The 144,179-nt window shown below is 36.5% G+C and overlaps 1 protein-coding gene across 4 annotated transcripts; it reads left to right on the top strand.

Moving 5' to 3' along the window:
• The first annotated feature begins 30,734 nt into the window (after positions 1 to 30,734).
• On the top strand, positions 30,735 to 143,371 carry LOC150093625 (uncharacterized). Of its 4 annotated transcripts, none has more exons than XM_090412646.1 (8): positions 30,735 to 30,868; positions 49,108 to 49,159; positions 82,253 to 83,651; positions 113,389 to 113,419; positions 113,678 to 113,708; positions 114,730 to 114,757; positions 128,752 to 129,072; positions 141,325 to 143,371. In XM_090412646.1, the coding sequence occupies exons 1-8, from the start codon at positions 30,841 to 30,843 to the stop codon at positions 141,340 to 141,342; spliced, it is 1,908 nt and encodes a 635-aa protein (XP_090268772.1). In that variant the 5' UTR covers positions 30,735 to 30,840; the 3' UTR covers positions 141,343 to 143,371. The 4 variants fall into 4 exon arrangements, with proteins under 4 accessions (XP_090268772.1, XP_090268771.1, XP_090268770.1 ...); XM_090412645.1 differs by lacking the exon at positions 141,325 to 143,371 and adding an exon at positions 137,519 to 137,829 and having other exon boundaries at positions 82,256 to 83,651; XM_090412644.1 differs by lacking the exon at positions 141,325 to 143,371 and adding an exon at positions 137,519 to 137,829.
• The last annotated feature ends 808 nt before the right edge of the window (positions 143,372 to 144,179 follow it).

Raw genomic sequence — 144,179 nt, 5'->3', positions numbered from 1 at the left:
ATCAGATTTTCACTTTAAGACAGTTGAGAAATCTTGGTAATATAACAAGAATCTATATTCTGAACATTATACAGAGCAATGCACAGTCTATATATAAGTTGTCTGTCAGTAGTTAGAATTGGATATTTTATGTAAAATCAGGTGTAAGATAAGCATAATCTCCACTCTTATTCATCTTTGATGTTGAAAGTTTAGCATTGTTTAGCATTGAAAGCTTAACATTCCTATATACCAATCTTATTCATCATATATGCCAACAAAAGTTGGCCAATTGGTAGAGCCTCTGCTACTAACGGCTCACACAAAAAGTTAAGCAAGTTTGAGTGCGGTTAGTAGTTGGAAGGGTACCAATCGTTCGATGTTGTTGGCACAGTCTCCCTCGATGAGTCTTTAGACTCCCTGGAGGTGTTACATAATAATAACAATAATAATATATATGGATCGCATTATGAAAGAAAGTGGAATTAAACCTGATATCAAACTTAGCTGTTTGCTTTATGCAAATGGTGTTGTACTCCTAAACAGTAGCGTACTCAGGGTTTAATCTTGGGGGGGGGGGGGGGCTGAGTTGAGTAGACGATTTGAAAACACATGCTACGCATCGCATACAACCTATGACTGAGCATCTGCAATGATCGCTAATTCATAAGTAGTATAGCAATAGAAGACCCGAGCGAGACACAACATAAATTTTAAAAAAATGAATTTTATTAATTAGGAAAAGATTTTTGGAAAATTTTATAGTGTTTTTTCTTTTTCTTTTGGGGGAGGATCCCTTGGCTTCCCTTCTGGATGTGTCACTGCTCCTAAACACATCCAGTACAACTCTTCAGAGCTAAACTGCATAAGAGCTATAATAAATTTGGCATAAAAAATCAGCAATAAAAAGACCAAAATATAAAAATAGCCAGGAACATAGGCTGTATTCTAAATGGAAAACCTATAGAACCCGTCAAATATTTCAGCTATATAAGCACAGTTTTTAGTGAAAATTGCAAATTAAATTTGGAAATATACAACAGAATAAGCAAAGCCAGTATGGTGGAGAGCCACTGGAATAAATTTAAATGGAATAAGAGAGAAATTAGCAAAAACACCAAACTAACAGTATACAAGACAATGTTCAAACCAATTTTAAGTTATACATCTGATCAGTACCATTGACGGGGTGTAGCATAGAGGCAGTCTGCCTCATGGCGCGGTTTAATAAGGGAACTTGGTCAGCCATATTGCAGTAGGTGCCGTCGCTATGCTAACAATTCTTGTTAGCGTAGCAAGTGCAGAAAGAAGTTTTTCCAAGCTTAAACTGATTAAAATTATTTGTGAATAACAATGACCCAAGAAAGATTGGTTGGTCTAGAAACTATATCAATAGAGGCGGACATAGCTTATAATTTAAATTTAGAAGAGCTTATAAACAGTTTTATTGTGCAATATCCCTATAGAGCAAACCTTTAATTGTTATTATTATGTAATCGTTTTGCATTAATGTTTCTCTTGTAATAAAAACAAAATAGCAATTGGAGATTTTCTTATATTTTTGTCTTATTATTATTTTATTATTATTATTATTGTTCTGGGAAACTCCAAGGAGTCGACAGACTCATCGAGGGAGGCCCTAACATCATGTCAAGAACAACTATTCAACATTCACACAGTATCTATCATACCTTGCCTTGAACTCATTCACGGTCGTAGCACCCACAACAGACTCTGGAAGCTTATTCCACTCATTTACCACTCTCCAAGTAAAGAACCTAGCTCTAACACCCTTGTCAACCACGCTCTTGCCCAGCTTCCATGCATGGCCCCTAGTCCTCCCACCACCAGTCATATTTTCAAAAATATCTTCTGGATCGATCTTATAAAAACCCTTCAGTAATTTGAATGTCTCAATCATATCACCCCTCCTTTGCCTATCGTCCAATTTCTGCAACTCACAAATCTTCAACCTATTCTCATAAGGTTCATTCCACAGACCTGCTATCATCTTGGTCACTCGTCTCTGGACCCTCTCCACTTCCTCCGCATCACGAAGAAACCCTGGTGCCCATAGCTGGGCACAGAAGTCCAGATGGGGTCTTATCAAGGCTCGATACAGAGGAACAACAACTTGTTCGTCTCTGCATGTTAAAGTATTTTTCAGAAGCCAAGTGATTTGGTGAGCTGTTTTAGTTACTTTTGCAATGCACCCCCTAAACTTCAACTCCCTATCCACCAACACTCCCAAATCCCTGGCCTCATCAATCTCCTGGAGTATGATTCCACCAATGCGATATACTGCTGCTATTCTTTTCACCCCAAAGTGCATAACCTTACACTTTGCCACATTAAATTGACATCCATTTTTCCTAGCCCAGTCCTCCAAACTATCCAAATCATCCTGTAAAATTTTGACATCTTGTGCACTCACAATTGCTCTACCCAACTTTGCATCATCAGCAAACAAGTGAACACTTCCTCTCAGATCCTTTCCAATATCATTGATGAACAAATTGAAAAGCAGTGGTCCAAGAACAGAGCCCTGTGGCACTCCACTAGTCACAAGACGTCTTTTAGACTCCACTCCTGAATAAACTACTCTTTGATATCTCTCCTTCAACCACCCTCTTATCCATCTCACCAACCCCATCTGCTCCAGTTTACTGATTAGGGTTCCATGTGGTATCCTATCAAAGGCCTTGGCAAGGTCCAGTAGTATCACTGTAAACACATTACCCCTATCCAGTTCAGCCGTCCGTCACTGTGTTATAAAACGTGAGCAAGTTACTGAGGCATGATCTACCCTTCACAAAACCATGTTGTCCCCCATACAATATCCCATTTTCATCTATCCAATCCTGTATTCTTTTCTTGACTAATTTCTCTAAGACCTTGACAATGATTCCTGATATGCTAATCGGTCGGTAATTTACAACAGCAGTCTTGGAACCACCTTTATGCAGTGGAACTATTTTCCCCTCTTTCCACCCACTCGGGACTAACCCAGACCCGAGACTCAAATTAAACAAAATGGTCAAGGGTACTGACAATTCTTTAGCTGCTTCTCGTACAACACGAGCTGGTATATCATCCAATCCCACAGATGTATTGACATTGAGGTTATGCAATAGACTACTCACCTCCACTTCATTAACCACAATTCCCGTATAATCTACTGGTTTATTCGTTTCTGCAATGTCACCACCTGGATGATATACTTTTGCAAAATGCTCACTCAGTAACTCAACTATCTCAACTGATTCTGTTACCTCCCTACCATCGTCATTCTTTAAAATCAATCTGCCATGTACATTTTTCCTTTTCTTTGCTACATATCTAAAAAACTGTTTAGGGTTCTCTTTAGCCTGCATGGCCAATGTTCTTTCGTAATCCTTTTTTGCTTTTCTTACCACACTCGTCACCCTTCTGGCCTGCGCTTTATACCGTTCATGTGCCTGCTGGTCACCCTTCTCCTTAAATTCCCTCCATAGTTGTTTCTTTTTTTGCAACTCAAGCTTAATGGTGTTATTCATCCATTTAACCCCTACTTGATTTATTATTCGGACTCAGGTATACAGTCAGCCATTGCTTCATGCAAGCACTTCTTAACTACCTCCCATGCACTATCAACTCCTAGTCCTTGCAGTTGTACATGCCATGGCACTGAACCAATCAAACTCCTAAGCTTGTCATACTTTCCAGCCCGATAATTCCACATGTACCCTGTCTTAATTGAAAATTCTACACCTTTAGCCACCTCCCAAGTTAAGACCCTATGATCACTCTCACCGATTGGTGGCAATGTGGTCATATTTGTTACAGCCAAATCCTCAGATGTAATTACTAGGTCAAGCACTCTCTGACCCCTAGTATTTTCCATTACATGCTGTCGCAGATAGTTATCCCTTAATAACCGCATAAAATCCAGTTCCTTCCTCCCGTGTGTCCTCTCCTCACTCCAATCAATGCGACCATAGTTGAAATCTCCCATAATAATCACCCTCCTTTCCACCCATTTCTTCTATTTGCTTGTGCGTACTGTCACCACCATCTTTTCCATCACCTGGTCTATAGCAGCACCCAATTGTATATTTAGTTCTGCTAGCCACAATCTCACACCAAATGGCCTCAAATGTGCTCTTTTCTCTATCCTGCAATTCAACTTCTATTCTCCTTGGCTGTAGCTCATCAGCTATCATCAACAATACTCCTCCCCCCATTTTATTCTCTCTGTCATTCCTGAACACACTATACCCATCACATTCAATCCCACTAGTTATATCATCTACAGTCAGCCATGTTTCACTAATACCTATAACCTGTGGTCTGGAAGTGCCAACCATGGCCAAAAACTCTTCCTTCTTGTTCCTAATACTCCTAGTAAAATATAATTCATCAGGGGACGATATTTAATTGTTTGCCTTATGGTGCAATCTAATCTGGCAACGGCCCTGGATCTGATTGTTGGGTTAAGAAATAAAGCACTTGATCAAAGACTAGAGACTAAAGATATGAGAGTTCTGAAAAAATTAGGAAAGTAAACAGATAGCATTAACCATGCTACCGGCCAGGATGTATATATATGTCCGCATTTCCATGGTTGATAAGTGCATATTAAAATTGTAATACCATTGATATTACATTGAAATTTGTGATGGATACGAAGCTTTTGAGGGTGCGTATTCGATGTCCGGTAAGGTGGTTAATGACAGAATCATATTAAAAATTAAGATATTATGAAGGAACTTCTGGTTAGTAAATCAGGAGTTTGATCACCTGTTTTGCTAACCAGGCAGGAAAGAGATCCAGAGGAAGATCAAGATGTATGTTGATTGATTCATTCAGAATGTGCCTTAGAAGTACAAACTGTTACATTTGACATTATTAGATGCTGAGAAGTGATAGAACAATTTGGAGGAAAATTGTTGTATAGGAAATTAATATTAAAGTAAACTTAATCATGTAGTGCTGTCATAGTAGCCTGAACACCCCTTGGGGATACACATCAGGAAATTAATGATGATGATCATCATCATGAAGCTAATGGTGTACTCAAGTCCAAATTTATACTGTACTTTTTTTTTTTTTACATCTGGCTTTCACACATATTTTATTTTTCATGTGAATCCCAACCCCATGAACTTATGTTACCATAAGTGGACTGAAAGTTAGAGAAATTTAAAAAAAATTTAAAATTCTGCTTTAAGACTAAACATGAAATGTTTTCCAGCCATAAATTAGAGATTAAAAATACCAAGAAATATATACTTGTTTTAATCCTTTATCCAAGTGTAAGCAAACAAGTTTGCACCTTAACTATTTTCAGGACTGAGGAAACTCATATAAAGAAGCTGATGACTTCACAGCCCATGCCTTAGTATCCCATAATGCAAAGCACATCTCCTTGCAGAATGATTGCACATCTCCTTCCTATAATGCTATACATTATGGGAAGGGTCATTACCCAGACCGGTTTCGATCTCTATTGAGGTCTGATCAGTGGGAATCAGACCCAGAGGTGATACTAAGGTTGAAGTAATGCAGAAGTCATATATACGAGTAGCCAAAAGATGCCACACCTTTATTATTAAAATACTCTCAATTAGAGAAAGTTGTTGGAAGTTTTTCCACTTGGTTATACTATAAATTAAAGATTAAAGGTACCAACTTCAATGAAGGTCAAAACTGGTACGGGTAGTGACCCTTCTCATAATGCATAGCATTATACATCTCCACAAGGAGATGTGCTTTGCATTATGGAATACTAAGGCAAGTGATGTGAAGTCATTAGCTTCTTTATACAAGTTGCCCAAGTCCTGAAAATAGTTCAGGCATAAACTTGTTTGCTTACACTTGGATAAAGGATTAAACCAAGTATATAATTTCTTGGTATCTTTAATTTATAGTATAACCAAGTGGGAAAACTTCCAACAACTTTTTCTAGCCACTTTAGAACTCCAAATAAGCAGGGCACAGTTGCACAGATGAAATTCTTATAATGTAAATGTTTCCTAAGCACACAGAAGGATTTGTAGAAACATTTGGAGGAGAGAGCGGTAACATCTGCTGAATTGGAAACAGACTGAAGGTAAGAATCTGCTTGTATTTCTTGAATAGCTGGTGGTTGTAATCTTTTGAAGAAGACTGTGGAAAGGGACGGAAGGGTAGGGAAGAAATTCCAAGAAACTGAGGTACATGGAATGAAAGAGGATGAAAAGAATTTGGTTTGGTGGGTTTGATGTTGAATAGCATATGGATGTTGACCAGCAATTGCTTGTGTTCTTGCAGTCTAAGAAGAAATTTCAGGAATAATGAGGGACAGGTTTGTCAAATATTATCCATAAAATTGATTGAATCTGTGATGATAGCAGGGTCATTAAATAACTGGAGGTCCCTCTTCTGGATAATATCAGACATTAATAGAAGGTTTATTTACACCACTTCAAATGTGTGACTTAATTTCAAGTTTTAGTGAATTTGGGATTTATATTGCATTGCTTATTCTGCAAATGGCATATCTTGAGAATTAGCATATCAGAACTAGCATCTTGAGAGAAATGACTTATTTTTTGGAGGTTGAAGGGAATGTGTGAGGAAAGGTGAGTATTAGTATTACTTCCAAACTTTCATGGTGTCCAAAAACTTCTTGCATTAAGTTGAACACTCACAGATCACAATAACTACTGTATTGTACCTTGCTCTAAAGATATTTAGTGTTTGGAGCACTCACTATCCATTCCTATTATACATTCCACTCATTCGCTACTAACTATGCAGAAAAATCTCCTTTTCACTTCCTTGCTCAGATAATCTTTGTACAATTTCCAGGGATGACCTCTCATTCTTGCATCACCCATCATCCTGTGCAATAATTCCCATCTTGTATCTATTTGACAGGCTCCTTTCACCAACTTATACATCTTCATCACATCACCTCTCCTCCTACCTACTTACCTACCATGCTCTGCAGACCATATTCTCTTAATCTACCTCATACTCAATACTCCAGAGTCCTGAGAGAATCTTAGTTATTCATCTCTTTATTCTCTCTCCAGTGTTGCTTTCATTCTTACTCATATAACTAAGTGACCAGATCTGTGCACAGAAATCCAAAAGTGACTAATTAGCACCTTATACAGTTGGACTACCACCTTCTTATCTGTACTTGTTAGGGGGGGGGGTCTTTGCAGTATAGCTGAACTTTTCTGGGTAACCTTTACAATTTTTGCAATGTGTCTTCTGAACTTCAGTTCTCCATCCATCAAAATCCCCAGATCTCTTGCCTCCTCCACCTTCTGAAGAAAATCGCTCCAATATGATGTCTCATTCCATCTTTTTTTTTTTTTTTTTTTTGGCCAAAGAGTATAACTTTATACTGAAATGACATCCCCATTCTTCAGTCCAAAGCACCAACGTATTTAAATTGTCTTGCAATAGCATCAAGTCAGAAATTTTAACATTGCTCTTCCTAATTTAGTATCATTAATTGAATACTGCCTCTCAAACCTATAACTATACAATTGATATATAAATTAAACAACAGTCGTCCTAGAACAGAACCCTGTGGAACCTCATCAGCAATTCCTTTGTTGGGAACACCGCATTCTCCTTACAACTCACCAGCTCATATCAGTCACCATCTCTGTAACCAAATTTTATCCTGTCATAACCAAATCGTATCCTGTACACCCCTTGAGGGTACATGCCAGCAATTTGATAATGATGATCTCTGTAACCAAAGCTATCAACTGGCTATTCATCCCCATTCTGCTCAATTTCAGCAGTAACTTATGATGTGGTACTCTAGCAAATACTTGAGCAAAATCCAGATAAATCACTGTATATGCATTTCCTCAGTCCAATATACTAGTCACCCTTTGATAAAATGTAGCCAAATTCTCCCTTGTGCAGTGGCACTATTTTTCCTTCTTTCCACTCTTCTGGAACTATTCCTATTGCCAGACTCTTGTTAAATAACCAAGCTGAGGACACTGCCAGCTCTTTTGCACATTCTCTTACTATACACATTAATATCCGATCTAGTCCCACAGCCTTATTAACATCAAGGTTACTTAATATTCTTAACATTTCCCATTTAGTCTTATGTCTCCCTTTCTATTGTTATTCCACACTAGTCCCCCACATGCAATCACTAACAAAATACTTGTTGAACATTTCCACTATGTCATCAGTACATGTGGCCTGTGTTCCATCTCCAGAAACCACAGTCAGTCTTCAGTGGTGGCTTGTCCACAAGGGCTTCAGCCCCTCCAGTATAAAATGAAAGTTCCTGTTTTATTATTGCCATTCTTAAATTTTTATATATTTATCTAAAAATCGTTATTTTCTTGTTTACAATACTGCTCGATAGTATTTTATATAATTTATTTTGTAGCAATAGTCAATGTGCTGTGTGGGCTAGGGCTAGTATACTGGCCTGCATTCAGTGCAGACCGCACCAAACTGCTACCTAGTGGGGATAACGTAGTGGGGTAATGTGCGATTTATGTGCAGTTGGAACTGGTAGCATTGCAGCCCAAGATACGTTGCTCCTACACGAGCACAAACAACACAAATGAACACCATTGTCATTATATCTTTGTAGAAATGAACAAAGAGAAGAATTCTGTTAAATATTTGCAAAATATAAAATTTCCACGCTTGGAACGGCAGGAAAAACTTGAAATTAAAGCTTTGGGGCATCTTACACCTGATTTAAACATTTCTCAGGCCTCAAAAAGTAGAGCACAGAGTTATGTACGAAAATTTAACTCTGATATTTATAATAAGCATCATTGATTTACTTTTATTGCTATAGCCCTACCACTACAAATTCTTGCGAGTTGCCACTGTCAGTTTTTCATATTCAACCCTTCTTCTACTAGTGACATAATGGCAGAATTCTCTGGGGTTTTGCTTTACTGTTTTGGTCAGTCCCCCTTTCATACCAATTTCTCTTTCCTCACTTCACTGGTTAGCTTCCTAGCCTGCGCCTTATGCTACTGCAAAAGAGTACCCTGTTCTTTATATCTCCTTCATAATATCCTCTTTCTCAGATGCATCTACATAATTCCATGATTAATCCATTTCACCTTTACTTTGTTTATCCTTTTAACCTTAGAAATACAATCTGATATATTATGAATTAGAAATACTGCATAAGTAACTGATTTTGGACCAAGTCCAAGGCACCACTGATTTCTTTTCCCTTCAATTGATCAAAACTTGGCATGTCACTAGTCTGTTTCCTTAATTTCTCATGGTCCACTACTCTGTAATTCCACATCCCGTGAAGCTTGTACCAGCCTAGCCACCTCTTGTGTCAAAACCACATCATGACTTTCTCTAGTTGGTGGCAGCTTCTACTGTATTATCACTGTATGAAGATTTGATTAAATCAAACACTGGTGTTCTATGTGTTGATTCAACTACATACTGTATATGGTAGTTGTTCCTAAGCAGGTCAAGTAATTCAATTTGCCTTACTCACACATGTTATTTTCTGCTTCCAGTCAATATTTCCATAGTTAAAGTCACCCATTATTATCATAAATATCCATAATTCATGCTTACCTCAACTTCACACCAAATGGCCTGAAAGCCCTGATCATACTGCTTTCTTCAAGTTCCATATGAAGGGAGAGACACAACTTTTCTAAGATAATCAGTAATATCTCACCTCCCCTTTTCTCTTTATGAAAAATGCTGTAACCATCATATTCTATTCCTGTGAGTACATCATCCTTTGTTAACTGCATCTCACTGACACCAATGGTTAGTGAACTGACTAACTGTATTAAGGTCACAGACTTTGCACCCTTATTCCTAATACTCCTTACATTGGAATATAAGTGGAGTTGTGTGCCCCCTTGTCTTCCCCTCCTCTCCTTCCAACAATTCCTCACTCATCATTCAGGTCCTCTGCCCTTGTTGCTTCCCACTGAGGCCATCCTTGCATCTTTATCGTGCCTTTCTTCATTGTTTATCTCATATAGATCCAGGTATCTTACACTTATAATCCCACCATCTAGTTTTCATTTTCCTGACTCACCATACCTCACCTCCTCTCAACAACAACAATCTACCCAGCTTCACACTGCTGCTCTCACTCAAATGCAGACCATCTGTACAAAACAGCTCTCTCCTAACTTCAACTTTAGCTCTATATATCCATGTGTTCAAGTCCTCTCTTCCTGCATATTCTAGTTATCAATATTATTATTATTGTAATAGCAATACTTTTATAGAGTCCAAAGACTCATTGTTGCAAGAGTCTCAAACTATCCACACAACATCCATCATCCTCTACTGGAACTCACTGACTGACAAAGCATTCACACCAGACTCTGCAATCTATTCCATTCATTCACCACTCTCTTTGAGCAAAAAAAAATCTAGTTCTCACACCCATCCCTGCTAGCCACTTAATAAATTTCCAGAGATGATTCATTTCTTCATTATTATAATCTGTTAACTTGTAAGTTATATATGGATTTATTTCTATTATCAAAATATGAGACTTTTTTTTATTGAGTCAACTAGTCAAAGGCATGATGGTAACAAAAATACTGTGCAGTAGCATATAGTGTCAACCCTCAATGAAGTATCACCATATTTAACTGGAATACTTCACGAATGGATAATTAGATATGTTAGTAAAAGTGTTAATTAACAATCTCTACAACTGAGTTATATATATATATAGAGAGAGAGAGAGAGAGAGTTTATTTTATTTTTTTTTTATTTAACTTGATAAAATATATATTAGACAATAGGTAACAAAAGGACTATTTACATATTATAAACATATAAGTAAATATATTACAGAGAAAGGAAGATTTTCCTTTTGGATATACAATAGAAAATGCAATAAATGAATCAACAGTTCAGTTTCACTCTTAGTTATATTTCAGATGAAGTGTATTTTCATCGGCAATCCAGAACAGGGCACCAGTTGGATTCCACTCCTCTATGAATTTCACGGCAGTTCTTGTTTCTTTGTAGTAATCAAGTTCTAGTGAAAGCTTGCTTTGTAGTTTCTGATGTAGGCTATACATGAGGGTTTGTGCTGATTTGGTGATGGATGAGTGCTGGTTATTTTTTGTATGTTTTAGGTAGAAGCTGTAGATGATGGCCTTAGCACAGATGAAGAGGAAATTGCATATTCTCTGTCTGTTCTCTTCTGTATGGACTAAATTCCAGTAGTCTTCTTGGCTGTGTGCGTAGTTACAGGTGCTAGAGGCAGTATTCAGGAAATAGGTAATCATTGCTTTGTTTGCAGAACAGGTTAGATATGTGTGTTCCAAGGTACCTGAAACTTTACAGAATAGACACAGATCCGTTTCTCTGAACTGAAATTTGTAGAGCTTAGGAGTTAGCAAGATGTTATGCCATAGTCTCCACTTTATGTCAGAATCTGGTTTGGCACACTTCGATTTATATGGAAGATCCCATTGAAAACTGAGTGGCATGTGCAGCCTTGTAGATGAGAGGGTTAAGGATGAATATATGAAGGGCAGAGTTGGAGGCACTGACATGAGGAAGTGGTATATTTTCTTGTAGTTGGAGAGAAGAATTGGAAGTAAGCTTCAGATGATACAAGATGAAATATCAGCTCCAAGCAGTTTCTAGAATACAGACTCCCTGAGGTGTAGCAATATCTCGATAGGCTTTTATAATAGCAGCTTGCATCTGTTGATATTGCTTTTCAGTTTTTGGATTCTTCATTGGTAGGCTTGTGAATGTTTTCCATTTTAGGGTCTGGGTCAGGAGGTTCCCCATGATTCTTATCAGGGGCGAATGCTGGTCTTGAAATTCACGCTTGCTCTTGTTTATCACACCTCTCATTCAAAGAATGAGAGGTGTGATTGAAGTCTGATTAGTGGAATAATGAATTACTGACCATTTAAAAACTATATAGTTAGAAATTTATGTACATTTAATCATACAAATACAACATTTATTTTACAAATGATATTCTATCTTTTTCAATTTAGCTACTTGAATAGAAATTCTACCCTGGTTCTTCTTTATGAACTGGTTAATAACATCGTCATAAAAAGTTGGTTGTAACTTAATTTTCCCAAGCAACACACACACTTGTAAAGGCTGGCTGAAGTTCACTGGCTAGAGCTACATTGACTGCTTATGGCTTGTGTTTAAGCAACAGAGTGAGACAACGTGAAATGGCTATGCACGCGCATGAAATCACAGTGCTGCTGCGAGGACCTGGAAGCTCCTACAACCGAGCAAGTCAAGGTAGCTTTGACTAGACGAGCAAGCATCGGTCTTTGATACACAACACAAAGCTCAATTATTGCCGCACAAGCTTAAGACATCTTCTGTATACAAAAATAAAAGCTTAAATGGAATTCTTATAAATGCATGCATTTATTAAGAAATGAATATTACTTCGTTCTCAATTAATGAGCTTGCGCAGCAAGCATAGCAAGCATGGAGAATTCACCACTGATTCTTATTCCTGCCCAGTTCCATGTAGGGAAAAGAAAGGGATGGCCAGTTGTGAGACTTGTTATGTGTCTGTTAGAAAATAGTGGTTCTGTAAGTACAGCTGACTCTGTTGATCCTCTCAGTGTGTGTGATGAAGTTCTGTGTTTTTTCACTGTTGTAGAGCATCTCTGTAAAAATGAGGTAGTTTAGGAGATAGTGTGCAGAACCAGCCATTCGGAGGATTGTGGAAAGTGTAAGTCCTCCGGCAGATGATTTTGTGATGTAATCGAAGGTGGTTACCTAAGTATGATTGCACTGAAGTGTCTTTAGGAGGAAGATTATCCTGAAGGATCTAATCTTGTTTTCAAGGGAAATTAGGCCTTGACCTCCCTTACTGAGTGGCTTGCAGGATATGTTGTCCGGTTAGTATTGTTCCAGAGGAAACGTTTGATTGCCTTTTGAATGTGGTGGAGAAATTCTTCAGGGGGGCGATGTGAGTACTTTGAGGGTATGGCATAGCACACTCGCAGCCATCTAGTTAGCTATTACTACTCTTCCTCTAAGGGAAGACATGGAATGAATGCTGTTCGATTTACCTAGCACCTGTTTAAATCGGTTGTGCAGCTGTGTTCAGTTCAATGTGTTATATATTTTGGTGTTGCCAAGGTGCACACCTAAGTATGTTTGTCCTTCACTTGACCAGGTACATTTGATTGGAGAAAAGTGGCATAAGCACTGCGACACTGCAGCACCCCCAAGAAAAAAATGAAAAATTTGAATTTTGTTTGTGTTTATAAATAATAACAATGCTCACAACATTATATAAATGCAATACAACATGTTAAAGGTTACAGCTTATGTTTAGACAATGACTGAATAGTTAATAATTGGAATTGTTCTATTAATGCTTTAGATTATGAAACAAATGCACTGCGATCTAACTCGGTGTCCATATTATTACATTCGACCAATTACAGTCAGTCTCACTGACATTCGTTTGCGCTTGTGATTGCATGTTACGACACTGCTCAAACGAGCATGCGCGTTATTTTTGTGAGATATGAAACTTTTATTATTGGTGTTTGTTTGTGGTGAGGGCAAAATATTTTTAATAATTTTTTTTTAATATGTAAATGTATTTATTAATAAATTGGTTACTGATTAGGAAAAAGAATTTTTTTTATTTTGTATATGCAGCACCCCCACTTAAAATTTTCACCAGCCGCCACTATTGGAGAATCATTTCTAGCCTTCCATCTGCCTGCCCACAAGCCAGTGGTTTTTGCAGAAATTAATTTGGCCCTTGAGGCTTGTGCATATAGTCTGTGTGCTTCCTTGGTTACTGTCATTTCTTCTTCATTTCATGCCGATGACGTCATCGGCATATGCCGATGGGGTATTTTTTGATGTGGCTCTATTATGCTGGTTCGTTTGGAGATGATGGCACCATGTACTCTTTTTAAGAAGGGTTCTATGGCCAGTGTGTATAATTGTCCAGAGAGAGGACATTCTTGCTTGATCCCTCGAGAGTATCATAAAGTGGGAATGAGCCTGTTGTTGAGTTTTAAACAGAAGAGTGCATCTCTGTATAGCTATTGCGCTGTTTCAATGATGGGAGGACCATAGCCAAATGCCTTTAGGACTTCATAAAGGTACTCGGTCAATGTTTGAGTTACCGTTTATTGTTACAATTAAAACAAAATTTAAATTGCTCGTTGAAATCAATAGCCATGCCACCATGCCAAAAATAAGATGTGAATTTAATGAATTAGTAAAGGAAGAATTTGCGTTTTTGAAAATTTCACGAACATAATAGCATTGAAATGGTTCAGTGTTCCATATGTAATGTAAAATTTTTGTATCGGACATGGCAGATGTCCCGATGTTTCGCAACACAACATATCAAAACAAAGAAACGCAAATAAACAAGCACAAGCAAGCAAAGTTCCATAATTATTTCAAACAACGGGAACCAAAGAAAGAAATAGTTGCTGCTTTAATAAAGCTACATTTGCCTATTATACAATAAAACATAATTGTAGTTTCGATCAATGGATTGCACGATCACAATAATAATAATAATAGACCGTATGCCAAAGGAATAACTGTGAATGCTGTTTTCCCATTGGCAATGGAACAATTACTGATTTTAATCACTTAAATTTGTTGCCTTTCCAGTTGATGGCTCAACTCATGTTGACATAAAATTAGCCCAATTTTACTTCGTTGCTATTTACCAGAAAAAGGAATTCATATAAAAGTATCAGATAATTACGATGGCTTTGGTGTGTTTAAGCCGCAGCCGGCTAACTTCGATTGCCTGATCTCGATATTTAGTAATTTTGTTAATGTTGTTATCACTGGGTACTTCGATATCAATAATCCAAACCTATCGATGTTCAGTATTGTAATGTCAGATCTATTGTGTTCTAAATGCTGATCAGTTTGCATTCTCAAGTTTCAGAGAATATTTGCTCTTTCGTTTTCTAATACAGTCTCTCCTTTATGCTGCCATTATTTATTAGAAGTAGGAAAACCATATTTTTTGCATACATGCAATGAATTATTTTTGCCACTTGATCATGGCAGTGTTTGTAATGAGTTTGAGCTATTTTGCTGCAGGCTCTGATTCAATGTTCTACAGTCTCATCTTTCTGATAGCATAATCTGCATTTGCTATTATTTGTTTCCTATTGCTTTTAGACGGTCTTCTGAAATAGCTTGAAGCATTTGCTCAGAGCTATTGTCGATATAATTTTTTAAACTAATTTCCTTTTCTTCCACAGTCTGTGTCACTTGCAGCAGACTCCATTCATCTATTCTCCTTGGTAGGTACAGCGGGTTAACATCATTTCGTAGATGAAATGCATGATGCACAGTGATTAATTTTCTATTTTTGCGGGCCAATTTGTATTATTATGCTAGTCATGTATCGGATCACTGGTATAACCCAAGAGTTCATTGCTCTAATTGTGTTCAATCATTAAGTTTTGTTTTCAGAATATATCTTACTCTTTTGGTGTATTCCACTCCTGCCTGTAGCTTAACTTTTGAGTTGAGAATATCATTGACTTCTAATGTTCCTAGGTATTTATAGTGTTCAAGCTGAAACTACTTTTATATGGGAGACTTTGACTCCATAGAGTTTGGGTAATAATAATAATAATAATATTGCTCTTGAACAAAATTAAAATTTGCTAGCATTATTAATTTTTCGTTTAATGGATAAAATTGCGCATTTATCTAAACCAAATTCCATTTTGATGTCCTGACTGAAAATACGAACTGTGTTCAGTAAAGAGTCTATGTGTTGTGCCGATTTTCCATAGAACCACAAGTCATCCATATACAACAGATGGGAAATTTTAATATTATATTTAGGAATTTCATATACATGTTTTATTTTCTTCAAAATCATAGATTAAGGTATCAAAGAAATGTTGAAGACCAATGGAATCACCGTGGAAAATTCCATGTTTTGTGCTAATATCTTCGAATTGTTCATTATTGAGATTAAAGTTGTTTTCCATGATTTCATAACAGCAGCCAGAAACGAAATTTTGTTTTTTCTAATTCCAAATATTTATAGTGATTTTTGGATCCAGGAGTGTGGGAGGGAATCGAATGCTTTCTTGTAGTCTATCCATGCCATATTCAAGTTAGTGTTTCGTCTTTTTGAGGATCATTTTATCTATAAGGATTTGGTCTTTTTTTCCTCTAGTTCAATCGGATACATCTGATAAGTAGTGGTACGTATATGGAATTTTACAGTAAACAGCTTAAGCATAATTGGTAGGCATGTTTTCGGAGGATAGTTTCTTGTGCCTGCACTCTTATCCTTATCTTTCATGAAGAGAAAAGTACACCTCGATGATGATGATGATTATTATTATTATTAGATGACACTATTAAGGAGTCCAAGTACTCATTGTGGAGTGCACGCTACTCCACTACAACTCCCCGTCTCCTTTACTTAATCCTCCAACTGTAGGACACTACTACCATCAACACACAGCGCCTCCGTAGCGCAATTGGAAGAACGACGGTACATTGCGCCCTTCGATTGGAATAGTCCTAAGTTCGATTCTCGTCGCAACGGGAGGAATCTTTATCTGGTCGATTTCAATCGAAGGTGAGTTAGCCGATCTCATACGGAGGTAGCAGGGTTTTTTCTCCCGGAAACTCGGGTTTTTCATCCCGCATACATACAAATCGGCCCTTCAGAACACACGCAATTTACAGACAAAAATTATTAGTTGTGGTGGTATTGGAGGTGGGCGGCAGATGGCGTTAATAGAGATGATTCGTAGTAGAGGTTAGGTGCAGAGACAGTTGTAGATGTCCTCCCACGATGAGTCTTCGGACTCCTTGGAGGTATCAGGAATAATAATAATAATAATAATAATAATAATAATAATAATAATACCTTCCGCCACCACTAGGTCTGCAAATTGTGCGTGCTCTCTTGGCAGATTTGCCTTAATATAAACACGAGAATCGGAATACTGATTTAATTATCTTCAATCTAAAAACACCGAGTCATTATTATATTATAGATAAACTTCATATCAAATTTTTAAAAGTACAAATTCCGCTATTCTCACTTTAAAAAGTTCAGGAAATTGTGATCTGATGCCACTTTAATTTTCCATAAATGTTTTCGGCACTCTTAGAGGAGAAACGGTGCATTTCTCAACCAATCTTCACGATGTCTTATTAATAATATGCATATCAGTAATATGCTTTTAAATTAAAATAACAGTTTTATAAAATTTGACGTGACTGCAATGCGCCCAATTTTCGTCAGACGGAGAAATCCATTGAGTTGCGTACGGAAGAACATGTTGGAGACATTGCATATGGCAGAACTAGAGAGCGCACTATCTAATCTCGTTCTCTACTCTGCTAACCCTAACGATGAAGATCCTGTCACTCACCCAGTGATCTGGAACAAATTAGAAAACATCTTTAGTCATTTTCTAATTTGTTACAGAGCTTGAGAGAAGAATGCCCTCAATCCGGTCCATCTTAACACTAACTTTAGCTATAACTTATCTGATTGTCACTCTTCAACTGTCTAACTATGCCGTTGTGAACATGCCTAACCATACTATGGTATCCAGAGCGCCTTCGAATGTACAATACGTTTTCAACTTAAATTTATAGCTGTTGTTTTCCTCTCGTATATTTTTTGTATTTCTCTTTTCGTGTTATACACAGGATGAAGTCTTCTAAGAAGACGAAACTAGTTGTGCATTCAAATAATAAATAGTTTTTTCTATTTTGTTATATCTCGGTTTCTAGTCATTAAATTCCTTCATTTAATATAATATAAATCAAAACATTTGAATTTATATTTTTGACCAAATTATGCCCGTTTTGAATTTCCGCTTTTTTTGTGTATCACCGTAGTTATCTTCGTAAATTCTAGAAGGTGACAGTTTTTTCCATGACGCTCGGCAGCGTTGATTCATGCCGACTGTTGGATCCTACTTCTTGTCAATCTATATTTTGGATCCGACATTTAGTTATTACGATGTTCTTAAACAAAATTATAAGTTGCTAGTTGATTTCTAATACAAATATAGAGAAAATTTATATTTTTAGACTGTGCCACTCTATATCTGGATTAGTTCAAGAATTGAAGTTAAATCAACCCTCAACTCCTTTAAGTGTTAATATTATATATACTGGCCGAGAATATCAACTTACTTAATTTACCCGCTTTGGTTCGAATATTTTATGAATGGTGCAGTAAAAGAGATTCAGGCAAAATACAACTTTTCATTAACAAAAACAAACATTTAATTTTAAAATCATAAATTTTACACTTAACTTCAAATTAGTAATTAAGATATCACAAACATTTTAGCTCTTCTGATAATTACAACCATACAAACTCAGGCAAGATAAATCTGGCATCTCTATATTACAGTCTTCTCACAGTTCCTTAAGTTCCAATTATACAATAAAACCGTAGTAACACCGCTTCACAAATAAACACTTTTAATTTTATACTAGCTAATTCTCCACACTGTTACTGTTAGTATTAGGGAATTCTAAGTTGAAACTCGCACACTTCTCTGTATAGGAAACTAAAGGTTGGAACACTCTTACCGATAATCTTTTCTTCTTCAACTACGTATACGCAAACACTTTTTGTAACTGTAAACACTTTTAACAATAAACAACACTCATTAAAATAAATCTTCTAGCATTAACTGAATTAATTTACGGGCACAATACATATAATCAGACATTCTTGTATGAAGCACTACTGATTACTCTTGAATTAGGGCAATACACAATAATTCTCTAACTTGGGGTTTTACATGTAGATGTTCATTCCTCCGGCATTCAAATAACTCTTTAGGCACTATAATTCTAAACACAATGAATTTTACGGCCTCTACTATCCTCTAGTAACTTCGTACTTTACTTTAAAGTTCCGTATGTCTTTGAAAGGTCGGCGCTGAAATTAAATCTCAACTTTGTACCGCTAGTCTATTTAATAGTCTCTCAGCTACTTTCCGTAGCTATAATTATTATTCTACAACTTATCAGCTAAGTGCTTCTCGACTAGTAGACCTAAAATATCTGCTTGAGTGACTTGCCGACTCGCTATTATCGCACTATGATTGCCGAATGCTGAATGCCCGATTCCAACCTAAAGCCAATCTCTCTCTAAATAAAACTCTAACGCTCTCCTAATTCCAACGCAAGACGCTGCTGACTATAAGGGTGAAGCAAAATGCTTTTTTAATCCCTGCTATCTGATAAGGATTGCTGTGTGAGAAAAAGTTTATGAGCTAAATGCTCTGCCAGAGTGAGTGTGATTTAGAGATCTTCATTTGGAAGTAGGATGGCCTTCGGTCTCCTGTATTTTGAGAAGTCTGTTTCATTATAATTGTCTGCTTGTTGCACTAATTCATTTGGATGTGAAGAGGATACTGAGAAGAACTTTACTGCTGAAGACTGCAGGAAAGAGTAAATGTAGGGGATATTTGTATCCCAGTGGAGTTGGACATTTCTGACATATCATGGGGCGTTTAAGATCATGCGGAGACATTTGTTTTGCACTTTCTGTAGTTTGAGGATATTTGTACTTGAGGTGTGGCTCCAGGCTGGGGAAGCATAAGTAATAATGGGTCGGATCATCAATTGATAAAGGAGCAGTTTTATTTTGGTATCCAGCTTGCTATTCCTATTGATAAGAGGGTAAAGCTGTGCAATGACTCTTGATGCTTTCGAACATGAGGCTTTTATATGTGAACTGAAAGTTAGTTTTCTGTCCAGCAGTACACCCAGATATTTGGCTTCTGGTTTCCAGGGAATCTTGGTACTAAATAGGAAGATGTCATCTTTGGGAGATATTGTGTTTTTAGTGAAGAGCATGGCGATACTCTTCTGAGGGTTTACTTGCAATCTCCATTCCGAGAACCAGTGCTCTAATCCCTGCAGGTTTTCTTGCAGTTTCTTGGTGACAAGGTGCGGTTTAATAGATCTGGCTAGTATAGCTGTGTCGTCTGCGTATAGGGCAATGATGGATGACATTGGATTGTGCAGAATGTCCGCCATGTAAATCGCGAAAAGTATCGGTGCCAGAAGGGACCCTTGAGGAACTCCTGCCAAGATGCATCGCTGGGTAGATAATATATCATTTAGTTTGACTTGCATTCGTCTGTCACTAAGAAATGACTTTATGATTTGGACTAGATCTAATGGAATGCCAACTAAAATCAACTTGTATAGTAGTAGTCCAAAGTGCCATAATTTGTCGAACGCCTTTTCTAAATCAAGAAAAACTGCTCCGGTGTATTGATGCCAATTATAACGTGATAATGAATTCTATTAGTCTATGAATTTCTTGGGTGGTACTGTGAAATTGGCGAAAACCAAACTGTTCTGAAGGAAGGATGTTTAATTTTTTTACTGAAAGTTGAATTCTGGAAAGGACAGCTTTTTCTGCTATTTTGCCCAAATTAGATATCAAACTTATGGGACGATAACTTTGAGGCTGCTGAGGATCCTTGCCCGGTTTGTATATAGGAACTACGTCTGCCAACTTCCATGCAGAGGGGAAGTACTTAAACCTAAACATAGCATTTATTATTGTTGTGAGATATACGATGGCCTTTCGGGGTAGCAGTTTAATAACTTTGTTGGAGATGCCGTCAGGCCCTGGAGCTTTTTTATTCTTTAAATTCTTTATAATGTCATAAATTTCAGCTGGGGAAGTAGGTGTGAGTTGGCTGGTACAGGTATGGCCGTTTTAACACGTGTCTGACGTGGCGGTGGACTTTGTAAATATGATTGAAATTTAGATTATTGTATGAAGGGCTACACTGTTTTTCTAAATTTTTAGCTATAGTTTCGGCTTTTTCTGCATCTGTATAAACAATGTTCAGGTCAGATTTGAGAGGAGGAAGAGATTTGTTTTTGTTTTTGATGTTTCTCAGGAACTTCCAAACGGATTGATCACCAGGTGATATGGAGGCTAATTTGTCTTCCCATAGTTTGTTTCTATGGACTTTAAGTGCATCTCTCACTGCACTGTTCATTTTGTTGAGATATTTTTTGTCTTGGGGTGCTCTGGTGTTGTGGTATCTTTTTCTTGCTTTATTTTTTTCCCTGATTAAGTTCATTATGTCATCTGGTAGTCGTTTAGGCTTGAAGGCAACTGAATTTGAGGTGATAGATGCTATGGCTGTGTTGATTTGATCAGTAAGTTTATTGACTGCAGAATCAATTTCTTCCTTGGAATTAATATGAGGGATGGGATCAATGTAGTTTGGAAGCATTTTGGATAGTTTTTCCCAGGGAATGAAGGTGTGAGGCGAATGGGGAAAATCCCTCTGATAACCCAGTTGGAGCAGAATAGGATTGTGGTCCGATGATAATTCATTCAATGATTCCAGGGAGTACTGTAGGTTGACATTCTGAAGGACAGCTATATCCAAGACGTCGGATGAGCCAGTAGGACTGTGGTGAGTTCGCACTGAGGGACCAGCCACAGTTGCACAATTTGAGCTTGTGTAGTTAAAGAGGATGCGGCCATTCCTATTTATAGACCTACTGCTCCAGGCGTGATGTTTTGCGTTAAAATCTCCAGCAATAATAACTGGCAGTTTAATGCCGAGGATAGCATCCAGATCTGTGGTCAGCAATGTTTTTGATGGTGGGTTATAAGCAGAATATATTTTTATGTTTCCGATAGAGCTTGTGATGACATTGATACCTGTAAGTTCGAGATTAGTGGTTGTGGGAATGGCTATAGCATGATGATTGATGTGATTTTTAATGAGGATGGCTGTGCCACCACCTCTGCAATCCAGTCTGTCATTCCTGTAGAGTTGATATCCTTTGAATTTAGGATTGTCAGCAGGTCGTAGATGAGTCTCATTAATTAATAGTATATCCGGATTATATCTGTCATTGAATTCCTGCACTTCTAGTATTTTATTTTTAAGGCCGTTGGCATTCCATGAGATAATCATTAGAGAATCTGGGGTAAATTTTTTCCTATGCATTGGAGAGTGCAGATAAAATGAACTGTGTTTGCTACAAGAAACTTTTTGTAGTGCTCAGTGATGGATTTGCGTTACTGAAATCCTGTAACATATTTACAAGAGAAGAGGTGATGATGGCTGTTATATTTGAATGAATGTGGATTTAATCATATTCTGGTCATGGATTGCTTTTTTGGGGTGGGCCACGTCAGCATATGTTCTTGTTTGGTGTTGAAGATTTATTTTCTTAGGGGGCTCAGTTGATGGTGGGTGAACACCTGTCATCTTGTTCAAACTAACAAGAGCCTGATGAACTTGAGCTTCTGGGCTTCGTTTCTGACAGTGAGGTAGACTGAATGATTAACTCAGTTTGTCTGTTTTTTGGGTGGCAAATGCACCCTCTGTAGTTTGCAGGGTGGGGGTCACCACAATTAGCACACTTAGCCGGGGTGGTTTTTGGCTTGGAGCAGGTATATGTGGGGTGCGTGTCACCACATTTCAGACATCTGTATTGAGCTTTGCACAACTTCTGGGCATGACCAAATTTTTGGCATCTATGGCACTGCCCAGAAGAGGCCCTCTTCCTAAGTGGCTCTGGTGAGACCTTAAGCCCACAGATTGTCTTCAGGTTATAAATATCTTTATAGATGTTGTGTATTTCTACCAATACTAGAGACATAGGGGTCTTGTTAGATCTGTACATTCTACTGCACCATATGGGAGGCAGATCTTGCATGTTGAGGTCAGCAGCTATTTCAACTGTTTCGATGTCTTCAGATACTCCTCGGAGTACCACTTTAAAATTTTTCTCCGAGGTAAGTGTGAAGGTATGGTATTGTATAGCTCTTGTGTCCAACTCCTTGGTTAGATTTCTATAGTCAGACACTGTAGTGGGCTGAATTTTGATGCCCTCCTCTGTATTCTTGGCAGTGGAGTAATTTATCTGCAGGTTGGCCATGGTGGTTCTTAAGGCTGTCAATCTCTGCTTTTCCCTGAGAATGACCGGAGGCACCTTTTCATTGGTGGAGGCAGAGGAATCTGTGTTGGGGGCATCTTCATCCATGCCATTTTCATTGGCTGACTCCGAGGCGAGAGTTTTGCGTTTTTTACGCGCGTGCCTCTCTCCTTGATCTGAATGAGTAGAGTCAGAGATAACTGGACTTAGTATTTCCTCCATTTGAGGAGCGTCTTCATTTTGATCTTCATCAGTTTCGGGTAAAGAGTAAAGATTCAGGAAGCCGGGCCATTCAAGCTCGAACTTCTTAAGGAGTTTCTTTACGAAGCTGAAAGCCAGTCCTTTATCTAGAGAGTCTATAATGATATCAGGATCTATCAAGTTTGATGGCCATTTCAGCTTAAATTTCCTTTGAAGTTTATTTACAAGTATAAGCGCTGGCTCCTCATCCAGCGAATCTGTGAGGGCGTCCAAACCTAACACATTCATCACTGACAGTTGCATATAAACGCAAGTAAATGGATCTGAAATAGACACGCTAACAATGGCGATTCTAACGGCTGTTAGGCCTAACGAATCGCCCTCGTTGCAATTAGAGTCCACTTACCTTTGCTGATGTTCTTGAATACAGCATAATCCGCAATTTAATGACTTTAAACACGTCTCTGCTAGTTAATATTGCAGCTAAACTACAAAACCAAAGTTTCTCATATTTCAATCTTCCAACGCACTTTACAGATGAATTCCAGGTTATCATTAATCAATCAAAAGAAAGCAGCACACTTCCTCACCAGCAACCTAAATCAGGTCGGAATATTTACAACTTAGCTAACTTACCTTTTCAATCACCAAGTGTCACAACCCATCTCCTAATTCCAATTCCAGCGTTCCTCCTTTTTATATCCGTTTTTCCCGCCTAAATTCTTCTCGTGATTTCTTAAACTAAAACTCTTTTTTTTTAGTAAAACTTCACGCTCTGTTCCACTCGCGCTCGCTTACTTACATGCGTCTCCATGACAACAAAACAAAACATAAATAAAATTGAGCTATTACATAACGTTAAACATTCACAAACAGGAATAAATAGAAAATATTTACATTTCAATAAATGCGCAGTTAAATTATCAAATACAAATTCTTATAATATTAACATAGCAATAAATAAAATAACTTAATAATATTTTAATACAGTCTTTTCATTATTAATACATATATCCTGATTAAATAATTAAATATTAGACAAATTTAAAGTAATTATATGAATATTAAATTGTAAAATAAGTTGTTTACATTAAATAATACTTACAATTGTAGTCTTTGTGATGGAAGATCATGTTGGATTCTGAACCAAATAATAATTACTCTAATCTCTACATAATCAGAATCCGACAATAAGTACGTACTGTACAGTATAAAAAAGCAAACGTTAACACGCAATAAATCAATAAATATTTTTTTCTTTTTACATATTGTTTTCAATTTTCAAGTACTTTAATTTTCATAATTCGGTTTATGAACTTCTTAAGCGTTATTCTGAAATTTTATATATATATATATATATATATATATATATATATATATATATATAATTGCATTTCGATGTACGAAAGTTTTAAGAGTATATAGCATATCAGTGCCATCTTAATTGGTCTAATGATTAGACCAATTAATATGGTCTAATGATTTTTATTAGACTAATGCAATTAATTGTAGCCAAATCTGCACAGAGTGGGGGACGATTTGAGAAATATATTAGAAAACAATAATGAAAAAGAATGATGTATTTGGTTGGTATTTTTGAATTACTCAAAGGTATAAAATTTGGAAGAAGAGGACGAGGCTTACCTTCGACTACAGTACTGTTTCCCATTGTAAATATGGGCAAAAAGTTATAAATTTATCGAAAGTTATATATTAAAAACCTGTCTATATTATATAGAAAATTTTGCCTACCACGTCAGTTCACGCACGAAAACAGATGAAACTTGGAAAACAAAAACAGCAACATATGACAACGTTCAATTGGATTGGTTGACAATAATAACCAATCACACCCTCCAAGTGCTATTGTCCCAGAGCTCACCCAGCCTCGCCTTCTGGGCGGTTTAAAACTATTAGGACGCTAAGAATTTGGCCGAGTGATCTGACTATGAGATCGAAGATCTGATGACGGTTAGTGTGTCTTTAACACAGCGGTTTAGCAGTTCAAGGGAGTTTAGCAGTTCAAGGTCGGAAGTTTAAAGTGTTTTGAAGCATTGAAAAATTTGGATGATCGATAGTCAAATAGGATATATAGTATACAGAGTGTGTGAATTAACTCGCATCTACAAGTGGATTAGGATCGTCTGTACGAAGCAGCTAAAGAAGGTGCATGGAAGAGAATCCGGACACCGTAAGTAAATTTTCTATTTACTATTACCCATCCACTACCAACTCACAATAGTATACCGGCAGATCCAAATGGAGGAACTAACGTTAACAAACTTTAGCTATGAACAATTAATAACACTCTTCAGAAAGATAGGTTCAGAACTGGAAACCAGATATCCGGGCACTGTAACACTCATACAATCAGCACCAAACGACGAAGAACCTCATGGTCCCACTGACTTAGAAAATGAACAACCAGAACCCACCCCACAAGAACACTACTCAAACTCAGAAGACAAGACGGAAGACTTCGAAGTAATCAACAGAAACAAACGACGAAAGGTCACGGACACAGTAGAACAGGAACACCAATGGACGCATCAACCAACACAAAAAAAGAACGCATTCCTCCAGTTATCCTCCGATCGAAGGAAAAATGGACGGAGACAGCAAATATCATGAAACACAGCCAGATCAAGTTCTCTACAGCAAGAAATACAGCGGAGGGAATACGAATACAACCCGAAACAGTAACAGATTTCAGAAACCTCACTAAAAAACTAGACGACTCACTGATCCCTTACCATACATTCGCATTAAAAAGCGAGAAAAACTTGAAAGTTGTAATAAGGGGAGTAGTCGAATCAATAACAACAGAAGAAGTAAAAGCAGACCTCACAAGACAGGGCTTTGCACCCATAAAAGTCTCGAGAATGCATAGAGGAGACAAAACCCCGATGCCGCTAATACTAATCGAGATAGATAAAGACAAACATGAAATATACAATATAAGAACAGTGTGCGACCTCATCATCAGAATGGAACCACTTCGAAGGAGGGCATCAACCGGACAGTGCCACCGATGCCAAAAGTACGGACACGCCCAGAGCCGATGCAAGGCAGAGTTCAGATGCCTGAAGTGTGGAGCCAAACACCCCACAGCTTCCTGTACTAAACCCCGTACAACTCCAGCAAAATGTGCAAACTGCGACGGCCCGCACCCTGCAAACTATAAGGGATGCCCTAAACACCCAACCAATGAAGTGACAACACGGAAAACAAGAGACCCAAGTTCCACAACAGACACAAACAAACACACGCCACCCACATCAAAACCAGCAACCCCCACAACTACCCGAGTAAACGCAACATACGCTGACATAGTAAGAACAAACCAAGAACCCACCACCCACGACCAACCACCCAACTCAGCCAAAATAACAGCCGCCCTAGGCGAAATGTTACTGGCATTCAGTAAGACAAACCCCACCCAAGAATCAACAAAACACTTCATGAAAAACGCACAAGTAATCTTCTCTATCCTCACTCATGAATAACACAACCAACACCAACAATTCACTACAGATAATATATTGGAATGCAAACGGCATACTCAACAAAATGCACGAACTAAGAGAATTCATACAACGCATAGACACAGACATAGTACTAATAAACGAAACTCACCTACGCCCATCAGACAACCCAAAACTAATAAACTACCACCTATTCAGAACCGACAGAACAACAGCCAGAGGTGGAGGAACAGCTATCTTCATCAGGAAACAACTTAGATTTAACGAAATAAAACCCCCTCAGCTCACAACCCTAGAAGTCACAGGACTACAAGTTCACCTATCCAACACAAACAGAATCAAAATTTATGCCACATACAACTCTCCAAACAAACACATATCTACCACAGACCTGTCACAGCTACTAGACAATAATGAAACCATAATAATGGCTGGTGACTTAAACGCTAAACACCCAGCATGGAATAGCAGGATTGCAAACAAAAACGGCAAAATCCTACACAATTTCATCGCTAACAGGAACATTGTAGTCGCAGGACCGATCGAACCCACACACTACGGCACGTTAGGGCGACCAGACGTACTAGACATAGTTATCATGAGAAACGTGAACCATCAATACCAGCTAATAACAATAAACGATCTAAGCTCAGATCATAACCCAGTCCTACTCCAGCTGGGCGCTACACCCGAAGAAACAACTACAAACCCTACAACCACAAACTGGACACAACTACCCACAAAAATCAAGGACACCATAGGACCCATACCTATCATCTCCACGAAACAAGATATCGAAACTGCAGTCTCCAACCTAAAAAAACAAATAACGCTAAGCCTAGCAGCAGTAACCTCGATTACATCCAACACGAAACCAAACCAACTCCCAGAAGACATCAGAAAACTCATTCGACACAAAAATAAAATACGCAGACAATATCACAAAACACTAGCGCCACAGGACCGGCAAGAACTCAACAAAGTTACTCAACTAGTCCGCTATGCAATCAGAGATTTCCGCAACCAACACTGGGAAAACACACTCCGTTCTATACAACCAAATGACCAAGCACTATGGAAACTCCTCAAAAGCCTTTGCAACACGTCAAGCTACGTACCACCAATTCATGGGGAACACGGCACGGTCTACCGCGATGACGAAAAAGCGGAAGCTTTCGCGGACAGCCTAGAACTACAATTCAGCCCCAACTACAAGAACGTAGACCTAACACTTATCACAAAAATACACCGACAGACACGACATGCACTAAGGCACCACAACCAGCAACCGAATATCCGCCCAACATCCCCAAAAGAAATACGCGAAATAATTAAACACCTTAAAAATAAAAAAGCGCCGGGTCCAGACAAAATCACGAACAAATTAATCAAACACCTACCACACAAAGCACTCATGCACATAGTTGCCATCACAAACGCGATGCTCAGGCTTAGCTATTTTCCAAACCGTTGGAAGACTGCAGACATAATCCTGATCCCCAAAACAGGAAAAGACCCGAAATTCCCACAAAATTACCGACCCATTAGTCTCCTCTCCTGTCTCGGAAAAATATCCGAAAAAGTAATCCTGACCAGACTACAAGAAACAGCCACCAAAAACAACATCATCCCAGACGAACAATTCGGGTTCAGACCACAGCACAACACGGTACAACAGGTACAAAGAATCACAGAATACATCACACACGGTTTCAATTGGAAACAACAAACCGGTGCCATTTTTCTCGACATAGCCAAAGCTTTCGACAAAGTATGGCACATCGGTCTCCTACATAAACTAATAACAGCAAAAGTACCAATACACCTAGTCCTCCTGATCAGCTCATACTTAAAAAACAGAAAATTCCGAGTGAAAATACAAGGAATAATATCCACTGAACGCAAAGTCACAGCTGGAGTTCCACAAGGATCACTACTTTCCCCCCTACTATTTGCCATCTACATGGCTGATATCCCACAGAACAAAACAACGATTTCTGCCTACTACGCAGATGACACAGCCATTTTAACCAGATCACTATGCCCAAAACTGATAACAAAACGACTTCAAACCGCAGCAAATGAACTCGAACTCTGGTTCAAAAACTGGAGGGTCGACGTAAACGGAGATAAAAGCGCAGCAATACTGTTCACAAGGAGGAAAAAATCCCCCCACAACGCAGTACACATATTCCACAAAATAATCCCATGGGTAACAACAACGAAATACCTAGGAATACAACTTGACAAAAAACTACACTTCAATACCCACATTGCACACACATGCGCCAAAGCAAACACAGTCATAGCCCAAACATACCCACTAACCAACAGACGCAGCTGCTTAAGCATAGACAACAAACTACTCATCTACAAATCAATCATAAGACCCATAATAACATACGGATCACCCGCGTGGAGTCACACAGCACCTTACAACATCAAAAAACTCCAAACAATACAAAACAAATGTTTAAGAATGTCATTTGACGCCCCATGGTTCATACGAAACACACAACTCCATCGAGAAGCAAATATACCGACAATTCTCAAATACCTCCAAAAAACAGCCACAAATTACTTCACACAAGCAGCCACCCACCCAAACCAACTAATAAGGACAGCGACAGATTATAATGAACAGGATAAAATGAAACACAAACGCCCCAAAACAATCCTGCTATTCCAAAGCTAACCACAAACCATACAGCCCGAATAGGGCGAGCACTTGCTCAATAACAACTCCCCCCCTCCCTCAAGAGACACACATACAAGACAAAGGGAGTAAAAGCCAAGGGCTTGGATCTCCATCACACCAGTTTAAGTCACAAGTCACAAAGAATTTGGCCCACTGCGCCATCTGTATATCTTTTCAAAGGGTCAAAGGTGTATGTATTTTGAAACAATACCCAGGCTATTAACGCGAATGTGATGCAATGCTTACACGTCGAAAAGTGAAGCATTAGCATATTGTGTTTACTTTTAGGAATCACGCCTGGAAACAATTAGGGGAGTCTTTAACGGAAATAAATGCAAAAAGATAATATCCGTGATATTGCTATTCAGTGGATAAACACCGCAGACCTTGAATATTTATCACTGATATATGTCTAACACACGGAAACGTAATTTCAACATTTGAATTTTTCAGGTTTTATTTTTATTTATTTTTTTCATCGTCAACAGTAACATATATTATTACATGTCCATATTTTGAAATCATATGAAAAATCAATAATCGAGTTCTGTGTGTATTCCGCAACTATAATTATCACAGATTATTCACGTATGAATAGGGAAATACCTGCAGAAACATGCATCTAACAACTCATAAAGTCTACTAAATGAACGTGAACCAAGTTGTTCTATTATGTGCCAAATTGCTCTGTTACATTGCCAACTGGTAATGTCAAAGACTTTTTTTCTCGACCTATCTTTTTCTTCTGCATCCATTAGTTGGTCTGAAGAGAGTAAGAGCACTGAACGTATGCAAGGGTGAATATCTAAGTTGGTGTCCCACTCACCTCAATTGGCATGTACAAAATTTAATAAATATGTAGTTTTGCATTTATAAATAATTTTAATTTTTCTATCCAGAATACGATATGAACGCATGCAGGCTTGGAATAAAATTCCAGGTTTTTTTTTTTTTTTTTCCTTATCCACAAAATTTCCATCCGCTTTCTTCCCCCCCCCCCCCCCAAGAAGTATGATACCCAGTGAAGAGAGTATTCTCTCAAGAGAATACTCTCTTCCCTTTATTAGTGTCAATGCAAATATTTTATATTAACTTTTATAATTTCGTATTGTTGTTAATTTAGATGATTTTATCATTAATATAATTATTTCAGAGCATTCATTTATATTATTTCATTAAATTTTTTACTTGGATGAATATAAAATTTTGACATTGTGGCAGGTATTAAAAACTGTGAAATTTTTTAGAGATATCGCAAACTTTGTGACTCACCATTCATCACTGTTGCTTCCTCTTTTACATTTAAGTTTAAGCGGGAAGAGCAATATTTCCATCACATGCAGGAAGTTTACAGTGAAGAGTTGTTCATTGAATATCCAAACGTATAACTCAGTGACTGTAGAAGTAAATCATCAGCACAACAGATGTCGCCACAGGTAAATCTATATAATGACCGTAATGATAGCACAACTTGGAAGTTATGGCTGTTCAATGTATGATTAATCGCTAGCTGACGACGGAAGCAATTCTCGGTTTTCGACATTAAAGTTACCTTCGAAAATGCAACCGAATTCTACTAAGTGCTTCGGTAACTTGTGCACATTCTATTATTACTGCACAGCTTTCTTATTCTTTTAACCATTTTGTCCATTTGAAAGCATTACGTTATGAATTGTCAAACTTATTTTCTGACTTAATTTTTATTAAAATAATGTAAAATTGATCCTGAAGGATGAATAAATTGAAATGTAATAATCTTTTGATGCATTCGTGCTAAAATGGTCAGGACTGACTGAAAAGGATTCAAATTCGAAGCAAAATTTTGATATTGGGAATTGGTTTGAATGAGGCTTGCTAGCTCGTGGTTTTCAGTGACGGTTGGCTTTCTGGCAATGGTTATGAAATGTTTGCGTTCTAATTATTTTGATAATTAACCAACGTTAATGGAATTTTTTTGTAAAAGAGATTGTTAATTTTTTTTTTTTTTGAATAATCTTGTATTTAGCGTCCTGAACTTTTATTTTTGAGTTTTTAACGGATGCAATAGCACTCTGTGTCGCCCCCCCCCCCCCTTTCTACCATCAAACAGCAGCACCTCTAAAGAAATATTATTTTTCAGTCAAACCTTTTTTGCAGACTAGGTCAGCGAGAAGTTTGGAGTTATTCCTTCAAGGACTGTGAATGAGTTAAAAGCAAAGTATGATGGATACTGCACAAATGTTGGATAGTGCTTGACATGATGTTTAGGGCCTCCCTCGACGAGTCTATTTCTCATTAGAATCGTCAGCTTTCGAATTGTCATGTTCCTTTTTCTTAATCGAATTATTCTTAACTAAGAAGAGGTTCCTTCTTCTCCACATACATGGAATCAGAATAATATCTTGAAAACACCCGCATGTTTTGTGTTTGTGTGTGTTTTTTTAGGGATGGATGCCATAATTTTATATTATCATTCAAATTTGGCAATCCCTTGAATATTTTAAAGAAAAAAAAATGTTTTCTCACCGACAGGTTGAAAAATATACCTCCTATGTCGCCATTTCCCCTCTGTCTTTGTTATCATCATCATCATCAAATTCCTGCCATGTACCCTCAAGGGGTGTACAGGATATGATAGTACTACATGAAAAAATTTACATCATTATTAATTTCCTATCTACAATTTTTCTCCAAATCAGTCTGTTACTTGTCAAGACTCCAACATTATCAGATCTTATATTTCTATCATCTAAAGCACTTTGTACAGTATCAATCCACCTATATCTTGGTCTTCCTCTAGGTCGTTTTGCTGCCAACCTGGCAGAGAACACTTGTTTTGCTAATCTTTCCTCGCCCATTCTGTTTAAGTGACCATACCACCTGAGATTAGCTCTGCTAACACATTCCTGGATGCTGACAATGTCAAGTTCTTTCCTAATAACCTCATTTTTAATGATATTGCCATTGATGCCATCTGTTCATGCCTATAATCTTTCTCAGGACTCATATCTGTGGTCTCTAGTCTTTGGTCAAGTGCTTTACTTCTGACCCAGCTCTCAGATCCATAAGTTAAAACTGGTTTGAACACTGTCTTGTACACAGCTAATTTAGTGTTCCGACTAATTTCTCTCTTATTCCACATAAATTTATTCAATTGACTTCCCACCATACCAGCTTTGCTTATTCTGTTGTATATTTCTATATTTAATTTACCATCTTCAGTAAAAATCGTGCCTAAATAGCTGAAATGTTTTACTTGTTCCACAGGTTCTCCATTCACAACACAGTTGACATTTTCAATGATTCTGCCTATTTTCATTGTCTTTGTCTTTTTATTGCTGACCTTCATACCATATCTATTACAACAGCTATTCAATTTAGTCAGAGAATCTTGCAGACTTGTAGCAGATTTATTTAGAAGTATAACATCATCTGCATAAAGCAAAGAGCTGACATTAACATCTCCAATTTTGATATCATGTTTAATACCACTTTCCTTCATAATGTGATCCATATAGATAATGAATAACAGAGTGGATAATGTACATCTTGTCTCCCACCAGATTTAACATTAAACCATCTTCCTGTACTTCCTTCAATTCTAACTGCTGACTTACAACTCAAATAAAGACTAAATATTGCTTGATATAATGCCCCATTGAAACCATATAACTGCAGCATATTGAATAGTTTCTCTCTTGGCACCTTGTCATATGCCTTTTCCAGATCGATAAAACTTAAATACATATCTTTGTTATATTCCCATGCTTTCTCGACTATTTGTCGTAAAGTGAAGATCTGATCCTGACTGCCTCTATTTGACCTGAATCCAGCTTGTTCTTCACCAAGCTTTTCTTCCACAATTGTTCTCAACCATTTCTCAAGTATACTTGCATAGATCTTGCCAGGAACACTCAGTAGGGAAATACCTCTGTAATTCTCACATGCAGTTTTATTTCCCTTTTTATATATGGGTACTATGAGGGCTCTACTCCAGTCATTGGGAATTCGTCCCTCTGTCCAGGTTTTCTGAACTATGCAGTGCAGCCACTGTAAGACTCTTATACCACCATACTTCAGCATTTCTGGTCGAATATCATCTACTCCTGCTGCCTTTCCACATTTCAAGCCTTTGATGGCTTTTTCTACTTCTAGTATGGATATGTATTTCTGACTGCATGCCTGGTCAGTGTTTTTTACCACTGTGCTGTCATCACTGCTTGTTTCATTTAGCAGTTTTTCAAAGTAATTACTCCATACTTCAAGGATATCTTTTTCTCCCGTTTTCATGTCACCTTTATCATCTCTAATTCCTTTTACAGCACTCTTTCCTCCATTCTTAAGCTTCTTCAACAACCTCCAGAATATTTTGCCACCTTCTTGATATTTATTTTCTATATTCTTGCCAAAATCCTCCCATGACTTTTGTTTAGCTAGTTTTACACAGTGTTTAGCATTCTTACATTTGTCTCTATATTCTCTAAGAGCACAAGCTGACTTATTTGACAAGAACTTTTGATATGCTTTCTTCTTTTCCTTCACTGCCTCTTTAACTTCCTGTGTCCACCAGGGAGTTCTGATTTTTTTATCCTTACAGATAACCTCACCACATGCCTCTCTGGCAGAATCAGTCAATGTTTTCTTCAGAGTTTGCCACTGAATCTCCAAGGTTTGATTCCCCTTCTCAAACTCTTTCATTTTTTCTTCAATAATCTTTGTGTATTTTAGCCTACAGTTCACATCTGAGAGCTGCTCAACTTTTATTCGCTTTAAAACTTTCTTACATGTTCTTCTTTCCAATATCTTCTTTCCAATATGAAATTCAATTTTATCCTGCTCAAGACTAAATAGTGATCACTTCCAATTTGAAATCCTCTGTACACTCTGGTGTCCTGCACCAGGGAGAAAACATCACTATCAACAATAACATAGTCAGTGAGATTTTTCTTATTCCTAGCCTCTTCTCCCCATGTGAATTTGTGCACATTTTTATGTTGGAACATGGTGTTAGTAATAACCAGTCCATGTCCTGAGCAGAAATCCAACAGGTATTTGCCATTATTATTAGCTTTGCTCTTTTCTCCAAATTTTCTCAAAATATTTTTGTATGTCTCACAATCATTTCCTACTCTGCTATTTAGATCCCCAACAAGGACCAACTTTTCCTTTTTCATTGTGTCAGTTGCTTTTTCTAAAACATCAAAAAATTCCTCCACCTCTACCTTAGTAAAACCTTCTGTGGGACCATAGGCACAAATAAGTCTCATTGTCCAGTTCCCCATTCTCATATTTGCCCACATTACTCTACTTGAGACTGACTGCCATTCAAGAAGATTAACCTCGTATTTTGTGTTGAATACTATGGCTACTCCTTCTTTTCCTTGATTGTCATTGCCTGAATATAACATTTTGTATTTATTGCTCAGAAAGATCTCACCAGTTTTGGTCTTTTTTGTTTCAGTCACCCCTATTATTTCGATCTGGTACTTATCTAATTCCTCAGCTAGCTCCATTTCTTTGCCATTCAGGCTTCTTACGTTGATAGTAACGATCTTTAACTCTGGTGATGTTGAGTTGGGGTTTATTTTCAGATTTGTTCCAGTAGCTGACTTTTCGTTGTTCACCCTTTTTCCCTGGCAAAAACAACGGGGGCCTTGTTGAACCGGGCGACGCCCCAGCTGGCATGAAATTTTGTCATGTTGTACCATCATTCTATATTTTGGTTTAACCAATAAGAATACAATTTGGTCGGCTAAATCCCAAATTGCCCTATCTTTGTTATGAAGGAATTAATGTCTTCCATCCAAAGACTTATGCCCATCTAGGGCGGCAACGACGTGAACTCCAAGAAATATCGAAATTTATATTTATATCACGATATACATGTAACTGAAGTCAAAATGTGTTCAGTTTTATGTTTGTGAGGTAAAAACATCAGCACCCAGAGGAAAGTCAATCCAACAGCTCTAGTTTGAGATCGACTAACTCGCTGCTGAAAAGAAAAAAAAAAGTCAATAGCAGGTCAGTCTATAGCAGTTGATTAAATGCCCATCTGAACATAGATTAAAAAAAAAAATAAAGATTTTTACTTTTTCCAAAGTGTTGTTTTAACAATTGAACACTGTGATATCTTTCAGTGTCTTCTGACTTCTTCCGTTGGATTTCTTAAGTTCTTTCAGAACTAAACTGTTGTCTACTTCTCATCTTGTTTGGTTTCTTATTCCTAGCCATAATTCCTCACAATGTTCCACCCCACTTTTGTTTCCATATTCCAATATCTTTTTCTGTTCTACACTGAATTCCTTAATTGGCTAATACATATGATCATCCCCGTTCTTTGTATGGGTTGTCTGTAGTCATAAAAATCTAAATAAGAATAATATCTGTTGATGCAACTCACTCATTTAATCATCATAATTCTGTCAGTTATGTACTTTCATTCTTGTTCGAAACTGATAGCTATTTCTTTTCATTTCATCTTTCAGACCAACTCTCATCATATCACCATGAAAATCATCCTTCATCCCTAAGGAATCCGATTAGGATTGTCAAGCATTTTGATTTACAGATTATCCATAAAATTAACTTTTATATAACATAAAATTAACTGAGATTATCCTTAAAATAAACAAATAAAGCATTTTGATTTACAGATTATCCATAAAATTAACTGGAAGTTGACTGTCCGTAAAAGAAAAAAAAAATGTCTATGAAAATACCAAGAATCTTGTCACAGAAGGTGTTACGTTTGCTTCATAAATTCACTGAAGTATTTTCAGAATTCGTGGAACAATATCATTTTTTTAAACTTCATTTTATGGAGTTCAGAAGTATAACCTGTCAAACGCTTGAATAAACTGATTATTTTATTTATTTTTTATATTATTTCTTCGTTTATTCACTAGTATTCCACTAATAGCTTGTCAACTACAATTCTTGAAATAGTGCCTTGGTTTCGCCTTATATAGCAACTGCTTTTGAAGTCAAAATATGTTCGAAAAAAAATTCTTTTAACCTATCCTTTTCTTTCCCTGAAAATCTTTAGAAAAAATTTATTTTAAATTACCCTTTTCTTTCCCTGAAAAATCTTGTTAACCATGTTTTTGACTTCGTGTAATCCAATGATAGATCCCCCCATACTTCATTTGTTGACAGTTTCTTTGCAATGTGGGGATTGTTATATTAGTTGCATCAACGTCATGCTTATGGTATACTGTAACATTCTCGTAACGTCTACTTTTGACTTTATGCTAGTATTCTCTTGGTTGGCGACAGTGTTTTATTATTTATCTCTCTCACCTGTTTTCTTATGCATATCTGCTACCAAAGTTTGACTTATAATGTGGATGGTATTGGGTTGTCCTCTCCATCAACAGGATTCACACAACTGCTACTTATTAGTTATAAGCGCCTGAGACTTTCCATTGACCCCTTTACTATTATCCAGGACATCATTTAGGAAGTGGAGATATTTTCAGAAGGAACTGAAGATTTCTCCCGAGATCCACAGAAATGATCTAGCCTGTTATAATATCTGTTCAAAAAAATAAATAAATAAAAAATTCCACAGTAAAAATTGCATACTATGTAAATAGGGATTTAAAGAATTCCGAAATTGAACGACCTCTGTCTCTTCTTAATTGTAATAATATATACGCTGATCAAGCATTCGTATATGCACATACATACATAATAATACACTCATTATTCACAAACGTCCCTAATTGGTTCCTGGAAGTATGCTTGTTATGCGAATAATTTCCTAATTTCCCAGGAGCAATATTAAAATTGGAAATTCGATTCCTTATGGGTCTTAAGAAAAATGAATTTATTTTTACTAAACTTATCAAGGTAAACTGCTACTAGGAGTTGAAATAAAAGAAACAAGTTTGCTCAACATTATTAAACAAATTAAATATAATATTTTTAACTGTTAATACATGCAGCATGCATTCGATTTCGTTCTTTAAATGTATGAGATCATGCACATCTACTGTAAAGGACGATGCTTACCTTAGGTTTTACTTTTGATTCGTAGAAATATTGCCGAATCAATGGTGACAACGTCCTTTGGTTGGAAAGGACGTCGGTTAGATTCCTGTCTAAGACGTGAAGAACCTTTATATAAATTTATTTAAGCTGAAGGGAATTTCCTCCAGGGAATCCTGCAAAACAAACAAATTGGTCAGAAGAACACACAATTTATAAAGAGTACACTAGCCTATAGCCATAACGTCTTTGGCTGTAATTAAAAACTCTTTAAATACTAATAATGCCTCGGCTAAGAAAATAATTACTAGCTCTTTTCCACAGTCTTATCACATGCTACTACGATTACTTGTACGAAGTTAATTTTCTGCTTTTAAAGTGATGAGCTGTATTCTTCCTATATTCGAAAATAAAAGTTACAAAAGTAGTTTCTTACAAAGATTCAGTGTATGCAATTAAGCTGTTACTAAGCTACATAAGGTGTCATCTACACCAGATATCTGGAATTTGAGTTGTTACGTTGGGGTTCCTGAATAATAATGAGCCAAGCCTACAAATTCATAGGGTTGGCTCATTTTTATTCTCTCATAGTTGTTAGGTCATGTTTCGTCAGTTGAAGTGAAATCTTTCTCTTTTTAAAATTGTGAAAATGTGACCCACCTGGAATTTTTTTTAAAAAGATAGCCCAGTTCAACTGCGAAGTCGTGTTTTTTTTTTTTTCTGAAAAAACATCATGCTATCTTCATGTGTTTGTCATTCAGTGTTTTTCTGTAAATATTGGTGGTGGTATGTTTTTTTGTGGGGGGGGGAGATTCAGGAAATACTCATCTTTATTTTCGAAACATGGAAGCTACGATCATTTTACTGTGAACGGGGGGGGGGGATGACAATTTAAGGTCATATTAATTGACAGGCTCACATATTTTTCAATTTACTTTATAATCAGGGTTGCCTTTATAATAATTGTGTGCAAATTGTGGAAGATGCTGGAAGGGATGAGAAGAGTAACGCTTCCCCTCCCTTAGTAACTGCTGGCTAGAAGGATACTAAAAATAAGGAAGAATAAGATTTATTTATTTTTGCTAAAACATGTAAGAGACTCTGCAAGTCTTGTAATCTCTACTGGACAACCTTATGTTTTTTGTTGGTCAGTAGGAGTACATGCATCAAGCCTTCAGAAATGTCTGCAAACTTCGGTCTTATGAGGACTCTTGATAAAGGCTGCGTTCTGTGACACGTTTTATATGCCTATTTTATTAAATTTGTATTTTTTAAAATAAATACGTGGATTATTTAAAAAGTTTATACACTGCATATTCGTGGTCAGCAGAGTGGTGTGATAGTTTACACTTTCATGTCAGTTTTGCTGGTTTTCTATTTCGTCATTGTGCAGAACTTTGACCCTCACATGCGTATGTTTACTTATTTAGGAAAGAAAAATAAATAGTAAACCAAAAGTGTTAAACGAAATTATATTTTAGTGGTTACTGTAGTAGAAATTCGACTGAAGGTGAGTTAGTCGGTGTCATAATCGATATGACACCAAGTCACCTTCAGTTGAATTTTTTCCCCTCTCGAAAACAAACTCGAGTTTCCTCATCCTTCGAAATAGACAAACCGATCGGAGAACATGCAATTATCAGCGAATAGCGCAGTCACCTTTAGTTTTATCATGGTCCTAAACAACAGCTGTGATATGAGTGGAATCGTAAATTATCGTTGTTTTGTGACTTAGATGCCTGTGCTGGATGGAACTTTCAATGAAGCATTGTCCTTAGTGTTTTCTTCAGATAAAAAGAAAAATGCACAAAATATGTGCCTTTATAGTTTAAGTTGGCAAGTATTAAGAATCTTTTAAAGTTATAAATTTCCTACGTCACTCATTTCTGCTCTGCTGTTTTACGTTTGTAACAGGCCAAAGTTGAAATCATTATTCCTCCTTAAAGTGTCGAGGAAATTATCATCTTACATTCCTAAAATATTTGTTCACCAGAGATATCACGTATAGTTTTTGTTGATGACTATTTAATTTTTAAATAAAATACAGCGATAAACATTATACTGATGGACATAGACCCCCCCCCCTCACCCCGCTATTTCCCCCCAAAAAGTAGATATAAATAAGATTTGATGTGTTGCAGAGTAAGAGATTAATCCTATATTTTAGGATTTTGATATGCCAATTTTTTTATTTTTATACCTTTGTTTATACCTCTGTTTTGTACCTTTGTCTACGAATGCCCACGGATACGCTGATGTCATCAATGCACTGTTTACCCTATAGATGTCATACTTGTTAAGCAATAATATGAAACATAACAAATATAATGAACAGATGCTATCAGAATATTTCAGTGTAACCAACTATCGATCCATGTTTGGCATACATAAAACATCGCTTGTCTCTTTCACAAGGAACTGAAAAAATAATGTAAAAAGGATGCAAAAAAAAATATCCAGACAATATTCTTTTTAGATGTGGTTCTTTGTATTCTCCTTGTTGGTGATTGTTATTGAACACAATAAATGTAACTCTTTGAATAGACATGTCATTCAGTGCCATAATTTAAGGCCACTGACTAGATAATTAGTGTGATGTAAAGCGTCTGCTTTGCTTTGCCTATGTTTAAAGTTTCCCCTGGTCATCTAGTAATAGTTTTGTAGTTCTTCAGAGAACAATGGAAATAAAAGGAAGTGCGCAGCTCGTTGTATTGAGAAGGAATTGAAAGAAGAAGAAATACGTGGTTGAATAAGCCATAAAACTTGTTTGAAAATAGACAACCCGATTTTTTTTTTTTTTTTTTTTTTTTTTGCTAGATCCCATTAAATTCATATAACAGATTGTTTACTGTTTGTATGCATATTATGTTTTTCAAAAATATACGTTACTCTCCTGAAGGAGACAGCGTAAATAAAAATTTGTCTGTAATAATTAGCAGTGAAGCACAGTGGAATCCATGTTTTCGGTGTCACTGAGAGAAAAAATAAATAAATAGAATTATTCACACTCTCTTTAGATATATATAGATATATTTAACACTCCCCCTCCTTTTAATATCGATTTTGTTTGAGGTTTTATTTATTTAATGCGTGAGCAGTCTTTATTTCAAAAATGTTGGTACTTTTTTCTTCTTCTTCTTTACTCTTAACTGATCAGGACTGTCTGTTGGTTGATCGGTCTCCAAACAAGGGAGAAAGACGGTGGTAATTATAGATTATGAGTAATGGTCAGGGGTTTGGCACGGCCACCCAGCAATCCGTACAGCTATGTCAAAAATAAAAATTAAATAAATAATAGAAGCAAATGACAGCATTGAATACATTGTGAAACCAATTTTCTTTTAACTAAAAGGACTGAACCATAAGTCAACAACGCTAAGGCATCAGCGGTGTAACTATCCCTTGGAACTTTATCATGTGGGAGTGGAGTTGGAGGGGTAGATTCGAGCGATTTAATGGACCCTAATAAAGCGTTAAGTGGGCTCTACAAAATCTGCAAAAGAGCTTATCCAGAGCTTTTAAGAGAGGCTATTGAAAATTAGAACGCTTTAACTTGCTGTTTAACTAATGCCAATTGGGTTGAATTAATTGGAATTAAGGCCGATCAGCTTTTGCTAATGAGGCCAGGATATTATGTTCTCTTAATTGTGTTCCGGTTGCTTGGTTTTCTTATCTTTGTAGAATGAAAACCTTAGAGCTTTTTTTTTTCTCTTTCCCAGAAACTATCTCTATATGATACTGGCTAACTCACCTTCTTTTGAAAAATTCGTATAAAATATTATTGCATCTTGGAGGGAATTCGGATCTCTTTACAGCCGAAGGGTAAATGTCGCAATGTTGACCAAGTGAATAAGTACTCCACAACTGGCTGCCTATTTCAATTCCACTTTGGCATGGATATTTGTTTCTTTAGGCGATAGATGAATAGCTAGCTATTATAGAAGCAGGGGTTGGGGATTAGTGTTAAAAAATTTATTATTACTAATTTATTCATTTTTATGATAATTTTGCTTGCGAAAATCGTAAACCCATGACACTTTAGTACTCTGGACTAGCCGAGTTACATAATCTGGAAACGGAAACATGGTTCTTTTTTAAGTTCAAAACCAATAAACAAGGCAGTGATATCCTACTGAGCAATGAGAAAGTAAAAGTAAATAATACGACTGAGAAGAGAATGCAAAAATAAACCATCTCCAAAATTCATGTCATAATTTAAATTATTCTAGTAAAATTTAAACAGCTTACTAAATGAAAACAGGCCAATTTAAAAAAAAAAAAAAGGTAAAATTTGAAAACCGAGACAGTTCGATAAAAATTCAGAGATTTTTATCATAGTTCTCGCTATCAGAACGCTGTATATGCAGAAACAGATCAGTGGTATATCTGCGAAACACATTAACACAATATTTCATTTCACGTCCCTACCGAGGAACTTTCCTTTCCTGTTGGAATTTTTATTTTCACATGTTCTATTTGTTTTGCGAAGTACATAGCAGAACTGTCTGCTGTACATAGAAAAAAAATGGAACATGTAAGAATGGACATTTCAAATGGAAAAGATAAGTTCTTTGAGAGAGGAGACGTTCCAGGAAATATCTGTAGTTGTGTTTCTCTATTTCATTAAAACATTTGATTTACTTAAATGGTCACACTAAACATATTTGTGTTTAGCATGACATATCCATTGAGCAGTTCCTTGGATATGGCATGCTAAACGCAGAAACGAAACTGGTTCATTATCTCCTCTCAATGCTTCACATCCTTATCATATTTACAGATATCTTAGGAAATATGATAAGGAAATAGGGAATCTACTACTTTAATGGAAAACATTCCAAGGCATTAGTAGATTCTAGGCATTTTTAAATTTGTGGTTTATACATATCGCAGATCTGCAAAAAATAGCCCCATGAAGTAATATATATATACAATATATCATCTCATCTTCCTTTTACCCTCTTTTACCTTGCGGTGTCGAGGGTTTATTAATCATCGGACCTCAAACCATTCACAGGATAAGGTGGTCAGCCCTACACCCCGGTGTTCCTATGTCCTGTAGTGTTGAGTTCTCAAGGTCGGTTTGCTGCTTTGCGGGATGAAAAACCCCAGGATAAACTGAGGAAAAAACCCTACTGTCTACACCCAAGACAAATATATATATTTGTTATCCACAGTCTATCGTTGATTAGACTGTGGATAACAGTCTAATCAACGATAGACTGTGGATAACAAAACGATAATGGATAACAAGACAAAACGATAGACGATAAAACAATTTTTATCTTAAGTTTTGTATGGAAGATTTTTTTTATTTCGCAACAAATGCTTATATATTATCTCTTCTCATCTATACTCACCTGACAAAAATTCTATGTACACAAGGTTGGCAAATGTTTAATTTTGTTGTCCTTGACTACTGAAGAAGGAAACAGGTCACTCTAACTCTCAGTCATGTTGGCTACTTCTTGTAGATGCCAAAAAAAGATAGACGGAATGTCAAACTAGTTACCAAACAAATCAGCGAATGCAACTTTATGTTGCCTGAGAATTCCAGTCTGAAATAAGTGCTCATGGAAGATAAGTCGGCAGGTCTTCATCAGCTTTAAAACTTGTACTTTTTTAATCAGCAACAAGATAATGGTTCCTCAAAACCTTCATTCTTTAGTTAGGTTAGGACATCTCGTGAAATTCAATGCTACTTAAACATACTCTCTATATGTTTTTTGATTTGGTATAAAATAAAGCATAATAATGATGCATTTTTTCTCTCATATTTCTTCTCTTATGTTTGTTACTTTTGCTGGTATGAATGTGTAAGATTCATATTACGTCACTAACCTCATCTACTTCTAAAAACCTAGGTTCGTTTCTTCCAGACAATACTTTTCACCTCTGAGCTAACACTATACGAATTCGAAACATTGTGTAGAAGAGGACACTCGTTAGTAATTGATGACTACTTTCTCCTCTCCCATAGGTTCACAGGTTTTTTTTTCTTTTTGTTTCCTTATACATTTTCTGTATATGTTCACGAAATTGTCTTCTGAATTTGCTTCCATCGTTCCCCCATAGTAACCATGTTAAAATAAGAGTAGCTGACCATCAACACCCATTCACAGGTTCAGAACCTCTTTCATTTCATCTTTTCTCCACCTCTCTCCCCTGGAAGAATATTCCTCACGTGTTTCATTATGACCATAATCTCCATTTCTTCAAGAAGAATATCAGTGATATCAGAATATCACTTTTTTTTGCTCAAGTATTTTCCCACACCGCACGGACGTGCTATAGTTTTGCAGATTAGCAAAACCTATAGCACGTTTATGCAAAACCTATATGCAGTTTAGAAGGATTAACATTAAAATTAAAAAACAATCCACAAAAGCTATATTTGAGGACGATCGTATAATAATAATTTCATTTAAATATTGAATTAAATATATTGAATGACGTTTTTTTTTCTGTCTTATGGTCTAAATCAGCTTATGGTCTAAATGACATGATAAGACCGGAGCTTTCATTTATCTTCTCCCCAAGGGAGGAGCTGTTACCTCACCCAAAATCAAGTTTTTTTTTTTTTTTTGACAAACCACGGTGGTGGCGGAGTTGTGAAAGGAAGAGGACCTTCACTTTGAGTCTGCTTCGCACCCTCCTTCTCCCATCACCCACATTCAAATGTAAAAATTGCGTGCTCATTCACATCTTACCTTTTTGAAACAATTTTTTTTCGGCAAGTAATTTGCAATTTAATGCTAGTAATATCTGAATGATATTAAGGCGAGCCGTAGATTTTGACTCAAGACATTAATACAGTGCAGATTTTATTATCTGCTTAGCGGACACTTTGGAGGTACTTGGGGCACTGTAATTATGATAGTCTGCTCTCCTTCGGGATTACGTGTTGTAGGTAGATTTTTATCTTCAGTTACGTAGTGTTGATGACACCATAACCAGTGGACTAATGGGACTGTAACTTACCAAACCCCCAAAACACGATGCTCGGTTGATAGTTAAGCACACAGGACCATGCACGATTTGAAGGTCATGAGAACTAAGGCCGTTTGTAGGCTTGGGGGAAGGTGAACTAGCTTTCCCCTTCCTTAGTTTAAAAAATAATAATAAAAAGAACGCTGGGGAGGGATTTTTTTTTAAAGAACACTGGGTAAATATATATTTATCATACTTTTAATGTAAAAATAAGTGTTATATCGTACTCACAATACTGATATCGAATTATGCAGGATTATATATACATCAGCTTCTTTACGATTATTTTACTAAATTTGTAGTCATTTGATCTGATTTCCTTAGGAAAAGGACAGCCTGCTTTCTTTATTTGAATTCGCCACTGGTAGGGAGTCCTAAAAGTTGCAAGAAAATGCTAACACGAAGTACTTTAGCACTTTTTTTTTAATGCAGTCTGTTATTTTAATTTGTTTTTTTAAAAAATCTCCATAATTGTACTTAAAGAAGTCATCTGATTAAAATTATTTTAATTATTATTTCTTTTTATAATAATACCTTTCACGAAACTATAACAAATTAGTGGCGTAGAGGAACTAAGGATTAGATAATCCAGGCAATCTATTAGATCCCAAACACGGTGCTTTTTTCAGTTGTTCAAGTAGGGTGGCGTTCTTATACAGGACTGTAAAAATTGAAATCAAAAAAGGAGTAAGACAAGGATGTGTCTTATCACCCTCACTGTACAATATATATAGTGATCAAGTTTTTAAAAATATTTCAGAACTGAAGGGTACAAAAGTCGGGGGTAGGAACTTCAACAACTTCAGGTATACAGATGTCACACTCTTTATAGCTGAATCTGAAGATGATCCTCCTCAAAACTTAGTCACAGAAATTTACAACAGAAGCTTAGACATGGGATTAATTATTAACCTAAAGAAAACAAAGTGCATGATTATATCAAAAGAATCAATAAATAAGAAACTAAGCATAACTGTTAACAAAAAGAAAATTGAACAGGTTCAGTCTTTTATGTATTTGTTTACAGACAGAGGAAATTCCCTTAAAGAAGAAAGAAGAAAAAAAGAAGAATAGAGATAGCAAGAAAAGCCTTTATTGATATGAAAACTGTTCTAACATCCAGAGACATTAATATAGACACAAGATAAAGATTAATAAAATGCTATATCTGGTCAAGCCCTCTCTACAACAGTGAAACTTAGACTCTAAATAAAGAAGCAGAGAAAAAAATGAGAAGCTTTCGAAATGAAAAACGAAGACGTTTTAAAGAAAATAAAAATGAAAAGAACATTAATGAAAATAATTAAGAACAAAAAATATTTTGGACTTCTGACTAGACAAGAAGGCATTCAGAAATTAATATTAGAGGGAAACTGGATGGGAAAAGAGGGAGAGGTAGACCCAGGAGAATGTGGTTTGAAGACATTAAGGACTGGACTGGCTTGAATTACCATAAATGTTCCAGAGCAGCAAAAGAAAGAAAAAAAAAGTTCCTCGAAATGGTTGCATGACATGACACAATGACACTTGAAGAAGAATTGAGGTGAAAACAGGTGACTAGTGGTATGCTACAAAGTTCAGTGCTGGAATCATTGCTGTTTAATTTATACATAAATGATATAGGAAATAATATGAAAGGAAATATTCTGTTGTTTGCTGATGATGCGAAATTAGGTAGAGTAAAAGTTAATCAAGGCAATGTAGAGAGCCTGCAGGATGATTTAAATAGGATGTCAGTATGGGCAAAAGTTAATGGGTTTAAGTTTAATGTTGAGAAATGTAAAATTATGCATTTTTGGATAAATAGATTATAAGCTGTGTATCACATTGATGTAAATGTACTCCAGGAAATAGTTGAGCTAGAGATTTGGGTGGGGGGGTAGACAGAGAAAACATATTGCTAAGGTAGCCAATAAGATTACTTGTCTATTGAAGAACACATTAAAAAGTAGAGATAAGGAAGTTCTCATTCCTCTTTATAAGGCCATCTGGATTACTTTGCTTAAGTATGGTCCCCTGGGCTTCTTGGGGATGAGGAACCAATGGAGAGGATTCAGAGACAAGTGACCAAGATGGTGAATTGCTTGTGGAATGTTCCCTATGAGGATAGATTGAAGGTGTGTGGATTGCAGAAGTTTGTTGATATGAGAAAAAGAGGGGATATGATAGAAGCATTTTAAGTTGCTTAAAGGATTTTAAAGAATAGATGCAGGGGAAATATTACAGCATTTAGCTAGAGGGACCAAAACAAGAGTGTCATTCCTGAAGGTTGAATAAAGGCGTGGTTAGTAGGTGTGTGAGGACTAGATTTTTTGCTTGGAGAGTGGTGAATCAGTGGAATGGATTGCCAGAGTCAGTTTTGTCTGTTAATGGGTTCAAGGAGAGGTCTATGATAGATTGTGTGGAATAGATTGAGTCTCCCTCAATGAGTTTTCAGACTCCATGGAGGTGTCTGTATAATAATAGTAATAATAATAATAATACTTATAGTGTTTACTAACTTTAAATGAGTATACTATAAACACTATAATGTATTTATCATGTATTATACAGCACTATAATCTACATCTCAAAAAAAATATTTGTTTTTGTTTTGTCAAATTTTTGGTAGTGTAAAAACACTTGGCACATGCACTATAAAGTTCTTTTTCTTTTTTAAAAAAATCTGTGTAGCATCACTAAAACTTTCACTTAGGATCTGGAATTAAAATTTTTGTATTATTAATAATTATGATTTTTCTTTTTAAGGCTGAGTTGTTTTTGCATGACAAAAACAAAATTTTTTAACCTCCAAAAAGCTTTGATTTACATTTCCCTGTGAATTTTAATGGAAGCATTACTTATTTGTTCCACAATCACTTGGAGAACCAGGATTTTTTTTTTTTTTCCTAACTGATGGTAGTGCTTCTTCTGTAAGACAGCACAAGATGTTCTACTTCTTCCTGTCTGAACAACATCATCAACACCATTTTTGACCATTTTCAGCCTTTAAGGTCAATTAATGATATTATTATACCATATCTTAATAGCAAAAATTTCAAGCATAACTTACAGAAAATGATAATTTGTACTCCTCAAATAACTAAATGCTAACTGATGTAATTGATTATTAACATAATAATGATAAGATCTTGTTATTGCAAGAAGCTGAAAAATTAATAAAAAGGCTGTGATTATTATTATTGCATAACATCTCCAGGGAGTCCAAAGACTCATCAAGGGAGGACACCTACTCTGCAGCTCTCAGTCTCCATCACTCACTCCACCAACTACTTTCATCATCTACACCAATGCCATCTACCACCAACCAACAACACTAGTATTTTCACAGGCACATGCAAACATCCATGCCTATGGTGGGATTCGAGCCCGCAGCCTTTTGGCTGGAGAGCAGATACCCTAACCACTCGGCCAACCAGGCCGGAGGATGTAATATTACAAAAAAGTTAGTGCTATCAACAATTAAGATGTATAAAAATCCTAACACACCTAAAAATAGACCGAGAATTTATTGTCTGGTATGGTGAACTTTTAAATCAAAGTTTTCATAAATTTTCAATTTTAAATTACTATGGGCAGACAATGGCATATATCTAGATTGTATATTTAGGGATGGGTGATGGGTACCATCAGAGAGTGTAAAAAGTCATCTCCCCCCCCCCCTTATAGTTTACAAATCAGTGACTTATTAGTAAACCATAAGGGGGGGGATGACTTTTCATCATAACACACATGAATATATACTGAGAATGAAAAAACAACAAGGTTTAATATTAAGATACAACTAGTTTCGTTGAATGATTCAACTTCAGGTATCACAGGCAAAGACTTATACAAAAAATGACAGAGACATGATAAAATTACATCATCAGATCTAGCATAAAAGACAATAGTACATTTTAAAAACAGGAATGCGAGCTTGAGTTCTAAATTAAAGTTGACTACGTGTGCGAGCTGCCACGAGTACACCATACATCAGCTCCCTCTCCCCAAAACTAGCAAAAATTCTTAATAAATTCAACATTAGGACTTGCTTCACTATGTTTCCAAAACTTCGCTCCATACTAAGTAAACCTAATGTGAAACTACTCAGTATCCAGGAGTCAGTCTACAAGATTTTGTGTGAATGTGGAAAACGGCCAGACAGCTAAATCCATCCTTTTGCGTATGGAAGAACACCAAAGAGAACATTTCCTACAATAGGACCAGAGCCAACGCTCTCTCTAGCCACGTTCTCTTCTCTATTAATTCGGATGAAGGCTGCCAACACCTCGTAGACTTGCCAAAAATTACTTCTAATATTCATGTGTGTTATGATGAATTCGGAAGAAAGATCATCAAATCTAGAGAAATTTCACTAGATTCATCCCATATTGACAGCAGCCTTAGCGTCTCTCTCTCTCTCTCTCTCTCTCTCTGATGCACACATTGCCTCTGTTCAGCATTGGCGCACTCCTGGCAGCTCACGCACGTAGTCAACTTTAATTTAGAACTCAAGCTTGCATTCCTGTTTTTAAAATGTACTATTGTCTCTTTTACACTAGATCTGTTGATGTAATTTTATCATGTCTCTGTCATTTTTTGTATAAGTCTTTGCCTGTGATACCTGAAGAAGTTGAATCATTCAACGAAACTAGTTGTATCTTAATATTAAACCTTGTTGTTTTTTCATTCTCGGTATGTAGTCATTCAAACTAATTTTTTATAATATTTTCTACCGAGTAAAGATGAACAATAATATATGTGTAGTGACTGATTCATGGGAATGAATCTATGTGTGTGTACAAAGATAATTGTATACAGTAATTGATTTATTCTTCAATTTATTGATTATCTCATTTTTTATAATTTCCATATTTTATATTTTAGGAAATTACAATTCTACCCATGGAAGGCCAGATGAGAAAAATAACTTATCCAGGTATGTTCCAACAATTTAAAAATGTTTTAGTATATTATTCAGTTAATTATGAACTATATGTTTAAATCAGCCTTCTTTATCAAGTGGTTAGCATTTCCACTTTCCAATCTACACTGTCTGTGTTGGAAAGTGAAGACACAGACTAACCAATTTTCCAAATAGTTAGTCTTGATAAAGACCACAGTTGATCTTTAGAATAAGGTTTCTGGATTAGATAAGTGTCCAGCATTGAGACCACACTTTAAGATAATTAGCGAGTTTAATAAAATTTGTTTAAGTTTTGTAAGCTACCTGGCTTACATCGTCATCAGGGGTATGAACCAAAGTAGTACAGAAAAGAGACGAGAAACAATTAATTACACATTAAATGTTATCACAATTCATACATAATTCACAATAACCAGAATAAAAACATTAAATTAATTACTGTATATGTGTTGGAACAATGCTAGTTGCTGCTTTCCCATTCTCTAGCATCGCATTCTTTAGTATCCTAGGTTCGTGGCAGTTAGATTTTTAATGAAAACAGACCAAACCTGCTTTCATTAAAATACTTGAATTTTGTTACACAGGGATCTGCAACAATTTCAGAGGCTTCCTTGAACCTTCTTATAAAACAGTTATTATCAGTATAAGGTATTTCTGTCTATTGTCAAATTACTTAATGGCCTGAGTAATTTTTTTTTTTTTTTTAATGGCCTGCATGTGTATTTTTTCTCTCTCTTTTAATGAATTGTTGAAAATTTGTAGCACATCTTTTGGTATAACTTAAAATAAAATAAAACAAAACAAATTCTGTTTTAGAAACTAGTGAGGTAGAAGGTTTGTAGTATTCAACCAAAAATTTGCAACTGTTACATATTTAGTGGTGCAGCAGGGGATATGGGGAAACAAGCCCTAATTTACAAACCATTAGGAAAAAGAAAACCAGGATGTCTTCTTAAGAGATTCAACAATGACTTCTAAGGCCAGAACAGACCACTTAAGCCTAAATCCTTGACTAGCATGATGATGATGACGACGATCAGGAAGATGGGGAATTGATCTGTATCTGCTGAAATCAATATCTGTACAAAATTTGAAAGAGAATTAAGATGTAATTCACTTTGATCCTTTGGTCATGATCATGGTACATTTCACTTATTATTTATTATCTCTTATTAGTTTAGAATATTTTATAATGAAGTATTTCATTATTATAATATGAATATTATTATCGAATTCTGTAGACATTTAGTTAACAGTATCTCTAGCATGAATATGTTGGAAGTTTATTTTGCACTTGGTTAGACTATAATAAATTTAGTTTAATCCTTTATCCAAGTGTAACCAAAAAAAGTTTGCACCTGAAAATATCTTCAGGAAGGGAAGGTGGTACATCCCTTGGCAACTCGTAGCAAAAGTGTACCAAGTTCTCATTACTCCTTGTCTTAGTATCTCCCATAATGCAAAGCACATCTCCTTGTGAACATGTATACTGTTATTCATTAAGGGAAGTGTCACTACCCAAACCGGTTTCGACCTTTATTGAGGTCTTATCAGTGGAAGGCAGACCCGGAGTGGTGACATTAAGACAGAAGCAATGGAGAGGTCATATTTGCCTATATGAGTTGCCAACTGGTGTACCACCTTATTATTAAATTACTCTGGATTTAGAGAAAGATGTTGGAAGTTTATTTTGCACTTGGTTAGATTATAATAAATTTAGTTTAATCCTTTATCCAAATGTAAGCAAACAAAGTTTGTGCCTGAAAATATCTTCAGGACTGAGTTAAGGTGGTACATCCCTTGGCAACTGGTGTAGTGACCCTTCCCTTAATGCATAGCAGTATACATGTCTGCAAGGAGATGTGCTGTGCATTATGGGAGATACTAAGACAAGGAGTGATGATAACTTGGTCCACCTTTGCTACGAGTTGCCAAGCGATGTACCACTTTACCTCAGTCCAGAAGATATTTTCAGGCGCAAACTTTGTTTGCCTACACTTGGATAAAGGATTAAACTAAATTTATTATAGCATGAATATGGTCACACAAGTCTATGGAATGATCTTTCCCTGCTTCCTGCAGGGAAAGATCATTGGCCTGTGAGTTACAAATTCAACTGGTAACAAAAGAAGAGGATATGATTGAAAATATGAGATACTAAAGAATTTTATAGATTTCATGTAGAAGAAAATATGTTACAAGAAGGAAGAGAACAACCTTACTTCCTGCACATTTTGTAAGAACATAGTTATCAAGGATATGACAACTACTTTTTTTTGCTCATAGAGTAGTCAGTGAGTGGAATGTGTTGTCATAGGTTGTCTTGAGTGCTTTATCTCTGAAAGGTTTAAGGGATGGTATGAATTGTTTGAATGGTGCTTAAGGGTCAAAGCTGTATAACTGAGAGGAGACCTCCACATAGCCTTTAAAGGAATGCGGAGAACAGACCAGGGCTTCTGACCTAATCTCCAATTCTTACCTTCTTGTAGTGCACCCTGTTGGGTATCTACCTGGATACTGAACGAACGAGTATGGGCTGGCAATTTGGGATTTAGCCGACCAAATTGTATTCTTATTGGCTTAAACCAGTATACAAAATGACGGTACAACATCACAAAATTTCATGCCGGCTGGGGCATTGCCCTGTTACACAGGTCCCCTGTTGATCTTTGCCAGGGAACCAGGGTGAACAGTGAAAAGTCAGCTACTGGAACAAATCTGAAAGCACATCCCAACTCAATATCACCAGAGTTAAAGATCGATACTATCAACATAAGAAGCCTGAATGGCAAAGAAATGGAGCTAGCTGAAGAAGTACCAGATCGACATAATTGGGGATCACTGAAAGAAAAAAGACAAAAACTGGTGAGATCTTTCTGAGCAATAAATACAAAATGTTATACGCAGAAAATGATAATCAAGGAAAAGGAGTAACCATAGTATTCAACACAAAATACGAGACTAATCTTCTTGAAAGGCCGACAATCACAAGTAGAGTGATGTCGGCAAATATCAGAATGGGGAATTGGACAATGAGACTTATTTGTGCCTATGGTCCCACAGAAGGTTCTTCTAAGGTTAGAAGTGGGGGAATTTTTTGATGCTTAAGAAAAAGCAACTGACACAATGAAAAAGGAAAAGTTGGTCCTGGTTGGGGATCTAAATAGAGTAGGAAATGATTGTCAGACATACAAAAACATTTTTGGAAAATTTGGAGAAGAGAGCAAAGCTAATAATAATGGCAAATACCTGTTGGATTTCTGCTCAGGACATGGACTGGTTATTACTAACACCATGTTCCAACATAAAAATGTGCACAAATTCACATGGAGAGAAGAGGTGAGGAATAAGAAAAATCTCATTGACTATGTTATTGTTGATAGTGATGTTTTCTCCCTGGTGCAGGACACCAGAGTGTACAGAGGATTTGAAATTGGAAGTGATCATATTTAGTCTTGATCAGGATAAAACTGAATTTCATATTGAAAAGAATAACATGTAAGAAAGTTTTAAAGTGAATAAAAGTTAAGCAGCTCTCAGTTGTGAACTGTAGACTAAATTGAAGAAAAAATAAAAGAGTTTGAGAACAGGAACCAAACCTTGGAGATTCAGTGGCAAGCCTTGAAGAAAACCCTGATTGATTCAGCCAGAGGGGCATGTGGAGGTTGTCTGCAAGGATAGAAAAATCAGAACTCCATGGTGGACACAGGAAGTTAAACAAGCAGTGAAGGAAAAGAAGAAAGCATAAGTCAGCTTGTGCTCTTGGAGAATACAGAGACAAATGTAACAAAGCGAAACACTGTGTTAAACTAGCTAAACAAAAGTCATGGGAGGACTTTGGCAAGAACGTAGAAAATAAATATCAAGAAGATGGCAAAATATTCTGGAGGTTGTTGAAGAAGCTTAGAAATGGAGAAAAGTTTGCTGTAAAAGGAATTAGAGAATAAATGTGACATGAAAATGGAAGAAAAAGATATCCTTGAAGTATGGAGTAACTACTTTGAAAAATTGCTAAATGAAACAAGCAGTGATGACAGCACGGTAAAAAAACACTGACCAGGCATGCAGGCAGGAATACATATCCATACTTGAAGTAGAAAAAGCCATCAAAGGCTTGAAATGTGGAAAGGCAGCAGGAGTAGATGATATTCGACCAGAAATGCTGAAGTATGGTGGTATAAGAGTCTTACAGTGGCTGCACTGCATAGTTCAGAAAGCTTGGACAGAGGGACGAATTCCCGATGATTGGAGTACAGCTCTCATAGTACCCATATATAAAAAGGGAAATAAAACTGAATATGAGCATTACAGAGTTATTTCCCTACTGAGTGTTCCTGGCAAGATCTATGCAAGTATACTTGAGAAACGATTGAGAAGAACTGTGGAAGAAAAGCTTGGTGAAGAACAAGCTGGATTCAGGCCAAATAGAGGGTGTCAGGATCAGATCTTCACTTTACGACAAATAGTTGAGAAAGCATGGGAATATAACAAAGATCTGTATATACGTTTTGTAGATCTTTAAAAGGCATATGTCAAGGTGCCAAGAGAGAAGCTGTTCAATACGCTACAGTTATATGGTGTCATTGAGGCATTATATCAAACAATACTTAGTCTTTATTTGACTTGTAAGTCAGCAGTTAGAATTGAAGGAATTACAGGAAGATGGTTTAATGTTAAATCTGGTGTGAGATAAGGATGTACATTATCCCCTGTGTTATTCATTATCTATATGGATCACATTATGAAGGAAAGTGGTTTTAAACATGATATCAGAATTGGAGATGTTAATATGTCAGCTCTTTGCTTTATGCCAACAATGTTATACTTCTAAATAAATCTGCTACGAGTTTGCAAAATTCCCTGACTAAATTGAATAACTGTTGTAATAGATATGGTATGAAAGTCAGCAATAAAAAGACAAAGACAATGAAAACAGGCAGAATGATTGAAAATGTCAACTGTGTTGTGAACAGAGAACCTGTGGAACCAGTAAAACATTTCAACTACTTAGGTACGATTTTTAGCAAAGATAGTACATTAAATAATGAAATAGATAACAGAATCATCAAAGCTGGTATGGTAGGAAGTAATTGAATAAATTCATATGGAATAAGAGAGAAATTAGTTGGAACACTAAATCAGCTATATACAAGACAGTGTTCAAACCAGTTTTAACTTATGGATCTGAGAGCTGGGTCAGAAGTAAAACACTTGACCAAAGACTAGAGACCGCATATATGAGAGTCCTGAGAAAGATTAGAGGCGTGAACAGATGACATCAATGGCAATATCATATTAAAAACGAGGATATTAGGAAAGAACTTGACATTGTCAGCATCCAGGAATGCATTAGCAGAGCTAATCTCAGGTGGTATGGTTACTTAAACAGAATGGGCGAGGAGAGATTAGCAAAACAAGTGTTCTCTGCCATGTTGACAGGAAAACAACCCAGAGGAAGACCAAGATATAGGTGGATTGATATGGTACAAAGTGCCTTAGATGATAGAAATATAAGATCTGATAATGTTTGAGTCTTGACAAGTAACAGACTGATTTGGAGGAATATTGTAGATAGGAAGTCAGTAATGATGTAAATTTTTCATGTAGTGCTATCATATCCTGTATACCCTTTAAGGGTACTTGTCAGGAATTTGATGATGATGATATTGGTTAATGTGGGTTTCTCGTGACAAGTCCATGGGATCTATAAAGATGATAACAGAGAGTGTAGAGTAGTCATGTCCAAGAAGTGGGATTAGTGGAACTTGTTATAGAATCAGAAATGAGCTAGTGTGTATTTACAAATGCTAGAAGTATTCAAAACAAGGGGAATGAAACTGTAATAATGATAAAGTTCATTCACTCAAAAATTGTTGGTATAAGTGAGACATGATCGAAAGAGGATGACATTCTGATAGGAATAAAGATGTAGGAATATGTAGTCTTTTACAAAAACGAACAAAAAATAAAAAGGGAGGAGGAGTGTAAACTGTTTTTGTTTATTTTTGCACTCTGGTTGTAATATTAGGTTATTGTTCTCTATATTAATATTATTATACCTTGCGCCTTTGTAACCTCTACTGTATCTACTTGTATACTCTGATTTATTATTATTATACCTTACTTCTATATCTCTATTCTTTCATTAAGCTTATTTAATCCTCCTTTTACCTTTATCTTTTCCCTTAGTATACTCTGTTAACTTTCATCGCTTTTGCTCTACCTTCCGTATTCCTTCCTTATACCGGAGATTTCTAGAAATTTGTTTCGATTAAAGACTGTACCACTACAGGTCTCCTTGCGGCATAAGAAATATCAGTACTTCCAGTAAAGTTCGCTTTCTATACTAAGGCCATTCTCAATATTTTTTCAGTCGTGGCTAACTCTTAACTTTAATTTGTACCTAATTTTAAACTTCTTGCTCACAGGATCGTGTTTATTTAGAACAGTGCATTGCGTAAAAGATCAAGTGGCACACTTTGCAAATAAAACCAACATGTTTATTTATGCTAAAACATCATACAAACTGTGTACTAATGAAATGCTATTTGTTACTCCTCTCTAAGTTAAACACTTTAGAGGAAACTTTCTTTAGGACATTTTCTTAAGCATGCAACAAAATACCAGTGACACAAATAATTAAGCAGTTAAATTAAATAATTATCATCCCATTCACAATTTAGGAATTATCATGCCTTGATTAACTATAACCATAAATTCCAGTCTTCACTCAATATATATATAATTCTCTTTATGCAAACTACTTCTCATAACACTATATATAGTAATTCTATAATCTTATAATTTCTTCTAAAACAGTCTCTTACAATAGACAAAGTTACTTTAAAACAACCTCTCTCTCTCTAATTTTCCTTCTACTATATATAGTAATTCTATAAAATTATCAGTCCCTCTAAACAGTCCTTCACAACATAAGAAAATTTACAACAAAAATGAACTCGCATGACTCCTTCATCAGTATAGTGTACTTGTTCGTACTTCCTTTACTGATTCCCTGGATTCCTATCTATGTCAGGTCTTGAGCTTTCACTTTCGGGCTTTCATGGATACCGTGTTCGCCTCTGAAGTGGCATGCGGGGGCTGGAGCAGAGGCATAGCTAAGGAGAGGCGGAGGGTGGCACTTTGAACCTTTTTGAACTTTTGCAATTAATTCTAAAATACAGTCTGGAGAACTCATTTCCAAATATTGTAATACTACTGCAAATTTTCTTCACAATTGCTGTAAGTGTTGCTAGTTGTGAGAGGAGTTTTTCTAAATAAAACTGATTAAGAATTACCTACATTATTATGAAATAGACTTCACCAATATCATCGATGATTTTGCTAACAGAAAAGCAAGAAAAATAGCATTTTAGAATATTGAAATTAAAGTTTTACTTCAAAAATAAACATAGTGTTTTAATTTATTTCCCTATACGTCGTTTTGACTTTTTGTAGTATTTTTGGTGTATTGAGAGGGGCGGCAAACTCAGAGACCACCATGGGCAACAAAAACTCTAGCTACACCACTGGGCTGGAGCATGATTTTTTACATACTCAGATGTACGGTCTGACGATCAAGTTTGGTCATCCCGGTCCTGGGCTGCTATTTGCTCTGTAGGTTTTCGCCTCGGTTTTCCCTCCACGACCTCATCCAGATTCGATGTGGTCCATGGATCATCCTGGTCAACTCTGCCGATGCTTGAATGTCGATCTCGATCTCTTTTCTATGAACCTTATATTTGGTTCTCTGCAGGACTTTGGGCAAAGGTTTGGGATCCCCAAATATTCCCGCACAAACCTTGAACTAAGGTCTGCGACCCCCGTACTTTCACGTGCAAACTCTTAACCTTCTTGAAAGCGCAGACGTCTAGCTCTCCCTGAAGAGTTCGTTTAATCCTTTTACAGCATAGCTGAGACACCTCTGATGTATACTGCTCTCTTTTGCTATTGACCTTGAAGGTGGTATCGGACTGGCTTTGAATACAGTAGGTTTCCTCTATACAAAATACTAACATCAAATACATTTCCAAATTCTAAAGTATTGCCCTTGAACTTCTATTTTAAGACATCTTCTGTTTACTCTATTTAGCATGTTACCTCTGGGTTTTTATACATGGGCTTTTGGTATTACTTACATAGAAAATTACAATAACTTGAACTTAACATATTCATACATCTTCTATTTATACAATTTTGCATGTTAAATTCCTCTGAGTTTCAATATATGAGCTGTTAGTATTATTTACATAAAATTTTACAAGTTTACTTTTTGTGAATTCTTTTGGATGTAACCCCTTGTAAAAGTCGATGCAATAAAAAAGGAAATTTACGCTGCATTGAATTAATGATGACAGAAGAGTTGTGCCCATCTATTTTGGAGATGCAAGCAGCAAATACTGACAGTGATTTTGAAGTAGTATGGTGTGAAGTGGAGGAGGACAGGATGAAATGTTTAGTAGGGTGTTGCTATAGACCTGATAGTGTGGAAGGCAGTGAGGAGGAAATGTTTAGACAAATTGGTCTGGCTAATAAGAAAAGGGTGATCATTATGGCTGATTTCAGTTATGGTAATATAGACTGGAATGAAGAGACAGCATCAGGAACCAAAGAGAATGAATTTCTTGAGGTTTATATGTGAATTGAGTGTCTTGGATCTTGGATTTGATTATCACATCAGAGGTTGTTCTTGTAAACGAAGTGTCACATCTTCCTCCAATTGATGAAAGTAGCCATGATGTGATCACTTGGGTGGCAGCCATCTATATCAAGACTTTTGTGAAAAACAGTTATATGTGGAACTATAAGGCAGCTAATTATGGAAAACTCGGGAGGATGCTTGTAGTGATATCATGGACTGAGGAATTGCATGAGAAGGAAATCAGTGCTCCTTGGTCTCTACTCAGGAAGCATCTGTCAGAGACAGTGATTGAATGTATTCCAAAGGTCAGGAGATTAAATAAGGTAGACGTAAAATGGATGACTGAAGAGGTGAAGCATGCAATCTGGAAGAAAAAGGGATTGTCTAGGCAGCACAAGATGAGTAGAGATAAGTTACATGAGGAGCACAAAGAGCAAGCAAGAAAGGTGACTCACAGATAGCAAAAGTGTGGTATGAACAGCAGTTAGCAAATACCCTAAAAGAAATTCTAGGGAGTTTTTTCAATATGCAACCAGAGGACGAATGATTATGGAAGGTTGATAATGGGAGAATGATAGACACTGAGGAGGATATAGTAGAGATGTTTAATGAACATGTCATTAAAGTGTTCTATCCTTGTGATTGTAACATAATGCAGAACTTGAGAGCAATGGTTATGGGGGTGATGGTGAATGAGCAGGAGGTATATGAGGAATTAACCAAACTTGATGTCTACAGAGTTAAGGGACTTGATGGTATATATCACTGTGTGTCTTGAGGGAATGTTCCAGGGAGTTAACAACAGCTTTAACTTAAGTTTTTAACATGAGTCTTAGATTAGTCACAGGTCCCAAAGGAGTGGAAAGATGGAAAAATTGTTTCCTTCATGAAGGGGGGTGATAAGACTAAGGCTTCAAATTATAGGCAGTCTGCTTGTCTGAAGTTGTGGTTAAGGTGTTGGAGAACCTACTGAGGAAAAGGATTCAGAACTGGCTGGAGAGCAGTAGAATTCTCTTTAATGAGCATAGGTTTGCTGGAAGTTAATGTTTTAGCAATCTGCTTGCTTATTATAACAAGGTGATGCATACATTGGACAAGGGGGATGCATATATAGTAGTATATTTAGATTTTGCAAAAGCTTTTGATAGATTGTCACATGACAAACTAGTAGTTAAATTGGAACAGATGGGTTGGGTAGTAGATTAGTTCACTGGATTGTAAATTGGCTGTATGATAGGTATCAGCAGGTTGCATGTATAGAAGAATGATATCATAGAAGAAGAAAGTCATTAGTGACATGGCCCAGAGATCTGTTTTGAGGCCATTGTTGTTTAATTTATATGCAAATAACATTGAAAAGGACTTAAATGGTGATATACCGTTGTTTGCAGATGATGAGAAAGTAGAGCAAATATTGTAGCTTTGCAGGAGGACCTAAATAGACTGTCTGAATGGGCCAGCGTGTGGAGATGCAGTTTAATGTTGCGAAGCGTAAGGTTTTAAAATTTGGGAAGCAAAGATGCAATGTAGAGTATAGGGTTGGTGAGAATATTTAAGAGGAGGTGGAAGAGATGAAAGAGGTGGATAGGAATGAAATTTTGTGAACATTTTGCTAAAATTGTGAGTACAATAAAGCAGATTATGGAAATGATGTGGAGAACATACTGACATGTAGAAGTAAGGATGTTTTGATTCCATTGTACAAGACTCTGATCAGGCTGCATATGGATTAGTGTGCATAGATTTGGTCAAAAGGTTTTCAAAATGATGACAAGATGTTGGAAAAGGTTAAGCAAGTTGGTATCTGGAATGTGGAATCTTATCATCATCATATTATTTTTCTACCATCTCTCAATGTGCTCATCTTATTCCCAGTTTTTTGTTAAATTTATTTCTCTTTTGCTTACTCTTTTTCTTACTTAGTCTAAAATAACACACATTTTACAGAACTATTAATTCATGTATAAACTATGGAGAGAGTGAGTTTAATTACACATGGAAAAAAAGTTTGCACATAAGTGATTCATAGTCTCATTTTGATCATTATTTACCATATTTGCTAGCATATAAAACACACCAACATATAAGACACATTCTGTTTTATAGGTGCATTTTTTGAGAAAAATTATCTTATTGAAAAAAAAATTATACATTTTTGAAAATAATCATAACATCTTAATCATACATTGATTGAAAACAATTTCAGAGAATGTTGTTGTAAAACAATTATCTATCAAGGAAAAAATGTAGGATTACAATGAGTTTTAATCTTCATCTTCAAAGCTAGACAAATTATCTCCTGAGTCCCTTTTGTACTTGAAACAGAGTCATTGCTTTCTTCAAACAATAAATCATCTTCAGTACCATCAAGAGCATTACTAATGCAACACTTCTTAAATGACTTAATAATAATACCTAGTTTTATTGCATTCCATGAGGTTTTAACCCATTCACACACTTCTGATATTGTAGATTTCTTTCTAATTCCAGTTGGTGTTATTTCAAAATCTGAAGACTGCATCCAGTTATTCCATTCTCCTTCATGAATCCTTTAAATGAGTTGTAGATGGCTGGTAACCCTCCTGGAATTAAAGCTGAGTGGCTAAATTTATTCTTAATAGAGTCTCTTCTGTGGCAATGAAACTGATCCCATGCTAGCAAAGCTGGGTTCTGTAACATTCCATCGGGACACTTCGACATTTTTCTTCTGTCCACAATTTCATTCCTTCTTCATCCATCCAGCCTTTAGGGTAGGCATAAATACAAGGGAGTACTCCAAAATAACTGGAAACCAAACTTGGCATGCATTTTATAGTTACAGATGATGCTGCTAGGCATCGTGAGTGTGCAGTTTTCTATGCTAGTGTGGCAAGTGGCATCATCCTGATGAATTGGTTAATTGTTCTGGCTGCTTTTTTTGTTAGTGCTTACAAGCAAGTTTGGTGATTTTGTGATGGCTGACCACAAGGAATAGAGCGTGTGCATGAAATTTTGCTTTCTTTTGGGTAAAGCTGCAGCTGAAACTATTGTTATGTTTTGGCAAGCCTTTAAGGATGATACGATAGGTAAAATGCAGATCTACGGGTGATTTTCCCATTTCAAAATGTCAATTGAAGACATTTACGATCTGGCTGACTTTTGACAAACAGAAATGATGAAACTTCGAAAAGGTTTGCCAGGCAATCAATGAAGAATGTGGAGTAGCAGAGATTAGTTACTGCATCACACAATGTTCAAGCCCAGGTCGTGTTTTCTGTCCAGCAGTTCTTGATGAAAACAACATGGTAGTCCCCCCCCCCCCACTGGCCTGATCTCTCTCCATGTGATTTTTTTGAAATTCTCACAGATAAAGCAAACCATGAAAGGGCAGTGATTCATTGATGTGGATGAAGTGAAAGAAAATTCACTGGAGGTCATCAACAGTGTTCCAGAACTTTCTTGTAGTGAAAAAAATGTTGAAACAAGTACACTAACTCACATGGAGAGTACTTTTGAAGGAGACTATAATATGGTATTCTAAACTTTAAAAAAAAAAAAAAATAATAATAATAATTCCAGTTATATTTAGGTTCCTCCTCATATAACCTCCAGTAGGCAAGTTTTGCTTTGGTAGTGTCTTTCTTTTAAAAATAAAAAAAGCAGCAATGTTGTGCCGTCAGCACAACATGACAAAACAACCGTCCAGTGAGTTTTTTTGTGGCCACAAGTTTTAACAATAATGCTTTTTTTTACCACTTTTGATATCTACTGTTCTGATTGAAGGCACATCAAATGTCATAAGGTACCTTATCCATATTTTCTATTTGAGAAAGTTCCCTTGTTTCCTAGCATTAATGACATACTTATGAAAGTCTAGAATTGATCTGTCACTCAAAGGATAATTGTTTTCGGTTTAATGCAACAAAGTGTAAGGTTATGGCAATGTAACCAGTGTATTGCATTGCTGGAAATTGATATGACTAGAGCTTTGAGGGGTGAGGCTGGGAGTTGAAGATCAGAGGGTATATTACCAGAGCATGTAAAATAGAACAAAGGATCACTTCAGTATTGAAGAGCCTCAGCTGTACTTTTGTGCTCTGATTTTGTTACCCCTCTTTTTTAAGAATGAGTGAGTACTCCACGATGAGTAACCAGTGTTGTGTCCCATTCTACGAATTTTATTCTATCTTACAAATTCCTCTTATCTATGTTCTTCTAATTTCTATGCACGAGATTTCACCAAAACTTATACCAATATCTAAGTTATTTCTCCCCATAGTACCCCTAATATTTGTATTTATACTGCGCCTTTTGGGATATTCAGTTTAGGATATTACATACATAAACAAGGAGAAAGAACTCAAATATATCTGAAAGTGTAACTATATTGCAGTCGTGACACTTAATCTCGTTTCTTAACATTAATTTCCCGTGTGATTAGGTACGTAATTTTTTTAAGTGGTGCATTGGATAGCAATTTCAGACAACTCTTTTATCATTGAACAAAAGGTTTATTAAATTTCTTAACATGGTACAATTCAATACTAAACTAAATACTTACAGACTAACTTATTACAAGTAATCGGGCTATGATTCTATAATGGTTATTACGATCATGCCGCCATACACATTCAAAACATAAATTCACTTGTCATGGACAAATTAGATCAATTCACACTATCTGACTATTTAAACTTAAGTAGATTAACATAATCATTTACTGCTCCAACACATACTTATGACAATTCAACTTTCCTACACATTATAATAGGCATTCAAATTTCTCAGGATGCGTAATTACTTAATTCACACTATTCCGTTATACCGTTTTCTGCACTAACACACAACTATGTCATTTCAACTTTCTTATACAATATAGTAGACATGCAAAATTCTTAGGACACTTAATCATTCACAAATCATTAACACTAGCCAGCTTACTTTTAATATATTCTATCAGAAACTAAAGTCCTAGTATAAATTTTCCTTGATCACTTCAACAGTTCCGTATTAGAATCATGATACTTTTCACAGACAAATTTCTAGCTAACATTAGATATATTTTACAGTACCTTTCTTGAGCTTTTCATATGGGCCTTTACCCTTTTCTGATTGAACTTTTGGTATAACTTCTCGTATCTCCGGACTACTTTAACATCTGTATATCGGCTGTGCTACTCACAACGAGGACATCGATTTCTTTACAGCTCTCTGTTTTACGTAGTTATCGCTGGCGTCGAAACGAAGAATATGCTTCCTTTTCTATGACTCTATGACATTCTTCGCTTCCTACATAGGAAAATGGGAATCGAAGTCCCGCTCATTTTCGTTTCCTTGTTGAGGTGTGAAGGCATAACCCCTATCTCGCCTCTCAGGAAAGCCCTGTGAACTCCTTTGAAAACAGAACCAAAACCAAAAGCCTCCGGGGGGGGGGGTTCCAACCCTTTTATAGCTGCTCTCCTAACGGCACCTTTTCTTACTTCTTTTCTCCGCCTCCTACTTGTTTTTATTTTACCGACCAATTAGGGTAGCATTTTTCTGCCAATCAAATGATCAGCAAGCCCGTAACGATGTCTCAATCCGGGGATCGGCCCTAAGCGATTTTCTGTTGTTTTTCTTGTTAGCCTCTAACTTAATCCCCTTTCAAACCTTTTCTATGAATTCTACTTAATAACTTAATCTGTAGCCTCTCACATACTATCTCTTATGACTAATCCTTTTCTGTCTTATTTACTTAACTTTTCTCATTTAAATCCTATTACAATATTAATATATTCTTTCTTTTGTTAGTTACTTTAACAAAAGCCTTTATGTTTTATACATTTTATTGGATGCAAGAATTTTTCTTTAAATAATTCATCTTTTAATTAGTTCAACTATTATCTTTTTATGCAGGGGTCTTAATTTATTTTATTTATTCTTCATGTTACACCATGATAGCTGAGAATACTATATTCTTAAGATATCAGGTGTAACACCAGGATGGTGGTAAGACTGTGGAATGTATACATGTTATGAGTGCAGATTGATAGCTTGTAGGTTGCAAAATTTTATCAATAAGCAGAAAAGAAATACATGAATTACTAAAAGCATTTTATAGGAATGCTGCAGAAGAAATTTTTCAATATGTAACCAGTCAATAGAACAAGGATTCATCCAATGAAGTTGTCTAAGAATGTCCTTAGTAAGTTCATGAGAACTAGATTTTTTGCTTCGAGAGAAAGTAATCATTAATAAGTAGATTAGGCTGTTAGAGGTGATTGTGAGTGCTTTATCAGGAAGGGCATTTATGGAGAGTATGATATGTATTGTGTGAATAATGGTTATTTTGTGCATATCACGTTAAGTCTACAGATCTGATAGATATCTGCATATAATAATAATGATAATAGTTGTGCAGCAATTGTAATGCAATATACAATTTATCTCTAATTCTCGCTTTTTTCACACTCTTCTTGATACTATTCTTTAGATTATAATTACAATCCTCTATGTTATATTTTATCTTCAGGTCTTTTAAAGCAGTAAATGAGAATTTTATGTAAATATTATTATTATCACTTCGTGATACCTCCAAGGAGTCCAAAGATTCATCAAGGGAGGACACCTCTCTACAGCTCTCCATCTCCACCACTACACTGAACTTCTACTACCATCATCATCTACATCAATGCCATCTAATGCCCACCACCACTAGTATTTTTTGTCTGTAAATTGCTTGGCTTCTGAAGAGCCAGTTTGTCTGTATGCAGGATGAAAAACTTGAGTTTCCAGGAGAAAAAAGCTCTGCTACTTCTTCATGACATCAGCTAACTCAATTGAAACTTCAGTTGAAAAAAATCCATATAAAGATTACTCCTGTCATGACGAGAATCTAACTTAGGCTGTTTCCAGTCGAAGGACGCAACGTACCGTCATTCTTCCAATTGCTTATGGAGGTGCTTTTATTATTATATATTCATTATTATTATATAGATCCTAATCCTAAACAACAGCTCTATACAAACAAAATCATCGACATAGCCAAAGCTTCATACCATATCTATTACAACAGCTATTCAATTTAGTCAGAGAATCTTGCAGACTTGTAGCGGATTTATTTAGAAGTATAACATCATCTGCATAAAGCAAAGAGCTGACATTAACATCTCCAATTTTGATATCAGGTTTAATACCACATTCCTTCATAATGTGATCCATATAGATAATGAATAACAGAGGGGATAATGTACATCCTTGTCTCACACCAGATTTAACATTAAACCATCTTCCTGTACTTCCTTCAATTCTAACTGCTGACTTACAACTCAAATAAAGACTAAATATTGCTTGATATAATGCCCCATTGACACCATATAACTGCAGCGTTTTGAATAGCTTCTCTCTTGACACCTTGTCATATGCCTTTTCCAAATCGACAAAACTTAAATACAGATATTTGTTATATTCCCATGCTTTCTCAACTATTTGTCGTAAAGTGAAGATCTGATCCTGACAGCCTCTATTTGGCCTGAATCCAGCTTGTTCTTCACCAAGCTTTTCTTCCACAATTCTTCTCAACCATTTCTCAAGTATACTTGCATAAATCTTGCCAGGAACACTCAGTAGGGAAATAACTCTGTAATTCTCACATTCAGTTTTATTTCCCTTTTTATATATGGGTACTATGAGAGCGCTACTCCAATCATCATGAATTCGTCCCTCTGTCCAGGCTTTCTGAACTATGCATTGCCGCTACTGTAAGACTCTTATACCACCATACTTCAGCCTTTCTGCTCGAATATCATCTACTCCTGCTGCCTGCCTTTCCACATTTCAAGCCTTTGATTGCTTTTTCTACTTCAAGTATGGATATGTATTCCTGACTGCATGCCTAGTCAGTGTTTTTTACCACTGTGCTGTCATCACTGCTTGTTTCATTTAGCAGTTTTTCAAAGTAATTACTCTATTCTTCAAGGATATCTTTTTCTTCCGTTTTCATGTCACCTTTATCATCTCTAACTCCTTTTACAGCACTCTTTCCTCGATTTCTAAGCTTCTTCAACACCTCCAGAATATCTTACCACCTTCTTGATATTTATTTTCTATGTTCTTGCCAAAGTCCTCTCATGACTTTTGTTTAGCTAGTTTTACACAGTGTTTTACTTTCTTACATTTGTCTCTGTATTCTGTAAGAGAAAAGCTGACTTATTTGCCAGGACCTTTTGATATGCTTTCTTCTTTTCCTTCACTGCCTCTTTAACTTCCTGTGTCCACCATGGAGCTCTGATTTTTCTTTCTTTCAAGACAACCTCCCCACATGCATCTCTGGCTGAATCAATCAGGGTTTTCTTCAATAATCTTTGTGTATTTTAGTCTACAGTTCACATCTGAGATCTGCTCAACTTTTATTCGCTTTAAATCTTTCTTACATGTTATTCTTTTCAATATGAAATTCAGTTTTATCCTGCTCAAGACTAAATAGTGATCGCTTCCAATTTCAAATCCTCTGTACACTCTGGTGTCCTGCATCAGGGAGAAAACATAACTATCAACAATAACATAGTCAATGAGACTTTTCTTATTCCTTGCCTCTTCTCTCCATGTGAATTTGTGCACATTTTTATGTTGAAACATGGTGTTAGTAAAAACTAGTCCATGTCCTGAGCAGAAATCCAACAGGTATTTGCCATGTAGAAAGTATTTTACCTTGGGTATAATAAATGTTAAAGATACCAAGCTATTTTAAACCTGGTTTTACTCCATTTCCCAAGTAAGCCAACAGACAAACAAGTGAAGTATGCACCTGCAAGTGTTGCAAGTCTAGCTGACCCTGCACGTAGTGCAAGACCAAGGCAACTCATGGTAAAAGTAGTATAAGCTCTGATCACTAATCTTAATATTTATCCATAATGCAAAACACATCTCCTGGAGGAGATGTATGATGCTTTGTATTAAAGGCAAGGGGCCACTACCCAGACCGGTTTAGACCTTTATTGAGGTCTCATCAGTGGGAGCCATGCTAGAAATACCAAGATTTTAGTAATACAGAGCTTATAAGTATTTTACCAGAACAAGTTACCGTAAGGTGTTTTAACCTTATTAAATAAAAATCTCAGGAGGAGATATAAATGTAGAAAGTATTTTACCTTGTGTTGATAGTACTGATCTTTAACTTTGGTGATGTTGAGTCAGGGTGTGTTTTCAGATTTGATCCAGTAGCTGACTTTTCACTCTTCGCGTGGTTCCCTGGCGAAAACAATGGGTGCCTTGTTTAACCGGGCAACGCCCCATCTGGTATGAAATTTTGTCATGTTGTACCATCATTTTGTATTTTGGTTTAACCAATTGGAATACAATTTGGTCGGCTAAGTCCCAAATTCCCAGCCCATCCTCGTTCGTTCAGTATCCAGTTAGATACCCAACAGGGTGCACCACGAGAAGGTGAGGATTGGACATTAGGTCAGAAATCCTGGTCGTTTCTCCGCATTCCTTTAAAGGCTATGTGGAGGTCTCCTCTCAGTTATACAGCTTTGACCCTTAAGCACCCCTATGATAATGTTGGATTTTATTAAGTCATTTGATAAGATACCACACGAAAGGCTGTTGCATAAACTGTAGAATATGGGATTGGAATATAAACTCCTAACTTGGATCAGAGGATGATTGACAGATAGATATCAAAAAGTGCTATACGAGAGTGGTCTGAAAAGTTCTTGGCCTCGACCGTAGATGATAACACTATCGGCAAGATTTTTATATTTTCTAAGTTGGTACATCTGTCGTAAGCATCCATGTGAAATTGCAATCCATTATATCAGATAGTTTGTCTTATACAGCTGTCTGAAGCAAAAAATGACGTCTGTATCCCTTCTAATGGATAAAATTCACGTGGTTATAAAATTCTGCATAGCATTACACATATCCACAAGGAGATGTGCTTTGCAGTATGCGAGATACTGAGATAGGAGTGATGATAGCTTTCTCCACCTTTGCCACGAGTTGCCTTGGTGTTGAACCACCTTAGCTCAGTCCCGGAGATACTTTCAGGCAGAAACTTTGTTTGCTCACACATGGATAAAGGATTAAACTAAACTTATTAAGGTTTAACTCCAAAAGAAGAAATTCATTCGAAGTTCATAAAAGTTTATGGGCTCTCTTCTCCTTCAATTTCAACTATTAAGAAATGGTTTGCCGAGTTTAAATGTGGCTGTACAAGCCTTGAAGATGATCCAAAAGTGTAACAACACCAGAAATCATTGATCAAGTGCACGATATGGTATTGGATGACTGGTGAGTCAAAGTGCATGAAATTGCTGAGACTATAGGCATTTCAAAAGAATGTGTAGGATATATTTCACCTGAAGAATTGCATATGAGAAGGCTTTGTGCAGCATGGGTGCCACGCTTGCTCACAGCAGATCAAAAAAGCACTCGTATGCATTTTTGATCATAGTATTAAAAATGCACTCATGTGCATTTTCAATACTATGGATGAGACTTGGATTCACCATTACACACCAGAATCCAAACAGCAGCCAAAACAGTGGACAGAAGCCAGTTGTTCAGCACCAAAAAAGACAAAGTTGGTTCCATCAGCAGGAAAGGTTATGGTATTGGTGTTTTGGGATACTAAAGGCATTTTGTTTATTAATTATATTGAAAAGGGTAAAACAATAACCAGTATTATACCCTGATAAGTTGGAATATTAAAGTTTCATCTTATCATTGCATAACAGAGCGAACACCTAATAAGGAACATTAAAATATGCTTGGTATCTAGGTATGAATACCTTTTGAATACAATAATAAGAAAAGAAAGAATTGCAAAGTAATGAGATGTTATATACTTATATAAAAGTAAACAATATGTAGGAAAAGTGTGCAAATATTATGTGTATAATTTAATGCCGAATTAAGGTCGACATTATCTTTAGTGTGAATTAACCCTTATTGTGTATATACGTGTAAGAACCAGACCAACATAATCTGGGTAAACGTAAGCTCGAAGTTCAGGGGACAAAGCAGACAGTTGCCCCAAGCAGTCTCGTGCTTAGAAGCGGCTGGAGACAATCGGACAGTATGACGTCAGGCACACGTGATGGCAAATTCTGCATGCCGTGTGAACGGCCAAAGTTATGGTGGTGGCCGTTAGGGAGGAAGTATAAAAGTGTTAGAACCCCCGCCCCTTCTTCTCTCTGGTATCCTGTGTGGTCGATTCGCCTCGCGGTCGATCTGAGCTCTGGCTGTAGGTCCATTGCTGGCATGCGATCGGACGGGTTTTCAGTGGAAAATCTAATCCCGTGATACTGCAGCAAGCTATGCCCCATGGAATGTCGAGGAATGTACGTGTCCGAAGTGCTGTGATAATGGAAGTCAAAGAGATGGACATCGACGATCGGAAAGAAAGCAACAAAAGTGTATAGATAAGTAGACAGTTTATTATTTGAGATGTGTGAGAATCCAGAAATTAATATTGTGTAGAACTTTAATGAAAAGAGACTCGGAGATAACAATTAAGAGACTGCATGAAAAAGGACTTGTTTGTTGTAGAAGATTATGAAAGGACAAACACTGTATGAATCTGAATATTATGTGTATTTAAGAATGTTTAAACGGGATTTGATCTATAGAGTAAGAGTTGACTGAGATTGTAAAGATATAGATTAAAGTGTAAGAAATATGTTATGTGAAGAGTAACTTGGGTAGATTGAATTTTGATGGGGTTTTATATAGAAGGTATAAGAGTTGTCAGATATGAATTATTCCTTAGCTAGATTTTGAATGGAACCTTCTTATTTTGTATTATTAGCAGTATGTACATTATGCTAAATAAATCTTGTTTTTTCTTTAACCAATTTTGTCTCTTTATGGAATTCGATGCACCACTTGTAAAGTTAGTTACGAATCTGGGCAGGAGAATTTTGAACACAGGTCACGGTCACGATTGCATATCTTGTGTTATCTTTGTTCGCTTCTTACCAACTTCTTGATTAACATTCTTATTAATCTAAGAGTCCTAAGTGGTGCAGCTTAAATAAATAATTTTCTTAGGACTTAACGAGAGGTTGGTAACAAAGTGTCTGCCACATAGGTTTTGGCTTTACCCTCGGGCTATTTCCTTTGTGACCCAGAGATACCATGTGCCACACTTTGGCAAGACTTCAAGGAAATCAAAAGATATAAGAATTTATGAGAACAACCAGGGAATATTATTCTGATCTTTAAACCAGACTAAACGTAAAAATTCATGAGAAAAGACCCTGTTTGCAGAAGAAGAAAAAAAATCATCTTTCATCAGGACAATGCACCTGCCCACAAAGGTGTTTTGGCAATGGGAAAATTAAGGGATCTGCACTATGAATTGTTGAAACATCCACCCTATTCCCCAGATTTGGTTCCCTCTGACCTCTATCGCTTCCTAAAACTTTCTCGCTGGTCAGCATTTTTCTTTGAATCAAGGTGGTTGCAGCTGTAGATGGGTATTTTGCAAATCTTACGGAGAACCATTGCAGGGATGAGATAATGGTGCTGCTTCATCGCTGGAATAAATGCGTTAGTCTTAAATAAGATTATGTTGAAAAATAAAAATAATTTTGAAATTATAAATTAGTTTTTTTATTGTTAGGCCGAGAACTTTTCAGACCACCCTCATACAGTGTGTATGAATCTGCCATATTTAAGGTGACCAGTGGTGACACTCAGGATTCAGTCCTGGGGCCATTATTGTTCAGTCTATACATTACTGACATCAGGAAGGATCTAACATCAGATGTGCAGTTGTTTCCATATGATGCAAAGATAGGCAGGGCAATTAGGGATGCTACTGATGTTCAGCAATTACAAAATGATTTGAATAGACTGGAAATATGGGCAAACAAAAATAGCTGTCAATTTAATGTTAGTAAGTGTAAAGTTATGCACTTTGGTGTGGTTAGAGTTCCAGCACTATATTATATTAGTGGGGTTACGCTGCAAGAAAGTGAAGAGGCAAGGGATCTTGGTATATTGGTGGATGGGAATTTAAAGTTGAAAGGTCACAATAGCAAAAGTGCAAATACACAGAGGATAATTGCAATGTTGAAGCAAACCTTGCTATGTAAGGATAAGGAAGTCATTTTTCCTCTTTATAAGGCTTTTATTATTGTGAGCTCCACACCTGGATTATTGCGAGTAGATTTGGTCTCCAGGTTCGAAGGGAATAATGATGCTGTGGAAAGGGTGTAAAGAAGAGTTGCAAAGATTATATCTGGATTATGGGATTTAGATTATGAGAACAGATTGTGAGTTCTCAGGATTACAGACTCTGGTTAACAGGAGAAAGAGGAGTTATATGATAGAGGTCTATAAACTTTTGAATGGGTATTATAGGATATCAACTGATGAAATTTTTCCTTATATGAAGGTGGGGAGGTGTAAGAGCTACGTTATTTCTCCCAGAGCACAGTGAGTAAGTGGAATAATTTGCCCTTAGCGGTAGTGAGTGCATCTAGTGTGAATGAATTTAAGGGAAGGTATGATAGCTGGTTTGGGTGATTTATAGCCTCCCTTGATGAGTCCTTGACTCCCTGGAGGTTTCTGATAATAATAATAATATGGAATAACAGAGCAATTTAAGCAAAACTCTAAAACAGCTGTATGCATGATAGTGTTCAAAAGAATTTGAGCATATTTACCTGAAAGCTGGGTTAGATACAATATTTAATCAAAGAAAGGAGACCATAGATATGAGAGTACTGAGAAAGATCAGTGGAGTGAACAGATGACATCCGTGCCATATTAAAAATGAGGATATTAGGAAGGACTTGACATTCCTACCATTCAGGAATGTGTGAGGTGAGCTAATCTCAGGTAGTATGGTCACTTAACAGAATAGGAGAGTAAGGGGTCAGCAAAACATGTAGTTTTTGCCAGGATGACAGGGAAACCACTTTATAGGAAGACAAAAATCTAGGCTGATTAATGCACTAAGAAGCCTTAGAAGACCTAAATATAATAAAATATCTGATAGTATTGGAGTCTTGACAGATAACAGATTGATTTGGAGGAAAATTGTCAATAAGAGGTTAGTAATGATGTAACTTTTCATGTAGTACTATCATAATATCCTGTATACCCCTGAGGGTTTACAGGAATTTGCTGGTGATGATGATAGTAATGTTTCCTATGAACTCTCTTGTTATTCCCTCAGTTTATTCCTTAAACATTATCTGTACAAATGATATTATGAAGGAAAGTAATTTCCTCAATTTTTAATGAATTATTTTTGTTATTTCCTTCATTTTGTCATGATTTCCTCTGTCAGTTCATTCACTTTCATTCATTCTACTTTCCACAATCCCTTTCATGGGAATGGATTGAAAAGAATCAGTCTTTCTCTGCCCCCTTCCAACATTCACTATATCAAACTTTGCTCCATATAAAACAACTTTCTTGTTCCTTGGGATTCGCTATACTGAGCACCTATTGCAATCTAGGAATTTCACTTTATATACCAAATGAAAAACTTTTTTAAACTTCTTCTAATCACCTATAAACAGTGGTAGAAGTTTCAAGGTAGGTGATAAAAATTGCCTACTACTCAAGAACTGCCAAAAATCTCACCGTGGAGAACTTTGGAGAATATTTATTCAACCAACTAAACTTTGACTTGGGAAAACAGATAGTAACTTAGTTTTCTCAAAAATCCAATGAATAGTATTTACCAAGTTTGTTAATTGTCACCTGATAATTGGCAAACTTGATGCAAACAAAATATTCAAACATACACCAGCCTAAGATACTAACATTCTCTTCTCTTCTCTTCTCTCTCCACACCGATGGACGTGTGTGTGCACAAATACACATACGCAGACTCGGTTTATGCCAGAATTAGGTTCCTGAGATTTCTGGTATAAATTGAAGCAAAAAATATAATGGTAACATATGTAAATACATTAAGTTCCACTCCAAGATTTTCAGTAATGAACACAAAATATTTAAAAAAGGTTTTATTTTATGAAATTTACTTATTAAAAAATTGTATAATGTTTAAGAAAAAGAAAGAAAATTTACTGCTTTAAAAAGGATAGAATAGATGTGTGTTTGGTTTCTTCTTTTCTGATAATAAGTTATAGTATGACTGTAGGACTCTCTCAATTCCTCTCTTGAGAGTTAAGCTCTGCTCCCGGTTAGGGGTCATTGCTACAAAAAAGTGCAAGATTGACCACGAATGCATAATCACCTAAAAAAAACTGACAGCAATTAAGAGGGAAAAGGAAGGCACTGAAGAATAGGAGTGGCCATCAGCAGTGGCTGCTCGTGGCTTGAAATTATAGGGGTGCTGCAACTTTCGAAATATACATACACACTGTAAGTACAGTATATACGTGTTTGGATAAAATATGAAACTTATGATAAAAATTTTAAAAAAATATTGTTTATTATTGATAAAATTATACAGTTTGGTATAATTCAAAATTACTTAAAAATAAAATATATTCTTCTTGTTTGTTTCATGAAAAAATGTTGTTTATTATCAATAAAATTATACAGTTCAGTATAATTTAAAAGTACTTAAAAATTCTGAGATCATAATTGTCGATAACTTCAATAATGTTCTAAAATAAAAACTATAACAAATGTTACGTCTTTAATTGTAATGTCCAAATATTTAAAGAGACGGAGTAAACATGATAAGCACTATAAACACTCTACTACTGGCACAAGCTGCATATAAACAACAGTGGAACTGCACGACGGACAGTGCCGCATTATGCTAATAGCTCGCATCTCACTATGATGTGCATATGCTTGTACATGTAGCATTAAGACACTGTGGTAAACACAGTGCTGCTAGCATCCTTCGCCTTCCTAAGTGCTACATGATGGATTTTTTTATTTTTTTATAGAAAATAAGATAATTGTATAGGATTGTTGATGATAAAATTAAATATTACAAGCAAATATAAATAAATTATTAAATATATTTATATATTGAGAAAAATTGGGGGTTCTGCAGTTCCCCAGTGCCTATGCACGAGCCTCTCCTGCCATCATGAGTGGGAATAGGATCAATCAGAATTAGCCTTTCAGAGGCCTGTTGTCTAGACATCAGTGCATATTTGTCAGTTCACTTATAGTTCTTAGTCTGTGGTTAATGTAATTTGCTTTTTCCTTTGCATTTTATATTCCATTTTTTGTTTAATTATGTAAATTGTAGGCCATAGCTTAATCATTGTCCTTATTATAGTTTTATTACAATGTCAGGACCATCTGTGTCTACAAAGTCAGGCAGTCATGACTCAAAACTCTTTTCAATCATGATCTAAGAGAGGTGCAAAAAGTGAAATAATGCATGAATTGAAGCAGTTTGTTGTTGTGTGTGTGTGTGTATGTGTAATCTTACTGCTTTCTTTATTCCAAATGTATTTGCTTCAATACTATGGCCTTTTAAATTTTTACAAATAACCAATTGAACATTTGCCAGCTAATTTCTAAATGTCGACTTCATTACATTATTTGACAGCAATTGCTACTGCATATTTTCTTGCAAACTGGAATGAAATTTGTCGCAATTCACACACACTCTATCTTCTCCTTCACTTGCTTTTTGTCAAATTGCCAAAATATAGGAGATATTTATTAAAGTTTCTTTTAATTAATATTCCAGTATACATTGTAAATTCCATAAATAATTTAATAGTCAGATGATAATACTGAAATTATTAAACCTGTTGTTTTAATTATTTTTCCAAGCTGCATTCATTCCATTAAATTTAATGATGAGCTAAACTAGAAACTAAGCCTAAATAAACATTTACAATAATACAGCACTGCTTCTTTCTAGGACTTCAGCATTCCATAATACAACATTTAGACTAGTACTTCAGCAATTTAAGTAATAACAAAAATATGGATAACATACTCTTGCTGTATATAACAACCAAATGCTTGTCTAATGTGTATGATGCCTTAAATTTTTGATTACAACAAAAGAATGATCAATGGAATTAGTATTCATGCATATATCTAATAAACTTTATGAATCAAAATTTTGTTACTCTATAATCATCTACTGCCCTACTGTACAAAGTTCTTAATTCCACTATATCTTTCATTTTCTTAGACAGGGAAAGAAAGAATGGCTTACCTTGTAAAAAAAAAAAAAAAAAAAAAAACCCAGAGAACTAGTACTTAACTCTGTCAATTCATAACTTGCTTAACATGGATGAGAGTTTACTTAATCACTGATTGGAGAGTTTTTTGTTTCATGTATTTTCTCACTAGTTATCTCAGATAAGGAGCTGTTGCCATAATTAAACCAAAGTCATCTTCAATACTGCCAGAAAAATCTTCTTGAATCTCCTTTACAATTTGGTGTATCTGAATTAGTCAACGGAAAAGTTTTTCACCTGGTCTCTAGAGTGAAGTTCCTAGATTGCAATAGGTGCTCACTATAGCAAATCCCTAGGGACAAGAAAGTTGTTTTATATTGAGCAAAGTCCTATAATTTTTAGGACTTTTTGCCTGATAGCATAAGAGTGACTTATGAAGTGCAGTCTGTTCTACTTCTTGTCCCTTACTCCCATTTGCTTCCTCCCCTTTTTCCTGCTAAAGCTCCACACAACTTTGTCTTTCCTCTCTCTCTCTCTCCCTCGTTTTTCTTGATCTCAGGCTGTGTGATGTTTATAACTCCATCTCTAACACTCACATGATTAAACTAAGATGAACAGATTGATTAAACTAAGATGAACAGATTGATTGCGATTTTTCCACATGCTTGTAATCATGACTGCATAAGCAGGCCACTACTACTACATATGGATTTGCATGCTCTATGTGAGAAACTGAAGGTAAGCCAAGAATTTAAAATGTTCAATTTCCTTTCTTAATGTATTTTAAGCTTATACTTATATTTGGAATTTTATTCTTCTAAAAAGAACCTCTCTAGGTGGAAAAAAAAACATGGCTAAAGAACAAATTGGATTAACCGCAGAAGTACATCATGGCTAACTATTATTAATGTAGCTTATTGTGAAGTTCTGAGCTGTTTTACCTCCCCCCCCCAATTAAAGAATTTGTAGCAGTAATTATATGCTCATGTATAAAAACTTGAAAGAATCAATAATATCCAAATATCCATTAACTATTTAAATCAGAATACAGTCTGTTTGTATACTTTTCTTTGGGGGGGGGGGTAATACATTTCAGGAAGATGAACAGGGCAATGGGAAAGGAGATGGATCTCAGGGATGATCACAGATGAGATCATTCTAAATAATAAGATGATAGCTTGGTTAGTTAGCTAGATATCCCTTTTATTCTCCATCTATTAAATATCGAGTAAATGAATTTTATTGCCTGTGTGGTGTAAAAACTCGCATAAATGTAATTTACTTATTCGGTTATTGTTTCAAATTTATATACAGTTATTAATGTATAATTATTGCTCTTAATTTAAATTTTCTTCATATAAAATATGAAGAAAATATAATAATAAATAATAAACATAATATATGTTCACCTTTTTCATTGCATAGTCACTACCATTGTTATTCAACTTAGCATGTGCACTAATGATTACCTGATGTAAACCAAAATTCTTCTTCTTCTTATTATTATTATTCAGGCCTCCATGGAGTCAAAAGACTCATGTGGGAGGTCCTTCCTAAGAAACACAAAGTCTATCACACCACTCCTTAAACTCATTGACCGTTCTCGCTCCCACCACTCCATCAGGCAATGCATTCCACGGTTCAACCACCCTCCACACAAAGAAATCACTCCTTACCCTTTTGCTCATAGTTTCCTTTCGTAACTTCCAGGTATAGCCTCTTGTCATCACTCCTTCCCACTGTTCAGCCAAGCGAAAGAACTCCCCAGTTTCAACCCTGTAACCACCTCTCAATAGTTTAAATGTCTCAATCATATCACCTCTCCTTCTTCTATCCACCAAACTCTGCAGTCCACATTCCCTCAGCCGATCCTCATAACTATCCTTGTACAGTCCTGAAACCATCTTTGTCATCTGTCTTGGTATCCTTTCCACAGTTAATTTATCATCTTCAAATCCTGGGTTCCAAATCTGAGAACAATAGTCCAAGTGTGGTCTGATCAGAGACTTATACAATGGAATGATAACCCTCTTATCTCTGCAGGTCAGTGTCCTCATAATTGCAGCAGTCCTCTGTGTTACCTTCACCACCTTTTCAATATGTCCCTTAAACTTCAGGTTTCTATCAATCATCAACCCCAGATCTCTTGTCTCCCCTACTTCCTCCAGTATAACTCCTCTCATAGAGTATGCAGCATCCCATCGATGTTTCCCAAACCTCAAGACCTTGCATTTTGCTGCATTAAACTGGCACCGCCATTCATTTGCCCATCTATCTAGCTTATTTAAATCCTCTTGCAAGGCTACCACATCTGCACTATTACTAATAATCCTTCCCAGCTTCGCATCATCTGCAAACAACTGAATATCCCCTTGCAATCCACTGGCAATGTCATTGATATAAAGGTTAAACAATATAGGTCCTAGTACTGAGCCCTGCGGGATCCCACTTGTAACCCTCTGCCTCCGTGAAACTGCTCCACCATACACAACTCTCTGATACCTATCAGACAGCCAATCCTGAATCCAGTTGACCAATCTGACATCAGACCCATGTGCTGCAACTTAAATATCAGCTTATCATGTGGCACCCTGTCAAATGCCTTCGCTAAGTCTAAGAAAATTGCAGTATATGCCTTTCCCTCATCTAATGTTCTTGTAACTTTATTATAAAAGACTAGCATATTGCTAAAACAAGAGCGCCCTTTCACAAATCCATGTTGACTCTCACAGATAACATTACCCTTATCTGCCCAATGCTGTATACGGTCCCTCACTACTTTCTCCAAGATCTTAACAACTGCTGATCACACACAGACGGGCCTATTATTAGACACTTCCAATCTGTTACCACCCTTATGCAATGGTACTATCTTACCTTCCTTCCATTCCCTGGGCACCTTTGCTGAAGCCAGACTTTCATTGAAGAGCCAGGTTAAAGGCACTGTCAGTTCCCTAGCACATTCTCTCAAAACTCATGGTGAAATACCATCCAGTACCAAAGCTTTACTAACATCCAGAGTACTCATTATCTGAAACACACTCTCCTCCTGTACCTCTAAACCTCGAACCAGCCCTATCCATCTAGCATTAAAACTGACTCCTCTAGGATGAAATACTCCAATAAAGTGTTCATTGAATTAATTCCACTATGTCCTCTGCATCAGTCACTCTATTCCCATTATTATCCCACAATATCTTTCTTCCACAGTCATTTCTCCTCTTACTGGTCACATAGCTAAAAAATTCTCTAGGATTTTCTTTGGATCTTAGGGCCAATCTCCTCTCATATTCTAGTTTGGCTTTCCTTACCACACTAGTCACTCTTCTAGCCTGTGTCTTATATTCTTCATGCATCTTCTCTTCACCTGTCTCCTTATATCTCTTCCATAGTCTCTTTTTCACATGCAATTCCTATTTAATATTGTTTGTCATCCACTTTACTCCAAATTGTGTCCTCTTCTTCACTCGTGGTATACAACTTACCATTGCTGCTAACAAATATTCTTTCACAATTTCCCACGCGCTAATGATATCCCGGCTTTCCAATTCCTCCCTCCATGAAACTTCCCAAAGTTGATGTGTAAGACTATTATAATCACCTGCCTTATAATTCAACATACGTTCCCATCTCTTTGATACTCCTGCCTGTCTATTCATTTTCCAAGGCAAAACCATATGGTCACTCTCTCCAACTGGTGGGAGAGATGTCATCTCAGTTATTATCAACTCTTCTGATGCTATAACCAAATCCAAAACTCTTGAACCTCTTGTTTCCTCTGTTACATGTTGCCTAAGACAGTTGTCTCTGAAGAATTCTAGAAATTTCATTCCCCTATTGCTACATGCATCTTCTTCTTTCCAATTTATACTACTGTAGTTAAAATCCCCCATAACGATTATTCTTCTTGCACTTGCCAAACTTAGCTGTCTAAACATCTCCTGGTCCCCATCCTCTGTGTTCCTGGGTCTATAGCAACACCCCACTAAGTATCCTGTCTTGCCTACCTCTACCTCATACCATACGCTCTCAAAATCATTTGTCTCACTTCCTTCCAAAGTCTCCACTCTTAGAGGACATAGGTCATCACTTATCATAAGCAGTAACCCACCACCACGCTTTCCCCTCCTATCCTGACAAAAAATGCTATACCCAGCGACTTCAATTCCTGTTGTTATATCCCCTTCTGTCAACCACGTCTCAGTGTGGTGCAGATAGCTGATGCTATCTGCACCACCAATTCCTTTCCCTTATTCCGGATACTCCTTGCATTAGTATAATATTGTAATGACTTAATTACCTAAGAGATATAATCCTTTAAGAGCTACGCAGGAGTGCTGAAATTGTTCTGTGGTAGTATTCTTTTACTACTACCATAGTAACACCATCTATTCCTTATGAGTTATTAGTCGCCATATTATGGTTTCATTTTTGTGTATGTATTGCAGATCATGCGCAATTGCTAAAATTATCGAAACTCAAACAGCTGTCACTCAGATATGGAAATACTGGAGAGAGAGAGAGAGAGAGAGAGAGAGAGATGAAGAGCAGAAAAACAAACAGAGGATTATATGCAGATTCCATAATTTTGTATTAGATTTTTTTTCTATAGAAAAAATAGTAAACGATGATGTGTTTTTCATAATTTACTGAGACTAATTACCTGCTCTGGTAGTTGTAAACAGGTCATGTCTGCATAAGCAGCATCAAGCCTTTTAATTAGTTTTAACATATAATTCCAATTTTTGGAATATCGTATTCTAAGACAAGAAAATTGATTTTGAATTTCTTTCAGGACCTAGTCAACTTTCTTTTATGTTGGCATTATTCAATACATGTTCATCAATTCATAGAAGGGAATACTTCATGCCCTAGTTTTTTTACCCAAAAAAGGAATTATACTGAATGATATTTTCTACTGAAGAAATTTACGTGTGTGTGTGTGTGTGTGTGTCTTGAGGAAATGATTACTTTAATTTTACAGCCTCGGGGATTTAGGCAGTCAGGAAAATTCAAATTCTGAGAGAAAGAGAATGTAAAAACCAGAATGAAGACCACAATACTGTGATTAAGATTAACTTTAATTCAACAGCTGGAATTGAATTAAAGGAGAGGAATTAATATAGCTATTGATTCCTCTGAGAAGGGAAACCAGTGCATATATTTATATAACCAGTTGATGGAAATGATTAGATGAGAAAAACTATTCTCGTGATTATTTCATTGTAGTTTCCTTGTGAAAGTCGCGAATAATTTTTACAAGGAAAATGATGAGTACTAAAATTTAAACAGCGAATAAAATTCTAAAGGCTAGTTACAGGTAACTCTGAACTTAGTTATTGTTGCAATATGGCACAGTGTCTAGTATTGTACTGTTGGAAGTGCAAAGAAATTTATGGATAACTTATGTAGTAATTTAAGCAAAAGAAAAATATATAAGATTACGTTTGATGACCTCTTTTTTTTTTTAATAGTATTGAATCTTTTCTTTTATAGTTCCTACCATATGGATTGCAAAGTCAGTGCACTATCAAGGATTAATGTTAGTCTATATTTGTTTGGCTCGAAATAAAATATAGTTGATTAAGAATGAGGGGGTTAACGAGGCTACCAGTCTACATTGAGGGGTCTGAAGTGGTCGAAAACCTTCATGTTTGATTTCTAGAGCAGCAATTTTTCCAGATTACCTAACCTGTATCCAAACGGTGACACTAATTGTAAATAAGTTTACAGCTTTTCATGGGTAGGATTCATATAAAAGTGTAATCTGCATTGGAAACCAGAGAAAGGAGAAAATAGGTTTAGTATTTATATATACAGTATATTATTTTAAAGACTAAGCAGCAGAACAAAAGTCATTTTTTAGACCTAGAAATGTTTGGAGGAAATTTGAAAAGGACATGGCTAATATTAAAGTACCTGCTAGATTTCTGCATGTACTTTAATTGACACTATGTCCTAGCAATGACAACATGCATGTTCACATGGAGAGAACATACACAAGAAGGGGGGGGGGATTGATTATGTTATTATTGATTTGTGATGTTATTAAATTAGTACAGGATATAAATACATTGAATAGGTGATCATAATCTTATATTTTTGGAAGTTTGATCCAAAAGTATCAAAGTTGAGTGGTTTCAGATGTTAACTTCTAGACTCAGATATACAAATATTATTGTGAAAAAGTGAGTTTGAAAACAAGAATCAACTTTTGAAGATGGTTACATCCTTTATTTATTTAATTTTTTTTTAATGTGAAACCTCAAAAGGTTGTAAACCCATAATACATTAGTGTTACTTCTTTGGTGGGCTAAGGGTTTGATGATCCAGAAATTCTGCTATGAGACTAAACATGGGAATTTTTTTCATCATGTCCTTCATGCCTCCAATAAGTAGGGTAGTAGTTTCGCTTAGTTGATAAACGTCATCTACGACCTGAAGACCTTCACAAACATTTATGCTCATGGTGGAATTTTAAACTACATCCTATTGCTTATAGAGCGGTATGCTATACAATCAGATGACCAGATTGGCAAAATATACCTTAAACTGATTATTTAATTTTCTTCAGTAGGAAAATTCAGGTTGTTTGCTGCTTTATTAAATTTGCAGTAATTCCTTTAATAAGGTTATCATCAAATTCTGCATTCATCCACCTAAGAAACAATAGCTTTCCACTCCAGTCTCTTTGCAGTCAAGTCATTTAAATTTCTTTAATGTTTTCTGTCTATTTCCTTCTTGGTCTTCCCAGTGGTATCTTGCTTTCTACTCAGGGACTAACTGGAAAAGCACTCCTCCGTATGCGAGTGCTTTCTGCATACTACAAAATCCCTGAGTTTGCCACTTCCGATGCCACACTTAGTTTTACTGCATTCAGTATACTTGCGATATTTTGCTTGCCGGTCCTTAGCCTTCTTTTGTTTTCATATCTCTGTCAGTTTTTTGTTCATCTCAACCTTCCCAATGCTATTAGAGTGCTTGAGGGCTAGGAGCAGGAGTCTACATTTCTAAGGTTCTGGCCTTCTGTTTAATGGACTGCAGCAGCAGCAGAAGAGTAAAATATTGCTGCAGTATTTTGCTTATGACTGTGCATTCTGTATTGCTTTTCACTGTTATCAGCAGTAGTAGTAGTAGTATCAGTAATTCAACTCTCTTCTTCATATTATGCATTTTGCTGTTCTATGTCTTACAATCAATCAATCCCAAGCATTTCCAACATCAGTATCAAAACTTAACTTGAACGTCATTATTTTATGAGGGTGTATATGCACTAGTAAGCTTTGAAAGTGAATCTATCAAAGTTTAATATGTTGCAGCATTTTTTCTTATTTTTTAATAGATATAAAATAATATTCAAGGCAAGTATAGTAATTTGTGCTAATTTTATCTATTCTGTCTGTCTTTTAGCAGTCCAGAAGTTTCACGACAAGATAGAAGACAGCAAAGAAGATTTCAATCATTGCCTGAATATTCATCTCAAAAATGGTCACATATAGAAGAAAACAAAGATAGTTATTCATCAAAAGACAGACGACATCGCAGTAGATCCAAAGACAGAAGGGAGAAATCTCGCTCTTCTCCACTATGTAGCAAAGTTGTCAGGAGCAGTAATAAGAAATCTTACAGCAAAAGCACTTCAGATGATGTAAAAGATAAACAACATAGAGAAAATTCATCTTCATCCAGTAAAAGGACAGGATCATTATCTGAAAGACATACAAAAAGTGAAACAGGTAAGCAGAAATCAAGCAGGAAAAAGAGATATGAGGAATCTGTAGGTCAGTCTACTACTCAGACTAGCTCAGAAAAAGAACATAAAAAACTAACTAATTCCGATGAAGAGCAGATTGATGTGCTTAAAAAATCAAAAGATAAGAAAGCATCTGAAAGAATTACATCTAAATCTCGCTACAGCCGGTCTTCACTTTCAGATAGTCCTGAAAGTGATAGTGATAGTCAGACTAATGAAAGATTAGAAACAGGGAAATTGGATGACAATGCAGGGAATGATATTAATTCGCACCTTCATTCTGAACTAAAAGAACTCGAAAAGACAACTGAAGATGTGCATTCAGTTCCATTACCTAGTAATGGGCCCTCTTTAGAAGAGGAATCTATAGTGTTAAGATCCGAAGCTTCAGAAAATGATAGTGGTCTTAAAACGGATACTCACAGTCCTGAAATAGTAGCTGTAGTTGTTTCTCATTCTACTTCTCCATTACGTGAATCCAGCCAAAATGAACACAATAAACAGCCTTTAATTAATAATGGGACTATAAAAACAGATTCTCCATCTTCACCAGAACATTCTGAAAATGCTTGTAATCGAACTCTGCTCGACACAACTTCTAGATCCTCATCAGTAGAGCAATGTGTTGACATTAAGAATGCTTCTAGTGATGCTAAATCAGTGGAACCTGAAGGAATACCTGAATCCTCTCCAGTAGTTATTACTTATGAAAGTTCAAGAGAATCTTCTACTATTCACAATAACTTCAAGAAAATCCATACTATGGAAACCAGAGATTTTTTGGAAGAGCAACAACAGGTATCTCTGATTCACTTTTCTTTACCTGAAGAACCTAAAACAGATGATGCAGGTGATATAAAAAATAAAACTGTATCCTCATTTGAAAAACAAATGTCAAATTCTTCTCATCAGGCTGATAATGTAGATGTTGTTGTAATACCATCATCAGTCTATATTACCAAATTTCAATCTCCAGAACTAAATTCTGAAAAATTAAACAATGCTGTTGAAGATCCCTCCTCTTCTCTTTCTAAAAAATCCTTAAAAGGGAAAGAAGTAAGTGGCAATAGCCTGAGATAATAATATAAATCAATATTTTACCATATTTATTGACATCTCAGTTTTTTTTTCCTTTGCATAAAGCAACTGGGTTCTTTTGTATGAAGGTACATTTAGTAAACTGTGACTATAGCAAACTCATTTACCATAATAAAGTACCAAAAAAGGCACAGCCAGTGCCCCATTCAATTGCATCAATATATTGTTTTGGTCTCTGCGTTTGCTATAGTAACAGTTTACATTCACACCTCACCATAAAGCACCTTTTAAGTATCCTCATGACATGTATGAGATACTATGATAGTACTACATAAGTAACATTATTATCACTACTAACTTCCTATCACTTCACTACAAATTTGTTATTTGTCTTATATTTCAGTCTTCGGCAATTCTGACTTCATTAATTCACCTAGATTTTGGTCTTCTGCTGGGTCATTTTCCTGGCATGAAGTACCTGAATGTTCCCCATTATTTTTTATTAGCCACTAATATCTTCGGAGCGCTTAAGGGTCAAAGCTGTTTAACTGAGAGGAGACCTCCACATAGCCTTTAAAGGAATACGGAGAACTGACCAGGGCTTCTGACCTAATGTCCAATCCTCGCCTTCTCGTGGTGCACCCTGTTGGGTATATACCTGGATAATGAACGAACGAGGATGGGCTGGTAATTTGGGATTTACCTGACCAAATTGTATTCGTATTGTTTAAACCAAAATACAAAATGATGGTACAACATGGCAAAATTTCATACCGGCTGGGGCATTGCCCGGTTAAACAAGGCCCCCGTTGTTTTCGCCAGGGAACCAGGGCAAACAGCAGAAAGTCAGCTACTGGAACAAATCCTAAAACCCACCCCAACTCAACATCACAAGAGTTCAAGATCGGTACTATCAACATAAAAAGTGAATGAATTGCAAAGAAATCGAGCTAGCTGAGGAATTGGATAAGTACCAGAGCGACATAATAGGGGTGACTAAAACAAAAAAAGACAAAAACTGGCAAGATCTTTCTGAGTAATAAATATAAAATGTTATATTCAGGCAATGACAATCAAGGAAAAGAAGGAGTAGCTATAGTATTCAACACAAAATACGAGGCTAATCTTCTTGAATGGTAGTCAGTCTCAAGTAGAGTAATGTGGGCAAATATGAGAATGGGGAACTGGACAATGAGACTTATTTGTGCCTATGGTCCCACAGAAGGTTCTACTAAGGTAGAAGTGGAGAAATTTTTTGATGCTTTAGAAAAAGCAACTGACACAATGAAAAAGGAAAAGTTGGTCCTTGTTGGGGATCTAAATAGCAGAGTAGTAAATGATTGTCAAACATACAAAAATATTTTGGGAAAATTTGAAGAAAAGAGCAAAGCTAATAATAATGGCAAATATCTGTTGAATTTCTGCTCAGGACATGGACTGGTTATTACTAACACCATGTTCCAACATAAAAATGTGCACAAATTCACATGGAGAGAAGAGGCAAAGAATAAGAAAAGTTTTTGCTCTTAGGAAATTAGTTTTAAATATTTTTAAGATTTTCTTGCAGCCATTCGGGTACAGTTCTTGATGATAGCCAGTTGTAGTATACTTGGTTCTGCATATTTACAGCCTTAGTACATATTTTGGAGCACCAAGGCTTACTTAAGGATTGAAATTTAACAAGGAACAGGGAATATATGCCTCCATATTGGTGACGATTACTTCATTGATTCATTCAGTCCATATGCTCAGGTCAGAAGGCTGAAGGCAATAATCCAACCAAGGTAATAAGGTATGAAAGTCACTGAGAAGACAAGGATGATGTTATAGTATATGGTCTCGAACTATTTGTAAAAGGCTGCTTGCTTTTCTTGAATAGCACTAGCACACAATTTTGGAGAACCATGGTTTAGATATGGATTGGGGGAATTTGAACATTGCAGAATGAAAACAGTAATCTGACCATGAAAAAGAGGAGTGAAATCACACAAGTCCTCTCACTTGGCATTCTTGTAATATCAAAATATGCGAGGTTGTAAATGGCTAAAGCAAGGACATTCCATTAGAGACGAAACATGGATAAGATTGTGGTCTGAATTGCCAAGCGGAGCATTCACTTGAACAGCGTACTTGGAAGGAGAACTAGTTAAGAAAAGATCCGGAGTGTTGGATGAGTGAAGAGGATTGTCAGGAATTCAGGTAGGGGGGGGTGAATGATCTGTTTTAAGTCATTGTTTACATTAGAAATCTCTGCCTCTCATCCAGCTTGGTCAGTTGAAATTTGAAGAAAGGAGCCAACTAGAATTGTGGACATTGAAATCACAAAAGGATAACTTCACTCTTTGGAAATTTTGACTGTATGAAATAGTTTTAAAAATAGAAAGTCAAAAAAGGTCAGAATGGTTTTAAGAATTGGGAGAATGGTAGAGACAGCAAATGAATGAAACAAAATGTGACAAAGAAATTTTAATCCAGGAGGTCATAAAGGTGAGAGTCTAGGTTTTGGAATCCTTTGGAAAGGAATATCAGACAAATACCTTCCTTATTATGGCAGGAGGAGTCATGCAGGGTATAATTTAGACAGTTAAGATGAGCTGTGATTGAAATAGAAGTTTGAGGTACAGACACAAACAACATGGATGACTGAAGATGATGATGCACATTATTTAAGTTTACTGTTGATGCCATGGATGTTGGTGAAGTGAATAAGAAATATTTGTGTGTGTGTGTGTGATTTAATTTTTTGTTTGTTTGTTTGAAATTTTAGAGGGTGTTGTTGTTGAACCACTGAGGCACTATACCTATTTAAACTTTGTTTAATGTTACAAAAATTGAAGGGAAACATGCAGTGGGAGAAATAGACTCTTGAAGTGTATATCGTTCATACAGAGAATATCCAGTTTCCAAACCACAATGTTATAATTTTCTATTCCATTTAATTCTCACATGATTTATACTTTAGGAATGTTGTTTGATAATGCTTCATTTAGACAACCTTTGATTGCCAATTAACATTGCACTGTATTGAGGTGGTGTCTTGTAAGCTTATAATAATTACTTGACCCATAGTTCCTTTCCTTCTTTTTGATATTGTGTGATATCTGTTCTGCTGGAGGGACTTCCCCAGTAATGGTGATGCTGGTGATTTGCTTGTTTGGGAAAACAAGTTTGAGAGTTGCTGTAGTGCTGATGTTGATGAATGATAGCCTAGCCACTCCCTGTAAATTTATTGTTAGATGAGTAGGCAGCAATGTGCAGCTCCAAAAGGAGTGGGGAACTCTGTTTTAGAATTTAATCCCCTTTTCAGCATGAATCCTTCATCTTTAAAATTACCAGAACTCCTTTGCATGACCCAGTGAACTCCAGAAATCATAGCACTATCAAATAATAACAAAATCAAGAGATAAGAATCATCAGGCATGCATTTAAACTTATTATTTCTAATTGTACATGCGGCATGTCCAATTGGAAAGTACTATGTTACTTTTCTTTATTCAAAAGGGTCGGCAGGATTTCCAAAAACTGTCAAATATACATATTCCATTCAAAGCAACTCATCCAAGCAACATCCATAGGTAGAATATGAATTATAGTTATGGCTCCTAAAACACTGAATTATTCTGGTGGACTTGCAGAAGAATGGAACCTTCTTAACCAGATAAGGAAATATCCATAAACATCAAGGAATAAATAGCCATGGCACATACTTTTGCACTGAGATAGTAAACTGGTGCTAACTAAGAATATAATCATTACTTTTGATACACCTAAGCTTTTTATGCCTACAAAGAGCACTTGTCAAAGGAACTGTTGAGGGAAAGAGAAGGAGAGGAAGACAAAGACTGGAGACCTATCTCTCATGAGGGATGCAGCAGAGAAACTCAGAATAAGACATGGTGGAGACACATGGTAGTCAATTTCCTGGAGGAAGAAGATACCTGACAGGACAGGAAGCTTTCTATAAAAACAGGATATCTAAATTGACCTGTAAGGCATAGAAACTCATGTGGTGTATATGTCAGAAACATAGGCATGTTCAAATGCCTTGCCACCATGACTGTGATCTGTGCTTTTTATCACAGTAAAGGGCATAAAAGTAAAGACTGCACTGCACAGAAGCCCAAATATGCATAATGAGAAAACATAAGACAAAAAGGATTAATCTGATTTTCACCATTCTTCCCCAGCTGTAGTGGAATGCAAAACACAGTCAATAAACCCCCATCCCATCTTGTAGATGCCCTGCTTTTGTAAGATAGGTGGTCCTGGTGACCTGGCCAGGATATTAGGCATACTATAACAGTGTTGTAGTAAGGCTACATTATCATCAGATTCCTGATATGTACCCCAAAGGATGTACAGGATGTTATGATAGTACTACATGAAAATGTTACATCACTACTAACTTCTGATTTACAATTTTCCTTGTCAAGACTTCATCATTATCAGATCCAATTTTGGTCTTCCTCTGGGCCTTTTTCCTACAAACCTGGCAAAGAACACATGTTTTGCTATTCTCTCTTTCTCCACCATCTCCCCCCTCCCATTTTTATTTGCCTTCTTGTACATAACATGTTATATACTTATCTATTTATATTAGATTACAATAGTACTCAAGTTAATATATGTATTGGTACAGTACCATACTGTACAGTACCATACTTTTGCTGTCCTTGCACTAATAAATACTGAACTAGCTAACTATATGAATGAACATTTTAAATATGGAAAGTATGTAGGAGAAAGAAGGAAGAACATTTGATAACATTTAGGAGTGGTAACAACAGTTCACAAATTGACTACATTTTGACTAGAAGAAAACATCTTAAGGTTGTGACAAATTGTAAAGTAATTCCAACAGATCAAGTAGCACAGCAACACCGGCTGCTGTGCACAGACTTTAAAATTGAAGATAAGAACCTTTAAAAAAGAAGATAAGAAGATAAAGATATGAAACAAGCAGTGATGACAGCACAATGGTAAAAAACACTCAACAGGCATGCAGTCAGGAATATATATCCATACTTGAAGTAGAAAAAGCCATCAAAGGCTTGAAATGTGGAAAGGCAGCAGGAGTAGATGATATTCGACCAGAAATGCTGAAGTATGGTGGTATAAGAGTCTTACAGTGGCTGCACTGCATAGTTCAGAAAGCCTGGACAGAGGGACGAATTCCCGATGATTGGAGTAGAGCTCTCATAGTACCCATATATAAAAAGGGAAATAAAACTGAATGTGAGAATTACAGAGGTATTTCCCTACTGAGTGTTCCTGGCAAAATCTATGCAAGTATACTTGAGAAACGGTTGAGAAGAATTGTGGAAGAAAAGCTTGGTGAAGAACAAGCTGGATTCAGGCCAAATAGAGGCTGTCAGGATCAGATCTTCACTTTACGACAAATAGTCGAGAAAGCATGGGAATATAACAAAGATCTGTATTTAAGTTTTGTCGATTTGGAAAAGGCATATGACAAGGTGCCAAGAGAGAAGCTATTCAATACGCTGCAGTTATATGGTGTCAATGGGGCATTATATCAAGCAATACTTAGTCTTTATTTGAGTTGTAAGTCAGCAGTTAGAATTGAAGGAAGTACAGGAAGATGGTTTAATGTTAAATCTGGTGGGAGACAAGATGTACATTATCCCCTCTGTTATTCATTATCTATATGGATCACATTATGAAGGAATGTGGTATTAAACCTGATATCAAAATTGGAGATGTTAATGTCAGCTCTTTGCTTTATGCGGATGATGTTATACTTCTAAATAAATCCGCTACAAGTCTGCAAGATTCTCTGACTAAATTGAATAGCTGTTGTAATAGATATGGTATGAAGGTCAGCAATAAAAAGACAAAGACAATGAAAATAGGCAGAATCATTGAAAATGTCAACTGTGTTGTGAATGGAGAACCTGTGGAACAAGTAAAACATTTCAGCTACTTAGGCACAATTTTTACTGAAGATGGTAAACTAAATATAGAAATAGACAACAGAATCAGCAAAGCTGGTATCGTGGGAAGTCAATTGAATAAATTCATATGGAATAAGAAAGAAATTAGTCGGAACACTAAATTAGCTGTATACAAGACTGTGTTCAAACCAATTTTAACTTGTGGATCTGAGAGCTGGGTCAGAACTAAAACACTTGACCAAAGACTAGAGACCGCAGATATGAGAGTCCTGAGAAAGATTAGAGGCGTGAACAGATGGCATCAATGGCAATATCATATTAAAAATGAGGATATTCGGAAAGAATTTGACATTGTCAGCATCCAGGAATGCATTAGCAGAGCTAATCTCAGATGGTATGGTCACTTAAATAGAATGGGAGAGGAAAGATTAGCAAAACAAGTGTTCTCTGCCAGGTTGGCAGGAAAACGACCCAGAGGAAGACCGAGATATAGGTGGATTGATACGGTACAAAGTGCCTTAGACGATAGAAATATAAGATCTGATAATGTTGGAGTCTTGACAAGTAACAGACTGATTTGGAGGAAAATTGTAGATAGGAAGTTAGTAATGATGTAATTTTTTCATGTAGTACTGTCATATCCTGTACACCCCTTGAGGGTACATGGCAGGAATTTGATGATGATGATGATAAGAACCTTTGGATGCCATGGGATGAAGACAATTAAGTGGTTTTGCTTAAAAGAGGAGAGTATGAGGAATTTGAGGATATTGTTTTAGGGAGAGGGTGTTAGAGAGGATTTCGGACGGACTGGAAAGTGTACAAGATTGATGGAAACATAATTCAAAAGTAATCCTGAGCTGTGCAATCGAGGTGCTTGGTGAGACATCTGGAAAGATTAGAGAGCAGAAGTTGGTGGTGGAATAATAATGTACAAGTGGCAGTGACAGCTAAGAGGAATGCAAAGCAGAAGTGGAAGAGGACAGAGAAAGAAAGCAAGAAGCCAAGAGAGTTGTGGCACAGGTGAAGGCCATGGCATATCAAGATCTGTATGTTCAATTAGAAACAAAGGAAGGACAGAATTTGTTTTTTAACAAAATTTAAGTTTTTTGACTAAATTTATCAACTAGCAAAATGTAGAAATAAAGCAGCATAGGACATCTTACATGTGAGGCAGATCAAGGACGCTGAAGGAAGAGTATTATGGAGGGATGTGGACATAAGAAACAGATGGAAAATATACTTTGAGGGACTTTTGAATGAGGAAAATGCAAGGACTCACAGAGAAGATGGACAGCCTTCTGAGGGAATGGTGCAGAACATCAGTAGAGTGGAAGTGACGGAGGCCGTGAAGAGGATGAGGAATGGAAAATCAGTTGGCCCCGACAGAATTCCAGTGGAGGCATGGAAGGCACTGGGGGAAGAGGGAATTGACCTGCTGTGGGACCTGTTCATGAAAGTTTGCCAACAGGAAAATATACCCGAGGAATGGAGGGAGAGTACTCTTGTCCCCATCTACAAGGGTAAAGGGGATGCACAAGACTGTAAAAATTACAGAGGAATAAAGTTGATGTCCCACACAATGAAAATCCTAGAAAGGGTTCTTGATGGTAGATTGAGAAAGGAGTGGAGATTGCAAAGGAACAGTTTGGCTTCATGTCTGGTAGATCAACAACAGATGCTATCTTTGGGTTACGGCAGATGATGGAAAAGTATCGAGAGAAACAAAGGGAGCTACATCTGGCATTTATTGATCTGGAAAAATCATACGATAGAGTGCCAAGGCAAGAAGTCTGGAGGTGTCTGAGGGAGAAGAAGGTTCTGGAGAAATATGTCAGGTTGGTGCAGGAAATGTACAGAAATGTGAAGACAAGTGTTCAGACCTGTCTGGGACAGACAGAAAGTTTTCAAGTTACAGTTGGCTTGCATCAAGGGTCAGCATTAAGTCCATTTCTGTTTAACATGGTGATGGAGGAGGTGAGAGAAGATGCGCCTTGGACAATGTTGTATGCAGATGACATCTTGCTGTGAGCAGATTCAAGAGAAGAAACGGGAACTAAACTGGAAAGATGGAGAAAAGTACTGGAAGAGAGAGGTATGAGACTGAGCAGAAGTAAGACAGAGTATGTGTTGCACAGTGGGCGGCAGACAGGAGACATCTGGAGCTGGAAGGAAATGTCATCAGGAAGGTGAGAGACTTTAGATACTTAGGTTCAACAGTGGAAGAAGATGGAGGAGCTGAGAAGGAAGTGGGATGCAGGATACAAGCGGTTTGGAGGAACTGGAGGGGGATGACTGGAGTGTTATGCAATAAGAGGGTGCCGATGAATCTGAAAGGCAAAATCTATAGGACAGCAGTGAGGCCAGCTATGACATATGCTATAGAAACTGTGGCCCTGAGGAAAAATAACATCAGCAGGTTGGAAGTAGCAGAGATGAGAATGCTTAGGTGGATGTGTGGTGTGACCAGAAAGGATCGTCTGAGAAATGACTATGTCAGGGGAACAGTGAAAGTTACGAACTTAGGAGCGAAAATACATGAGGCAAGGTTGAGATGGTTTGGTCATGTGATGAGGAGGGAGGATGAATATGTGGAAAGAAGGGTCATGCAGATGATGTGCAAGGAAGGCAGAAGCGTGGGTGGCCAAAGAAGAGATGAAGGGAGCTGGTAGAAGAGGACTTAAGGATGAAGAACTTGGATGTGGTGACAGCCCAAGACAGGAAGGTGTGGAAGAGACTCATTATCAACAGTGACCCCACTTAAGTGGGAGAAGCTGCAGAAGAAGATGATGATGTAGGAGAAAGAATTGCTGGAGAAATGAAGAGAGAGAGAGAGCAAAGAGTATAAGTCTTATCAAGATGTTTAAGTTACCATACTCCATGAGATTAGCTCTGCTAACACATTCCTGAATGCTAACAATGGAAAGTTCTTTCCTAATATTCTCATTTTTAATATGATATTGCCATTGATGCCATCTGTTCGCTCTTCTAATCTTTCATAGAACTCTCATATCTGTGGTCTCCAATCTTTAACTGTTTTATTTCTAACCCAGTTCTCAGATAAGTTAAAATTGGTTTGAACACCATCTTGTATATAGCTAATTTCCTGTTTTGATTAATTTCTCAAAACTAGTATGAGAAGAAGTCAAATGAATAAATTTATATGGACTTCTTATCATACCAGCTTTGCTAATTCTGCTGTCTATTTCCAAATTAATATGCCATTTCAGTAAAATCTTCCCATAATAGCTGAAATGTTTTATTTGTTCTATTGGTTCTCCATTCAGAATGTAGTTGATGTTTTCATTGTTTCTGTCTAATTTCATTGTCTTGGTCTTTGTAATGCTGATTTTATACCAAATTTATTACAGCATTATTCAATTTAGTCAGAAAATCTTTAGATTTGTACTGGATATTGAGGCAAAGCAATTGAATGTAGTAACTATACTACCAAGTTGCATACCATATAGCTTGTGCTTATTCACATAAAAGAAAGCCACTTCCAAAAACATATGATTTATACAGACTCGTTGGGTTTTTTACAGGTCAATGGGCAATCTTCTCTTATATATTATGGCCTACATCCAGTGCTTTATGATGTTCTACAGTTATTGTATCAAATGAAGATCCTTAATTGTGATGTGCATTTGTGCTAGATACCCAGCCACACTGGATTCAAAGGAAAGTAAGCTGTAAATGCAGCCAGAAAGTATGAGCTAGTTCAGCTCATACTTTCTCCTCGTACTGTTTGTTACTTCCCTATACAGAGTACAGACAGTTAATTAGAGGAAAGTTAATCAGTGACAGTCATCCTAACAGGAATACAAGATTAAGCAGAAGAGACAAAGTTCTACTTGCTAGTCCCTGCATAGGTCACAATCATTGTACACATTCTTGTTGAGGGTGGATGAGCTATATGTGAACATGACACTCTTCTCTCTACTGTATGTCATGTTCTGATGGAGTGTCAGCACTTTACTTGAGAGAAAGTGGGGGAATGCAGTTTTTAATAATTGAAGTTTTTAATAGCTGATGAACTGCAGCCAAGGAGAATTGAAGTATTGCAGGATATTGAAAGGAGCTCATTTGAGGCTATTTGGTGTGAGATTGATACTGGCAGAATAAAATATACAGTTGGGTGCTGCTATAGACCAGGTGATGGAATAGATGGTGGAGATGGTATGCATAAACAAATTGATGAAATGAGTGGAAGGAGGGTAATTATTATGGGGATTTCAACTATGGTAACATTGATTGGAAGGAGGAGAGGACACATGTGAAGAAGGAAATGGATTTTATTCAGTTATTAAGGGATAACTATCTGAAACAGCATGTAATTGAAAATACTAGGGGTGTGAGAGTGCTTGACCTGGTAATAGTATCCGAGAATTTGACTGTAATGAATATGACCATGTTGCCACCTATTGGTGAGAGTGATCATAAGGTCTTGACCTGGGAAGTGGCTAAAGGTGTGAAATTTGTGATTAAGACAGGGCATATGTGGAATTACCGTGCTGGCAAATATGACAAGCTTAGGAGATTGCTTGGATCAGTGCCATGGCATGTACAACTGCAAGGGCTGGACGTCGATAGAGCATGGGAAGTGATCAAAGAGCATTTACAAGAGGTTATGGCTGATTGTATACCTAAGGTCCGAATAGTGAAACAAGGAGGGGTTAAATGGATGAATAACACCATTAAGCTTGAGCTGCAAAAAAAGAAACAACTATGGAGGGAATTTAAAGAAAGGGGTGACCTGCAGGCACACGAACGGTATAAAGTACAGGCTAGAAGGGTAACGAGTGTGGTAAAAACAGCAAAAGCCGATTATGAAAGGAAACTAGCTATGCAAGCAAAAGAGAATCCCAAACAGCTCTTTCAATATGCTGCAAGCAAGAGAAAACCCGTACATGGCAAAATGATTTTAAGGAATGACGATGGTAAAGAGTTCACTGAACCAGTCGATATAGTGGAGTTACTGAGCGCGCACTTTGCAAAAGTATATCATCCAGGTGGTGACGTTGAAAAAATGAAGGAACCATTAGTTTATATGGGAATTGTGATGAATGAAGTGGAGGTGAATAGTCTATTACAGAACCTTAATGTGAATACATCTGTGGGATTGGATGGTATACCGGCATGGGTCTTGCATGAAGCGGCTAATGAATTATCAGTGCCCTTGACCATGTTGTTTAATCTGAGTCTCAGGTCTGGCTTAGTCCCGAAGGCGTGGAAAGAGGGGAAAATAGTTCCACTGCATAAAGGAGGATCCAAGACTATGGTTGCAAATTACCGACCGATCAGCATATCAGGAGTCATTGTCAAGGTCTTGGAGAAAGTAGTCAAGGGAAAAATACAGGAATGGATTGATGAAAATGAGATACTGTACAGAGGACAGCATGGCTTTGTGAAGGGTAGATCATGCCTCAGTAACTTGCTCAAGTTTTATAACAGGGTGACGGCTGAACTGGATAAGGGAAATGGGTTTACAGTGATACTGCTGGACCTGGCAAAGGCGTTTGACAGGATACCACATGGAATTCTAATCCGTAAACTACAACATATGGGAATGGATATAGGGTTGGTGAGATGGATAGCTGGGTGGTTGATGGAGAGATATCAAAGAGTAGTTTATTCAGGAGTAGAGTCCAAAAAACGGCCTGTGACTAGTGGTGTGCCACAGGGTTCTGTTCTTGGACCACTGCTGTTTAATCTGTTCATTAACGATATAGGGAATGGTCTAAGTGGGACAGTTCATTTGTTCGCTGATGATGCAAAGTTGGGTAGGGCGATAGTGAATGCAGAAGATGTCAAAGTCTTGCAAGATGACTTAGATAGATTGGAGTTCTGGACTAAGGAGAATGGATGTCAATTTAATGTGACAAAATGTAAGGTTATGCATTTCGGAGTGAAAAGATTAGCAGCAGTATACCACATTGGTGGAACTGTACTCCAAGAGATTGATGAGGCCAGGGACTTGGGAGTGTTGGTGGATAGGGAGATGAAGTTTAGGGGGCACATTGCGAAAGTAGCTAAATCAGCTCATCAACTCACTTGGTTGTTGAAAAATACCTTGACGAGCAGAGAAAAACAAGTTATTGTACCTCTGTACCGAGCCCTGATAAGACCTCATCTCGACTACTGTGCCCAGATTTGGTCACCTCGGTTCCTTCTTGATGGGGAGGAGGTTGAGAGGATCCAGAGGCGAGTGACTAAGATGATAGCAGGTCTATGGAATGCACCATATGAGAACAGGTTGAAGATTTGTGGGTTGCAGAAACTAGTTGATAGGCGAAAAAGGGGAGATATGATTGAGACATTCAAATTGCTAAAAGGATTCTATAGGATTAATTCAGATGATATTTTTGAGATCAGGACTGGTGGTGGGAGAACTAGGGGACACCCATGGAAGCTGGGCAAGAGCGTGGTTAGCAGGGGTGTTAGAGCTGGGTTCTTTACTTTTAGAGTAAATGAGTGGAATAAGCTGCCAGAGTCTGTTGTGGGTGCTATGACAGTGAGCGAGTTCAAGGCAAGGTATGATAGATACTGTGAGAATGTTGAACAGCTGTGTGAATATGATGTTTAGGGCCTCCCTGGATGAGTCTAAGGACTCCTGGAGTAGCCCGTGGTAGTAATAATAATAATAATATGGCTAAACCTTATACAATCAGAGATTTGTTAGACCTAGAACATTCGCATGAAGCTTTTTTACCAAGAATTAATTTAGACAAATACATTTGATCCTGAATGCAGCTTATGCATAGATATGGCATTGCTCTCTTTTTATTTGCCTTCTTGTACATAACATGTTATATACTTATCTATATTTTATTCACTTGAGTACTGTTGTAATCTATGTATTGGTACAGTATGGCTTTTGCTGTCCTTGTACCAATAAATACCAAACTAGCTAACTGTATGAATGAACATTTTAAATATGGAAAGTATGTAGGAGAAATGAAAAGGAAGATTGAGAGAGAGAGCAAAGTTTATAAGTCTCTTTTCAAGATGTGATAGGAATGAATTGAGAAGAAAGGTCATGATTGCAAATGAATCACTATAGGTTGTATAGAAAAACTATGTAAGTTTTTAGGTATTTTAAGTGAATTTGATCATCATCATCAAATTCCTGACATGTACCCTCAAGGGGTGTACAGGATATGATAGTACTATATGAAAAATTTACATCATTACTAACCTCCTACTACAATTTTCATCCAAATCAGTGTTACTTGTCAAGACTCCAACATTATCAGGTCTTAAATTTCTATCGTCTGAGGCACTTTGTACCGTATCAATCCAACTATATCTTGGTCTTTCTCTGGGTCGTTTTCCTGCCAACCTGGCAGAAAACCCTTGTTTTGCTAATTTTTCCTCGCCCATTCTGTTTAAGTGACCATACCACCTGAAATTAGCTCTGCTAACGCATTCCTGGATGCTGACAATGTCAAGTTCTTTCTTAATATCCTCATTTTTAATATATTGTCATTGATGCCATCTGTTCACACCTCTCATCTTTCTCAGGACTCTCATATCTGTGGTCTCTAGTTTTTTGTCAAGTGTTTTACTTTTGACCCAGCTCTCAGATCCATAAGTTAAAACTGGTTTGAATACTGTCTTGTATACAGCTAATTTAGTGTTCCGACTAATTTCTCTTTTATTCCGTTTGAATTTTTACAAAGCTGGTAAGGTAGGAAGTCGATTATTCAATCGACTTCCTACCTTACCAGCTTTGTTGATTCTGTTCTCTATTTCCATATTTAATTTACCATCTTCGCTAAAATTGTGCCTAAGTAGCTGAAATGTTTTACTTGTTCCACAGGTTCTCTATTCACAACAAAGTTGACATTTTTAATGATTCTACTTATTTTCATTGTCTTTGTCTTTTTACTGCTGACCTTCATACCATATCTGTTACAACAATTATTCAATTTAGTCAGGGAATTTTGCAAACTCGTAGCAGATTTATTTAGAAGTATAACATCGTTGGCATAAAGCAAAGAGCTGACATTAATATCTTCAACTATGATATCATGTTTAATACCACTTTTCTTCATAATGTGATCCATATAGATAATGAATAACAGAAGGGATAATGTACATCCTTGTCTCACACAGATTTAACATTAAACCATCTTCCTGTACTTCCTTCAATTTTAACTGCTGACTCACAACTCAAATAAAGACTAAGTATTGCTTGATATAATGCCCCATTGACACCATATAACTGTAGCGTATTGAATAGCTTCTCTCTTGGCACCTTGTTATATGCCTTTTCCAAATCGACAAAACTTAAATATAGATCTTTGTTATATTCCCGTGATTTCTCAACTATTTGTCATAAAGTGAATATCTGATCCTGACAGCCTCTATTTGGCCTGAATCCAGCTTGTTCTTCACCAAGCTTTTCTTCCACAATTCTTCTCAACCGTTTCTCAAGTATACTAGCATAAATCTTGCCAGGAACACTCAGTAGGGAAATACCTCTATAATTCTGACACTGTGTTTTATTTCCCTTTTTTTATATGGGTACTATTAGAGCTCTACTCCAATCATCAGGAATTCGTCCCTCTGTGCAGGTCTTCTGAAGTATGCAGTGCAGCCACTGTAAGACTTTTATATCTCCATACTTCAGCATTTCTGGTCGAATATCATCTACTCCTGCTGCCTTTACACATTTCAAACCTTTGATGGCTTTTTCTTCTTCAAGTATTGATATGTATTCCTGACAGTATGCCTGTTGAGTGTTTTTTACCACTGTGCTATCACTGCTTGTTTCATTTAGCAATTTTTCGAAGTAATTACTCCACACTTCAAGCAATTACTCCATTCTTTGAAGTAATTACTTCAAATTCAAATAGCGAATTTGATAGATACTGTAAATATACTGGATCTCTGCATGATGAGGAGAACACACTATCTAAGGTCTGTGTCCTTTGTGCCCAATCCAGAAAGCCTTTGAGGTGGACATTTTGAGCTTCATGACATGGAGCTACATCATGTTGTAATGCTACTTTCAAGAACTATAAATGATACACAGGTAACCCTCGTATAACGCGGTACTTATACAACACAGTTTCAATATAACGTGGTGTTCAAATTGTAATATCGCTTGTTAAATTCAGTACTTATACAATGCGTTTATTATTACTATTATTACGGGCAACTACGGTAAGTCATTAGACTCATCGAGGGAGGCCCCAAATCATATTCATCACAACTATTCGACATTCATACAGTATCTATCATACCTCGCCTTAAACTCATTCACTGTCACAGCATCCACCACAGACTCAGGGAGTGCATTCCACTCATTCACTACTCTAAAAGTAAAGAACCCAGCTCTAACACCTTTACTAACCACACTTTTGCCCAGTTTCCATGGATGTCCCCTAGTCCTCCCACAACCAGCCCTGTTCTCAAAAATATCTTCTGAATTAATTTTATAGAAACCCTTCAGTAATTTGAATGTCTCAATCATATCTCCCCTCCTCCGCCTATCAACTAATTTTTGCAACCCACAAATCCTCAACCTGTTCTCATACGGTTCATTCCACAGACCTGCTATCATCTTGGTCACTCGCCTCTGGATCCTTTCCACCTCCTCCCCATCAAGAAGAAACCTAGGTGACCAAATCTGAGCACAGTAGTCGAGATGGGGTCTTATCAAGGCTCGATACAGTAACCTCGAACAATAACCTGCTTCTCAACGTATTCTTCAGCAACCAAGTGATTTGATGAGCTGATTTGGCCACTTTTGCAATGTGTCCCCTAAATTTCAATTCCTTATCCACCAACACTCCTAAATCTCGTGCCTCATCAATTTCTGGAGCACGGTTCCACCAATGCAGTAAACTGTCCAGTAAACCAATCTATCCAAATCATCCTGCAAAATTTTGACGTCATCTGCATTCACTATTGCCCTACCCAACTTCGCATCATCCGCAGCGAAATGAACTGTTCCTCTCAGATCATTTCCTATATCATTTATAAACAAATTAAGCAGCAGTGGTCCAAGAACAGATCCTTGTGGCACACCACTAGTCACAGGCCATCTTGTGGACTCTACTCCTGAGTAAACCACTCTCTGATATCTCTCCGTCAACCACCCTCCTATCCATCTCACCAACCCTATGTCCATTCCCATATGCTGCAATTTACTGATTAGAATTCCATGTGGTATCCTGTCAAAGGCCTTAGCAAGGTCCAGTAGAATCACTGTATACCCATTAACCTTATCCAGTTCAGCCATCACTGTGTTATAATACGTGAGCAAGTTACTGAGGCATGACCTACCCTTCACAAAACCATGCTGTCCCTGATACAGTATCCCATTTTCTTCTATCCAATCTTGTATTTTCCTCTTGACTATTTTCTCTAAGACCTTGATAATGATTCCTGTTATGCTGATTGACCGGTAATTTTCAACAGCAGCCTTGGAACCACCTTTGTGCTGTGGAACTATTTTCCTCTCTTTCCACCCCCTTGTGACTGACCCAGTCCTGAGGCTCAAATTAAACAAAATGGTCAAGGGCACTAACAATTCTTTGGCCGCTTCACGTACGACACGAGCTGGTATACCATCCAATCCCACAGATGTATTGACATTGAGGTTCTGTAATAGACTAGTTACCTCTACTTCATTCATCACAATTCCAGTGTAAGCTGTTGGTTTTCTTCCATTCCTGCAAAGTCACCACCTGGATGATATACTCTTGCAAAGTGCTCGCTCAGTAATTCCACAATATCGACTGATTCGGTTACCTCCCTACGTTTACGATATAAGACGGTCTACAAACTGTAGTAACCCTTTATCTTTTCATATATTTTTCAATGCGCGACTTGAAAATCAAATTTTATGTTCGTTAAATTTGTGTCTGCCTGTATTGCACATGTAATTATAAGTAGCGAATTTATATTAGGGGAAATACTCTTTAGCATGCATGTCAATTGTTTACCGTATAAAGTGCTTATTGTCGAAAATTGTCTTTGTTTTCTGCCAGGAAAGCGCATTAAAAATCATAAGTGTGTTAATCTCAAGTTGAGCACGTTATTTTTAGGTCAATTACATACAATATGTAATGCTATTTTTTTATGTGAAAAATTTATTTTTATAGTAATGGCCACTTAGAACGCTTTTGCGATATGGTTGAAAACGAAATTGGTGAATTAACTGATGGGGAAATAGATTTAAATGAGGAGGAACTGATACAGTTAATAGATGACATCGAAATGAGGAAAGTTCTGCGAAGATTCTGATTGTGATGAATCCGTTAAAGAAATTACCAGGATTGAACTTGGCAAGAAAGTTATTATATGGATAAAGATCTCTCAATGGAGTGCTCTGGAAAATTCACGAGACAATTGGATATTTGTTTAGATCCGTATTATGAACTGAATAAAAAATTGCAGCATCGTGGTAAGCAATGTCTTATTACTGACTTCTTGATGACTAAACCAGCCGAAGTATGCAAAGAGAATTATGCAAATGATGTTCAAGAGATTTCAAGTGATGACGATGTCTGGCCACTTGTAATTAAAGAACATTTATGAAATGTTAGTTTTGAAGACAGTGATGACGATTAAATTATGCACTTTATTTTATTTTGTCTAAAGCATTTTATGCATTATAAGCAATGAAGTTTACATACAACTTATATTTTTATAAGTATATACTTTTTATTTTTTGTTTCATAGTTTATGATTTCTTAACTTACATGGATTACCTGAATTAAATAAAAATATTTTTTTGGCTGGATATGTCATTGTTTATATTAAAAAAAAAAAAAATCATTTCGAAACCTAACCCTACTTTTTCTATGCGATCTGAGTCTCGCATGACGCGATTTATATAACGCGTTATTTCTATGAAACCTAACATCTGCGTTATATGAGGCTTACCTGTACTTAGTTTAATCCTTTATCCAAGTATAAGCAAACAAAGTTTGCACCTGAAGTATCTTCAGGACCAGGACAACCACGTGGTAAAGGTGAAGAAAGCTTCACATCACTTGCCTTAGTATCCCATAATGCAAAGCACATCTCCTTGTGGACATGTATAATACGATGCATTATGGGATAAAACTTCCAACATCTTTCTCTAATCCAGAGTAATTTAATAATAAGGTGTGACACCTTTTGGCAACTCATATAGGTAGATATGACTTCTGCATTGCTTCAACCTTGGTATCACCTCTGGGTCTACCTCCCACTGAAGAGACCTCAGTAAAGGTCAAAACCAATCTGGGTAGTGACCTTTCCCATAATGCTATGCATTATGGGAAATAATGAAACATGCATTATGAAATTAGAAATTTCATAATGCACATCATCATTTTTTGTAATAGATTTCACAGTTTGATATGAACACAGATGGATAAGAAAATAACTATTAACTTAAAAGCTAATATTTCGCTGGTATTATATCCAGCATCTGCAGAGCACACAACACAAAGTTTGTTACAAATGCAAAACAACCACAATCCGGTGTAACAGTGGGGCTAGTAAAAGTAATTGCAGCATGCAACACAAGACTAAAGTCCTAATATGGCATCATCTAGGTTTAAAAAAAAAAAAAATTCAAAGTTTTGAAATGGTAGTCCAAATGATAGTCTTAGAAAGTTTGAAAAAATGAAATAAAAATAAAAGTAATAAATATTAATTTGGTCTTAAGATGACTGTCTCCCAAATCTTTGGTAGATTATACAGCCATACTTGTTAAGGTTTGGAGTATATTTTAAGACTTCTGTTGATTCCAGGAACAGCCTCTCTGACTTGTAGAATCGTCTGTGCATTACTTAAATTTTATTTTTTATTTATTTTTTATTTTTTAAACCTAGATGCCGTGATATTAGGACTTTAGTCTTGTGTTGCACGCTGCAATTACTTTAACTAGCCCCACTGTTACACTGGATTGTGGTTGTTTCATTTGTAACAAACTTTGTGTTGTGTGCTCTGAAGATGCTGGGTAGCAAGTAAGAGGAAGAATGACTTCGGAAGGATAACTTTAGTGGGTGCTGATGGTATTGAGGTGACAAAATCTGATGTAATAGTTGAGTTACTGAGTGATCACTTTTGAAAAGTCTATCACCCAAGTGAGGATATCTCTATACCTGTAGCAATACCTAATGTGAGAACTGAAGCTAAAGAATCAGAGATATTTAATATATTGCAAAATTTAAATGCAAACACTGCTGTAGGCTTAGATGGAATATCAGCTCGGGTGTTGCGTGAATGTGCACATGAATTGTCAACCCCTCTTACTTGGATATTTAATTTGAGTTTGAACTCTGGTATGGTCCCTAGGGAGTGGAAGTTAGGCAAAGTGGTTCCTTTGCATAAGTGTGGCGATAAAACTGCAGTAGTTAATTACAGACCAATCACCATCTCGGGAGTAGTGGTAAAAGTATTGGAAAAGTTGGTTAAAGACAAAATTCAAAAATGGGTGGATCAGGATAGGATACTCTATAGGGGCCAACATGGTTTTGTTAAAGGTAGATCCTGCCTTACCAATCTATTAACTTTTCATAATAGAATGACATCTGAGTTGGACAAAGGAACTGGTTACACAGTGGTACTTCTGGATTTTGCTAAGGCTTTTGACAGGATACCCCATAGAACACTGTTACGCAAATTGGAGCAGATGGGAATGAATATTAAATTGGTGATATGGATAGGAGAATGGCTCAGGGAGAGATACCATAAGGTGGTGTATGGAGGAGCCGAGTCCAGAATGAGGCAGGTGACCAGTGGTGTGCCACAGGGCTCTGTGCTTGGGCCAATGTTTTTTCATTTGTATATAAATGATATAGGAAATGGCTTAAAGGGAGATATTCAGTTGTTTGCTGATGATGCAAAGTTGGGTAGCGCAATAAAAAATCAAGCTGATGGTGAAAGTTTGCAGGATGATTTAAATAAGCTGGTAAATTGGGCAAAAGATAATGGATGTCAGTTCAATGTGGAAAAAGTGTAAAGTCATGCATTTTGGGATTAAAAGATTACCAGCTGTGTACTACATTGATGGAAAGGTACTCCAAGAGATTGATGAGGCTAGGGACTTAGGGGTGTTGGTAGATAGGGAGATGAAGTTCAGAGGACACATTGCTAAGGTGTCCAAGATTGCACATGGGATTGCTTGGTTGTTGAGGAACACACTGACATCCAGAGATACAGTGGTTATTATTCCCCTTTATAAAGCGTTGATACTTCCACATTTGGATTACTGTGCTCAGGTCTGGTCACCTGGATTCCTTGGAGATGAGGAGGCTGTGGAGAGGGTTCAGAGAAGAGTGACCAAGTTGGTGAGTGATGTAAAAAAATGCTCCTACATTGATAAATTGAGAGCTTGTAGATTGCAGAGTTTGGTTGATAGGCGAAGAAGAGGGGATATGATAGAAACATTTAAATTACTGAAATGCTTTTATAGGATTGATGCAGGGGAAATGTTTCAGCTGTGTGATAGTGATGGAAGAACAAGAGGTCATCTCTGGAAATTAAAGAAGAGTGTGGTTAACAAGGGTGTCAGAACAAGGTTTTTTGCTTGGAGGGTGGTGAATGAGTGGAATTCATTGCCTGACTTAGTTGTGAGCTCTTCGTCTGTAAATGAATTCAAGAAGAGATATGACAGATATTGTTTTGCTAGTTTGGGTCTCCTGCGATGAGTCTACTGACTCCATGGAGATACCCGTAATAATAATAATACCAGCGAAATATTAGCTTTTAAGTTAATAAAAAGTTATTTTCTTATCCATCTGTGTTCATATCAAACCGTGAAATCTATTACAAAAATGCCTGACGAACACATAAGCCTATCCACGCCCACATCATTATGCACACGATATTACTTCCTCGTCATTCTTTTCTTACGAATCTCTTGCTTAATAAGATTACACATCCATTTGATTCTTACCCTATTTATTCTTCGAACTCTCAGGACACAGTCTGATATCATCATTATTATTGTTATTATTTAGGCCTTCAAGGAGTCAAAAGACTCATCACAGGAGGTCCCTCCTAGAAAACAGTATCATACCACTCCTTAAACTCATTGATCATTTTTGATCTCACCTCTCTATCAGTCAATGCATTCCATGGTTCAACCACCCTCCATGCAAAGAAACCACTACTTGCCCTCTTGCTCACGGTTTCCTTTCATAACTTCCAGGAATGGCCCCTTGTCATCACCCCTTCCTGTTGTTTCAACCAAGCGAAAGAACTCCCCATTGTCAACCCTGTAACCACCTCTCAACAGTTTAAATGTCTCAATCATATCACCTCTCCTTCTATCCACTAAACTGCAGTCCACATTTCCTCAGCTGATCCTCATAACTAACATTTTACAATCCTGAAACTATCTTTGTTATCCGCTCTTTGTACCCTTTCCATAGTTAATTTATCTCCTTCACATCCTCGGGACTAAATCTGAGAACAATAGTCTAAATGGAATCTGATCAGGGTCTTATACAACAGAATGATAACTCTTATCTCTGCATGTCAGTGTCCTTCTCATTATTGCAGCAATCCTCTGTGTTACATTCACCACCTTTGCAATATGTCCCCTGAATTTCAAGTTTCTATCAATCATCAAACCCAAATCTCTTGTCTCCCCCTACTTCCTCCAGTATGGCTACTCCAATAGAGTATGCAGCGTCCTATCGATGTCTCAAACCTAAACTGACAACCTCATTCATTTGCCCATCTGTCTAGCTTATTCAAATCCTCTTGCAGGACTACCACATCTGCACTATTACTAATAACCCTTCCTAGGTACACATCATCTGCAAACAACTGAATATTCCCCTGCAATCCACTGACAAATGTCATTGATAGAAAGGTTAAACAATATAGGTCCCAGTACTGAGCCCTGTGGGACCCTCTGCCTCCTTGAAACTGCCCCACCATACATAACTCTCTGATACCTATCGGACAGCCAATCCTGAATCCAGTTGATCAACCTGACATCCAAAGCCATGTGCTTCAACTTAAATATCAGCTTATCATTTGGAACCCTGTCAAATGCCTTCACTAAATCCGAGAAAATAGCAGTATATGCCTTTCCCTCATCTACTGCTCTCGTAACTTTATTATAAAAGGCTAGCATATTACTAAAACGAGTACCCCTTCACAAATCCATGTCAATTCTTGCAGATAACGTTACCCTCATCTGCCCAATGTTTGTATACATTCCCTTCACTAATTTCTCCGAGAATAATAATAATAATAAACCGATTCATTTTCAACAAAAAATGAATACAAAGTGTAGTCCAAGGGTACTCACATCAGGTATTTAATGCTGAACTTTTGTGGCAAACATTCACAATTTCCTCTACATTAATCCCGTGCCTCTAAGAATGAATGGACTACTCTAAACAGTTCTTCACTTTTAATGCATTCCTAGAGAATGTATTTAGTGACATTTTTCATCACAGTTAATTTTATTACATTCAGTTCATTAAACTAAACTGCTTTCCTTTTAAAGCTAATTTCAGACAGGTCAAACATAGTGAGGACAAAGTATGCAGTAATGAAAATTCTGAAACTGTGAAGATCTAATGCAGCTATATATATTGCTTTTCTACAAGATGCAATATTTTAAAGCATGTGAATTTCTAATTTTTAGAACTAAAATTTTGAAACAGACAGTGATGCAGGAATCCAGTGCATTCCTAAACTTTTATCAGAATAGCTTTACATGCATCAAATGAAGCATGCATTCATGACATCTTTTTTATTAGTTAATTTACTCTGCTTATCAGTGTGAACTTTTATTGTAATGATAGAAGACTTTCATTGCCCGAAAAGGCATAAAATATTGCATCAGATTAACATGTATCAGTCTGCTATTTCATCCACATCTTCTTGTGAATCAATTTGTGTCAGGTTGGCCGAGTGGTCTAAGGCGGTAGACTTAAGATCTTGTCCTCATAAGTGAGCATGGGTTCGAACCCCGTTCCTGACAGTTTTCTTTCCCTGGAGTCGCCCGAAATAATAATAATAATAATTGTGACTGGATGCTAGATAGAATTACAGTAATAATCTAAACTTATTTATTAGTGCTATTCCAGCAGCCAATAAATTCCTTGGAGATATAAATGAAATTATGTTGAGGACTAGTTTTCTCTGTGACTTTACTTGCTAACCAGGCTGATATTTGTCAGTTGCTTACTTTGATCAGCTGTTATATTTTATTATTATGTTACACTTCCATGGATTCATTGCAGGATGACACTTAATATCACACACAACCCCCATTTGGAATGAATTTGCTGGACGAAAGAACTTGTATTTGCCAATGGACTCCATTTTAATGGTTTTGGAGCTAGATGTTTGGAGAAAGTGTTGTTGGGTAAGAGTAGGTAGTGTAAAATCAGCAAAACTATACGTATCTGAGAATATGCAATCAAACATGTCTATACACTCCTGAGACAAATGAGTATCATCATGCAAGTATGATCATGAATGGATGGGTACAATTTCTCAGATAATGAAGCTGAATGAGTTAGTAATAACATTGTGCATAGGTATCTGTGTACCAATGGAGATGTTGAAATGTATGTACACAAATGCCTTCTTAACAGAAAATGATGCAGTTATAAGGAATGGAATGTAAGGGATATCTTAATTCTGTAAAGACTTTAGCTCAATAGACCTGTGTAACATGCTTGAAGCTTTTAAACATACAGGAATAGATGATATTTATATTAACATATTAATTGATACAATAAATTTAAATGGAAAAGAAAGAGAAATAGAAATAAAAAGAAGAGTCAGACAGGAAGACTATCTCACCAAAATTATTTGCTACAGCCTGTGAATAAGTTATGCAAAAATTGAACTAGGATAAAAAAGGACTGAATATTGATGGAGAATATTTAAGCAATCTACGATTTACTGTTGATATTATTCTAATAGCAACATGAACTAGAATGCATGATTATTGAATTAAATGATGTCTGGATATAGTCCTACAGATAAATATGGATAAAAAAAAATAATGTGTAGGAAATACTTCTTAACTAAAACAAATTGAAATAAATCAAAGACAGATTAACCTCCCTACTGGCCAATGTGGATGAAATAGTGACACCAAATTGCACTTCTTATCCATGTTATTCAATGGGTTTTAGAGCTTCATATCCAGATTTATCTCGATGTCTATCTATAGACCTCGTGGCCAGTTGGAGGGTTAAAGGAGTGAATTCATACAAATGTCTAGTACAAATTATTACAAACAACCATAAACTTGATAATGAAATTTCAAGTTTATGGTTGTTTGTAATGATATAGAATAACGGCAGGGTGGAAAGTTTTTAACCATTATAGAGAGAGATTATTATTATTATTATTATTGTACAGGCACCTCCATGGAGGCCAAAGAATCATCGGGGGAAACTCCAACTGTGCATATTGTCTATCATGCCTCTCCTTGAACCCATTGACAGACAAGCACTCACAACTGACTCTGGCAACCCATTCCACTCATTCACAACTCTGCAAACAAAACATCTAGTTCTCATACCCCTGCTAATCATACTTTTATTCAAATTCCAGGGATGACCACTTATGCTGGCCCCTCTAGCCAAGTGTTGAAACATTTCCCTTGCATCGATTCTATAAACCCTTCAAGCAACTCAAATATTTCTATCATATTCCCTTTTTCTCTTATCAACCAACTTTTGATCCACACACCCTCAATTACCATTACCATTCATCACTGAATTTTCTCCGCCACTTCCTCATTCCCAAAAAAACCAGGAGACCAGACCTGACTACATTAATCCAGATGTGGATGTATCAAGGCCTTATAAAGAGGAAAGGCATATACTGCCATGTTCATTGACTTAGCAAAGGCATTTGACAGGGTGCCACATGATAAGCTGATATTCAAGTTGCAGCACATGGGTCTGGATATCAGATTGGGCAACTGGATTCAGGATTGGCTGTCCGATAGGTATCAGAGAGTTGTGTATGTTGGAGCAATATCAAAGAGTCATAAGGTTAAAAATGGGGTCCCACAGGGCTCAGTTCTGGGACCTATATGGTTTAACCTTTATATCAATGACATTGTCTGTGGATTGCAAGGGGATATTCGGTTGTTTGCAGATGATGCGAAGCTGGGAAAGGTTATTAGTAATAATGCAGATGTGGTAGCCCTGCAAGAGGATTTGAATAAGCTAGATAGATTGGCAAATGAATGGGGGTGTCAGTTTAATGAAGCAAAATGTAAGGTCTTGGAGGTTTGGGAAACATTGATGGGATGCTGCATACTCTATGGGAGGAGTTATACTGGAGGAAGTAGGGGAAACAAGAGATCTGGGGTTGATGATTGATAGAAACCTGAAATTTAGGGGACATATTGCAAAGGTGGCGAAGGTAGCACAGAGGATTGCTGCAATAATGAGAAGGACACTGACCTGCAGAGATAATAGGGTTATCATTCTGTTGTATAAGACTGATCAGACCACACTTAGACTATTGTTCTCAGATTTGGTCCCCAAGATTTGAAGGGGATAAATTAACTGTGGAAAGGGTACAAAGGTGGGTGAGGATAACAAAGATAGTTTCAGGACTGTACAATGTTAGTTATGAGGATCGGCTGAGGGAATGTGTGACTGCAGAGTTTGGTGGATAGAAGAAGGAGAGGTAATATGATTGAGACTTTTAAACTGTTGTGAGGTGGTTACAGGGTTGACACTGGGGAGTTCTTTCGCTTGGTTGAACAGAGGGAAGGAGTGATGGCACGAGGCCATCCCTGGAAGTTACAAAAGGACACAGTGAGCAAGAGGGTGAGGAGTGCTTTTTTTTTTTTTTCATGGAGGGTGGTTGAACCATGGAATGCATTGCCTGATGGAGTGGTGAGAGTGAGAACAGTCAATGAGTTTAAGGAGTGGTATGATAGACTTTGTGTTTCATAGGAGAGGGGGGGGACCTCCCCTCAATGAGACTTGATAGCCTTTGTGTTTCTTAGGAAGAACCTCCCACGATGAGTCTTTTGACTCCATGGAGGCCTGAATAATAATAATAATAACACCTTATCTCTATTTGTTAGTATGTTCTTCAATAGCCAAGTAATTTTATGGACTTCCTAGCAATATGTGAGAGTTGTATGAGCACTGGGGACCAATTCCACCCAGCCACCAAATATTTGATATGACTGCTGAGCAGGCAGAGATGCTACCCTGACTATCCATACCTTATACCCCCAATTGAAATTAGGCATTCTTTAAGTTACCTTCTTCTTCTTATGATGCTATCTTCTATCAAAGATCAGCAACCATCTTGGCGAACAAGCTGCATTCTTGAGTTAATCGGAGCAGTTGTGCACTGCTCTTTCCTGTCCACGTCTTGATGTGGTCAAATCATGATATTCTTTTTATTCCTCTAGTTCCTTTGCCATCAATTCTTCCTACTAAAATAGTTTATAGAAGTTGTTATTTGCTGTTTCTCATCATGTGTCCAAGATATGATGTTTTTCGTTTCTTGATTATTTGTACAAGATCTTTAGCTTTGCCAATGGATTTTAAGACATCTTCATTGGTAATTTTTTCTGTCCATGATATCTTTAGCATTTTTCTGTATTGCCACATCTCAAAGGCTTCATTTTTCTTGATGGCTGTCGCCTTCAATGTCCATGCTTCAACTCCATAGAGCAGAATAGACCACACGTAGCATTTCAGCATTCGGCTTCTGACTTCCATGTTTAGGTCTTTATTGCAGAATAATGATCTCATTTTCGTGAAGGACTGCCGTGCAACTTTAATCCTTGTCTTTATATCTATTTCAGGATCCAACCTTTCATTAAGCAAACAACCAAGATATTCATATCTTGACACTTAATCGATATTTTTCCCATTGAGTGTCAGTTTCATTGATGACGTTGGATGTTTGCTGATGACCATGTATTTTGTCTTGTTGATGTTTATATTTATTCTCATTCTTTGGCTTTCTATGTATACTCTGTCAATGAGTTTTTCGAGATCCCTAATGTTATCTGTAATCAGCACGGTGTCATCTGCATATCGTTGGTTGTTAACAATCTTTCCATTTATTGTGATTCCCTCTGGACATTCTTCCAATGTCTTTTTAAAGATATTGATTATTAATTATTATTAATTAAAGATATTTACCTCTGCGTATGTGTTGAGCGCACGATCCTTGTCTCACTCCTCGTTGATGTTAATATCACTGGTGGTAATGTTGTCTAATTGAATGGTAGCTGACTGATTCCAATACAGATTTCTTATTAGTCTTATGTCTTGTTCGTCTAGCCCTATTTGTTGAAGGACTTCTATTAAGTTAGTGTTTCTGACTTTGTTGAATGCTTCTTCAAAATCTATGAAACACATAAAGACAGATTTCTGTTTTACTATGCATTTTTGTATCAATGTTTGAACACAGAAAAGAGCCTCTCTAGTACCAAAACCATTCCTAAAGCCAAATTGCTTTTCACTTAGAATTTCTTCACTTTTTCTATAAATACGATTCTGTATTACTTTCAAAAATATTTTTAATGTTTGGCTCATTAGACTAATAAGTCGAAAGTTGCCACATGAATTTGCTTTGGGATAGTGATAAATGCAAATTTGAGCCAATCTGATGGAAATTCATCACTTTCATATATTTTATTAAATAGTTTTTCAAGAAGCTTGATGTTATCTGGTTCTATTAATTTTAAAAATTCTGTGTGCACACCATCTGGTCCACTGGCTTTTCCTGTGTTTTACTTGATCTTATAGCATTCTCTATTTCACATTTCATAATTGCTAGTCCTTGAATGTTATCTTTTATATTTATAGGCTTCTGTCTACTATCATGGAAAAGTTCTGTTACATATTTTATCCAAATCTGTGCTTTATTCTCTTTTTCTAGAACTATTTTTCCACTTTTGTCTCTTAGAGACACTGTTTGCTTATTTCCGAGTTTTCCTCAAATTTCGTTGATTTTCTTATACAGATTGAAATTATCATGTTTCTTCTGAAGCAGTTCAATCTCAGTACATAAATTTTTCATCAATTTTCCTTGGCTTCTTTTATTTTTTTCTTGATGATGTTATGTGTTTCTGTATATCTGGCTAGGTCTTTGTTTTTGTACATTCTTCTGGTATCAATAAGAGAAAGAATCTCATTTGTCATCCATTCTTTGTTTTACATTATTCACATAACCCACTTCTTCGATACTTGTTGTTACGATGGTATTCTTTAAGCTATTCCAAAGAGATTCCACTCTTTTATTTTCTTCTATATTAATCTGTTGTAATCGCAAGTTAAGCTGTGTCTTGGCACTTTTATTTATCTTCGGGGTTTTTAGTTTTTCTACATCAATTTCCTTTTTCTTTTGTGATTTTTTAGCTGATTTTAATCTATGATGTATTTCTGCAACTATGGGATTGTGGTCTGATGAGATATCTGCTCCAGGATAAGTCTTTGCCCTCTTTATACTACTGTGGAATCTTTTATTTATCAGTATGTAATCAATTTGATTTCTGACAATGTTATGTTGGTTATCTTGAGGCGATTTCCAAGTGTACAGTCTTCTGGATGGAAGTTTAAACCAGGTATTTGCTATTGTTAGATCTTCTTCCTGACAGAACTGGACAAGGCAATCTCCTCTGTCATTTCTGGTGCCTAAGCCATGTTCTCCAACAATTTCTCCATCACCCCCTCTGCCCACCTTTGCATTGAAGTCACCCATTACTATGTTTATATCATGTTTCTTTGTTAGGTTTTTAATCTCTTTTAGGTGTTCATAAGACTCTTCAACATCTTCACTTTTGTCAGCTGTGGGTGCATAAGCTTGGATGATATTTATATTAACGGGGTTTCCTTTAAGTTGTAATAGCATTATCCTTTCAGAAAATGGGATCCAATTTATTACTGCTTTATTGATTTCTTCATCTACTGTTATAGCTACACCATGTTGATGTTTGCTCTCATCATTCCCAGAGTAATATATTGTCATATTATCTTGTTGACACTTTCCAGATCTTGGCCATCTTGTCTTGCAAATTTCCAAAATTCGTACACCCAGCCTCTTCATTTCTCTTGTGGCATTTCTTAATTTGCCAGTTTCATATAGAGTTCTGATATTTCAAGTTGCGATTTTAAAAGTGGACACCATTTTGAGCCCAGAGATTCTTCGCACCCCTGTCCCATTTAAGGGATGCTGAGAACTCGGGGCCAATTATAAGAGCTTGCTCGCCATGGTGGTTGTTCTGGAGATAAGGTAGAACAGTGGTTTTTCCATTTGCTTTCTGCTCCGCAGTATTACAGACGTACACAATATAATCATATTGCCATTTGCATATCTTTGATCACAAGCTTTTCTGTCATCATTGACTTCAACCGTGTATCAGTACTGAAAATGCTGCTTCCCACTGTCGGGGTCAGTGCGCCCAGCAGGTACTTATTTAATGGCGGCAATACTAGCGGTGTCGCCGATTTGTCGTTGGGCTTTGTGAGGTTTTAAGTGAGACAGAGTTGCCATTTCTGCTCCCCAATGCACTGATAGCTTAGCTGCTGTTAGTCCACAGCTGCTTATTCGCCAGTATTGCTTTGCTTATATCACAGGTAGCCTCCATATCTGACGGCTGTTTCCTGATTTGCCACCTGGGGACGCACCCAGTAGTAGTCGGCTCTGCCCCAGGGTAAGTTACCTAGTTTACCTTTATTCCTATGATATTTGAATGCTGTGATTTTATGCAGCTCAAATCAATTATTTATAATTGATGAGAATACTAGAAATTATTTAGAAAGATAAGAGTGTCCATTACTTGCTTAATAATTAAATTTTACACAAAATAATTTGTTTTTGAAATAATGTTTTCTCTTTTGTATTCACTCTTCTAGAGTCTACAAAATCCCATGAAGTCTTTCTCAGGTATTTATTAATCTCAATTGCAAATTTTTTTTAACAGAAGCCATTTGTTTCTGTGTTTTAGCAACTTGCATAAAGCTTTTTTTTTCCTGATTATCTGAATTTTCATGCTTTTATTTTTATCTCTAGTTTTTGATTATTGAAGGTTGAAATTTTAGTTTTTTTAGAACACATATCAAATGTGGTCTAAAATAGAAATTTTGAGCAATAAAAAATCTTACTATCAGAATTTAATATTTATTTGTTTGGGTTTATTAACAGATATCAGCATTTCTCACCGGAAATTGTTTGGGTAAGTTTCAAAATACAGTATTTCAATAATATTCACTGTTATTATTATAAAATGAATGCATTTAAATTTTAATTATCAATGTTATTTATGTGATTGCCTTCACTGATATATTGGAATAATTAGCAATGATGTTTTAATTAAATTAAAACCAGCTTAATTATTGGTTGTCCTTTTATCATTTCAGAAGCATATGATTCGTTGAGTTTAAAACCTGTAAATTACAATTCTTCACGAATTTATTGGGTTCATTGGTTGATAAATTAGCATTGTCTTTAATTTGAAATCACCTTCGGCATTACCTCTAAATAAGTGTTAAGCAATCTTGGATGCTTTATAACCAAGGAGTGGTTCATTCTTTTCTTGCTAAAAATGTTTTTCTTGGCATTATCTTTCAAAACAGGCCAGTTTCGTCTATGTTGAATATTTGACGATCATCGTACCCATTTTCTTCGATTATTTTCTTTAATTCTGCTGAATATCTGGCTGCAACATCTTTATCAGCACTTGCTGCTTCACCTGTTAATTTTACATTTTTCATTCTGAATCAAGATCTGAAATTTTCTAACCAGCCTTGGCTTGCAGAAAAGGTTGCAGTCATATCTTTATTTCTTTTAAGTGTAGAAAAAAGGCTTAATGCCTTGAGCTTAAGATTATTGCTGTCGACGGGAATATGCTTCTGATTACAATCTTCTACCCAAAGAAATTCTGGCTAGAAAATTGTAATCAGATGGAGTATCAACACTTGACAAGAGAGGAAAGAAATTTTCGTCTATCTAACCAAGCCATATACACTCAGGCAAATGCTTACAGACTCAGGCAGATTGCATGTTTTTTTTTTTTTTTTTTACAAAGAATTAATCTGTACAAACACATTTGACTGTAATTTTGTTAATATGTTAATACTACAATGCTAAACTTAATTTTCATCCATACATGCTGTATAATAATTCCTTTTTGACTCTTTATGTATTATTGTAATATATATAGAAGATACTGTATATACATATATTTTATCTTGCAGGGAACCAAAATTTTCTTTGAAAGGCGGTGTAAGTATTTAGATATTTGCCTAACTATTTACATAATCACATAATTTACATGGGATAAGTAATTACCTAAATTAAATTACTATTCTTATCTATGGTGTTATATAAAAGTATGATGGTATAAAAGTCTTACAGTGGCTGCACTGCATAGTTCAGAAGGTCTGGACAGAGGGACAAATTCCTGATGATTGAAGTAGAACTCTCATAGTACCCATATATAAAAAGGGAAATAAAACAGCATGGGAATTATAGAGGTATTTCCCTACTGAGTGTTCCTGGTAAGATTTATGCAAGTATATCTGAGAAATAGTTGAGAAGGATTGTGGAAGAGAAGGTTGGTGAAGAACAAGCTGGATTGAGGCCAAATAGAGGCTGTCAGGATCAGATTTTCAATTTACGATAAATAGTTGCGAAATCATGGGAAGATCTATATTTAAGTTTTGTCGATCTGGAAAACGTATATGACAAGGTGAAGGTTGGTCGATTGGTAGAGCCTCTGCTACTAATGACTCAGTTAAGTAAGCTTGAGCGCGGTTAGTAGTTGGAGGGGAGGGCAATCGTTCGATGCTGTTGGCACACTCTCCCTCGATGAGTCTTTGGACTCCCTGGAGGTGTCTAATAATAATAATAATAAAAGAGAGGAGCTGTTCAATACGCTACAGTTATATGTCGTCAATGGGGCATTATATCAAGCAATACTTAGTCTTGATTTGAGTTGTAAGTCAGCAGTTAGAATAGAAGGAAGTACAGGAAGATGGTTTAATGTTAAATCTGGTGTGAGACAAGGATATACATTATCTCCTCTGTTATTCATTATCTGTGTAAATCACATTATGAAGTAAAGTGGTATGAAACCTGATATCAAAATTGGAGATGTTAATGTCAACTCTTTGCTTTATGCGGATGATGTTATACTTCTAAATAAATCCTCTGCTACAAGTCTGCAAGATTCCCTGACTGAATTGAATAACTGTTGTAATAGATGTGGTATGAAGGTCAGCATTAAAAAGACAAAGACAGTGAAAATAGGCAGAAACATTGAAAATATCAACTGCATTTTGAAGAGAACTATAAAACAAGTAAAACATTTCAGCTACTTAGCACAATATTTAGTGAAGATAAATTAAATATGGAAATAGACAACAGAATCAACAAAGCTGGTATGGTAGGAAGTGAGTTGAATAAATTCATGTGGAATAAAAGAGAAATTAGATGGAACATTAAATTAGCTGTATACAAGGCAGTGTTCAAACCAGTTTTAACTTATGGATCTGAGAGCTTGGTCAGAAGTAAAACACTTGACTAAAAACTAGAGACTGCAGATATGAGAGTCTTGAGAAAGATTAGGAGCGTGAACAGATGTCATCAATGGCGATATCATCGAAAACAAAGATATTCGGAAGGAACTTGACATTGTCTGTATCCAGGAATGCATTAGCAGAGCTAATCTCAGGTGGTATGGTCACTTAAACAGAATGGGTGAGGAAAGATTAGCAAAACAAGTGTTCTCTGCCAGGTCAGCAGGAAAACAACCCAGAGGAACACCAAGATATAGGTGGATTGATATGGTACAAACTGCCTTAGACGATAGAAATATAAGATCTGATAATTATTATTACCCCAAGACCTCATGGAATCAAAGCCTCATCTGGGAGGTCCTTTTATCACTCACACATCTCATCATACCATGTCTTAAACACACTCAAACTCCTTGCAGACACCACACCTTCAGGCAAGGTATTCTAATCATTCACAACTCTGCACGAAAAACACCTGCCTCTCACTCTCCTACTCACACGCTCTTTATACATTTTCCAGTGATGACCTCTGGTTCTCCCCTGATCTCCCACTATTCTCTGTAGAACTCTCCACCATTGATCCTATAACAACCCCTTACCAACTTGTAGGTCTCTATCATATCTCCCCTCTTCCTGCTGTTCACCAGACTCTGCAAATTACATCTTCTCAATCTTTCCTCATACTCGACATTCCAGAGGTCAGAAACTACCTTAGTCAGTTGTCTTTGGAACCTTTCCAACATCTCTTCATCCTTCTGAAAACCCGGTGACCAAATCTGGGCACAATAGTCCATGTGTGGCCTAATCAAAGCCTTATACAACGAAACAAGAATCCCTACTTCTACAGGTCAGTGTCCTCCGCATCATTCCCAGAAGCTTTTGTGTTGTCTTCACAATTTTGGTGATGTGTCCCCTAAATTTTAGATCCTTATCCACTAATCCCTCTAGATCTCTTATTTCTTGTACCTCCAACAATATATTCTCACCAAGCATAAATTCTGCATCCCATCTTTGTTTTCCAAATTTTAAAACCTTACATTTTGCAATATTGAACTCACATCCCCCATTTCTGTGCCCAGTCACTCAATTTATTCAAGTCTTCTTGTAAGGCCACAACATCTTCACTACTCTTTATGGTTCGTCCCAACTTTGCATCATCTGCAAACAACTGACTATCTCCATGTGGTAGTCTTGACAAGTAACAGACTGATTTGGAGGAAAATTGTAGATAGGAAGTTAGTAATGGTGTAAATTTTTCATGTAGTACTATTATATCCTGTACATCCCTTGAGGATGCATGGCAGGAATTTGATAATGATGATACATTAAAAATGCGCGTATTAAAAAAAAAATGGTGCATGTGCTACAGAGGGTTCAAAACATGCCTCTAGACTCTTTCACCCTTTAACTGCTACGGTTGAGTTAACCTGAGTGTGGAAAAAAATGGTGCCCTCAAGTGTCCTCCGCATCATTCCCAGAAGCTTTTGTGTTGTCCCTTGCAGATTATGCAAATTTTATAAAACACTATTATTGCCATTTTTGTGAATGAATAAGTGCATATGAAGCTGTCCGGACTTCTTACTTGTAAGAATTTTAATTGATTTTATTTATAAATTTTTTTGCAAAATTAATTCAGCAGATGGGACAATGTCAGTAGAATATAAAATCAGCAGTTAAAGGATTAACAGGTGGCCATGGATGCCACCTATTCTGTTATTCAGAAAATGAGAAGAAATGATTAAAGGAAATTTCTTGCTATTGCAGATTTTTACCGTTGACGATGGAAATGTATGCCTGTAAGAGCTTACATCGCAAAGAATAATCCTCAATCCCAGCTTAAAGCATCAAAATATTGCATCATTTAGGAGGAAATGCTGCTGGCAATTTGTGCATTGATCAGAAAATCCAAGAAGCTTAAAAGGAATTAATAAAGATACACCTCCAGTAATATGGAAAACTAATAAGGAGGCTTGGCTCGTGGGTTTCCTGTTTGAAGAATGGCTTATGCATCACTTTGTTCCTGAAGTGAAACATTATTGTGATAAAAATCAAATAGTGCTTTTGATAATTGACAGTGCTCCTAGCCATTACTCATCGATAGCTTGCGCTAATGTAAAAATAGTCTTTTTACCTCCAAATATAACTTCCCTTTTACAATCAATGGATCAGAGAGTGATTGAAACATTTAAAGCACATTATCATTATTATTATTATGGGTAGCTCCAAGGAGTTCTTAGATTCACTGAGGGAGGCCCAACATCATGTCAAGAACAACTATTCAACATTTACACAGTATCTATCATACTTCACCATGAACTCATTTACAGTCATGGCACCCACAACAGACTCCGGCAGCTTATTCCACTCATTTACCACTCTCCAAGTAAAAAAACCTAGCTCTAACACCCTTGCTAACCACACATTTACCAAGCTTCCATGGATGGCCCCTAGTCCTCCCACTACCAGTCCTATTCTCAAAAATATCTCTTGAATTAATTTTATAGAAACCCTTCAGTAATTTGAATGTCTCAATCATATCACCCCTTTTCCACCTATCAACCAATTTCTTTATTCCACAAATCTTCAACATGTTCTCATAAGGTTCATTGTCTAGATAGGCTCTTATCAAGGCTCAATACAGAGGAACAATAACCTGTTTGTCTCTGCTCGTTAAAGTGTTTTTCAGCAACCAAGGGATTTGATGAGCTGGTTTTGCCACTTTTGTGATGTGTCCCCTAAACTTCAACTCCCTATCCACCAACACTCCCAAATCCCTGGCCTCGTCAATCCTGGATTACAGTTCCACCAATGTGATATACTGCTGCTAATCTTTTCATCCCAAAATGCAAAACCTTACATATCCATTCTTCTTAGCCCAGTCCTCCAAACAATCCAAATCATCCTGTAAAATTTTGACATCCTGAGCATTCACTATTACTCTACCTAACTTTGCATCATCCACAAACAGATGCACAGTTCCTTTCCTATATTGTTAATGAACAAATCAAACAATGATGAATGATATAATCACGTAACCACAAGAAAGATTTATTTAACCAAATATTTCAGTCTGAAAATAGCAGACCATCTTCATTGGTATTACAAGAACAGTTTAAAAAATACAAGCTAGAATACTAATAATAGATCGTTAAAACTAGAACACGCCACGTGATGTTATATCACTAAGTATGAAACGGAATATTTTGAAGTAGAAACATGATTGAATTTGCTATTTAAAACAAAAAATTAATGAGTAATCTTGATTAAACTTTCCCAGATTTTTGATATAGATATACAGTCATTACGTTTCAGGTTGGGGCGATGGAGCAAGGCCTCCATGTTTTCCTTGAACAAACGTTCAAACCTATAACGGGATCTATGTAAGAGGCGAGTCCTGGACCAAAAGATGCTGTGGTTAGTTTCAATCCCGTGTTGAGCCAATCCAGACTTTTCAGGTTTGTTGTGAAGAATGGAGGATTGATGTTCTTGGATTCTTTTTTCAAGAGAACGGCCAGTCTGTCCAAAATAAGAAAGATCACATTTGCACAGAATTTGATAAACTCGAGGAAGAGATAAAATTGAGCGTTTGTCTTTAGGAGAAGGAAAATGAGAAGACAATTTGTTAATAGGTGAATACGTAGTTGTTAAATCATATTTCTTTAAAATTCTTGTGATAGGTTCTGAAATACCGGAGATATAAGGAATAGGCACTCGACGTATTGAAACTTTCTTGTTTTGTGGAGGATTATAGCAATTGAGAAGACGTTGAGTACTTTTTTCAGAAAAGCCATTGAATTTCATGCGTTGTTGGATAGTAGAAAGTTCTTTTTGTGGATAATCAAAAGTAGAACAATTAATTTTGGCTCTTCTGATGAGGCATTTTATAATTCCTGTTTTTTGATGATGATGGGCTGATTCTTTAAGAATATAACAACCTGTGAATGTTGGTTTCCTGTATACTGTAGTTATAAGAATATTTGAAGGTGACCAGATGAGGAGAACATCTAAAAAAGATAACCGGTTGTTTTCTTCTAATTCCATAGTAAACTCTATGCGATGATGCAAGGAATTAATACTGTTTAAAAAAGAAGGTAAAGCGTTTTTGCTGTGAGGCCAAATAGTAAAGATGTCATCTATATATATCTTACTCAAAAAGATGGTTGAGGGAAAATATATGCGAAGAGGACTTTATCTAAATGTTCTAAATAAAAGTTGGCTAAAGCTGGAGAAAGAGGACTTCCCATGGCCGTTCCTTCTACTTGGCTGTAAAATTTTTTTTGACATACGAAATATCCAGAATGTATTACGAAATCGAATAGTTTTATAATATCTTGAGGAAAGATGTCAGCAAGTAATTTTGAAGTTTCCTTGAGAGGTACATTGGTATATAAAGATTCTATATCAAAGCTAACCATAAGATCTGTAGGTTGTAATGAGACATTTTTTAATTTTTCTAAGAAATCTGAGGAGTTTTTTAAAAAAGAATTAGTTGCCAATGTAAGATTTCAATAATTTAGCTAGATATTTGGCTATATGGTAAGTAGGAGAATCAATACAATCTACTATTGGATGAAGAGGATAGTCAATCTTATGGATTTTTGGAAGGCCATAAAATCTAGGAGGTCTTGCAAAATGAGTTTTAAGTCTTTCAATTGTGTCTTTATCCAAACTGATGACTTCATCTAAGAGAGAATTTAATTTCTTTAGTTGTCTGTTGGTTGGATTATAATCAATTTCTTGATATGTGGCATGATCTCGAAGCAAAAGAGAAAGTTTTCTTCTGTAATTTGCTGAGTCCATAACTACTGTTGCTTTTCCCTTGTCAGCTTTAGTGATAATGAGGTGATTATTTTTTCTCAAGGACTGTAAAGATTTCATTTCAGAAGGAGATATGTTGGGATGAGGAAGTTTGGCCTTAAGTCGAGACGAAGCGACTTCTAGGCGAAGAGCATTAACTTTATCACTGGTTAGATGATTAAGATTCCTTTCAATCTCAACTAGGAAATCTAGATATGGTATCTAGATTTCCTAGTTATGGAAATCTAGATATGGTATGTCGTCTTGTCCTTTTGACAGGATGAGGGTTTTGCTTTCAGTCAAAGGACGTCCGGATATATTTACAATCCAATTATCTGGAGTTATGAATGGCTTGGATTGTCTAGACGAAAGAGCTTCATATTTACAGTTAAGATGTTGACGTAGTTTATTATAAGCACGTTGAGTGGAACGTTTAGCCACATTTAGAACTATGTGAGAAAGATGTGGATCCAAATTTGTGGATATATAGGTGCACAGATCAGAAATCTGATGACTGTGAATAGCAAGGTCACGTTTAGCAGCTTTAAGTTGATTACGGATTAGAGATAAACTAGTGTTCCAGTAAATATTATGAGCTCCAGGAGATTTTATTGTTTCTTTAATCTTAGCGAAATTGGGAATAATCTTGTTGTCGCAGCACTTTTTTAAGAAATTAATCTTTGCTCGTAACCTACCTTGCATAACTGAAAGTTTTCCTAATTTACCAGTTATTTTGGTAGCATTTTCCCCATGAAGGATAAGAACTTGTTGTTTAAAGGATACTTGTGACATAAGACTGAATGATATAATCACATAACCACAAGAAAGATATTTATTTAACCAAATATATCGGTCTGGAAATAGCAGACCATCTTCAGTGGTATTACAAGACCAGTTTAAAAAATACAAGCTAGAATACTAACAATAGATCATTAAAATTAGAACACACTGCGTGATGTTATATCACTAAGTATGAAACGGAATATTTTGAAGTAGAAACATGATTGAATTTGCTATTTAAAAAAAATAATAATAATTAATTAATGAGTAATCTTGATTAGACTTTCCCAGATTTTTTATATAGATATACAGTCATTACGATTCATGAATCGTAATGACTCATGACCGCTAGTCACAGGCCATCTTTTGGACTCTACTCTTGAATAAACCACTCTCTGATATCTCTTCATCAACCACCCTCCTATCCATTCTCATATGCTGCAGTTTACTGATTAGAATTCCATGTGGTATCCTATCAAAGGCTTTACCAAGGTCCAGTAGAATCACTGTAAACCCGTTACCCTTATCCAGTTCAGCCGTCACTGTTATAGAACGTGAGCAAGTTACTGAGTCATGATCTACCCTTCACGAAACCATGCTGTCCCCCACACAGTATCCCATTTTCATCTATCCAATCTTGTATTTTCCTCTTGACTATTTTCTAGAAGACCTTGACAACAATTCCTGATTGGCTGGTAATTTTCAACAGCAGTCTTGGAACCTCCTTTATGCAGTGGAACTATTTTCCCCTCTTTCCACCCCCCTTTGACCATTTTGTTTGAGTCTCGGGTCTGGGACTAACCCAGATCCGAGACTCAAACAAAGTGGTCAAAGGCACTGACAATTCTTTAGCTGCTTCTCGTACGACACGAGCTGGTATACCATCCAATCCTGCAGATGAATTTGCATTGAGGTTTTGTAATAGACTTCACCTCCACTTCATTCACCTCAATTCCTGTATAAGCTGTTGCTTCTTCCATTTCTGCAATGTCACCACCTGGATGATATACTCTGGCAAAGTGCTCACTCAGCAATTCTACTATATCAACTGATTCGGTTACCTCCCTACCATCAGCATCCTTTAAAATCAATCTGCCGTATACATTTTTTTCTTTTACTTGCAACATATTGAAAAAACTGTTTGGGATTCTCTTTAGCCTGCATGGCTAATGTTCTTTCATAATCTGCTTTTGCTTTTCTTACCACACTTGTTACCCTTCTGGCCTGGGCTTTATACCGTTCATGTGCCTGCAGGTCACCTTTCTCCTTAAATTCTCTCCACAGTTGTTTCTTTTTTTCCAGCTCAAGCTTCATCCATTTAATCCCTACTTGATTTGTTATTCGGACTCTAGGTATACAGTCAGCCACTGCCTCCTGCAAACACTTCTTAACTGCCTCCCATGCACTATCAACATCCAGCCCTTGCAGTTTTACATGCCATGGCTCTGAACCAATCAAACTCCTAAGCTTGTCATACTTACCAACCCGATAATTCCACATGTACCCTGTCTTAATTGTGAATTCCACGCCTTTAGCCACCTCCCAAGTCAAGACCCTATGATCACTCTCACCAGTTGTTGGCAATGTGGTCATATTTGTTACAGCCAAATCCTCAGATGCAATTACTAGGTCACGCACTCTCTGACCCCTAGTATTTTCCATTACATGCTGTCGCAGATAGTTATCCCTTAATAACTGCATAAAATCCAATTCCTTCCTCCCATGTGTCCTCTCTCCAATCAATGCTACCATAGTTGAAATCTCCCATAATAAATATCCTCCTTCTACTCATTTCTTCTATTTGCTTATGCATACTATCTCCACCATCTTTTTCATCACTTCGTCTATAGCAGCACCCAATTGTATATTTTGTTCTGTAGCCTCAATCTCACATCAGATGGCCTCAAATGTGCTCTTTTCTCTATCCTGCAATTCAACTTCTATTCTCCTTGGCTGCAGCTCATCAGCTATCATCAATAATACTCCTCTCCCCATTTTATTCTCCCTGTCATTCCTGAACACACTATACCCCTCACATTCAATCCCAATAGCTATATCATCTTCAGTCAGCTATGTTTCACTAATGCCAATAACCTGTGGTCTGGAAGTGCCAACCAATCCCAAAAATTCTCCTTTCTTGTTCCTAATACTCCTAGCATTAGTATACATAATTGCAGACCTCTGTTAGCCCCATCCATACCTTGATGCCTTATAGTAACTATCCCATTCTGATTTGTTGTCCTTCTTATTCGCTCGGGCATATTATACTCATTCATACACTGAACTACCTCCCAAAGGTCCGCCCCCCCCTTAATAAATCTAGTTTCCCTGATTCTGCACATCCACTTCATTCAACAACACTTTTTCAAGTCTCCTTACACTGAATCCATTCAAATGCAAACCATCCATCTTATATAGATCCTTTCTCCTATCGAACTCACTCCACACGTCCACAAATTCCACACCACTCATCCTGAATAACCCACGCATAAAGTCATTTGCAATTATGGCCCTCCTTCTAAACTCTTCACTGTCATACCCTGGAAAAAAGACTAATCATCTTAACTCTCTCACTCTTCTCTTTTGCTACCTCAAACAATTCCTTCAGGTCCTCTATCATTTCCACTTTATCTCCTTTCAAATCATTCATACCTGCCACGACTATCATTTCTTTCACCCTTTGCTTTTGCTCCCTAATAGACTCACTTACTTACTTATGGTCACACCAGGTTGGTACGATTTTTGTCAAATTCTCTACTATCACACCTCGTACTAACGAATCTCCATACAGCACTCGCTCCTTCATTTTGTTTACATTCACAATCATACTCTTATTTTTCCTATCATACTTTTTTTTTATTGGCTGGTACACTCGATAGACATTTGTGCATATGCTCCAGCTGTTGCTTTGCCCTATGTATTGCTCCGCTCAACCGCACGATCTCACTCATTGCATCAATCTCATATTTTTTATTATCTTTTAAACCATTAATTTGCTCTGTATTAATACCTTCATCTCAAAGAGACTTTTGAAATGTTAATAGAAGCAATGATAAGGATGGGAACTTTTCTATCAAAGAGTTTTTGGAAGGGAGTCAACATTTTAGATGCAATTCGGGTAACTCAGAGCACCTGGCATAAAGTTTGTCCTCATTTAATGATAATTTCAAAGGTGTTGGAAGCCCACTGAAGATTGAATTCTGAAACTTGAGCAATCTCAGGTATGGCTAACCAGTTGCAAATGAAAGTTTTGTAATGTGATGTTAATGAGCTGCTTCAATCTCACACTACGCAGCTCTCACCTAATGATCTCATTGAATTAGAGGAACAAGAAAGGGGCAAAGAAGATAACGAATATGAAGCTCCAACTCAGTTTTTCACTTTAAAAGGCCTAGAAGAAGCATTTAGACAGAGACTGTGGGCATTGAAGTACATGAACACATCTGTGGCACTGGATGGTATGTCAGCACATACAAGAATATGCAAGTGAAATGGCAGTGCCTCTGACAACTTTGTTTCATTTAAGCTGGCAACGTTTCATGGGATTGGAAAGAGGGTAAGATAGTTCAGTTACATAAAGGTATAGCTCAAATACAGGCAGCCCTCGGTTTACAGCGGTTTAATTTACGCTGATTCACAATAATGCCAGTTGCCTATGCATGCTTTCTTACTCTAGTGCGGTTGACTGAGAAACTACGCTTGCAGGCACTATAGTGTTTGAGTGTTTACCGAACTACTACGACGTATACGTATCAAACCTAGTTTTAATGTTGAATCTACCTAATTGTTCTATTTAATTTTTTTTTACATACATACGTATTTAAATTGATAAAGTACGTAATTACATACAGTGTCTAATAAAAGAAGTGCAGAAAAGAACTTGGTGTAAAGAAGGCGCGACAATCAATCACACTTGAAAAGAAGATGGAGATGATTTGAAGAATGGAAGATGGGCAGACACGTGCTAATGTCTATAGAAGTATGAATTTACCTCCATCGACTGTTACTACAATTATGAAAAATGCAGATAGAATAGAACAGTCTGCGCAACAATCTACGGCAGCACTAAATGCAAAACGTGTACGTTATAGCAGGGGTAAACTTCATGAAAAAATGGAAAAATTATTATCATTATAGGTGGATGACTTGAATCAGATAAACATTCCTCTGACGCAGGCTGTTATAATTGAGAAAGTAAAAACAATTTTTGAGGATTCTAAAAAGACAGATGGAGGCGAAGAAACATTTTTAGGAAGCAAAGGTTGGTTTATGAGATTTAAGTCTCGAATTAAGTGCCACAGTGTCAAATTATGTGGTGAGGTGGCAAGTGCAGATGTTGCAGCAGTGGCTGCTTTTCCTAAAGAATTTCAAGACTGTAGAACAAGGAAATTATCCTCCTGATCTCATTTTTAATGTTGATGAGACTGGGCTCTACTGGAAAAAATTGCCATCACACACCTTCATTTCCTGTGAAGAACGTTCCGCTCCAGGTTTTAAAGCTGCAAAAGATAGACACACTTTTGTTGGGTGCAAGTGTCTCCGGAACTTTGAAGCTTAAACCAATGTTGGTGTATTATTCACAGACACCACGCGCCTTCAAGGGTCTAAAAGTGGCTGCTGCCAGTCTATTGTAAATGGAACAAGAAAGCTTGTGTTACACAAGACGTTTTTATAGATTGGAACACAAATTATTTTTTGTCCTATCGTGCTTCGCTTTTGTAAAGAAAATGATTTGCCAGCCAAGGCATTACTTCTCTTGGATAATGCCCCTGGACATCCTCAAAACTTGCTGAAGTAAAAACGCCTTTGGATGTCAAGGGTGTTTATATGTCCCCAAATACAACATCGCTTTTTCACCCGATGGATCAGGGGATTATATCAATCTTCAAAGCCTATTACCTCCGTATAACATTTATGGAAATGGTAAGAGTCTTGGACACTTCAGGTAAAACTATTAAAGACTATTTGCAGTCATTCGATATTTTGAAGGGCATTAACAACATCGAGGCAGCTTGGAACGAAGTGTTTAAAAGGAGCATGGCGAAAACCTCTTCCAGCATTTATGCATGACTTCGAGGAATTAGAGCAAGAGGAAAATGTTATTGAAGATGTTACCAAGCTTGTGTAAGAGGTGGGATTGTATGATATTACAGCTGAAGATGTGACAGAAGTCTTAGAGAGCCATGATAAACTGCTTTCCAATGAAGACTTAAAAGAATTAGCCAAACATTAAGTCAACATCCAAAGGAGGAGAAAGAAAACGAAGAAGGTCCTCTGAGAGATTTGAAAACGGCCGATTTACAGCATATCCTTGCAAGCATAGAGACATTGACATTGGCTGATGAACTCTGCGAAATGGACCACGATTGGGAACAGGGTGTGAATGTAAAAAGGAGTGTAATCGTATCTATCCGACCTTACACTGAATTCCTTAAAGAAAGAAAAAGAAAATCTAGGCAGTTAACACTGGATACTTTAAAAAAAAAAAAAAAAATGCAGGTGATACGAAACCAGGAACTTCAACATAGAAATATGCAATATCTTTTCAAAGTTTCATATTTTTTTATATAATTTTGTTTTATTTTCGTTATTAATAATTTTATTTTAACAAATATATATGTATGTATTATCAAAGCTTTAAATATAATAATGTTACACTTCATGTGCATATTTTTTGACTGCGCGAAACATAACTTCATATCTCCCATTAAAATTGGGTTCGTTTTACACCCGTTTTTTTTTTCAGGAACGGAACTGAGGCGTAAACTGAGGGCTGCCTGTATCTACTTTGTAAATAATACTAGGTATTATTTCTCAGAAATTTCCATGATATGCCTCTAAGTAAATACTATTAAAATGTCAAAATAATAATCTGAATTACTACTACATTTGCTTTTGGTTTGATTTTGCTTTTATATATATATATATATATATATATATATATATATATGTAGAAAGTATTTTTACCTTGGGTATAAATATGTTAAAGATACCAAGCAATTTTAAACCTGGTTTTACTCCATTTCCCAAGTAAGCAAACAGACTAAAAGTCAAGTTTGCGCCTGCAATTGATGCAAGTCTAACTGATCCCACAGGTAGTGCAGGACCAGGGCAACTCGTGGCAAAGGTGGAACAAGCTCCGATCACTAATCTTAATATTTACCCTTAATGCCAAAACACATCTCCAAGAAGGGGATGTATGATGTTTTGTATTAAAGGCAAGGGGCCACTACCCAGACCGGTTTCGACCTTTATTGAGGACTCGTCAGTGGGAGCTAGGCTAGAAATACCAAGATTTAGTAATAAACAGAGCTTGTAAGTATTTCACCAAAACGAGTTACCATAAGGTGTTTTAACCTTATTAAATAAAAATCTCTGGAGGAGATATAAATGTAGAAAGTATTTTTACCTTGGGTATAAATATGTTAAAGATACCAAGCAATTTTAAACCTGGTTTTACTCCATTTCCCAAGTAAGCAAACAGACTAAAAGTTAGACTTGCATCAATTGCAGGCGCAAACTTGACTTTTAGTCTGTTTGCTTACTTGGGAAATGGAGTAAAACCAGGTTTAAAATTGCTTGGTATCTTTAACATATTTATACCCAAGGTAAAAATACTTTCTACATTTATATCTCCTCCAGAGATTTTTATTTAATAAGGTTAAAACACCTTATGGTAACTCGTTTTGGTGAAATACTTACAAGCTCTGTTTATTACTAAATCTTGGTATTTCTAGCCTAGCTCCCACTGACGAGTCCTCAATAAAGGTCGAAACCGGTCTGGGTAGTGGCCCCTTGCCTTTACTACAAAACATCATACATCCCCTTCTTGGAGATGTGTTTTGGCATTAAGGGTAAATATTAAGATTAGTGATCGGAGCTTGTTCCACCTTTGCCATGAGTTGCCCTGGTCCTGCACTACCTGTGGGATTAGTTAGACTTGCATCAATTGCAGGCTCAAACTTGACTTTTAGTCTGTTTGCTTACTTGGGAAATGGAGTAAAACCAGGTTTAAAATTGCTTGGTATCTTTAACATATATATATATATATATATATATATATATATATATAAATAAATATGAACTGGTTCCATAAACATTCTAACATTACCTCTCTTCCAGGCATTCAGCTTACATCCTGTCTTTATTAATCCATTATATGACAAATATCATGAAGATTTAGAAAATGAGATATTCGACTATTTTTTAATAGAAGATGGGAATATTACACTTTATGGTATCATGAACTATCTCAATGTTTCTACAAAATCTTTGCTACTCACAGAAGAATTTAAACAAAATTTTATATATTTAATTACTGAGGCACTTTGGCGAATGCACATGGGTCAGCTTATTTCTGGGGACGAAACATCCTTCTATCAGAATGTGAGGCACTCCAAAGTTATAAATGGAACAGAGCGTTGGACACCTTACAAGATAACCGTAAGTTCTGTTATTTTATTTCTTTATTGAAATATAAGTTTTTAGATTAATATAATAATCTCTTTTGTAGAGAAGTAATGTGTCAACATATGAGGATGGTCTGAAAAGATCTTTGACCCTGGTCAAACATCATCTACTCCTGCTGCCTTTCCACCTTCCAGGCTTTTGATGGCTTTTTCTACTTCAAGTATATATATTCCTAATTGCATGTCTGTTGAGTGTTTTTTTACTACTGTGCTGTCATCACTGCTTGTTTCATTTAACAATTTTTTAAAGTGATTATCCCAAACATCAAGGATATCTTTTTCACCAGTTTTCATGTGACCTTCATCATCTCTAATGCCTTTTACAGTACTCTTTCCTCCATTTCTGTGCTTTTTCCACAGCCTCCAGAATATTTTGTCACCTTCTTGATATTTATTTTCTACGTTCTTACCAAAGTCTTCCAATGACTTTTGTTTGGCTAGTTTTACACAGTGTTTAGCTTTCTTACATTTGTCTCTGTATTCTCTAAGAGGACAAACTGAATTATTTGCCAGGAACTTTTGATATGCTTTCTTCTTTTCCTTCACTTCATTGTCTTTTTAACTTTCTGTGTCCACCATGGAGTTCTGATTTTCTATCTTAGTAGAACAGTGCTTCCAAAACTGTGGGCTGCAGTCCCCTTGAGGCCATGAAGTAATGAAATATAAAACAAATTTAAAATGTTTTAAGACTAATAAGATAGATAATATCTATTTATACAAAAATATAAGATAATGTGCCATGTCAAATGTATGTAAGATGCTAAAAATGTAATATTTGCATTTGATTTTTGCAATATTCAATGTGTATATTTTGTATTGAATATAAATTCGAATATAAAAATTGGTGGCACAGATAGCATCAGCCTGGCCAAAAATTATTGGGATCACTGACACATGTTTGACAGAACAGGATATAGGAATAGAAGTTGCTGGGTACAGCATTTTTTGGCAGGATAGGAGGGGAAAGCATGGTGGTGGGGTACTGCTTATGATAAGTGACAACCTATGTCATCTAAGAGTGGAGGCTTTGGAAGGCAGATGAGACAAATGATTTTGAGAGCATATGGTGTGAGGTAGAGGTGTGCAAGACAGGATATTTAGTGGGGTGTTGCTACAGACCCAGGAGCACAGAGGATGGGGACCAGGAGATGTTTGGACAGTAAAGTTTGGCAAGTGCAAGAAGAATGATTGTTATGGGAGATTTTAACTACAGTAGTATAAATTGGAGAGAGGAAGATGCATGTAGCAATATCATCATCATCATCATCATAAAATTCCTGCCATGTACCCTCAAGGGGTGTACAGGATATGACAGTACTACATGAAAAAATTACATCATTACTAACTTCCTATCTACAATTTTCCTCCAAGTCAGTCTGTTACTTGTCAAGACTCCAACGTTATCAGATCTTATATTTCTATTGTCTAAGGCACTTTGTACCGTATCAATCCACCTACATCTTGGTCTTCCTCTGGGTCGTTTTCCTGCCAGCCTGGCAGAGAACACTTGTTTTGCTAATCTTTCCTCTCCCATTCTATTTAAGTGACCATACCACTTGAGATTAGCTCTGCTAACGCATTCCTGGATGCTGACAATGTCAAGTTCTTTCCTAATATCCTCATTTTTAATATGATATTGCCATTGATGCCATCTGTTCACGCCTCTAATCTTTCTCAGAACTCTCATATCTGTGGTCTCTAGTCTTTGGTCAAGTGTGTTACTTCTGACCCAGCTCTCAGATCCATAAGTTAAAACTGGTTTGAACACTGTCTTGTATACAGCTAATTTAGTGTTCCGACTAATTTCTCTCTTATTCCATATGAATTTATTCAATTGACTTCCCACCATACCAGCTTTGCTGATTCTGTTGTCTATTTCTATATTTAATTTACCATCTTCAGTAAAAATTGTGCCTAAGTAGCTGAAATGTTTTACTTGTTCCACAGGTTCTCCATTCACAACACAGTTGACATTTTCAATGATTCTGCCTATTTTCATTGTCTTTGTCTTTTTATTGCTGACCTTCATACCATATCTATTACAACAGCTATTCAATTTAGTCAGAGAATCTTGCAGACTTGTAGCAGATTTATTTAGAAGTATAACATCATCTGCATAAAGCAAAGAGCTGACATTAACATCTCCAATTTTGATATCATGTTTAATACCACTTTCCTTCATAATGTGATCCATATAGATAATGAATAACAGAGTGGATAATGTACATCTTGTCTCCCACCAGATTTAACATTAAACCATCTTCCTGTACTTCCTTCAATTCTAACTGCTGACTTACAACTCAAATAAAGACTAAATATTGCTTGATATAATGCCCCATTGACACCATATAACTGCAGCGTTTTGAATAGCTTCTCTCTTGACACCTTGTCATATGCCTTTTCCAAATCGACAAAACTTAAATACAGATCTTTGTTATATTCCCATGCTTTCTCGACTATTTGTCGTAAAGTGAAGATCTGATCCTGACCGCCTCTATTTGGCCTGAATCCAGCTTGTTCTTCACCAAGCTTTTCTTCCATAATTCTTCTCAACCGTTTCTCAAGTATACTTGCATAGATCTTGCCAGGAACACTCAGTAGGGAAATACCTCTGTAATTCTCACATGCAGTTCTATTTCCCTTTTTTATATATGGGTACTATGAGAGCTCTACTCCAATCATTGGGAATTCGTCCCTCTGTCCAGGCTTTCCGAACTATGCAGTGCAGCCACTGTAAGACTCTTATACCACCATACTTCAGCATTTCTGGTCGAATATCATCTACTCCTGCTGCCTTTCCACATTTCAAGCCTTTAATGGCTTTTTCTACTTCTAGTATGGATATGTATTCCTGACTGCATGCCTGGTCAGTGTTTTTTACCACTGTGCTGTCATCACTGCTTGTTTCATTTAGCAGTTTTTCAAAGTAATTACTCCATACTTCAAGGATATCTTTTTCTCCCGTTTTCATGTCACCTTTATCATCTCTAATTCCTTTTACAGCACTCTTTCCTCCATTCTTAAGCTTCTTCAACAACCTCCAGAATATTTTGCCACCTTCTTGATATTTATTTTCTATATTCTTGCCAAAGTCCTCCCATGACTTTTGTTTAGCTAGTTTTACACAGTGTTTAGCATTCTTGCATTTGTCTCTATATTCTCTAAGAGCACAAGCTGACTTATTTGACAGGAACTTTTGATATGCTTTCTTCTTTTCCTTCACTGCCTCTTTAACTTCCTGTGTCCACCAGGGAGTTCTGATTTTTTTATCCTTACAGATAACCTCACTACATGCCTCTCTGGCAGAATCAATCAATGTTTTCTTCAGAGTTTGCCACTGAATCTCCAAGGTTTGATTCCTGTTCTCAAACTCTTTCATTTTTTCTTCAATAATCTTTGTGTATTTTAGCCTACAGTTCACATCTGAGAGCTGCTCAACTTTTATTCGCTTTAAAACTTTCTTACATGTTATTCTTTTCAATATGAAATTCAATTTTATCCTGCTCAAGACTAAATAGTGATCACTTCCAATTTCAAATCCTCTGTACACTCTGGTGTCCTGCACCAGGGAGAAAACATCACTATCAACAATAACATAGTCAATGAGACTTTTCTTATTCCTTGCCTCTTCTCTCCATGTGAATTTGTGCACATTTTTATGTTGGAACATGGTGTTAGTAATAACCAGTCCATGTCCTGAGCAGAAATCCAACAGATATTTGCCATTATTATTAGCTTTGCTCTTTTCTCCAAATTTTCCCAAAATATTTTTGTATGTCTCACAATCATTTCCTACTCTGCTATTTAGATCCCCAACAAGGACCAACTTTTCATTTTTCATTGTGTCAGTTGCTTTGTCTAAAGCCTCAAAAAATTCCTCCACTTCTACCTTAGTAGAACCTTCTGTGGGACCATAGGCACAAATAAGTCTCATTGTCCAGTTCCCCATTCTCATATTTGCCCACATCACTCTACTTGAGATTGACTGCCATTCAAGAAGATTAGCCTCGTATTTTGTGTTGAATACTATGGCTACTCCTTCTTTTCCTTGATTATCATTGCCTGAATATAACATTTTGTATTTATTGCTCAGAAAGATCTCGCCAGTTTTGGTCTTTTTTGTTTCAGTCACCCCTATTATGTCGATCTGGTACTTATCTAATTCCTCAACTAGCTCCATTTCTTTGCCATTCAGGCTTCTTACGTTGATAGTACCGATCTTTAACTCTGGTGATGTTGAGTTTGGGTTTATTTTCAGATTTGTTCCAGTAGCTGACTTTTCGCTGTTCGCCCTGGTTCCCTGGCGAAAACAACGGGGGCCTTGTTTAACCGGGCGACGCCCCAGCCGGCATGAAATTTTGTCATGTTGTACCATCATTCTATATTTTGGTTTAACCAATAAGAATACACTTTGGTCGGCTAAATCCCAAATTGCCAGCCCATCCTCGTCCGTTCAGTATCCAAGTAGATACCCAACAGGGTGCACCACGAGAAGGTGAGGATTGGACATTAGGTCAGAAGCCCTGGTCGGTTCTCCGCATTCCTTTAAAGGCTATGTGGAGGTCTCCTCTCAGTTATACAGCTTTGACCCTTAAGCACCCCGCATGTAGCAATAGGGGAATGGAATTTCTAGAATTCTTGAGGGACAAATATCTTAGGCAACATGTAACAGAGGGAACAAAAGGGTCAAGAGTTTTGGATTTGGTTATAGCATCAGAAGTTGATAATAACTGAGATGACATCTCTCCCACCAGTTGGAGAGAGTGATCATATGGTTTTGACTTGGAAAATGAATAGACATGCAGGAGTATCAAAGAGACAGGAACTTATGTGGAATTATAAAGCAGGTGATTATAATAGTCTTAGACTTCAACTTCGGGAAGTTTCTTGGAGGGAGGAATTGGAAGGCCGGGATATCATTAGTGGGAAATTGTAAAAGAATATTTGTTAGCAGCAATGGTAAGTTGTATACCACGAGTGAGGAAGAGGACACAATTTGGAGTAAAGTGGATGACAAACAATATTAAACAGGAATTGCATGCGAAAAAGAGGCTATGGAAGAGATATAAGGAGACAGGTGAAGAGAATATGCATGAAGAATATAAGACACAGGCCAGAAGAGTGACTAGTGTGGTAAGGAAAGCGAAACTGGAATATGAGAGGAGATTGGCCCTAAGATCCAAATTAAATCCTAGAGAATTTTTTAGCTATGTGACCAGTAAGAGGAGAAATGACTGTGGAAGAAAGATATTGTGGGATAATAATGGGAATAGAGTGACTGATGCAGAGGACATAGTGGAATTAATTCAATGAACACTTTATTGGAGTATTTCATCCTAGAGGAGTCAGTTTTAATGCTAGATGGATATGGCAGGTTCGAGGTTTAGAGGTACAGGAGGAGAGTGTGTTTCAGATAATGAGTACTCTGGATGTTAGTAAAGCTTTGGGACTGGATGGTATTTCACCACGAGTTTTGAGAGAATGTGCTAGGGAACTGACAGTGCATTTAACCTGGCTTTTCAATGAAAGTCTGGCTGCAGGAAAGGTGCCCAGGGAATGGAAGGAAGGTAAGATAGTGCAATTGCATAAGGTGGTAACAGACTGGAAGTGTCTAATTATAGGCCAGTTTGTGTGTCATCAGTAGTTGTTAAGATCTTGGAGAAAGTAGTGAGGAACCATATACAGCATTGGGCAGATGGGGGTAATGTTATCTGTGAGAGTCATCATGGATTTGTGAAGGGGTGCTCTTGTTTTAGCAATATGCTAGCATTTTATAATAAAGTTACAAGAACATTAGATGAGGGAAAGGCATATACTGCAATTTTCTTAGACTTAGCGAAGGCATTTGACCAGGTGCCACATGATAAGCTGATATTTAAGTTGCAACACATGGGTCTGGATGTCAGATTGGTCAACTGAAATCAGGATTGGCTGTCTGATAGGTATCAGAGTGTATAGTGGAGCAGTTTCAAGGAAGCAGAGGGTTACAAGTGGGGTCCCACATGGGCTCAGTACTAGCACCTATATTGTTTAACCTTTATATCAATGACATTGCCAGTGGACTGCAAGTGTATATTCAGTTGTTTGCGGATGAAGTAAAGCTGGGAAGGATTATTAGTAATAGTGCAGATGTGGTAGTCCTGCAAGAGGATTTGAATAAGCTAGTTAGATGGGCAAATGAATGGGGGTGCCAGTTTAATGCAGCAAAATGTAAGGTCTTGAGGTTTGGGAAACATCGATGGGATGCTGCATACTCTATGGGAGGAGTTATACTGGAGGAAGTAGGGGAGACAAGAGATCTGGGGTTGATGATTGATTGAAACCTGAAGTTTAAGGGACATATTGCAAAGGTGCTGAAGGTAACATGGGATTGCTGCAATTATGAGGACACTGACCTGCAGAGATAAGAGGGTTATCATTCCATTGTATAAGTCTCTGATCAGACCACACTTGGACTATTGTTCTCAGATTTGGAACCCGGGATTTGAAGGGTATAAATTAACTGTGGAAAAGATACAGAGGCGGATGACAAAGATGGTTTCAGGACTGTACAATTTTGTTTATGAGGATCGGCTTAGGGAATATGGACTGCAGAGTTTGGTGGATAGAAGATAGAGAGGTGATAAGATTGAGACTTTTAAATTGTTGAGCGGTTGTTGCAGGGTTGACACTGGAGAGTTCTTTCACTTGGTTGAACAGCAGGAAGGAGTGATGACAAGAGGCCATCCCTGGAAGTTACGAAAGGAAACTGTGAGCAAGAGGGTGAGTGGTTTCTTTGCATGGAGGGTGGTTGAACCGTGGAATGCATTGCCTGATGGAGTGGTGAGAGCGAGAACGGTCAATGAGTTTAAGGAGTAGTATGATAGACTTTGTGTTTCTTAGGAAGGACTTCCCACGATGAGTCTTTTGACTCCCTGGAGGCCTGAATAATAATAATAATAATAAATACAATAAATATTATAATAATATATGTCTGTATTACTATTTTTTTTTTTCAATGGGGGGCCGTGAAATATTTTTGACTTTTATATCCTCTGACTGTTTGGTGTAAAATTATTTATTTGGGGTAGTCTTGAACTGTCCATTCTTTCGATATGTTTTCCAGATGCGGGGGCTTTGACATCCATAAGTTTGGGAAGCACTGTTGTAGACAACATCACCACATGCCTTTCTGGCTGAATCAGTGTTTTCTTCAGGGCTTGCCACTGAATCTCCAAGTGTGTTATATCATTGGAATATAACAAGGATGCACTTAAGTTTTATGTCTGGACAAGCATGTGACAAGATATTTAGAGAAAAGTTGTTCAGACTGCCAAATTTTTGGAGTGAATGGAACGTTGTCTATTGTTCTAAAAATCAAGACATAAGAGGAAGAATTCATCATAAAATATTATAATTATTCAAAATAATATAAAATATTAAATTATGTGATTCCAGTAATATTTTATGATGAATATATAGTTTCATTGTAAGTCAGCAAATAGAATTGAAGGAAGCACAGGAAGATGGTTTAACGTAAAACCATAAGACATGGTTCTCTCTCCCTCAATTGTTATTACTATAACAGACATCCTCATGCAGTCCAAAAACTCATCATGGGAGACGCAAACTATCCACTCAATTTACCATCCTCTCCTTGAACCCATTACCAGACAAAGAACTGGCTCTGGAAACCCATTCTGCTCATTCACCATTCTCCAAACAAAAAATCCTCAAATCCCCACTGACCACACCTTTATTCAAAACATGACCCCTTGTACTGCTCCCTCTATCCAGGTGCTGAAATATTCCCCTGCATGTACGTATAAAATCCTGTAAGCACCTTAAACGTCTCTCTCTCTATCCCCTCTTTTTTCTCCTATCAACTAACTTCTGCAATCCACACACATTCAGTCGAATCCTCATAAGAAAAATTCTACACGGTGCTCACCACCATCTTCGTCGCTCATCTCTGAATCCTCTCCACTGCTTCCTCATCCCCAAAAAACCCAGGTGACCACAATTGAGCATAGTAATCCAGATTTGGGTGTATCAAGGCCTTATAAAGAGGAATTACGACTTCCTTATCTCTAGTTGTTAATGTGTTCTTCACTAGCCAAGTAATTTTATGGGCTACCTTAGTAATATGTCCTCTAAAATTCAACTTTTGGTCTACCACTATCCCTAAATTTTATGTAAACTATTTTATATCATCTGTTTTCCTGTTCATCTGTAACAAAAATTCAGCAGCCTTCTGTGTACAAAAAAAAAAAAAAAAAGAATGGATTATTTATTAATAAATTTCTTTGCGGTTGTTAATTATTGTTTTTTAAGCAGCACACCAACTGCTTAATTTAAAAAAAAAAATTCTGTGTGTGTGTGAGAGAGAGAGTCTTAATCCTATTACAGAAATATATATATGTGTATATTTTGATTTTCAGGTTAGATTTTTGTGGAAAGACAGAAACTATTCTTTTGTTGTCTCATCTAAGCTAGCATATAACGAATTATATCAGACGATACGCCTTGCCACGCAGACACCAAATATAAAACTGTTGTTCGGTGATCTAATTATACCTGAAAATGATCAGAAGTTAGCATCACTTACTGATGTAAAAGTAATTAATATTGGAATCCAGCTTTTATAAATCCTCAATTATTTGTAACAAAGTAAACAAATTTTGTTTTAATAGTTTATTTTCCATGTTTAACTTGCAATATTAATCAAACATAAAAATAACTCTGGTGTGCATCTCTCTCTCTGTGTATGTGTGAGGTAACAACCTGTGAAAAAAAGAATTTACTTACAGACAGAAAATAAACTCCACTTTCAGTAGCAAAAATAAAAGCATTCAGATAATGTTCAATAGTAGTTGTTCAAAGTACCATTCCAGGCTCCAGAAATTCACTCACCCACTTGCTACATGCAAGTGAGCAAGCAAAGACCGAATGAAAAGTAAGAACGCAAACAGAAAATGTCGTTCTGGTTTCTGTGGGAATGAAACGCTTACCAGTAAAATCGGTATATAAGGTATTTTTGCATAAAAATCATTCTATACACGATTTTACATAGGTGTTCTCTTTCCCCCCCCCATTTTTTTTTTAAGAAAATAATGCACTTCTGAAGTATCTATGTTTGCCTTATCGTTTTTGTGTAATGAGAGCTGAAGTTTGCATGAGGCAGAGACCGTCATCTGATGAACAAGATCACTGATATTTTTTGTTACTTTTATCAAAATGTGTATTAAAGCGGAATGAATCTAATATTCTGTAATTAAAATAAATAAAAATCTAATGTATTTTATTCCCAAAGGAGCAGGAAGAATTCTTTTAGCTCTAAGTAAGTTTTTGAAGATTTCTGGGCAGCCAGTCGACACTCTTCAGCTGTCACTTAAAGTGAGCACAAACTATCAATGAGTTAAGGTTTTCAAAGGAAAGATTATGGAAAACATGTGCTATCATCTTGTGGCCATAAACCTTAAGAGATATACTATTTTAGAAAAATAAATGAGTTCTATGCCTGTGTAGCTCAGTGGATGTGGCGTTTGCACACCACAGGCGCTTGGCCGCACGAAGGAAGACTTGATTTCGAGTCTAGTCGGCAACTAGAGGAAATTTTTCTAAGCTTTTTTTTGACCGGTTCCAAAGTTAGTCGATCTCTGGCATGGGCAAGCTGGTTTTTTGTCCCATAAACTCAAGAAAATTGACCGTAGAACCCACATTATTTCAGACATTAAATACGGGTGTTAGGGTTGTGGACCACAAGATGGCGGCACTTGTTAAGCCGTCTCTCTTCACTGCGTGCTGCTTAATTAATGATAGCCTTGGGCTAGCTATCTCTGATTGGGTACCAGTGGAGATTGAACTGCCCACTCAGTCTCCAAAAGTTAGATAGGGCTAAAAACGGTCTCACCTACTCCCTATATACAGGAATAAAACGGTGTTAGCTGATTTTTTTTTTCTATGTTCACTTTTTTTGTGATGCAAAGTTAAAACCAGAATCTCTGAGAGAGAGAAATTCTACTTGCACCTGTCATATATCGACTAACTCGGGAACTGGCTGAAGAAAGGGCTAGAAAAAAATAGTTCCTCTAGAAGAAACGAGCGCTATTTTCCCAGAACTACGAGACTCATATAATGCATCCTTTTGCAGAATAATAAGACATTAGTGGATTTATTGTTTATTTTCATTTTAATTACAATCTTTAATTTAATATAAAACTTGAAGAGCTTATAACACCACGATAATAAACTTTATCAAGTATTATGTTAAAAAGGCATGTCCAAACCATAATTTGTAGTGTAGATATTTTTCTCTGTCCACTTTAAATAGTGTAAATTATAGTGCAGTTTGGAATTACATAATCAAAATCCTCATTGTCATACACTTTCTAGTTCCTTTCTTTCACATATTAGGCATATATTTTATTAAGTTTAATAAATTCTAATAGGACTTCTGTTACTGCAATCAGATAATGAAGTCAATATCGCTTCGAACACAGTTCAGTTCTCTGCATTGTTCAAACAATTAAAAATTACTCGGTGTGGTAAATCCTATTAAGTAGATGTCATAAACTTTTAACCATAATAGGAGAGGATGGTTAGCTTTATATTTTGCTGTGTGACAAAGCATTTTGAACAATTGACATGAATTGGGATTAAATCCCGAATTATAAGCATCAAAAAATCTTTCAGAGTGCCTAAGGTCAAATAACAACCTGGCTTGAAACAAGCAAACCATTTCTTGCATCTCAGACAAGATTAACACTGATCACTTTTCTAACCCACATGTGACCAAAGCTACCATAGTTGATTAAATTAGGAGACAGAGACGGTGTGTTCTATTTATCATAATAAAAGATTGTTACTTGAAGAAACATTGGACAAATATCAGACAGCTGATTCATTTGCTTATATAGTACAAATATATTTTAATACAAGAGAACTTTTGCTTATAAAGGTCAAAATCTGCAATGGAAAGTATATAATAGCACAGCATCTCCTTATATCGTTTAAAAAAGTACTGTTTGTAGAACACAACTTCAAGATAACTAGATATGCAACCTTTATATTAATTCAACTTACTAATTAGTTGGTACAGATCCGAATAGTAGTAATGTGTTTGGAAAACTGTAAATAGTATATTACTTTCTGTGGATTGCATTTGATAACTAATCCTTTTAATAAGGCATTCTGTAACTTCAGAGCTGTTGTAATCATGATCCCAACCAATTCTAAATCCTTAAAACAAATCTACTTGGGGTGGGAGACCAACTGAGGCCATTATTTCTCTGGTTTGTTTGTTTTGTGAGTTATAAAGACAAGTTCTCGCGAGTAAAACCTTTCCACCTTTAGATGAGGAATTAAAGGTGGGATTTCTTACTTGAAATTCTCATCTTCTTCCAAGATGGATAGAGTTTTAAGTTTCATGAAGTTAGTAAAAATAGTTTAATCCCATAGAGATCATTCCATTTACTTAATTAGTAATTATATAAGCTATCATCTGTCCAAAGCCGATTTATTTTCCCTTTCTCTTGAAAGAGTGAAAGGAAGTTTTCCTTTTTACCAGTTACAACTTAATTCTTTCTTCTTCCCTTTGAAGTTTTCGCGAAACCATTTCGAAACATTTTGACATCTCTGTTTCCCATTAATCGTAACTTAGAAGCATAATATTAAAATAATTTTAATGTGAAAACTTGTCAAAAACGTGAACATTCTTTTTTTTTGTTGTAATATAAAAAATAATGTTTCAGCAAACCGAACAATCGCTGTCAGAACTACTATTTCTCTCCCCCCCCAACCTATCCCAATGAAAATTTGTTCAAGCGAATACAAAGAATTTGAAAACAAACCCGACAAATATGACTGCAAGAGCACCATTGAAAATCTTGAGCTCAGATGAAATGTTCTAGATAACAGTTACGAAATTTTAAATAAATAAATAAAAACACTAGACACTCGTATTAGAAAGATATGTCTTCATTTATTATTATTCATTTTTTATCAAGCAGTATATTACAGTATTAGCTCAAAGTTATTCTCAAACTGTCCGTATTTAATCTTTAAAAATCATTCAAAATGTTCACATAATTGTCATATTGATTTTAAATGTTCGATGACAATTTATTAGCCTGTTGTACACTTAGGAAGTTCTTTACACTAACAAAAGAAAGCGAATTAGCAAGTTACATCTTGCCACTTGTGTTTTTGAATAATTTGTTTGCCTCAGTGTGCTCTTCTATTTCAGTGGGCATCTCGCGAGTAGTCAAAGTAACAGAAAAGCTACTCCAACTTTTTTGCTACGACCACTAAGGCATTGCTTGTTTCCAGTCGGTTCGAATATCATCCAAGCGAGGCCATTCACCATTCTAACTGCATTTTGCGAAATTGAAATCTCCAGATGAACTCGTTTTAGGCTCCTGTAAATGTATTTGTTGAGTAACTCTTTTTTGATGCGATTTCGATGTGCTAACAAAAACCAGTGATTAAGAGAAAACACTGAAAGACAGCTAAGTATGGTTCTGAAGATCATCCAAGAAATCTAGAATGAGTAAAGCGTTTTTGAACTTAATATTCTTACTGTTAATTATTTAAGGTTTCACGCATCGAACTCAACATTACATGCAATTGTGTAAAAATTCCATGTTGCCAAAATATAAATTATCTAAAACATAGACGTTTTACAGTAAGAATTCACCTAAATTTTCTTGTACAAATGTATTTTTATTTTTCTATGTAAAGCTATCTGTATAAAGAGCAAAATAAGCCCAGAGGGAATTAACTCGCTCATTGTTTGAGAAGGGTTGAAATGAAGAGCATCTTCAAAAATTCGGCATGTTCTTTGAGGATTGTTTACAAGTCCTGTCGCAAGTGACCTTCAAGGTCGATATTGAAGGGGTGCAGCGAGAATCAAAAGGAAAGGAAGTAAAGGGAGAAAGTAAGATTGTCGGCGAATATTTGAGAAACATCCAGGGTTCTCAAACTACTCGCATGGGACGTTAGGGGTATCAAAAACTTAATCCAAGGTGCAGGGACACTGGTGTTTAAAAGGTTTGGTTCTAAGATGAGAGGGACTTCCTTTTCTTCATCCTGAGTGATCCATCCACGAGAGATCGAGAACGTGAGGTGTCATAAGTTCCGGAGAGGAAGACGGAGAGACCCGTCCACCAATTAGCCGCTCCAGTTACAGCCGAAGATATCTGGAGGCAACAAGTTAAGGAGAAATCTTGCCATATTGGTCCTGAAGCTCTGCCGCCCTTTTGAGTAAGTGTAAGACCCGACCTTCACAAAAATCCTTCGCCAGGCAGTTCAAGATGCCGGAAAGCCTACCCTATATCCCGCCAGCTGTCGCATCGGTGCCCTTGTAGCGCTTCGAGGAAAATTCCAAAACACGGAACGGAGGAGAGAACCCCCCCTCACCTCAAGCGCCAGAAAAAGAAAGAAAAAGAAGGAAGACACGTGCAAAATAGGAAGAGACTCACGTGAGTCTATTGATTAATTGTCTGTGAATTAATAAAGAATTCCCTATCGAACTGTTGAATTGTCTAGTAAGGAGATAGTATTTAGAGTGTTAACATTACTCGTAAATGTGTGTAATCACTAATGAGTGAAGCATGAGCGCAGTTAATTTCCCTCAGAGAAAATATTCAGCTATTGAATTTTCTTTGATTAATTATATGTGTACTTATGATGATTGAATTTTATGGTAGAGTATGTTCATGCTTTCATATCATTGGAATGTTTGAAACTGAATGAGGTGGATTGTATAAATATAATTACCTAGATTACGATTAAGTGTTTGAAAGGAATGAGATTTTGAGATATATATTTGTATACATATATGTTGTATTTTGATTGATGCTAAATTAGGAATGTCAAGCACACCTAACGAATTCATGTTATGTGTATAATTTCCCGATAGTTGTAACATAAAGTATGCTTGTGAGTGAGTGCGAATATACTAGAACCCAAGTTGAGTGATTGAGAAAGACTAAGAACACCTTTTCATAAATGAATCTTGTAATTTTATGTGGTATGTATAATTATTAGACCAGAAATTTAATTTATTGTTGATAAAAATAGTTGTCCGATTCAATCTTTTGCAATGCACTGATCCTAAAAACACTATTCGGACCCGATAGCGGAACCCCTTTGATCAGAAGTGATTTAAGATAAATAGCGAGTAATCTTGCCATGACTGCAAACCTTGGCTAAGATAGAATATAAGCGATTATTTGTTCTACTAGGGTATGAAAGCTTTTTTTTGCCTATAGGGGAATTTCAGAGGCACAGTCTTCAAACAAAAATATCTGGAGATCCCAGGCAATGAGAAAAATATTTAAGGTTGAATAAGAAAGAAAATACAATAAATAAAGTTAGTTGATAGGTAACGAAAATAAAGGGCTTTAATAAATAATTTATAAAGGTGCAATAACATTATATCACAATGGCGCACCAGACATAGATAGAAAGCCTAATAAGATATTTAAAAAAAAAAAAAAAAAAAAACCGTTTACAATTGCTTAAAACATCACACGACGTACTAAATGACTGAGGTAATTATTATTTTTATTTATTTATAATCAGAATGTCAGAGCTATGATAACAAGTAGCTCTATTAAATGCTTTTACTTTTTTGAAGAAAATAATAATTTCCTAATATTCCTATGTTTAATTTGCATTTGAGGAATGACCAAATAGAAAAACAAACTAAGATAATTTTCTATATTGTGAAATTTTTACATATATTAAACACTTAATTTATTTTATAAGTATAAGTTATATTCAAGTTGAACAGGGATTCCAAGCACAAGCGCTATAAGTGAAACACTACATCCAGGTGACAAATTGCTAAGCTTCCCACTTTCATTTAAAATGCTTTATTTTAACGGAAAATTTAAAGCTTTAATTTAAAACGGAGCCAGCATTAAAAACTAATAAATAAATAAATAATTGAAAAGGCATTAGCTGGACCCAGAAATTTAAACGAAAAAAGTACTCTTCCCCACTAGTGATAGGAGGATTAGAGGTTGAACCTTTATCACCAAAGACCGGAAATCCATTATATAGGATCATTACAAACGATCTTTACACTTTGAAATT

Source organism: Typopeltis vanoorti, chromosome 23 (genome assembly GCF_054136105.1).
Source record: "Typopeltis vanoorti isolate ZY-2024b chromosome 23, IOZ_Tvanoo_1.0, whole genome shotgun sequence".
In the NCBI taxonomy this organism is placed as follows: Eukaryota; Metazoa; Arthropoda; class Arachnida; order Uropygi; family Thelyphonidae; genus Typopeltis; species Typopeltis vanoorti.
Note: the sequence above shows the minus strand (reverse complement) of the source record. Positions and strands in the feature narration are given on the sequence as shown.

Excerpts from the sequence above, each read along its gene's own strand:
- LOC150093625 (XM_090412644.1), top strand. The coding sequence starts at position 30,841 with ATGCAACCGAATTCTACTAAGTGCTTCG. Across the intron at positions 30,869-49,107 it reads GAATTCTACTAAGTGCTTCG|GAAATTACAATTCTACCCAT; the intron begins GTAACTTGTGCA and ends TTTATATTTTAG. Across the intron at positions 113,420-113,677 it reads TCCCATGAAGTCTTTCTCAG|ATATCAGCATTTCTCACCGG; the intron begins GTATTTATTAAT and ends GTTTATTAACAG.